At 31.9% G+C, this 139,688-nt stretch overlaps 17 protein-coding genes, 1 non-coding gene and 3 pseudogenes across 20 annotated transcripts; 13 read left to right on the top strand and 8 right to left on the bottom strand.

Moving 5' to 3' along the window:
• The first annotated feature begins 328 nt into the window (after window positions 1-328).
• Window positions 329-3,203, top strand: LOC114392563 (zinc finger CCCH domain-containing protein 34-like). Its single transcript, XM_028353747.1, has 3 exons — window positions 329-523; window positions 762-872; window positions 1,360-3,203. Exons 1-3 carry the CDS (start codon window positions 452-454, stop codon window positions 2,755-2,757), a joined length of 1,581 nt encoding a protein of 526 aa, XP_028209548.1. The 5' UTR covers window positions 329-451; the 3' UTR covers window positions 2,758-3,203.
• A 3,204-nt stretch (window positions 3,204-6,407) lies between these two features.
• On the top strand, window positions 6,408-7,162 carry LOC114392912 (uncharacterized protein At1g15400-like). Its single transcript, XM_028354169.1, has one exon. It carries the CDS (start codon window positions 6,619-6,621, stop codon window positions 6,916-6,918), a length of 300 nt encoding a protein of 99 aa, XP_028209970.1. The 5' UTR covers window positions 6,408-6,618; the 3' UTR covers window positions 6,919-7,162.
• Window positions 7,163-10,484: 3,322 nt separating this feature from the next.
• Window positions 10,485-12,633, bottom strand: LOC114392991. Its single transcript, XM_028354248.1, has 2 exons — window positions 11,843-12,633; window positions 10,485-10,763 (listed from the first exon to the last, which is right to left on the bottom strand). Exons 1-2 carry the CDS (start codon window positions 12,422-12,424, stop codon window positions 10,608-10,610), a joined length of 738 nt encoding a protein of 245 aa, XP_028210049.1. The 5' UTR covers window positions 12,425-12,633; the 3' UTR covers window positions 10,485-10,607.
• A 7,258-nt stretch (window positions 12,634-19,891) lies between these two features.
• Window positions 19,892-21,117, bottom strand: LOC114393058 (uncharacterized protein YwkD-like). The gene is made up of 3 exons (XM_028354319.1): window positions 20,815-21,117; window positions 20,495-20,600; window positions 19,892-20,394 (listed from the first exon to the last, which is right to left on the bottom strand). The coding sequence occupies exons 1-3, from the start codon at window positions 20,955-20,957 to the stop codon at window positions 20,158-20,160; spliced, it is 486 nt and encodes a 161-aa protein (XP_028210120.1). The 5' UTR covers window positions 20,958-21,117; the 3' UTR covers window positions 19,892-20,157.
• A 6,677-nt stretch (window positions 21,118-27,794) lies between these two features.
• LOC114392175 lies at window positions 27,795-31,099 on the top strand. Its single transcript, XM_028353223.1, has 4 exons — window positions 27,795-28,839; window positions 30,017-30,196; window positions 30,293-30,344; window positions 30,457-31,099. Exons 1-4 carry the CDS (start codon window positions 28,580-28,582, stop codon window positions 30,547-30,549), a joined length of 585 nt encoding a protein of 194 aa, XP_028209024.1. The 5' UTR covers window positions 27,795-28,579; the 3' UTR covers window positions 30,550-31,099.
• A 2,629-nt stretch (window positions 31,100-33,728) lies between these two features.
• Window positions 33,729-36,817, top strand: LOC114392330 (DEAD-box ATP-dependent RNA helicase 52B-like). Its single transcript, XM_028353416.1, has 6 exons — window positions 33,729-34,547; window positions 34,647-34,730; window positions 34,853-35,095; window positions 35,240-35,407; window positions 35,503-35,616; window positions 35,927-36,817. Exons 1-6 carry the CDS (start codon window positions 33,981-33,983, stop codon window positions 36,581-36,583), a joined length of 1,833 nt encoding a protein of 610 aa, XP_028209217.1. The 5' UTR covers window positions 33,729-33,980; the 3' UTR covers window positions 36,584-36,817.
• A 993-nt stretch (window positions 36,818-37,810) lies between these two features.
• Window positions 37,811-40,172, bottom strand: LOC114393672 (adenine nucleotide transporter BT1, chloroplastic/mitochondrial-like). The gene is made up of 3 exons (XM_028355060.1): window positions 39,186-40,172; window positions 38,594-38,755; window positions 37,811-38,512 (listed from the first exon to the last, which is right to left on the bottom strand). The coding sequence occupies exons 1-3, from the start codon at window positions 39,783-39,785 to the stop codon at window positions 38,045-38,047; spliced, it is 1,230 nt and encodes a 409-aa protein (XP_028210861.1). The 5' UTR covers window positions 39,786-40,172; the 3' UTR covers window positions 37,811-38,044.
• A 364-nt stretch (window positions 40,173-40,536) lies between these two features.
• Window positions 40,537-44,016, bottom strand: LOC114393673 (ribosome biogenesis regulatory protein homolog). Its single transcript, XM_028355061.1, has 8 exons — window positions 43,714-44,016; window positions 43,499-43,649; window positions 43,146-43,197; window positions 42,870-42,998; window positions 42,136-42,253; window positions 41,221-41,404; window positions 40,987-41,100; window positions 40,537-40,895 (listed from the first exon to the last, which is right to left on the bottom strand). Exons 1-8 carry the CDS (start codon window positions 43,809-43,811, stop codon window positions 40,746-40,748), a joined length of 996 nt encoding a protein of 331 aa, XP_028210862.1. The 5' UTR covers window positions 43,812-44,016; the 3' UTR covers window positions 40,537-40,745.
• Window positions 44,017-45,571: 1,555 nt separating this feature from the next.
• On the top strand, window positions 45,572-47,169 carry LOC114392703 (NHP2-like protein 1). Its single transcript, XM_028353918.1, has 5 exons — window positions 45,572-45,683; window positions 45,778-45,898; window positions 45,980-46,083; window positions 46,591-46,722; window positions 46,875-47,169. The coding sequence occupies exons 1-5, from the start codon at window positions 45,681-45,683 to the stop codon at window positions 46,899-46,901; spliced, it is 387 nt and encodes a 128-aa protein (XP_028209719.1). The 5' UTR covers window positions 45,572-45,680; the 3' UTR covers window positions 46,902-47,169.
• Window positions 47,170-57,197: 10,028 nt separating this feature from the next.
• LOC114392180 (protein NRT1/ PTR FAMILY 6.2-like) lies at window positions 57,198-61,986 on the top strand. The gene is made up of 6 exons (XM_028353228.1): window positions 57,198-57,310; window positions 57,427-57,529; window positions 59,088-59,305; window positions 59,654-60,198; window positions 60,329-60,672; window positions 61,208-61,986. The coding sequence occupies exons 1-6, from the start codon at window positions 57,308-57,310 to the stop codon at window positions 61,750-61,752; spliced, it is 1,758 nt and encodes a 585-aa protein (XP_028209029.1). The 5' UTR covers window positions 57,198-57,307; the 3' UTR covers window positions 61,753-61,986.
• A 10,292-nt stretch (window positions 61,987-72,278) lies between these two features.
• On the bottom strand, window positions 72,279-73,876 carry LOC114393694 (probable sugar phosphate/phosphate translocator At2g25520). Its single transcript, XM_028355097.1, has one exon. The coding sequence runs from the start codon at window positions 73,612-73,614 to the stop codon at window positions 72,577-72,579; it is 1,038 nt and encodes a 345-aa protein (XP_028210898.1). The 5' UTR covers window positions 73,615-73,876; the 3' UTR covers window positions 72,279-72,576.
• Window positions 73,877-81,536: 7,660 nt separating this feature from the next.
• Window positions 81,537-85,349, top strand: LOC114394165 (beta-glucuronosyltransferase GlcAT14B-like). The gene is made up of 4 exons (XM_028355783.1): window positions 81,537-82,365; window positions 83,031-83,106; window positions 83,251-83,366; window positions 84,289-85,349. Exons 1-4 carry the CDS (start codon window positions 81,804-81,806, stop codon window positions 84,801-84,803), a joined length of 1,269 nt encoding a protein of 422 aa, XP_028211584.1. The 5' UTR covers window positions 81,537-81,803; the 3' UTR covers window positions 84,804-85,349.
• On the top strand, window positions 85,349-89,686 carry LOC114393547. The gene is made up of 3 exons (XM_028354902.1): window positions 85,349-85,353; window positions 86,891-87,323; window positions 88,923-89,686. The coding sequence occupies exons 1-3, from the start codon at window positions 85,349-85,351 to the stop codon at window positions 89,283-89,285; spliced, it is 801 nt and encodes a 266-aa protein (XP_028210703.1). The 3' UTR covers window positions 89,286-89,686.
• A 1,373-nt stretch (window positions 89,687-91,059) lies between these two features.
• Window positions 91,060-94,910, bottom strand: LOC114393538 (annotated as a pseudogene). The gene is made up of 9 exons (XR_003662565.1): window positions 94,727-94,910; window positions 94,428-94,554; window positions 94,230-94,311; window positions 93,544-93,625; window positions 93,303-93,341; window positions 92,589-92,659; window positions 92,398-92,512; window positions 92,157-92,259; window positions 91,060-91,470 (listed from the first exon to the last, which is right to left on the bottom strand). The product of XR_003662565.1 is annotated as an uncharacterized LOC114393538 (transcript).
• An 8-nt stretch (window positions 94,911-94,918) lies between these two features.
• On the top strand, window positions 94,919-97,128 carry LOC114393539. Its single transcript, XM_028354892.1, has 5 exons — window positions 94,919-95,068; window positions 95,153-95,250; window positions 95,585-95,654; window positions 96,144-96,240; window positions 96,884-97,128. The coding sequence occupies exons 1-5, from the start codon at window positions 95,011-95,013 to the stop codon at window positions 96,960-96,962; spliced, it is 402 nt and encodes a 133-aa protein (XP_028210693.1). The 5' UTR covers window positions 94,919-95,010; the 3' UTR covers window positions 96,963-97,128.
• Window positions 97,129-97,794: 666 nt separating this feature from the next.
• On the top strand, window positions 97,795-97,876 carry TRNAS-GCU. Its single transcript has one exon. It is a non-coding gene; the product is annotated as a tRNA-Ser (tRNA).
• Window positions 97,877-105,453: 7,577 nt separating this feature from the next.
• Window positions 105,454-107,590, top strand: LOC114393544 (annotated as a pseudogene).
• A 363-nt stretch (window positions 107,591-107,953) lies between these two features.
• Window positions 107,954-110,639, bottom strand: LOC114393865 (SPX domain-containing protein 1-like). Its single transcript, XM_028355329.1, has 3 exons — window positions 110,186-110,639; window positions 109,428-109,554; window positions 107,954-108,664 (listed from the first exon to the last, which is right to left on the bottom strand). The coding sequence occupies exons 1-3, from the start codon at window positions 110,495-110,497 to the stop codon at window positions 108,216-108,218; spliced, it is 888 nt and encodes a 295-aa protein (XP_028211130.1). The 5' UTR covers window positions 110,498-110,639; the 3' UTR covers window positions 107,954-108,215.
• Window positions 110,640-121,330: 10,691 nt separating this feature from the next.
• Window positions 121,331-122,869, bottom strand: LOC114393196 (ethylene-responsive transcription factor WIN1-like). Its single transcript, XM_028354462.1, has 3 exons — window positions 122,519-122,869; window positions 121,942-122,414; window positions 121,331-121,838 (listed from the first exon to the last, which is right to left on the bottom strand). Exons 1-3 carry the CDS (start codon window positions 122,596-122,598, stop codon window positions 121,672-121,674), a joined length of 720 nt encoding a protein of 239 aa, XP_028210263.1. The 5' UTR covers window positions 122,599-122,869; the 3' UTR covers window positions 121,331-121,671.
• A 4,950-nt stretch (window positions 122,870-127,819) lies between these two features.
• LOC114393137 lies at window positions 127,820-130,901 on the top strand (annotated as a pseudogene).
• A 3,247-nt stretch (window positions 130,902-134,148) lies between these two features.
• LOC114392556 lies at window positions 134,149-135,310 on the top strand. 2 transcript variants are annotated; one of them, XM_028353733.1, is made up of 2 exons: window positions 134,149-134,484; window positions 134,604-135,310. In XM_028353733.1, the coding sequence occupies exons 1-2, from the start codon at window positions 134,310-134,312 to the stop codon at window positions 134,855-134,857; spliced, it is 429 nt and encodes a 142-aa protein (XP_028209534.1). In that variant the 5' UTR covers window positions 134,149-134,309; the 3' UTR covers window positions 134,858-135,310. The 2 variants fall into 2 exon arrangements, with proteins under 2 accessions (XP_028209534.1, XP_028209533.1); XM_028353732.1 differs by having other exon boundaries at window positions 134,601-135,254.
• The last annotated feature ends 4,378 nt before the right edge of the window (window positions 135,311-139,688 follow it).

The following is a 139,688-nucleotide window of genomic DNA, read 5'->3' as shown; positions in this document are numbered from 1 at the left end:
TAATTAAAAATAAACTTTATATCAGATTATAAATTATTTATTATAAATCTGAATTATAAGTTAGATTTATATGTTAAAAAATATTTATTTAATATAAATTTAATTATAATATAGTTTGTGTATTTATAAATATTTTTTTTATATGCTTTGTTGGAAGACGATGACGCAATAAAAAAAATATTTTAAAAAGTAAAAATTCAATTTTACACGCTCCTTTATTGTGTTTGTTTTGTATCATGGGTCAAATGGGAGCCCAATGCTTTGAAGCCCAACTAAGCACTTGCTGGTTTGAAATAAACGAAATCGTTTTGTTTCATTCTGCAATGCCAATGCCATCCATGGTCACATTCACATCATCTTATTAACGTGAAATTGGAACGTGGATGGAATTTTGATCCCTTCTTCTTCTTCTTCTTCTTCCAAAAATCGCTTTTCAGTCACTTTTCTCAAAATGGACGAAGATTCGCTCAAGCGCTACACCGATTGCGTTTATTTCTTGGCCTCTCCCCTCACTTGCAAGAAGGTTCTCTTTCTCCCTTTCCCCTCTCTTCATTCGCTCGTCGTTTTGTAATGCTAATGCCGTTTCGTATCTTCCCCGGTTGTCGTAAACCTAGTTTTTGTCTACGTTTCCAATTATATTCCGCTTCCGTGTTTTCCAGTGCTTCGATTAAGCAATGCTTGGTGTTTTGGACTTTACATTGTTTTTATTTTGGTAATTGCTGATGTTTTAGATTTGATTCATTTCGCGCTTTGTTTTTCAGGGGGCTGAATGTGAGTATCGGCATAATGAGATTGCGAGGCTTAACCCTAGGGATTGCTGGTACTGGCTATCTGGCCAATGCCTTAATCCAACCTGTGCATTTAGACACCCTGTGAGTTCTTCAGTTTTTTTTTTTATTTACTTGCATATGTGGGGTGGAATGCCTCTCTGATTCTCTTTTTGCTTGGATAGTGTTGTCACGTGTGGTTGAATGGTTGTTTCTGTAGTGAAATTATTTTAAGATTAGGGTTGCTGAAACCTGTTGACTATTTCTCAGAGTCAAATATATGCCGAATTTAGTATTTGCTACTGTTGTTACCTTGTAGTTGACTTTATGATTTCCTGTCTTAGGAAAATTGATTTTACTTGCTAGAATAGATTTGATGATTAAAAATATCAAACGAATGGCAGACACATTGAATTCACTGCATTATTAATATACTGCGAAAATCTGTTGTTACTGTTATCTCCTCCATACTGCCCCCTCCCTCTGTATCTGATATCCATTTTGTTTTATTTTCTCTTGTTTAACACTAATCTGTGTGTCTGCTCAGTTGTTACCTTTTGTCGCCTTCAGCTAATTCTTATCATTTTCTCAGCCATTGGATGGGCATACTGGAGCGCCAGTGCCATCTGAACCTACTCAAACTTCATTACCTGCAAACAAGACACTGGTTCCCTGTTATTTTTTCTTCAATGGATTCTGCAACAAAGGTGACAGATGCTCATTTTTGCATGGGCCTGATGATAGCATTTTTAATATAAAACCGGTGAAGAATGAGAATGGAAGCACTGATGCACTCAACCTAGAAAATAAAGCACCATCTGGAAATAGAACAGGTGTAACGTCAACACCAACTGATCGATCTGTAGCTGCACCAAAGAATTTGTCTGATCTTAAACATCAGCCTAAGGAAGATCATCAGCTGGAATTACCCAAAAATGTTAAGCAGCAAGGTGATTACCTAGAGTTATCTGCTTCAGAATATAAAGAAGCTGCTGTGAGTAGGTCAGACTCTTCAATTCCAGATGATGGCTTTGTTCATAATGTACCTCATTTATGCACTGGGCAGAGCTCAGAGGAGCAAGTAAATAGTCACATAGAGCCCGAGGAGTGGTGGGAATCATCCCCTCATTCCCCTGGATTTGATGTTCTTGTTCATGATGAAGTGGAGAACTTGGGTTATGAGGAAGATTCTGAATATTTACCAGTGGTTGATAGGGATGAGCAAGAGCTGAATGACCAGTACTTCAGGTATGAATTTATAGATCCAGTTGAGTATGATACTATTTGCCCGGAAGCTGATATTCTGTATGAACAAGAAACATATGATGGTTACAGATGTTTAGATAGAGATCTCATTCATGTTAATGGAAGAACAGTTCATGCTTATGCCACAGATGCATTCTTAGATCCTATATTGTCCAGGAAAAGGATTCGGACATCAGCTGAGATGGCTGCTTATGACAAGAATTTAGATCTTCGTGACCATCTGAGGAGACGTAGAGAAGTTAATGGTCCTCCTGTTACAGGTTTCTTAAGAAGACAAGAATCATCTCCTTTGATGGTTCAAAACCAGGAAAGGCATCTGAGGCATGGCATTGAGCAGCGGCCAAGTAGAAGACTGACATCACAACTGGGATATAGTGCTATAGATTCAACTGGAGAGGTTGAAACTCTGTCAATTGGTAACAAGCGCAGGTTATTCAGGCAGTCCCAGGCCCAGCAACATAGACCAAGGAAGAATTATATAGAAAAACTACCAAAACGGCAGTTTGTTTCATCTAAAATATCCAGGAAACCAGTTTTTAAACAAAGGGGACTTATTCACGAGTCTTCTACATTTTCAGGACCTAAGACTCTTGCAGAAATTAAAGAAGAGAAGATGAAGAAGAATGCTGAAGGAAGTTTACATTGGAAAAGCACATCAACTGATTTTCAGGATCCCAAACCTCTGAGTGAAATTCTCAAGGTCAAAAGGACCATGGATCAGTGAGATTGGCAAAACCTGCAACAATTGAATTATGAGATTAAAATGACTAATGATTTCAAGAGACTAATATTTTTACCGAAGATAAAGGATAAGTTGGCTGGAGACGGGTGCTATCTTAGCATCCTTTACCATGCTAGGATATTGCCACTGGTAGATGGTGATAAGTTTTTGTTCGAGTTAGTGGAAGGTTATGAGGGCCCGAGGCGGATAGGATAGAGATATTAGATCACCAGTGTTTGACTAGAAAAGTTATCTTCCATAGTTAGTTCAATATGTTGATTTAGACAGTGACGTCTTAATCTAGAGAGTGGTATGCTGATTTACATGAATTTTATGTGTGATTTTGGCCTACTTGTTTTTCCTGTACAGAGCTGCATTGACTCGCTACTCTGTCTTGGACAGTGTTTTTAGTATATGATAATTGTCCCCATTCTGGATTTTGACAACAATTATTGCCACGCGTATAAATATTAGGGATAAGAAAAATAAACTTACATATTACATTAGTATATAAATGTTATTTTTCTTCTGAATTTGATTATTGGTGCTTAATGTTTTTTTTAGATTCACCTGAAACAATCTAATCACTTAATGTATTAAGAACGCATAGAAATAAAAATCCACATTGGATAGGATTAGGATAATTATTTGTTCAATGGAGATGGTTTCGAGATAGGGGTGAGAATGTGTTTATGATCTAGCTTAGATTAGAATAAGTTAAGTCAAACATGTTTCGAAAATATACTAGACCAAAACTTTAATAATGAAAACTTATTTGATTAAAAAGGTTTGAAAATTCAAAAAAATGGTGTTTAATTACTCCCTCAACTATATTTTCTTATCTGCAAAACTCAAATATAATTAGAATAATTATTATTTTATTATTAATATTATATGTATATTAGATTGGATCGAGTTAATTGAATTCATAATTTATTAACTTAACACTCAATTTAATTATAACTAGCACGACATTCGTGTATTCGCATTGATGACTCAGTTATTTTTGCACGCTTTATAGGCAAGTAAATAATAGAAAGCATATTCAATTTATTAAGATTATTGTTGTTAGAGGAATCAAAGTTTATGTGATAAGCATATCGTTTATAAAGGTATAAATTAAGTTTTTTTTTTGTCAGAAATAACATAATAATAAGATGAAAACTTTGGATAAGAGCAAATACCATATGAATTTGTATATTAGAAAATAACATGATATCATGCAAAATAAGAGTAGTCATATATATGAAGCTTAAATTTAGTATAATACAAGCAACCGGAAAAAGACAAACATTTTATTTACAAACATGATAAATTGTTTTCTATATATTAATATAAAATTATATGATAAATTGATATAATAAAGATATAGGAATGTATCAAATTATATTTTTAAAATTTAGAAAAAATAAAAAATAATAATTAAAAGACTAAAAAGTTTTTAATCTTATTCAAATTTTTCATTATTTAAAATAAAATAAAAAATGTATAAGGGATGATTATAAGGCATGACAACAGCACAAGAGGATATGTTATTTCCCGTCCCTGTCTTGTTCTCGTCATGCCTATCAAAATAAACTTAAACTAACCTGACAATCCAAGTCAACCGACTAAATAGAAATATAAGTGCGTGTTTGGGTTATGCTTGAAAAAATATAACTAGTGTTTTTTTTCAAGTAACAAGGGTGTTGCTTGCTTCTGTGTTCGTCCCTAGAAAAGTATATTTTTTCATGTTGAACGGGATTACAATAGATATCCAAACGTACACCGAGTAATATGAATTGAGTTAATTAGATTCACAATCACACCTACTTACACACCTTAGTTTAACCCCTAATCTAAAACCTGTGTATGTTATCCAGCAAGCCTATAAATATAAGGGCTATGAACTGCACCAAAATTTGGGTGCTGAACTGTAAATTTGACCTTTGAACCAAGGGATAATAGATTTTGAAACTAATAAATACATTTTCAAAAGAATTAAATATCCCCCTCTTTTTTGTATATATTGTTTAAAAGTTATATTGTATAACTTCAAATATAGTCAATTTTCTTAATTCTATTAAATTATTTATAATTGTTATATCTCTTATTTATTTATTTATTACTTTTACATTTTTTATTTTCTTGTCCAACATTACCAAAAAAGAAAAAAGAGCATAATGTGAAACACAGTTTAAATTGAATGCTAGGTGGAGCGTTGAATAGTATAACTCAGGGAAATAATTCGAAGCATTGGAGAATTAAAAAAAATCCCAGTGCTATTGGTTCAGTAAAAAAAAAAAAAAACAGTGCTATAAGGGAAAAAAAAACAGTGCAATCAAGATATTAATGAACCTTTGACTTACTCTTCAATGTAGATAAGTGGTTTTACAAATATGTTGTTGACTTGACAACAAATACACTTTCAAACCCTGGTCCAAAGTTGAGGAATGTTATTATCATTTCATTTTATTTTCTCACAACAATTTCTAAAATAAGGAAGGATTTGGTAGGGGGAGAAGAAGATTTGAGTTTTCTGATAATCTTGAGTTGGGAATATTAATCTTTTTGTTGGCAAAAAATTATTATAACTAATCCAAAATATAGTAAGATGATTTCAAAAGTTAGGGATCATTAGAGAATCTTAATTTTCAATGTTTGTTATTTATTTTTAAAAAATAAGATTCTTAAAAAATAATGTTTTTCGGTAATATTTTTTTAATAAGTTTTTCACAAAAACATTTTCATGATAGAAATGAAAATGTTCCTTTCTCAAGTTTAATTTTTTATTACAATAAAAGTATTATATTTCTCATATTAATACGATAAATAATTAAAATAACAATTAAAAATATTAGATAAATTTTTAATTCCAATAAAATTTATTTAATAGTCAATTTATTCCTAGAAAATATAATTCTCATGAATCCGTAAGAATTTGAAGAAAGAAAAAATATAGTCTAATATATAATACGGAGTTTAATTATTCGTTATTATAAAAAAAATTAAGTTCCTAACTCTAAAACGTCATTTTTTAATTATACATATATTATTTTTAATCTTTACACTATTATTTTAATCTATTATAGTCTCTACACATATTATTTTTTAAGTTCCTAAAAATAATTAAAATGCTATGTTAAAGGCTAAAAAGGAATGTTTTTAGGTATAAAGACAAAAAAGGAAACTTTTATAATCATAAAAATCAAAGTAATTAAGCTACATAATGTTATAAAGAAATAGAAAAGATATTTAAAAATATAAAATAAGAATAACATTATTCTTCAATGCTTGGATAGTAAAAGTTAATTAACTTCGGTCAGCATTCGGCTGAACAAGGAATCTCCATAAAAGCCCAATTCAATTCTCAGTAAGAAATCTTTAAATGATAAGATTTGTATCATTATTACATTGACCATACATTAAAAAGTGAAAAATAACCTTATTAACAGACACAAACCTTGTCCCTACTTACCATAAAAAAATTATTATATGATCTGAAATTTCCACGCAATATATACACACACACATATATATATATATATATATATATATATATATATATATAAAAGGAATATCCTGTGTAATAATTTCATGCTACTTACATAGTTGGGTAACACCGCAAAATTGAAGTGCTGGTTGCTGCATATGTTACTCCATTTAGAGTAAAAAAAGCAGAATGTGATTAATGTTAAGATTGTCAAAAACTTTAACCGAACAGCGTTACCAAACCCAGCGAAATTAGATTCCCCAGTGATTTTCTTGTTTATTATATATATTCTTGTATTTGTCATTTTCCCCAACCTCATTATATCAATGGTCAAACATCATATAACTTACAACGATCGAGTTGGGGTCTAATTAAAATCTCCCCTCAGAGAGATGACTGAGTTGCAAAGGTCAGTAACATCATTCAGAAGACAAGGGTCTTCGGGATTGGTTTGGGATGACAAATTCATCGCTGGAATTGAGAATCAGAACAAACAAGAAAGTGGTGATGATGGATCAAGTCCCTCGTTGCAGCGAAGCAGATCAGCGGGGGCACCACCTTATCGGACGGTCAACGTTGCACCACAAGCCATGGACCCTCCTTCTCCCAAGCTAGCAACTTGTGGCTTCTGTGCTCTCTTTCGGAAACCGGTTTCTGCCAAACCCAACAAATCTAAAAGACGTACTAGGTGATGTAAACCGGTTCATCATCCTCTTTTTTCTTTCTGATTTTCTCCAACTTGTAAATTTGTGCCGCTTCTTGTTTATCCTATATTGTTTGTCTCTGTTTCGATTTTGTTGTTTGGATTCGGGCTTATTAATTATTTTGTAAATTCCTTGGACATGTATCTCGGTGTATAATAGCATACTCGAATTACATCTAAAAAGGGTTGGAGATTCTATAACACAATCCCAATGGTTAACAGCGTTTTTCTTATCCCCGTTAATTTTTATGACATGTGATGATAATCTTTTTCAACTTTCTGAAGACCTTTTACTTCAATACTGCTGCTGCTTCTTTCAAAACTGCTTTTCTATGGACTATGGTCTTGTTTTATAATACTACTAAAATATTTTAAATTAAGGGTTTTTTTATCTTTATTAATTCTATTTGATAATAATTTTTAATCTACAATATTAATTATATTGTATTTGTATTGAGACACAATTCGGGACTAGGAAGTAACAATATTTGTGTTCTATATAAAACCTATGTACTAGTCCTTTTGGGCGTAGGATTGAAGGAAAAATATATTCAAAATGGCTTAATTACATTGAGTAAACATGTAATTTTGTACTTATACCAATAAGCGGGTAAACATGTCATTTTTGTACAATAATTATAAACATGGAACTATTACGTGAGTATTTTGAACAATACATAGTTATCATTGCGGTAATCATTTTGCTTGCGATTTTTTTGGGTACAGTGTTTGGGATTGTTGGTGTTTGGCTTTTGCTGCTGAAGTCAAACAAGTGGAGAAGATGAAATAATACTTTTTTTTTTTTAAAGGACAAACTAATACGTTTGAAGACAATTGTTTATTGCTTTGTCTTAAAGTAAGCTAATTGAATTGGTTTTACCTTCTAAAAGAATTTTACCAAATAACAAAACGTACATTTGGCAATTAACAAGCGTGTCGATGACAACTAAAATCCACATGACATGAACAAAGAAAATGACGGTGTCCTCTAAATCAAGTTTTTAGACTTCTACAAATACATACACAGTTACACACATGTAATGATTTAAAATTAAGTACACGTAAAGTAAAAAGACTTTTTAAAAAAAATAGAAAATTCATAACATAACGGTTAAATAAAAAATAATCAAGTATTGAGATAACATTTTTTTTTTCTTTTTATAAATGGTGGCACGGAGATCAAAACTAAGTCTACACGCATTTACTGAGTCTCCCACCATTAAGCCAAAGCTAGTAGGTTATACTGAGAATAAATTATATAAATATTTAAAAAGAATACTATTTTTTTCTGGGTAAAATAACACATGCATTTCTTAATTTGTTAAATCAGAAACTAATTTAACTTATAATACCTAATTATCATTAATTTAAGAAAATTTTACATATAAAAACAAATCAAATACAAATTTTATCATTATATACATCATTCTTTACATATGAATCCAACAAAACAAAATATTATATGATTGGGTCAACTTTATGAGTAACGAAATATTATTTTAAATCAACAATCAGTAAATGTTTATATAATTTTTGTAAAGGGTATCTTCATTTTAAAAGAAACAAAATTTATACCTACATCAGTAAATGTTTCGTATATTGTTCAGTCATTTTTTAGCGTACGTAAGAATTACTTCGTATTTGTCTATACCATGATAAGTGGCTGTAAGCCGGTAACATCTACAAGTTGTCGCAGTGACATACAGACTACAGTACAGTCAGTGGACCGGCATTAGTGGAATTTCTTGTCGCATAGGTGCCACTAGTCCTCTAATATAATAGCTAGAGAAGGACATGTATATTGATCTTAAATGAAAATATACAGATTTAGAATTTTTTTAATCTAAAAATATGAATAATTAATTTGTTAGTTTTTTAAGCAAAAATAATTAAATCTATAATTTTTTTCTTATTATTTTTGATTTTTAATTATCCAATCAACCTTATATATCGAAACAGATTTAGATTAAAACAATCAACTATTTAGTAATAGAAATTATTTCTATACTCCGGATAAGAGAAATTTTTGTAACTCTTAAAGGAATTTACTTAGTTTGTGTTTGTTTTAATGTATTTACTTAGTTAAAAGAAATATTTTTCCTTTTATTTTTCAGCATTAAGTAATACTCAAACATGGGATTACAATATTACACGTGAAATATTTCATAAGAATTTATATATAAGCAAAAATAATTATTTTTACTTTGATTTAAAAAATTAATTAAAACTATTTAATTTTATTAATCTCCAATAAAAAATATAATTATTTTTAAAATATTATTCATTAGAATTTCATATCATGAATAAAATAATTTTTTTTAAAATATATAATATTAAATAATATTTTAATTATAACTTGAAATTTTTGTACAGCATTTTATATTATTTTTTCGTATTAATTTCCTTATTTCTTCAGTTTTTTTTTTCTTTTTATCATCCTCATATTTTATTTCTTAATTTAATATATCAAATCACATTAATATAACTAAAACCTTATAATTTGAATATTTTTAATATAAAAGCAGCTAGTGGGGTATGGGTCAGAAATGCATCCAAATGTATCCCGGCGGCCATTCACAAGAGATTTTGGATTTGTTTCTAAAATTTAGTCAAAACTTGAAAACTTAGTTAAGATCATAAATGTTAGCTAAGAGTTTATAAGTAAATTAATTAAACTAAAAAAAATAGTAAAATTCTAGCTGATAAGTATAAAATAATATAAAAAGATAAATTTATTTACCTAATCATAACTTCAAATTTAGTAATTATATACTTTTTAAATAATTGTCACTTTTTATTATATTATTTCGTTTCAAGTAATTTATTATTTAAAAATTAAGATAGTATTTTTTTTACTTCCTTCTCATTTTTAAATATTTTTAGTAAACGGAAGGAGATCATATAATTGGATTTAAATTATAATTTTATATTATAAAAAATAATATTAGATATGTGTGAGCAAAAATATAGAATGATAAGGTTGACTTGTAACATCAAATAATTTACAAATTTATAAGCTCACACACACTATACAAATTTATAAACACTAAAAAACAACGTTTTTAATAAATAACTTTATTTTAAGCACGAATTATTAAGAAAATAAATAAACGATTCGTTAAGAAAATTGATATAGTTTTTTTCCTTTTCTTTGCGTTTCCTCTATGTTAACATGAATTAGGAAATTCTGGGAGAGAAAAAACATGGATTAGGAAATGCAAATCTCACTACAAGATCCTTAATCTCAATGCAATATAGTTCAGTAATGTTTGGTATCGTATTTAGAAGAATATATAATATAATCTATGAACTATGAACATTGTTAAAAAAGTTAGAAAAGTTGAAAACTGAACGAAACAAGAATCGTTTGAACTTTGCTTATGTGTCTTATTGCAAGGACTTTATTTAAAAATACCGAATGAGCTGGGTTCACATTTCCCAGTCAATGAGAAAAGGAAACCCAGTTGTATAAGAGATTCCAAAATTTAGGCTGCCACTAATTCGTCACATTTCTAAAAAAGAAAATGCAAAACCAAAAGAGGGCATGAATATTTGTATGAATGAAACTTGATTGCATTTTGATTTTCATGTACAGACAAGACTGATCGAATAGTGAATACAAATTTTGCCAGCATAAAAAGTAGTTGCTAAATCTTATATGTATAATTAATATGTACCTTAATCCAACGCCTTCTTAACTTTGGTCTTGAACAGTAGTATATATAAATTTTCCATTGAAAAATAAAGAAAACACCCCGTTGAATGTGTCACAAATGAACCAAAATTTGAGCCTACAATGCAATGCCAGACCGGACCATACGCTTTGTCAAATTCCTGCACATGAACATACCAGGAATACATCGTAGATAAATAAATAATTTTATCAACTGTTAAACAAAGTAGAAGAAAGAAGCACTATATTTTATAGATCTAGCTGACCAAATATAAATAAATAAACCAACTCTGTTTCTGTTGTGCACATGGGTTAGGCTTTGTATAAGATGAATAACATTATTAATTGAAATGCACCTTCTTTCTGAGACAAAATTAATCCATGATTAGGTATAGTATTGGGGTACGAGGGTTAGACACATGGGCTGTTGGAGAATTTTGTAATTAAGATTTGATCTTGACAAAAGACTCAACTTAATCGTATTAACTTGTGGACGGTCCAGATCGAAAGATCCAGTCACAGGTGTAAGGTGTTTGCTAGCTAGGCCAGTGATCTCCATAGCAATGGACCAGTTTCAAATATTCTAATTCTATCCAATAAACAAAGAAAGGAGGACGGGAAGAGTTAAAAAATGCCAACACATGGTTCGTCTAGTCGGCTTTCACCATTAATTCTTTTGTGGGGTTCAATGAATTTGAACAAATCTCAATCATTCAAGAAGCATAGTTCCAAAAAGAACACCAAGAAAATAATCTCAATCACTTCTCTGGATTGTGCGCTAAAGTCTGCTGAACTAATTAACAACACTACTATCAATCATATCACACTCTATATATCATTAAGACTAAATCAATTAATGTGAAATTATTTTAATTTAATGAAACTGACGGAATACATAGTTATATTAATATAATTGCATATATAATAACTTTAATTAAATTAAAATAATCTTATATCAATTGATCTGTAAGTTTAATGATATATAATGATATATAAGTTTAATGATATATAGTATAATATAATTGATAGATAATGTTGTGCTTAAAAGAACACCTCAGGTTTTTTAAATAAACTTCACTACCTTAGTGTCTAGCTTTAGGTTAAGAGATTGCCCAGGTTAAAAAAATACTATCCATCTCTATGCTCCTACCAGACCATAACTTAAGGACTGTTGATGAAAGGAAATTTACTAACTTCTAAATTCAATGATCATCAAAGGAGGGGTGAAATTAAAGCGTACCTTCTTTATGTTATGAGCGATGAGTTTTGCGCTAAACTTCTCCAAGCTATCATATGTCCTTCTCGCACAACGAAAGGCATGCACTTGCATGAAGGTTGGCATGTCCGAGACCAAAACCTTAACTTGAAGATACGCAATCACAGAGGACAACGTTTCGATGTGGGACACCGACTTTCGTGCTTCAACCATTCCCTCTACTGCAAAGTTCTTCTCGATGTGGGACACTGATTTTCTTCCCTCCTCAACTATGCTTCCTATGGCTGCTGCTGGTGATGCTGCCGCTTCTATGAAAGACACCGATTTTCTCCCCTCAACATACCCTCCTGCTGGTGTTCCTAAATCCAAGCAAGACATTGATTTCCTTGCCTCAACAAATTCTCCTTCTCCTCTTGTTCCAATGTCCAAGTCTCTGTGGCCATCATTAAAAATTCGAGTTCTTGAAATCCTGTTCAACCAACTGCGTGAATTTGACTTCTTCTCCTGTCCCACACCATGCTCCAACTCTTTCTTTCTCTGGTTTCCTGTGCCACCTTTGTAAATGTACATGAACCCTCTCTTGTGTTGCTTGTCTTGGTTAGCCATATTTCTGAGGCACTCCTCCAAGACTCAATGTGTAATAATTGATAGATTAGATCCAATTGGGGACTAATGAGACATCGTGATTAGTATACATATACATAAAAATGTTTGGCAGGGTATGTAACTAGATATGTATTTGGTATCACGAGCAGTTGGAAGACCAATTATTAAAATAATGCTTATTCGGAAGAAGGTGACATCTTTATGAAGGCAAACCCATGTGTTTCTGCCTGCGGTGAAGGATATATAAGAAATTAATGGCAATGTTATATTAACATATAAATATATTTTACCTAAGATTTGATATATATCGGTGTCTCGTGCTTTAAAATCAAATAATGGGCATTGTGGTGTGGGATTAATCATTAGTCTCTGGGGCATATTTGTCTCCCAGTGACTTGCTTCTAGACAAGCCAGCATCCATGGACCCCTACCCTTCTCACCACCTATTTGTTGGGTACCCCCCATAAAAGGGTCACTATCTAGTATCTGCTACTTTGTAGCCTCAACTTATCCCTCCCTCTTTATCAACATGCACCAAATGCTAATTGAAAGTTATTGGATGAAAAATGTTACATCAACGTCTAATATGCTATTTAAAATTACAAAGATAAAGATAAAGATAAAGAAAAAAATATAAGTATGATACAATTTATAATATAATTTTTTAAAAAATAGAAATATGTTTAAAATAATGAGATATTTATATATCATTATTTTTATTAGATAGAGATCGTTTGAGGGGTTAAACCAACAATCAATAACTACCAATTCGTTTGTGGTTGAACATTTATGAGAAAGAGAGTGATTGTTTGGTAATTTGTGGTACGGTTTTTTTTTGTATATATACTAGCACAGCATATGTATATGTTGTCATTTTTGGACTTTCCTTTTCGTCTGGGCAGGCTGAGGTTGATTCACCCAATCCTATCAATTAAATTATAACTGTACAGATGCAACTAAAGTCCCCCAAAAAAACAAATATGTAATAGTGTTGTAATATATTGTTATAAGTGTATCAATTTGTCATAAGTAATAAAGTTAAGATAAAAGTTTAACTATCAAATATAAAGTGTATAAACTCAATTATTAAGTTAATAGAAGAGAAAGAAAAGATAAGGAATTGGAAGTATGAAATTTGAAGTAAAGCAAAAAAGAAAAAATAACAAGAAAATAAACCATGATAAAAATGCAGAGATTAAATCAAAATGAGATAATGTTGGGACCTAGTGTTCTAAAATTATTTATAATGCAATGTAAAAGATTTCCTCTATCTAATGAAATTCATGTTTTCATCCGCAACTACTAACGTATTCTATCTTTGGTTTCTCGCACAAAGAGCTTAGTTTATTTATTCTTTTCTCCCAAATTTCTTTACAAAGATAAAATAAACAAATTGCATTAAGATAAGAGATGCAAAAATTGGACAAAACAAATGTCAATCTATTTCTAGCAATGAATTTATTTAGGTACTCTTTCCTAGTTCTTTAAAAAATAATCATTTTTTAATGTATTACCCCATAAACATTATATGGATGATCAGACCATAATAACATAAAAATACAGAGAAGAATAATAGAAACAAAATTATATTAAATAGATAATAAACAGAATTACATTACAAGAAGTTAGTCTTCAGGCCCCCACCAAAAGGGGTTTAGTCTCTTAAAGTCATGTTTTACATTTCAGGGGGCCAATAAGGATGGGACTGGATGATTAAAGCAAGAAAGGGAGGAATGGCTAAAGAAAGAGAATTTTCCCTATGGAAGAAGATCAGGCTTTGGATTTCTTCTTCTCCAGAGAGCTCTGAGACTCAGTGTGTCTTTTCCTTCTACTTTCTATTCCTTTTATAGGCATAAGGTAACTTACTTTCGCATTAAACATGCCTTTGGGTTTCCTCGTGCGCCTTTTTCACGCTAAACATGGATTGCACGCTCAGCGAGACTGCACCCTAGGCCTGAACTTGTTCGCTAAGTGAGAATGTGCGCTAAGTCTGGATTGCGCGCTGAGCAAGTTGTCTAATTCTTCCATCTCTTCTTCAAAACTTTTTCTTCAATTTTTGCATCATTTTTCCTCTAAAGCACTTAAAATCTCTTTCTCTTAATTTATGCTAATCAAATATTATAAAGATGTTAATTTCTTCGTTATTTCATTAAAAATAATAGTAAAATGAAAAATTACAATAATTATTAATCAAAATTAACTATCAAATTAACTCAGATTACACGATTATCACATACTAACAGGTATCATGATTTACAAGTTGTTTAACAATCTAATCAACAATTCCTCTATAAAATATTAAGATAAAAAATGGAAAGAAAAAAAAACTGTTAGTTACAACTTACAACTATGGCCCAACAAGAATAGCGGTCAACTTGCGTATCCTTTTAAAATAGGATTATCATTACTTTAGCAACAACATAATATCTCTACTGTTTTTTTTAAAAAAAAAATATGCATGGCTTTGCTAAATAACTCAGTTTTTTTCTAATATGAAGTCGTTAACAAATTATAATTAAATATTATCTTAAAGTATAACTTGTTAATATTCATACTAAAATAAACTTTCCCATTTGATTTCGCATTTCTTTGTGCGTAAAATAATCGTATCTTGGTGCTCTTTCACACAGAGAATTGCTTAATGCCTTAATGGTGTGAATTATTTGGAAGAAAACTGTGTATGAACCAGATGTGGGGGTTTTCCGTTTGATTTTATAATTACCATTTTCTTTATTTTATTACAGACTTAATAAAAAAATTTCCTATTTTTTTTCTTAATTCATTAATAAAATATAAAGAAAAAATAACTCTAAAATGAAACAGAAAACACTCACGTTTCCTCCTGTCTACACAGTTTTGTTCAAATAATTCGTATCATTAACCAATTCTCTATTTTAAAATTAAGTCCCTTAAAACTCTTATTTGGCTTTTTTATTGAAAGGGGATAAATTTTTACATCTTTTTTGGATGTTTTAAAATATTATCCAAAAAAGATAAATCGTAGCAGGTACCACTATTTCTGTGTTAAACGTCCTAACACTTATTACGACTTTTTTTTTTTTTATAACTAAAATTGTAAAATTATTTATGAGTTAATTTTTCTTTTACGATTTTGAAGTCTTAAGGAATTCTTTATTTATTTTTTTTATTTTAGGACTTTAAAGTCGTAAAACATTTTTTTTATTATTATTATAGTTTACCACTTTGAAGTTATAAATAAGTTTTTTATAATGTTTAGGTTAAATTTTTTAAAAAAATTATAATTTTTTTTACCTTTTTTCTATTTTTTTATTTTAAAAAATTATTTAAACATATAATAAATATTATTAACTTATTATTAGTATATTTTTTATGATTTTATTTTATATTTTATTAATTTATTTTAATTTTTTATTATTTAAAACATGTTATATATTTTTAATATTGTTTTTTAAAAAAAATTATTTATTTAAAATTTAGATAATCTATTAATAAAAATACATAATAAAATTAAAATCAACATAATTAATACATTAATATAAAATACACAATACAAATGAAAAAAAACATAGAAAGTACATTAATATAATTTTTTGAACTTACATATACAAAATTAGAAACTTTTTATGCAGTTTCATATTTATTTAACAGTTTTTAAAAAGATTTTTTTTACATTACATACACAAAATTCATTCCATTTCACTAATACAACAAATAAGTACATAACTAATATAATTTATGCTTTTTATGTTTATGCTTTTTATGTTTTTCTTTTATTTATATTGTGTATTTTATATTAATGTATTAATTATATTGTTTTAAATTTTATTATGTATTTTTATTAATAGATTATCTAAATTTTAAATAAACAAAAACATTTAAATAAAATAATATTAAAAATATATAACATATTTTAAATAATAAAACATTAAAATAAAATAATAACATATCAAATAAAATCATAAAAAAACATACTAATAGTAAGTCAAGTTAATATTATTTATTATACATTTAAATAATTTTTTTAATTTCTTTTTACAAAAAAGAAAAAAAAAACATAAAAAATTATAAATTTGAAAAAAAAATAGCTTAAACATTAAAAAAAAACAAACCGCTTTACAAAATCATAATAATAATAATAATAAAAAGTTTTATGACTTTAAAGTGGTAAAATTAAAAAAAAAAATTCTTATAATCTCAAAGTCATAAGATAAGATTAACATCATAAATAATTTTACGTCAGTTACAAAAGAATTGTAACAATGTTACGACTTCTACTAACTCTCAGAATTAATCTCTTTTTAAGTAATTTTTTGAAGCATACCTCCATAAAAATTTACCCCGGTAAAAATGGCCTCTTATTTCGTTCATACGAGGACTTGACAATGCATTCCCTGTGATGTGGTTAATAAAGGCATCACGCTATCATGTGGGAATGCAAATCCCATCCTTAATACTTTATTGGTTTGATTGGGTAACCCACAGGAAGATTAATACAATTAAAGAACGAGTAACTTATTTTTTTTAGTTTCTAAAATTATAGAGTATTGTTATAGTAGTTCTTGAAATTAAAAAAAATATGAAACTTAAATTACGTCATTTTAATTTCTACTATGTTCAACTTATTATTATCATAGTCTTTAAATTTTTTAATTTATTATTCTTCTAGTCCATAACAGAAATAATGATGCAGTAAAAAAACAGAACTAATGATAAAGAATAATTTGACGATAAATTTAATTTCAGGAATTTATTTGATATTTTTATAATTTCGATGTCTCACAATTTCAAAAATTAAAATGATAGTCTACTTAATAAAATAAAAAAAGTAACTCTTAGTTGTTTCAATGGTTTCATTGTTTGAAAGTGTATATACTAATATACTAAAGAAAGAAATGAATGCATTACATATGAATTCATGTCCACTTATATAAAATATTCAGCATGCGTCCAAATTTGGACGAAAAAATGAAGAGAAGAAAACTCTTTCTTGATACAAAAACAAAAATACCACTGATTATCTCATTTCATTTTTTATACAGGAGTAGGATATTCATATCATCATTTTATATTTTATATTTTTCAGGTTCAACAGAAGTAAATAAAAATAAAAATAAAACTTATTTTTTATTTATTTGTTTCTCCTATCAAACAGCTTAAAAAATCGTCTTACTTATTAGTTATTACTCATTTTCTTTCCTTATCCTCTCCTTTCACTAACACTTAAAACAGTTATTGGACGGAATGATAAATTTAACTTCTATCGAGTAAGAATTTTGGTGAACCCTTGTCTAGAATAGAAGCTACCGCAAAAGTTCAGAGTCCGGGCAGGGCAGAAGGAATAATTGACCTAGAGCATAGGTGCATAACCACTTAGTAGTAACTTGCAAAGTCAAATATTCTCTCTATTTATTCCATTATTAAGCTTTTAAAAAAAGTATCACTCTCTACAAAGTACATATTATCTCCCTCATTTATTTTTCTAAAAGCTTATCAAAAAGAAAAAAATTAAAGAAATAGAGAAAAAAAAATGGAAAAACGACGATTTTAAGTGTTATAATATATATTACTTCTGAGAATGTTAACTTTTATTAGATAATACTTGTATCTTTTATTTAAGTATGATATCTTTACAATTTTTGTCATCATAACATTAATATACATGATTCTGTTTCACCAATTTTGTTTTTAGTGAGATTTTTTTCTTAATCATATTTTTTTATGCATTTACGATGCTTAAATTTGAAACTTTATTTAAAATGATTGAATCAAGTTTTACTCTAGTTGTTGATATTAAAACCTTACTATCAGGAACCTATATTTTAATTTTAGAATTGATTCCTAAAATAAGTAAAAGTAAAGTATACAAATTAAATTATTGATTAGAAAAATAACTATCGGTATTTAGTTGCATCCATAATTTATTATGTACATGCACCTATTTCTATCAATTGAAATTTTGTATCAATAACGAAAAACGAAAATTGTTTACTTTACTTTTGCGTCGTGGTCTTCATTTTGGTAGTAAGGAAGTAGGCTCGAACAAGGTTATGAACATCATTTTACACCTATGTCCTGGCATAGGTACTATGCCTTAAGGGACAAGCAAAGCTCGAATTGTCTAAAAGAAGGTGCTTTGTGCTTAGTAAGTAGTAACGGTAGGTTCAGTTATAAATGAGCACCTAATTTTTGTTTTCTAGTTGCAAGAAATTTAATTGAACTAAATTATTTTGACCATTAATTGAATCAAAGCTAAACAAAAGTCAATATAAAGGAACTCATTTTCCTTCTTACCTGCACTCTCGTCCATTTTCTACTCTTTGAACTGTGAAAGGTGCAGAAATAGGAGTTCCCTTGCAGCCCAAAACACCCTGCATGAACTACTTCATGTTGTTTTGGACTGAAGGGAGCTCCTTCTTCTTCACTTTCACCATTTTCATTCTACAATTCTATCGACTCAGAGGCTTGACACTACTTGTCATTAGCGATGTTTGAAAGAAAATGTTATCTGCATTTTCAGATTTGCAAATATGGAATCAAAATACTTCATCAATTCCCCCATCTCCTTTTTCATGTAACAAATTCCATCACAAAGGGAAGTTTTACCGATCAAAATATTAACTTCAGAACATTTACGAAGACTTTTTTCTTTTTTTGCTTGCTCAAGGACAGATAACCGTGTTCCAACTTCAATTTTGGTTTTTAGTTTTAATATTTTATATTCTTATATATTATCATTTCCACCCGTACATCATTTCACTCTTTACTGAACGTAATTGACCATGAGTTGCATAACCAAAACCTATTTTTAAAGGATCTTTCATCTGTCCATTGAAGCAATTGTTTCTTCATGGTACCCCATTTGCTTTATTTTCAAATACAGAGCGCTTGTTTAGTTGCTTACTTCACGTTTACACTATGTGAAGCATTCTCCCATAGACCCTCATTAGACGTGTTGTGTGCCTGCCACGAAATTCCTAGATGTTCAAGAACTACATTTGGTATATTTCAAGAAATTCAACACATTTCTTCATCCACCTTTATTCCTTGGAAATCTGTAAATCGTGTGCTGTAGCATTCTTTGTTATATTCCCCAAAATTATAGTTTATTCTCTCTTCAAACATTGGCCCGAGAAGCTGTTAGGATGGGCCAAGAGAGGCTTAAATATGCCCTAAAAATTAAATAGCTAAAACACTATATAGAATATAATTGATATTTGTATTATTATTTTTTAAAAAAAATAATGAGATGTTGACATGTGGATAGATAATATTCAGTGATTAACATTAATTAGGTATATATAAATGTATTTTCTTTTAGGAAAATCAAGTAATGAATGAATGAAAATATTGTACTCTTTATTTTATGATCTTATCTCTCTTTTTACTATAGATCAGGTTATTTTCTGTTACCCTAATTTCTAGGGGTAACAGAAGAAAAGGTTAAATCAACCTCCCTTGCACATTAAGGGCAAGCCAACGCAAATCTAAAGAACAATCCAAATGGGTTATCAATTCCTATGCAGTCTAGAACACATGCTAATGGATCACCGTCACCCATTCACCCCAAGTTCCCAGCTCAACAAAAGAGAAAAACGATGACAAATAGTTTTACTAATTACACTTTCTCAAGAAAAATTTATTACTATTGCTAACATACAACATGGTTTACATATGATAATTATATACAAGAATTAACGGGGATCGAAGGCAGGCATGTCATTGCAACTTGTTTACTACATTGGTATCATTTGTTAAATCTGCTGCTGGCGATTTTGAATATTGCAATTGAAGCGTGAGCATGACCATACTTTGTCCTCTGGTAAAGGTACTACAGGGATGTTGTCACAGTTGCAGATTTCAATCATCATGCCATCTGGGTCGTGAAAGAATAGCTGATCAACGAAGATTCCACTTTCCTCTACTCTGTTCTTCACGTACTCTATCTTCATTTGCTGCAGTCTTTTTTCCACCGCTGCTATGCTTTCACACTACAACAGTGCACAATTCGTTCAGTAAGTATGCAGTTACACACATATATGACTATACGTTTAAGTTTAAATGATTATAGGAAGATAGAGAAAAAAATACTTGGAAAGAAATGTGGTTGTCCTTAGGATTAATTGGAACAAGCTTGGGCATGCCTTCTGGGTCTTCTGATTGAAGAAGGTGTATTCCAATGCCATAATTGAATAACCTACCAGGATCATTATCAAATAAAAGGCGATAATTTTAATATGAAAAAATAATGGGATCTTTCTGTTTTTACATGGCATGTTGAATTAACTAAAAATTGGTCAGATTGGTTTTTCAACGGAAGAAACAATATGTCTTCTTAAGTCTATGAAATTGTGCAACGATGTATAATATTACATACTAATACTAATATTAATACAAAGGATTAAACATACCATGCCCCATTGAAGTCTAATGAACTAGGTCTCTTAATAGGAGAAAACCCAAGAACATTCACGTAAAAATCAACGGATTTCTCCACTGATGCACACACAATTGAGATATGATTCAATGACTTGAGTTGCAGGGGATTGGCCATTCCGTTTTTCCCTTTTAATAACTTCTGTCAATGACAGAACAGTGAAGAAGAAAACAAAACGAGAAGCGGTGCTAAAAGGTATGGCGGTACAAAAAGATTTAAGCGAATCAAAGAAATGAAAGAATATTCTGGATGGGATAGAGAGAGTGATGTTGTTTTCCTATGACTAGCTATGCGTGCTTCTATTTATAGGGACTTGGTAAGAATACACAAATATTTTCCACAGCATGTGTTAGAACTTTCATGTTTCGACTTTGGATTTGGATTCTCTCTTTGAATTCAAACAAGGATTTTGTTACACGTAGATTTCGTGTTGATGAATCAGATCTCGACAGCAAGTAACACTTATCTTGTTTCCCGACACGGAAGTTTTGTGTTTGTCTAAGTGACCGAGTCTATTACTTTTTGGTGCAATGCTGAGGGATCGAAATAATGGATAAGCATTAAGAAACGTGCAATTAAAACAGAGATAGCTGTTAATATCACATGCAGAGACAGAAAGAACCCAACAATGAATTTTCTTTGAATAGCATCCTCGTTATGAAGGTATAACAAAACAAATGGAGTGTGATTTAAATTTTTTTACTTTTTAATTAAAATAAACTATTACATGAAGAAAAATAAAGTGGTATAAAAAATATAGTAAGAATTTCAAAAAATTATCAACAATTTAGAATCATTTTATTTTTCACCGACTATTAAAAAAAATCTTGTGTCATATCATATAGGAAATGTATTTTTAGAATTATGACACACGATTTTGAAAATGCATTTTGAAATATTTATACGTGATAGTTCTAAAAATATGTCTTTGAAATAGGTATATATTATTCTGCAAAGTTATTTTTGATAGTTATAAAACATATCTTAATGAGTCTCACTAAACAAGTGGGTGCAATCTATCACGTGCAAACATTTTTCTTATTAGTTTCTCTTGTTTTAATTGTATAAGAAAAATGAAGTTTGGTTTACACTAGAGATGGACATTTAGGTAAGTCTGTTCGTAATCTGCAAAGCCTACATTCTCAATGAACTTATTTTTAGCGAGCCCGCTCACACCTCGCATAGCTCGCAGGCTTCGCAAGCCAGTCCGAATTAGTCAAAAAAAGAAATAAAAATTTAAATTTTAAAATATAAAATTTGACCCATTTTAAAAATTAATTATGAATTGTCGAATAAAAAAATTATTTACCCAAAATGGTAACATAATTTTCAACTTAAGTCACCTAAAAAGATTTTTTCTACATTATGTTTATTTAATCTATAATTCTATAGTAAATCAAAATATTATATCATCATTCACCCACCATTGAATCATATAATTTTATGCTTAATCTATAATTCTATACTTTTATTTTTAAGTTTTTTTACTTAGTTTACACCCCTTATTATTTTTTAGTAGTATAATTTTTCTACTAAAATGTAAAAAGTCTATAGGTGGTCACGGGTTAAGCGTACCAAGCTAAAAAAACTAACATTTAAATGAGCTCAAAATATCAAGGCATGTATACTGCAGTGATTGTGGGTTTCGCAGGTGGCCATGGGCCCTAAGCTCGTTTGCCCAGCTATAGTTTACACTATATAATATATGAAATTTGTAATGAACATATCATGTAACACAGTATCACATGAAGAAAAATGCACAATATTATATATAATATTGATTAAAAAAAAGGTAATATTATATAATAAATATGGGGGAATGAGGTTCAAAATTAGGGTTTAAAGAATTACTATAATGATAAGATAAAAAGAAAAGGAATTTAGCTGGGGTTCAAAATTAGGATTTAAGATTGAATGAAAATAAAATTTTAAAGACTAACAAACATGGAGGGTGTAAGGTAAGGGTTTAAAAGGATAAATCTAGCAGAAAAAAATAAAAAGAGATATGGGGATGTACTTAGAAGAAATGGGAGGGTGTAAATAGAAAGTTCGAAATTTGAGTGCATCATTGGGCTCGGATGGGGAATTAGCCAATTAAAACCTAGTAACTACTCAGCTAATGAAGAAAATAAAGAAAAAAGAAAAGAAATACAATCCAGACCAAATTTATTTAAGCTGACTATCAATTAATCTAATTAATTTATCAATTTACTTACATAATGATTTTTGATACACAATGATAAGTTCTAATTTTATTTATTTGATACTCCCTTTAATACTACCAATAATTACTAAAATTTTAATTCATAGATAATCTTAAATTATTCAAGCTTATGATTTTTTCTCTGAAATTAAATAAATATAATCTCTTTCAAATATTTTAACATAGGTCTCTTGATCATTATAAGCACAATAGTAAACTTATATTGAAAATACACAATTTATTTATTCAAAATAAGAAAGAAGAGAAAAGATGTCACCTAACCTTGTAATCTTTTACTCACTCTAAATGGTAGAAAGCGGTTGAAGTACCGTTTTTGGCGACACAAAAAATAGTTCTCATAATTGTGATACACACATTATGACCCACAGGGTGGCTCCTCTTGGCAGCCCTTTATCTCTCCAATAAACGTTTTTCTGTAAAAATCTCTTACATGAGAAAATATAATATACAAAATAGTATTCTCCGGCAGATATTTGATTCAATTTTGTTAAGTAATATTTGAAGAAAAAAAATTGGTGCAAAGTAATATTTTAAAGTTAATCCAATAACTAGTACAGTATTATTACGCAGCTCGTACTTCATAAGTTATGGTTAACAACGATATCTTTTATCGTGTGAAATAGGATTTAAATTCTTTAAGTATAATTTTATAAATAAAATATTAATTAGAAGAGAAAACTACACTAAAAATGATTAATTAAATGTTTAGCATAAATTAGTTTTTTTTCTTGCAAGTGCATAAATTAGTTATGGGGCAGAAATAATAGATAGTAAATACTATAAAAAAAATGAATTTTATTAAATCGAGTTAGAAATGTATAACGCACAATAATATCTCCATATCCCAATATTCCTCTAACTCTAATTCAATAGAGGTGTTCATAAAATCTAACTTAATATAAATAGAAAAAATTGATAAAAAAAACTGAAAATCAAATGAACCAATAATCAAATAGATCAAAAAATTGTAAATCAAATTTTTTTATTGGATCAAATGAGATTTTGGATTTAAATAGAAATTTATAAATAACACTCAATTTTATTTTTATTTCTTATATATTTATAAAATTATCACATATGTATATATAACTTATATATATTCATAAAAAAAATATTTAATTAAAGATATTTTTACTAATTATTTGAGTTAAGATGCTTAAATATTATATTATTAATTATATAATGACATATAAATAAAAATATTTGATACTTTAAATCATTTTTTATTATATTTATTATATATTTTATTTTTATTTAATATTTTCTAAAAAAATAAAAGTAGGATTAAAATAAAAAAATTGATCCAATTCAAATCACTTTAAATTTAATCAGATCGAATCAAATAAAAAATTTAACTAAATTGAATGATGAATTAACAAAATCAAATGATTGAATTAAATAATTTTTCTGTTCAAAACCAATCAAATCCAATCCAAAAACATCCCAAAATCCAACTATCATTTTCCAACATCATGATCGTGTTATTGATATTATCTGGTATGATTGCAAATTTGGAGCCCTATTCCACCATGGAAAAGAAACATTCAGTAAACCGTGTATGGCCTGGAATTTAACGAATTACTTGAGTGTCCGGCAAGAAATACTCACTGCAACCATCCGAGAAAAAGCTTAGTGTCCTAATGGAATAAGGGATCTGTTTTATTTTCTACCAATACAATATGAATATGCATTATTAACTTATAATATTAAAAACATAATCAAAATGTGAAATAATGGATATTTTTAAAAGGATTCATTGATGAATTGTAAATGTGAAATTATTAATGTCATAATTCTCTCAATTCATAACATATAGTCCTCTTTGCTTAAAAAAAACATATAATCCTCTTGTTAAAAGATAATATTCTGTAATTTATTTCTTATTTCTACAGCATTAAAAACATAATATTAAAATTATATATTATTATTATTATTATTATTATTATTATTATTATTATTATTATTATTATTATTTGAATTGATAATTCATTGATGAATCAACTTGAATATATACAAAGTTCCTCGCACAAATTTTAGGAAACAAAAGTTGTTATCCTTCTTTATCCCTGTATTGACTTTTATTGAGAATATTTAATATGTAGTTAAGAAAAGAGGTTTTACAGAAAGTGATGAAGCCAAATTGAAAATTAAGTTATTTGAGATGTAAAACAATAGTATCATAGGATAGGATGTATTTAATTAGGATTTTAAAGAATTAATTTTTTTAAAACAAACTTGAGATATTCAATTAAAATTTTTAAATAATAGAAATAAATCTTGTGATATTCAATCAAGACTATTAGAATTTATTGAGGAATTCAATCAAATATATTGATATTTAATTAAATTTTTTTGCAACTTAGAAGAAGTCGTGTGATATTTAAAGTATACAAATTTCAATAGGTTATTTTTAAGGATGAATTTTAGTAGATTTCATGAGATTTTTTAGTACAAGATACACATGAGATAATTTCATTCAAACCCTTGAGATTTCATAAGATTTTATTTTTTTTCTGTCAATTGACATATTTTTCTTTTTCATCACACATTTTTATAATTTTGTTCTCTTTCGACTAATAGACAATTGTAATATGAAAGATCTTTTGTTACAATCCATCTCCTATCCTTAGGCCTCATTAGGCCATTATTAGTATTCATATTTCTCTATTTGTCTTTTAGTAATAATAATATCTCTTGTTGGGTTTTAGAAGAAATTTGTTATAAGATTGTGAGTATTTATCTATATATACATTGTAATCATGATGAAAGGAATAAATGAAAAATCCAAAATATTATTTTTATCTCTTTTAGTTATAAAATTAGGAGTAGAAGTATAATAGTTATTTATTTTCTTTAAGAGTGGCGTTTTCATCGCTCTACTCACCTCTCAAACACACTTCACCACCTTTCATGGACATTTCGATGTCTAGCAAATGATTCGATCTACTGCCCATTGTCGTTTACTAGTGGTCACCACCACAACAACCACTACCGACACCCCCACAACCATTGCCCTACTTGACAGCTCCACATCATCTTCATTACTTGTGGGAATGATTTTGAGAACACCAGGAACTAATTGCTAAGCATGTTCAGTCCTGTGGCACCTCTTCATTCGTCATCCCCTACTTTAGCCGCTTCAACTTTGCGACACCCACCAAATCCTGAACCAAATCTAAAACCATGAACAAACATATATCGATGGTCACCAATGGCTTCCACAACATTGGCACAACAACCAACAGAAAATAAGTTGACATCGACAATCGCTCCAAAGGAGAAATCATCGTCGTTGACAGTGATCGCTGTGATGCAAATGTCAAAGGAGATTGATTCGTCATGTAACATGTTTAGAGTTCTTTGTATATGATGAGTTTTTTTAAAGTTTTAGGTGAGAAAAAAAATCATGGATCTTTATTAATACATTTTAAGGCTTTTTAAAAATTCTTAATGTCATTCCAAATCTTATGAAATATAAATCCATTAAATTTAAACTACAAAACCTTAATCATAAAAATCTTTTAATAAAATTTTAAAAGTTATTACATTCCTACAAAATATTTTAAAATTAATAAGATTTTTTTATGTCAAAATATTCTTTAAAAATCTTAACCGAATACACCTTACTTAAATAACAACATAATTATAGTTGTATACAAAACAACATAAAAACATAATTATATGCATTAATGCGAATAAAAAAATCAATCCACAAAATATATAATTTTGAAATTCATCTCAAGATTTATGTATATAGAAGTATATTATTATAAAATCCTTGTTCTAATAGTTAAGTATATCTTTTGAGTTTGGTAAAAAAAAATAGATATATATTTTGAGATGATTTTTTCTCAATGAATGGCCATATTCTTTTCAACAACTTCCCTTTTTAGTATTTCTTCTCATTTCGTTCTCATTATCTGTCTCCTCTCATTTTGCCTTTTTCCATTGCATAGACACGAAAAGAGAAAATGGGAAATGAGTATCATGCATTGTATGTTTTGAAATGTATAGATAAAAAGAAGAAAGAGACAGGGATTTTTTTTATAAAAAATAATAAACAGTAAATATTGTAAATAGTATGATGAAAAATAAAAAACGAGATTAAAAGATAAATCAAGTGAAAGTAAATATATAAATGTAATTACTTGGAAAAATCCAAATTATATAAATGAAATTTATAGTTAATAAATGTTTTTAACTGTATATATTATATTAAAATTAATTAAATTTCATAATAAATAAATATCATTTAATATATCAATTATATTTTAAATTTATAATGAATAACTGAAATTATAATATAAAGTTGCTTTTAATTATTGAATTTTCGCAGAAATTTATTAAAATTCAATTATAAATAAAAAGAATAAATTAAAAGATATAGAAATTTAAGAAAATCATATATATATATATATATATATTATATAAAGAAAATAATTTTAAATAATAGAAATAAAAACTTTTTACTAGTTAGGCCATTGCCAAGAAGAGGATTAGACTTTGATCTAATCTAATTTAATTCTCACCAGCTATCATCAAGCTTCCACGTGTACATACTTTTTTCAACAAAAAAATGAGCATGAAATAACATTGAAACTAAAAATAGTTGAAGGAAGATTCGAAGGCTTCCTAAACAGACACACGAAACGAATCTCCCTTACTTACATAAACAAATCTTAATATATATATATATATATATATATATATATATATATATATATAAAATTGATTTTGATGGAGGAATTTGGAACAAGAGTACCGTAACGTAACTCTGATACCTTTGTCCTCTTTGTCTTTCTTTCCTAATTCATTTCCATCTCTCTCTCTCTCTCTCTCAGGAGAGAAAAAACGCTCACGCATGTGCGCGCGCCCACGCCCAACAACTGCCTAACTTATCACCTCAACGCACCCAATCGCAGATTCAGTTTTTGGGGCAACTCTAATCAAATCAAAATCCTGTCTTTCTTCTAGATTCAGTTTTTTTCCCCCTCCACTTCAACTGGGTTTCCTCCAATTTCCTGTAATGGTTCTTCAGTTCTGCTAGATTATTGAATTCCCAATTCGCATTTTTTTCCCCTTTTTATTTATTTATTATTATTGGATTGGATTGGAAGAGATTTCGTTGCTGACGTGTCTTTTTGAGGTTGGCGAGGGTCATTCTTTAGAGGTCCTTTTTTTTCACCGGATTCGTAGGTTGAGATTTTTATATGTGGCGACGATTTCTATGCCCCGGTTGGGTGTGTTGTGTGAATTTCTAGTAGGTCATGAATTTCATTTTCATCCAAAAGGGGTTACTTGGTAGTACGTGATTGGGATTTAGGAAGTGTACAATAGATCACTTGAAAATTCTTGGAGCGATTAAATTAGATCAGAGATGTTTTATTTGATAATTTTGTGGAAAATTGTTGTTTGTATTGCATAATTGGATGGTGAGGATCTAGGTTAAGTTGTGGTGGTTTGTGTTGTTGCTAGTTGGGAGGTGGTGGTAGTGTAATCTGTTTGTTGCATTGCAATGTCTGGTGGAACGCCACGTGGGGGAGGTGGATTAATGAGGCAGAGGCATAGCCAGGGGTATGCAAGCAGTGGTGATGACCTAGAGGATGATGCATGCTCGAGGCACCGCCCCTTTTTGGCCCCGAGTCCTCCGCCTAGGACGTGGATTGAGATGCTGGAAAATTTTCTTTGGCTTGCTTCCGCTGCTTTCATTCTATACTTTGGGGATCAACATTCCAATTTGATATATCTGTTGTGCCATGACAATCGAATTAGAAGGTAACAGCATTCTAATTGCAGTCTCATGCATAATATGGTTTGAATTATACTTATGAACTGCCAGTGGTACTTCAATTATCTCAAAGTTCATTATTTCGTAGTTGCTTGTGTGCGTACTATTCATGAATTATTTTTATACCAACCATGATAGCTGCAAATGTTTTCAATATCTAAATCTAATCCTTGACTTGGTTAATCCTCAAGGTTAGTTTGGAGTACAGTTGTTCAGGCTTATGTTGAATATGTGAATTATAAGGGATTGAGTATACAGAGAGAGAGCTGCTTAACTATTAAGACTTTTTCCCCACTTATCATTAGTTCAAGACCCTGTTGGTCTTGCTTACTATTAAGTTCACACCATTGTGAGCTATGAACAGTGGGGGAGGGGCAAGGAACTGAGAATATTGGTCATTAGTGTTGTATTCAAGTGTGCTTTCTTGCTTAACTGTCATGCCAATGCAGAAGCCAAAATGTGAAGCTGCACATTTTTGAAGGTGTAGAAATCGTAGGAAACCAAAATGTATTTATTAGCATATGCTTCTCATTTATAAAATAAAAATCAGGTTAGCCTTTTCGTCTATTTAATGGATGGAGGGGAGGGAATCATATTTATTTGCATGTTTTAATTGGAGAAACTCTAGTATATGGTTATTTTTCAATTAGGATATTTGTGTCCATATTTTTTTTACATTGATTGTTGTCTAATTAATTGAAAGCGAATATTACAAGTCATAAGACCAGACCACGAGGCAAGGCATGTGTGCGAAAGATTAAATCATCAATCCTGAACATAAAAGTAGTCCATACTCTGTATCCCATAACATGATCCTGTAGTATGATGTGATTCTTGGCTAAATCTTATCAACTCCCGTCCACTGACTTGTATTTATATCGACCATATGGATATATTAAGCTAACAATATCCCAACCGATATTTGGAAGTGAAATGACCTATTTAATACTATTTAACTTGGTCTACCCTCTCTCCAATTATAAGAAAGGAAACCTGTTTTGGTGATGTATAACATGGGTATGGCTGTACCTGTTTGAAGATGTCTAACTTTGAGCTAATGAAGAAATCTGGAAATTTTATAGTTTTCGTAATTCTGATAGATTAGACTACTTGACTTTATATCAGTATCACAATTTTCATGATTTTCTCCTTAATTTATTGCAGATTGCCTTTATATCTTGGGATGATAGGTATTGGTTTGAATACAATGATTTTCATTTATACAACTATCTTGGTCTGGAGTGCTCGAAGGTTTGATGAAAAATGGGGATTAAAAAAATGGGAAGTAACAAGCATCTCTGTGTTGCCATTTGCCACAGTATTTGGAATCATCTCCTTTTGCATGTAAGGAATGACCAGATCTTCCGAGTTTTATTTCAATTGTGTGTAATGTTTAAGTGTTTTCTTGTTTTGCTGACTCGGTTTCCCTTGCTTCTCTAGGTTTTCCTTTGCTTTGTGGCCAATATGGAGTTTCTTGACACTTCCTCTTCTGGTATATCAAGAGTTTAGTTTTACATTTATTGTTATGTTTACATTCTAGTTAATTTTATGTACCACCAATTGGTAAAGTTGTGCTAATCACCTCATTTCTCTATGTACTGCAGTTTACACTATTTATGGCTTGCATGGTGGTAATCCCTTGCCTCATTTTTGGGACGCTGCGGCCTCAATATTACGATGAGCTCCGTACAGATTAAGCCTCATGATTCAAGTGAGGAATAGTACTGACTTAGATAAAGAGTTTCTAACAGGTCAATGATTGGTTAGTGGTTGCTATGTCGTTGAAGTTTTGTCTCCAAGTAGCATGGTGTATTACATGTTATGCTTTCCTAAGCTGGTGCGAACAGTGAGAGCTAAAATTCTTTTCATCCTTACAATTAGATTAGGTTAGAGTGATGGTAATGCGGCTGGTCTTAGTTGCTACAGGTAGAGATATAGGACTTGTGGGTAAAGTTTTCAGTTCTATCAATTGGACACCTTCAGTTAATGATATCATAGCAAGCATTTTTGCATTTTCAGTTTTGCATGTTTACTCGGTGATTTACTGTGGGGAGCATCACTTGAAAATGCAGACTTATTGGATTGAGTTAGGCACATGCTTTATAGTTTATCATGTCACGTCAAGAGGGGAATGTCCTGTTTCCGTCTTCCCATGAAAAGTAAAATGTAAAATCGTTGTGGATTACTGGATTAGCATTATGTTTCTGTTCGGATTTTTTTTAAAACAAAAAGGTTTTATGTACTTAAGTTACTTTACTCTGATGGTGGATTATGTTGCAAAATGAAAGCTCCATGGAATCTCTTACATGGCTGTGCTTGGTAGGGTTGATGAAAATAAAAATGGAAGGGTAGAAATAGATGAGAAATGAAGTAATGATTAAAAGTGTTTGGTTGAAAAGCAATACAGAACATACGATAAAAGAGATAAAAAGATGAGTGAAAATATTTGAGAAATAGTACATGTAGGTCTCACCATTTTAAAATTATTTGATAATTAGTTGTAACAAACTAAACATCATTCACTTTCATATCATTCACTTTCATATGCACAGATAATTCTGTCTGCCGTAACAAACACAACTTAGAGGAGGTAAAACTATTAAAAGTGTTTATTGGATCGTATCAATTTCACCAATTAAATTAGTTTTTTTTAAGACAATATGGTCCAACTTGAACAAAATTTAATTAAATTTTGCATATATTATCTATTACATTTTATTTGCATTTTGTTATAATTTTGATAATTTTTTCTTCTTAACAAATATACTCCAATTGATTTATGAATTTAAGGACTTTATCAACTCTTTATGTAGATTTTTATATTTTTATGACATTTATTTTTCAAATATTTTAAATTAAAATTTGAATATTATTGGGTTGGTTTGGTATAAATTTTATTTTTAAAAATTCAAACCAAAATGAATTAATTGATTTTAGTTACTTTAATTTTTAAGTTGCACTAATGTGAGTGTTCTACCACTTGAAATGAAATTGCGATCCCATATTTTTAAGGTTTTTGACCTTTTTGATTGAGTCTATTATTAAATTAGTTCGGGTTCAGACAAGTTTCAACTTTAGGACTAAAAGATACTTAAACAATACTCATTCAAATGATAAAATTATATAATTATTGTAATACATAATAACAAATATATTTTGCACGTATTTATATTAGATGTTCTATTGTTCTTTCATGAGTCATATCAAAATTGAGATCACATTATTCACACCAACCAAATAAATGATTTAGATTGTGTCTATATTTATTTGGTTGATATGCATATAAAAACAGAGGTGCTCAATCAATTATTACAATGTTCAACAAGAAAAAACACCAAATTAATTTTCAAAATATTTTCAATTTTTTTAAAAAAAATCAATGGAATAAAAAAAATCAATAAAATCATAATTTTGTTAACGAAATCACTACGTCTAATGAATGAAGGGGTTCTCGCAAACTCACATCGATGAGTCCATGACCCATGCCCCAGCCTAAAATGAGGGATATATATATATATATTTTTTTTTACCGGAGAAAACGAGGGATATATTAAAGTTGAATGTACGAAAGTTGACTCAATCTTCAATAATAAGGCAAAAATAGCAAAATATAATTTCCTATATTTTGTTATAACTAGAATGAAAAAGATGGGGGTCTCACATAATAAAGTATAATTTTTTATATATTATTTTTTTCCTTCAAAACAAACAAACTCTTAGTGCTTATTGTTTATTTACGTTCAGTTGTATTATATCTTATACCCAGTTAATGTATTCTTTCGTTTTGGGTAAAAAAAATATAATATCCTAATGAACACAATAGTATGAGGAGCTTTTTTTGTGAGTCCGGTGCCTCTATCAGACTTTAACTGAGGGAGAGGAAGGCATAGTCACAGCGGCAGAACTCAAAATTAACATTTCACAGTAACCAAATCCACTGGGAACAAAAATTACAGAAGTAACTCGAGAGTCGAAAGTAACAAATAAATATAGGCAAGGAAATAATACTACTATAAAGGATCTTGAATCAGAGCATGAAAGGAGTAGAAAATTTCAACGCCTTGTGAAGTCAAGTCTTAGCACTTAACAATGAGTCAAAGGTTGTGAAAGGCAAGTTCGAAATTCAATTTTCAATAAAGACCTTATTAGGATCACGATCAGGGGAGGAGAAACATGTGTCTATTGTTTAGTTTACATTTTTAGTGAAAATTAAAAATAATACCAGTGATACATATATTTGTTATAAATTTAGAAAAGGCTTACTTTGGAAATATTTTCAAAATAGTGCTGAAAGTTAAAAACAAAAACAATGTACGTTTTCTTGAAAATAAAAACGGGGCAGTTGAAAATTGTAAACATGTACCTAATCAATCAATTAGTCATTCAAAATGTAAATATACACCATTTGACTTTACTCGGATTTTAATTATACATTTGCGAAGAAAAAAGAAGTTACAGTGACTGAAGATTAAGCAGCAAGTGTGCGTTTAGAAAATAAAAAAAAAGCCCCTAATGTTGCTTCTGCGTTTCGAAACACAATCTAAATAGTACTGCAAGACATGAAAGGATGTCAATTTCAGATGTGACTCTTAGGAGTATTGATAACTCTTATTAGTATTATTGTTCCTGAAGAGTAGTTTTGCGTGTGTGAGAAGTGAGAAGGGAAGGGTTGGATTTTGGAACTAGGGAAAAATGGAATATGAAACAGCATTATAGTATATACTAACTAGTTGTAGTTGTAGTTTGTAGTACTATTCGAAAATGAAATGGTTAGTCATGCGTTCCGGTTGTGGTTGGGGGTTGCGCTACATGAGCCCTTCACCCCTCCCCAGCACGCCAACATTTATTTCATGTTCAGACCCTGCAAATACCCTATCGACACGTGTCCACATGGGTCCCACCATGGAAAAGATATTTCACGTGATGCTCCCCTCCCAAGTCACCACAAAGTGAACCCCATTCTTCTCCCTCCTCTCCCTCTTTTCAATTCAATGTCTTCTCTTCTTCTCCTGACCCGTCGTTTTCAGAGTCACTCTGCTGTATAAACTCTCATTCCTATTTATACTATAATCTTCTTCTTCCTCTTCCCTTCTCACTACACTCTTTTTCTGTTTTTCTTATTCTCACCATGCTGTGGTCTTATGCCTCGCACTATGTCCCTCCACAACACCGCACTAACAGCTTCCAAACCTTAACCGATGATTCAACCAGCCGTGGTGGCGCTAGACCACGTGACGGTGGCCGCGGTGGTTCCGGCAGCCGTGGGTTTTCTCGTCCCCGCATTCCTTCTAACCGGTTACCCGTGGAGGAACCACAAGACGGCAGCGACGCTATTAACTTCGACGCGTACGAGTCGGTACCGGTGGAGGCGAGTGGGAAGGACGTGCCACCGCCGGTGAACACCTTCAATGAAGCGGACTTGGACGAAGGTTTAAAGAGGAACATCGACCGATGCAAGTATGTGAAACCCACGCCGGTTCAGCGCCACGCGATTCCCATCGCGAGTGCGGGACGCGACCTAATGGCGTGCGCACAGACCGGTTCGGGCAAAACGGCAGCGTTTTGTTTTCCCATTATATCTGGGATTTTGAAGGGTCGTTCTCTTTCTGGGTTTTCATCAATGCCGGCTCGTGGTGCCGCTGTTGCATACCCCACTGCACTTATTCTGTCTCCTACCAGGGAGTTATCATGCCAGGTTTATTTATTTACTTATTCTGCTGTCTTTTATTTTCTTTTTTCTCAAAAATTAAATTTGGTTCGTTCTTTATTTTTATTTATTTATAATATTTGTTAGATACGCGATGAAGCGAATAAATATGCGCATCAAACTGGAGTGAAGGTTGTTGTTGCCTACGGTGGGGCTCCTATTACTCAGCAGGTGTGTGCTTTTCATTACATTACATAGGCCCCTGGTGAAAGTGGGTGCTTTTGTGCCTTTTTAATAAATGAATCAGTGGTGGTTGGTTACTTTTTTATTTTTTTTAAAAAAAATGGAAACAGCTGCGCCTTATGGAGAAAGGTGTTGATATATTGGTTGCAACTCCTGGGCGTTTGGTGGATATTATTGAAAGAGAAAGGGTTTCGTTGACAAAGATAAAGTATCTTGCTTTGGATGAGGCTGATCGTATGTTGGACATGGGTTTTGAACACCAAATACGCAAGATTGTGGAGCAAATGCAGATGCCCTCGCCAGGTATTAGGCAAACATTGTTGTTTAGTGCCACGTTTCCTAATGATATACAGGTAAGTTAAGTATTGTATTTCCCCTGCTTTAGGTAATATTTGCTTATGACAATGTGTTCTACATGCTTTATTATAGTCTTTTAATATTACTGTTTTTTGTAATGTGTTACCTCCTTTTGATGCAATGTTTCATTGATGATGCAGAAGCTAGCATCGGACTTTTTATCCAACTACATATTCCTGTCTGTTGGAAGGGTTGGATCGAGTACTGAACTGATTGTGCAGAAGATTGAGCTTGTACAGGATATGGACAAAAGGGACCATCTTATTAATCATCTGCGACGTCAAAAGGTGCATGGGGCAAATGGGAAGGTAAGAAGTGTTTGTTTTTGCTCCATTGACAATTGTTTCTCAAGTGTTGTTTGTTGGATAATTGATTTTGTGTCTGTCTGTCTTGTGCAATGCAGCATGCTTTGACTCTTGTATTTGTTGAAACCAAAAGAGGAGCGGATGTTTTAGAAGGTTGGTTGTTGAGAAGTGGCTTTTCAGCTGTTGCCATACATGGTGACAAAGTTCAAATGGTTAGCATATTTTGCCTTCCATTTATTTCTTCTTTTGTTATTCATGTTCCTATTTGGTTGTGTGCCATATTGCTATTAGTTTATCTTTATTACTTTGGTACACCCTTTTTAATCCCTCCATTAATGCTAAATATTGAACACTTACATTAATTACACTGACACCCTCGTACCCAAGAAACAATAAACAGATCACAGTATAGTTTGCTCTGTTGTTGCTAATGGTTTTCTGCTTTTTCACATTGGTTTTATGCTATGCTTGTCCTATTGATATATTTTTCATCTGCTGATTGTTGTTACATTGTATGTTTAGGAAAGGGAACGGGCTTTAAGATCATTCAAATCTGGTTTGACTCCCATTTTGGTTGCAACTGATGTTGCTTCACGGGGATTGGATATCCCGCATGTGGCTCATGTTATAAACTTTGACTTGCCTAGAGACATTGATAACTACGTACATAGAATTGGAAGAACAGGCCGTGCAGGCAAATCTGGGTTAGCCACTGCCTTCTTCAGCGACAAGAATAGCCCTATTGCAAAGGCTCTTATTGGACTCTTGCAGGAAGCAAACCAAGAAGTTCCATCTTGGCTCAACCAATATGCTACTGAGGGTTCATCATCTGGTGGGGGTGGTCGTGGCTATGAAGCTCAGCGTTACCGCAGTGGCAGTTATGGTGGTCATGATTTCCGGAATGTCACTGAACCTGAGGTGCAGAATTACAACTGCTACAATACCAATGGCAATGCAGTTCAGTTTGTAGAGTCTTACACTGCTGATGATGCCTCTTACGTTGATACCTCCTATGACATCCAAAACTCCAATATAGATTGCTCTTTTGAATGTTTACATATAGCTTCTTCCGGCAGTTATAATCACACTGATTCTTGTGAGTTGAATGGAGGTGGTGGTAGGGTTGAAGAAGATGGGCCACGCGGTTATGCATCTATTGTTGCCACTGGATGGGATTAGACTTGTAAAGTCGTTAGCTGCATCTTTTTGGCTGTAGTTGGACAACGTACCATATATACTGCGTAATATAGTGATTTTGGAGGGGAAAATTATAGTCTTTTAGGTAGGTTCTAAGCCATGCTGGATTTTATTTTGCTCGTGTCTCTACTGGACCTACGGCTACTACAATGAATTTTTTTTGGATGTAGCGTGCTTATCCTTTTTGGTAATTTATTTCTATTTAATTATTGATTATATTGGATAACTTTTCAATCTAATATCATTTTCTTGTGTAATTATGATTAAGAATGTTTTGGAATTGGATTGGATTTACTTTTAATAAAATTATAAGAATCATTTGATTTTATAAATTCATCCACCCAATTTTGTTTGACATTTTTAAGTTTAATTATATTAAATTTAAAGTGACTTAGATAATTTTTTTATTTTGGATAAAGCATTAAATTAAATAAATGGTAAAGCAATGGCTTAATCACACTTTTAGTCATCGTTTTTTACTTTATGAATTTGTGTCAATTATATTCATTTAAAGCAGTGATTGTTTTTACTTTTGAAGAAACTTATTTTATTATATAATTAAATAGTGATAGTTTTCACCTATCAAAATTCAACTTACATTGTTGAAAGTGTGTAAAGTGAGTTTAATGAATAATGGAAAAATTGATAAAATTAATTCTCTTTTCCAGTTAGTAGGATTATTGTTTACACCTTTTAAAAAGTTTATCTTTTTTAACATCAATTGAATTTCAATTTCATAGTTAGTGTAGAACTGTAGGTAAATCTTAATGTAGTACCATCTTATAAAGAAAATTTCTTGACTTAAATAAGTGAAAAATGGTTCAAAATCATGTCTCAATATTAAAAGAAAAGAACTAAAATAAAGCTTTAAATAAGATAAAAGGAAAAAAGTGTAATTTAGCCTAAAATAAAAAATAAACATTGAAAAAAATATATAAAAAAAATTGAAAAGAAATTTGAACTTATAATTATACTTATATAATTTCAGTTAGTTATTTGAAAATAATAATTAATTAATACTCCCAAGTAAAGATAAGGTTAAACAAGTATAAATTGAGACAATTTTAAAAAGAGGTTGTCTATTTTATCCCAAATAGGATTAAACGACCATTTCAAAGATAATTAATGCATTTAGTACCACGCGATCTCTCAATATTGCAACAAATACAACTCTCTTCTGACTTGTTTATTCTCAGCCAAGACCAAAGACAAAATATGAAACACAATTGATTGTAAAATAAATTAGAGTCTGTAATCAATACAACTTTTTTCCTTAAAGCCAATGCAACTTAAAAGAAACACCCTAGTTGAAATGGTCAAATATGCAAGGAAAAGCAAAATCTGCAAAACCAAAAATTAGCTCGACAAATTATTTCCCTCTTCATAAACACAAAACAATGCCAATATATCCCATGGAAAGAATATGCAGTGATCCACTTGTAATTAATCTTGTTCATTTTCAACAAGTATCCTCTTGCAAGCTTCGTAGCACATGAAAGAAATCCCAGCAGCAGGAACCAATTTTAAGCAACTTGGTCCCAAACCTCTATACAAGCCACCAACTCCTTCCTTTTCAAGTATACTCACAAGTGCATGAAGCATGTTCCCATATTGTCTTCCATTTAGAGCCCCAGCTTGCATATGCTTACGAGCCACCTCAAGTGGAAATGTTGCACTACTCGAAATTGCACCAGCAGCTGATCCAATTAGAAGAGTCATCACATTCCCAATCTCCTCCTTTTTGAAAGCTTTCTTGTAAGCTTTTCTAAGTGTGTCATAAGCAAAGTAGTTTGTTGCAGCATAAGGGATTACACCAATTAGACTAGGGGCGAGGCCCCTATACAATTCTGCAGGACCTTCCTCTTGAACGATCCTCACAAATGCGTCGAGTAAGTTCTTGTACACCCCTCTCTGCAATTTGAGTAGTGGCATGAATTTACATCAATTGGAGCATAAATGGGAGCAAGAACATTAGAGCTCTATGAATCATACCTGAACAGTGAGGCGAGTTTTGAGTAGTTCAAGAGGGTATGTACATAGGGTAGAGCTAACACCAGCAACAGCACCCGCAATTGATGAGGGGGGAATTGGGATTATAGGCTGCTCTCCAGGTTTCGGAGATAATTGCTTCTTGACAGTGTCATATGCAAATAACTGCATGCTCCACCAGATATCATTAACCAATGTAATGAAGTTTTAGGCTACAAAATGAAATGATTAACTCCTAGTTTAACAAGTGGTATTGATAATTATACTATCTGTCTAGCAGAAAGTGATGAATAATATGCAAAATATGCACCCATCTGCTAAATATGTATATCAAAATCAATCAGATATTTAGAAATAAAAGTGATGTCATCTTGTGTGTGTGTGTGTTAAACCATAGGTCCATAACAGTCCATGTCCATTCCTTAGTCACCTTCCAGCTAACTAGACCATAATTTGATTATTCATGGATAAGAAACCAATGAACCAAGTCATTCCAAATAATGGAAATGTGAGATAAAAAATTTAGTGACACCAGATAACCAAAAATTCACATCTATGATGATATCTAGTATTAAAAAGCATCAAGTCTACTCACCTCAATGGCCTTGCTTGGCGCAACTCGGATGATGTTTACAAAATTGCCTCTGAACAAGCCCTTCCATCCATCGGTCTCCATAATAGATTGAAACACTTGAATTGTACTATGCCCACAGCTCCCCACCATCAAATGAGTCCTTATGGTTTCCAACGGTGCCACGGCTGTCCTTGACACTGCACCAGCAATTGCCCCACTCATCAACCTCCTCAATGATGGATTCCCAATCTTAAACTTCAATTTAAACCCCTTCATCTTCTTTTTCTTCTTCATGCCATGGCCTTCCTTGTCAACTTCAACTGCCTCACCACTCAATAACCCTTGAAACCCCGTGCTTCGAAAACCGGCTTCAGGCATTAAAACATATTTCGTGGAAGAATTAACCAACGGAGGTTTGGTGCCACTGTCTCTAGTAGTAGCAGTTGGAGGATTTGGTGAAATCCCAAAACCAAATCCTGCTTGACCAATGCTTGCAAATAAACTAGTTGGACTAACTTTACTCTCGACTGAATACCGTTCAAACTTGATTCCAGAACTACGTATTGCTATATCGTTGTTACCAGATTCAACACCTTGCCCTTGCAACCTACCTCTACCCATGAATCCTAAGTTTTCAATACCAATATACGGAACTGCTTCTCTGTTTAAAATTGAAGCTTTGGAAGTTTTATAAGAATGGAGATGGTTAAGATGAAAAGGGCATGTAAGAATATTTGAATTTAGGAGATGAAATAAACTAAGTTAGCTGAAAACGAATAATTCAACAGGAACAACGAAGACAAAACCAAACAAGATATCGAATTGAGGAATAAAGGTAACGTTGAGAGAATTATTGTTAGGTGGAGAATTTTGATGAAGAACATATGCTAGAAACTCTGTCTCTTCTTTCTCTGTCTCGGCAATGAAGACAACTCATCGAAGAGAAGAGAAGAGATGGTGTAATTTGCAATGCTGTAAGCAAATTCTGATTTATTTCTTGTAGAATAAACTGAATTATCCAATTATTTTCTTTAATGGGTTAAGGTCATCGTTGGCCACAAAAGTTGGATAAAACTGATGTAATTAAAAGACAACAAAACAGACACTCACGAGTCGCGACTTATGTTTGTATCTGCCCAAAAGGAATCTGCAAAATAGTTTTTTGTCTTATGAGCAAAACATATATAATAGTTTATGTACGGAGGGGCTCTTTGGTCTTAGCATGCCCCCAAAAATGCAAATTGATACGTGACGCATGAAATATCTGTTGTTTGATAGAACTTAGAAGCATCACATCGACGTGCTAAAATAAGGAATTTGAAATATCTACAGGTAGTGAATTGACTGAATTCTAAGCACAAAGAACCCGGAGTGAATATGCCTGCTGCGTGCTATAAATCAAAAGTAGTTTTTTCTCAAAAAAAAATTGTCAATTAATAGAGCTGAATTAAATATATATAGATGACAAATAAAAATGGATGACGATTGATACATGATAAAATGAAATTATCGTCTACAAAACATGAAACCAGTAAATAGAGTTTCCAAGAACCCCACAAAACTTTTTTTGTAAAATCTAAATTATTTTCCTTTGGCCTTGCCTTTCTTGGAATCTCCCTTTTTAAAAGACTTTTTTTGAGTTTTCAATTTCTTGTCAGTTGCTGAAGCTAAAGCCTTCCCTTTCTCGCTCCTTCGTTTCTTCTCTTTCTTCACATTGTGCATTGTGACAGCCTAGAATACAGAGAACAGATTTGACAAAAAAAAAAGTTAATAAAAATTGATATATTTGAAATCCAAGTCTACGGGACTCTAGTGCATGTACCTTTTCAACGTTCAGTATGTTATGAGAATTCTTGGAGATGATCTTGTTCAATATTTTCTCAGTTTGCTCCCTCTCCAGTGATCCTATCCCGGTTCCTTCCACTACTGGCAGAAACTAGATGAAAACAAAACAAAGGAAGTTAATTAGCCAATTTAGTTAAAAATTGGGTGCTTCTATATATGATAATTTACATGGACAAGAGAAACATATATCAGTGAGAGCACAGCACACAACCTTCCGATATTTTCCTTCATGTTTCTGAGGCTTTTCACCTGCCAATTTCTTGTCAAATTTCCCCCCACTAGCTGTTGCAGTTGCTGCAATTCCTGCTACATTACCTAGTTCATCCTTTGTAACTTTCTTGGGTGCTGCTTGAGTTCCTGTTATAGGCAAAGCTGTAGCAGCCAACTGAATATGGCTGCATTATAATTTGTTCAGATTTCATTACAACAGAGAACATAGCATGAATATTTGCAATGGGGAGAAAAATAATAGATATATATTGAATAAATAAATAAATTAAACTCTAGTTCAAAACCCTCCAACAAACTAGGCAAAGTTGACACTATTTTTTGAGAGGCACCTAGATCCATTATTAGACATGAGAAAGGCTCCACTTTAGAATTCAGACCTAATAAAACACTATTTTTTGAGAGGCAGATGCCTGTAGATTATGTAGTTGGGGACATTACCAAATGTGAGGAAGGACAGAGATAAACAATCAAATGAAGTGGAGGTGTCACCAATAGCAAGGATAAGATTGTCCGTTAAGAATATTGCATATCAGTAAGCAAAAGTGATGGCTTCGGAGCATGTAAGTCTAACAAACAAAAAGCAGTATCACTAGCTGACCCAAGACAACAGCACAAAAAGGATATGCATATCTCATTAGATTTTTGTTAAGTTTAACTTCAGTAAAGTCTTTGAGAAAAGAAAATAGGCAATGGACCAATGTGAGATATATGACTCCAATGGCAAAATAAAAGGTTAAGGTCTGACCCAACCTCAGTATTGATTTCATTCAGATCAACAAAATAAATTATACGCACAACTACAAGCCAATGATGGATATTCTGATGAACAGAAACAAATATGATTCCCATGCTGCAAAAGCTTCAAGGTTAATTGGAAAAAAGGAACGTGGCAAACCTTGGTAAAGCACCAAATTTTGCAGCTTCTTTCAAGTTCTGTAATCGATTTTTCTCCTGTTTTTCAATTCTATTCTTCTTATTTTCTTTTCTTTTGGCAAAAGGATCCTCCTCTGGATCTGCAAAATGTTTACACCATTCATTATTGACATGCCATACTTATAGCTCTGCTTACTGTACAAAAGTACCCCTAGAAAAATGTGAATTACATGTATACACTCATGAAAAAGATGGAAATGTTCAAATAAGTCACAAAATAATAATAACATCAGCCAAGAGAGGCTTACATAACATTATGATTTGAAATAACTTCATCCAGATTATCACATGCAAGAATCTTCATATCCAAAATAACAATGTGCAAAATAATTCCAAATTTTATCCCATTAAATGGATGCCAGGTATAATGCTCTTGGAAACCCACAAAGCCAACTATATGTTATGATTAAGCATTGAGCATGCCCTTTGATATATCTAAATGTTTCTGTTTTACATGGATCTTCAAAAGAGTCAATTCTAAATTGAATTCCTTTCAATTGGTACTGTTAGAGTATACAAATCTTGTACAGTTCTACAAAGAATTGGCCTATGATAAAATTTTATCCTATTCCTAACATGCGTAGTAGTTCTGTTAGTGCCCAACAATGACAACTCATGGAGTGTCTACACCTTATACATGGCCATCAAGAGAAACATAAAAACAGTTCATGAGGAAAGGCATGTTCAATCGCTTACCATCAGTTGGTTTTGCCTCAATGATAGGAATAGCATCTTCATCATTTGCACGATCATATCCATGTCTGCGTTTCCAGGTTCCAGACTGTTCATCATATACAATCTTGTCTTTCTTCCGTTTCTGTATGCCTGCAAAATAACACAGGACTCGGGCATTGAACTAGTAAAAAAATGACAAAACAACACTAATCCAAACACAGACTGCATAAACAGCATCGAGATTACATGCTGTAAATCATTTAAGAATCACAAGCGCAGAAGTACAAATAGACTAACCTTTCTTTTTGGCAAAAGCTTCCCATTTAGTAGGAGGTTTTGGTTTTGGCAGCTGAAAGACCATCACAAAAATTGATGAGACAATGTTTTAACCGATTAGACACAGGAAAATACTAGAAGCACATAACCAAAGATAAAATGAAAACAACTGTAAAGCTAATAGCAATGCGTACACATATATAGAGAGAGAGAGGAAGGGACTTTTTATTTAGCCCTTGGAAAGTTGGAATATAATAGGGGATAAAGATTCAGAATATGCAGAGAATTTCAGCATTATAGGAACAAGTAAGAAATAATAGATAATATAATTATTGAATTTAAAAGAAGAAGAATAGATTGAAGTGTGGGGTTACATGTTTTTCTCTTGGCAATTTAGTTGTTGGGGGAGGCAAGGTGACAAGGGGTCCATCTACATCTTCGATTGATGGTAAGGTAAAGAGGGCATCTGCGATAGCTTGAACCAAGTGAGTGCCTTTCAGTAAACACTGCCTGGTGAGGTCTTCCCTGTGTTCAATTAACGTAAGTAACGGCAGTGTCAAAAAAGAAAACAACAAGAAGAAAAAGTTACCTGGAAAGAGGTGGTTGGGAAGGGAAGGTGTGATAGGAATCGAAAGCCATGAGGTTGCCGAGGTCCACATCAAACTGGTGCTGTTTCTCAGCCTCCATCTTTAACAAACTACAGAGGCGTTGAAGGTGAATATCGGCTTAAGGGTTTTGTGATATGTTGCACGAGAATGAAGAAATTAGAGAAACAAGTAAAAGAAAGGGGTTTTGCTAGCTGCTCCTCGTCCTTGCCAAGCAATGTTTGTTTTGCTTCCTCGTTAGTTTTGTCCTTTGTTATTGTTGGGCTTATTTCCCCCCTTTTCCTAACTAAGCAGTCTAGGGTTTTCTTCATTCTCTTTGGGTCTTTTGGGGCCTGGGTTGGTTCTTTTGTACTGTTGACAAAAAAAAAGGTCTGTACGTTAATATTTGCAATGCATTTTACGGAATAAATTTTTAACTTTTAATGAAAAACTTGTTTTTTATACCAAAAAAATGAATTGGTTAATTAATTAATTTACAAACTATTTAAATTAAACTCAGTGAAAAACTGAAATTTAAATTTAATTGATAAATTTTCTAAATCCAAATTATATAAGTTTTTTAAATTTGTATAAGTTGAACATTAGAAACACGTGCTCATATGATTGTATACTAAAAATAAAATTAGTAATTATATTTTATTGCGCTGAAACAAGATTAAGTGATATCAAATATTAATTATTTTTATAAAATGAAACTTTTAATATTTTTTTACCAAAAATGAATTTCATTCATGGAATAGTTGAATTCAAAATTTGTACAGAATGGATATTAATTTTTTTATTATTTAAAATTTAATTGATACTTATTCCACTTTATTTTAACATATAATATATTTTTTAAAATATAAGTAAATAACTATTAATTAATTGCATATTTAGAAATTTCTAGAGTATGCAACAAAGAAAAAACTTCTTCCAACAAGATAATATCAGGTGATTATATTGATAAAATTTATTTTAAAAAATAGTAGTTTCTTCTTCCATTACCATAGACATAAAATGTTAGATACACAAAAAAATTTATAATTTAAGAGACGAAAAAAACACACAAGTTTAATCTTACCTTGAAAACGCAATGACCACTTGTACTTTGAAAATGCACCATAATTTTTTTCCTTTTTATACTAGGAGGGTTAATAACCAAAAAAAAAAAAAATTCAATAGATGTTAAACAATCCATTATTATTGACAACTTGTTACGTAAATCACACACAATATCACTAATAGAAAACATACTTGAACACATTAATTCATATATTGTATTTAACGTAGATAATGAAATTATGGTGAAATTCTATTATTTTTCAAAGATTAAAAATAAATGGGAGAAAATAGATGTAAAGAGTTTAAAGAATGATAAAGATGAATTTGCAAAAATAGGATTTAAAAAAGAAATTTGCTAATGTACTCATCCTTGTATTTTAAAGATAAATGTGTTAGAAAGTTACATCGTTAGTGTATTTTAAAATATTATCTCGTTGTAACATGTTAACCTACTCATACTAAAAAATGAAAAATACTAAAAAATGAAAAATAAAAATGTGTATGTTAACAAACTCCACAAACATTTGCTAATGTACACACCATTATTTTTTTAGTATATTAGCAAAATCCTTTAAAGAATGATGAAGATGGTGAGTGAAAAAAAATAAAATTTAAAGAATGATGAAAAAGAGATGAAAAAAGTTTAGAAATGGGGTGCAAAAATTAGAGTATTTTGATAAAAAAAAAAATAAAAATAGGAAGGAGGTATACTTAATAATTAGGGAGGTTTAAATCAAAAGTCTTAAAAGAGATTATTAGGATTAGTGGGCTTGAACCCAAAGGAAGATCCAGTAACATAAAAGCCCAATGTTTACATGTTCCTCGTAACGGCTCAGTTGTGTATTCACGTTCTGCACGAAGGAAAAACCCTAGCTAGTCCACTCCCCCTTCCTCCGTTCGATCAACAATGGTACCATCTTTGTCTTTCTCTTTTCCCTTCCAAGTCAATTTCGATTCACTGCTGAATTTTCTTTCTTGTGTTCGCGTTTGTGCAAAAAATGCAGACAGGAGAAGCAGTGAACCCCAAAGCTTACCCTTTGGCGGATGCCCAACTCTCAATAACCATACTAGACCTTGTTCAACAAGCTGCCAACTACAAGCAGCTCAAAAAAGGTGCTAATGAAGGTATATAGCTCATTTTCTTTCATTTTATTATCACTTCTCACTGTGTGTGCTAAGTAAAATAGTGTACTTGCTGTGTTGCAGCCACTAAAACCCTGAACAGGGGTATCTCTGAATTTGTTGTGATGGCTGCTGATACTGAGCCCCTTGAGATTCTTCTACATCTTCCTCTACTTGCTGAGGATAAGGTATGCTAATTTTCTTCTTATCACGTGCATTCATTCCTCTGAGTTAACTTCCCATTGCTTATACATTGAACTTTATGTTTTGTACCCCGTAAGTAGTAGCTTTGCCAAGATTCTTGATAATAATAACAGAGTATAATATAATATACTATTCTACCCACTTGCATATTTTTAGTCTAGTGTAGTGGCACCTAATATCACGATTGGTCTCTCACGTGAGATTCAGTGCTCACATATAACCTATTTTCCCCGTGATCTCTCACTCTCACTAGGTCTCAACTCTCACAATGTCCACTGTAAATTTGTAACCCACCCACAAACCAAAAATTAGTGTAATGATAATGAACCATATCTATCGGTATGAATGCTCTGCAGAGATATAATATTGGTAAAACTTAGTTAGCTTTGTAAATCTTAACCAATCTAGCTTATTTGTTTTAATTGGATGTTACTCGGATTTTTTTTTTGTCTATTAATTGTGTTAGCCTATTAATCATATGAATTTTTTAGAATGTGCCCTACGTGTTTGTCCCTTCAAAACAAGCACTTGGACGTGCATGTGGGGTCACCAGGCCAGTGATTGCTTGTTCTGTGACAACTAATGAAGGGAGTCAATTGAAATCTCAAATTCAGCAACTAAAGGTATGCACTTTGTTGTTTCATTTATGATTTGCCTGTAGGCAGTAGCTACCAAATGCCAGCAATATTATTTACTATCACATCTCTCTCTTTATGTCTATATATATATATATATATTATTGAACATGTATTCTGAGCATTTGGTTTGTTTGCAGGATGCTATTGAGAAGCTTTTAATCTGAAAAATTCATAATCGGTATGATAAATTCATAATCGATATGATGGGCTTCTTGAGTCGTGGCAATTGCTCCTTCTGAGGCTTTGACTGGACGAGCTGCTATGTTTACCCAATAGGCTTTATGTGTTAACCTAGATGATTTTCTTTATACCATGAAAGGTTATTTGCGAGTGGTATTTTTGTGATAGTTAGTATGAGTGATGTTTTTAATTGAAACAGTGTAATGTTCAATGCAATTTTATGTTAGTTGTTATCTGAGAATTTTAAAAGCACCTAAATTAGTTTATTTATTCCACACACTAAAATAAAAATAAAAATAAAAATAATTGCCACAATACAGGGGTAGCCGCACACTTTTTTTTTATCATATAACAAATAATCTGCCGTATGGTTGAATGATGAAACCGAACCAGGGATGGTTTCAACATTCGAGGAGAGCATTCTTCGCCCTTCTGCTTTCTCATCCATACTCCCCTCCGAAAAAAAGGTGAAGAAAAATAAGCGTGATTTTTATTGTTATTATAAGACAAAGAGGGCACTTGTATTTTATAACTACAGTTCTAAATCTTGTACATTTCTAATTCTAATGGAATAAGTTATATTTTTATACAATTTTTTTAGTACATATCACAGAAAGCAATGTAAATTTTATGATCTAAAAATAAAAATGACTTCACTTTGTTGTGTTTGATATCACCTAATTGCTTTGATTTTATTGAAGGTTTCCTGAACTCAAATCAAATGACCAGTAACTGCTTGGAGCCAAAGAACCTGTGTCAGTAAATTTAAGGTTGGACTGTTGAAGTAATAATAATCACTTTTAATTAAAATTAAAAAAAAAATTGACGTAAAAAGTGTGGGAAAAAATTGATAGTGCTATGGATTGGACGAATCCCAAATAAAAAGTTTGTAAATTTCTTTTTTCTTGTTGATTTTCTTAAATTATTGGTCTTCTAAGTTCTAATGCAGCAAGTGTTAGTCAAGTTAAAAGGTAGTAGTAGCAGTACGAATTAGTCTCCAATGACAACGATTCCAAATCACATCTTAGTCTTGTGTTCCATAAGGATGTCTGTTAAATCAATGGATTTCTCTCCCCAGATTTATGCCATTTCGATTGTTTCTAGCATTCAAGTACAAAACTAAGATACGAGGTGTTATAACTTCAGTCTGAGGTTTTATGCTGTCGTATAAACACTAATAATGATTAGTAAGATAATATAAATCGTATGTTACTTGCATCAAGTGGTCGTGCTGGAGGGTTATCGGGCATGACTAGAAATCATGTGGGCTCATGCTTTTTATTTTTGTTCTAGCTTTTGGGCTAATGGAAATTTGCAATGTATATCTCTATCTTTCATGTTTCGAGGTTTCAAGTAGAAACAAATCTACCACTGGCACACACACACACACTCTACGTAGTTTTTTTGACAGAGTCACAGACTCTGCGTAGTTAAAACTTCAAAGAAGAACACAGTTTTTAATTTTTATCGTAAGTCGAGGTCTATTCTCTGGTCGACTGTTTAAGCCTTTAAGGTGGGCTGTTGGCTTTGCATTTTGGAGTGAAAAGTCAACAAATTATTTGCAACTTTTAACAATAATGGATTACGAGATTACATATTACTCAAATAATATTACCCACCACGTGTCTGAAATATATATTTTACCATGTGTCTAAAAAAAGTTATATATTTATTTTTAAATAATTATTACTTTTAACACTCTTCAATTATTATCATGAGTCATCATTTTCTCTGCATTTTAGTGACACATGATACCTTGTGTGTTACAAAGGTCTGTTTGTAGGCATCCATGGGAATATGGGATATTGATATTGGTTGCTTTTGCTGTGGGAATGTAAAAGTCTTATCAAGTCCATTGGTTCTTGATTTAGTGTTTTTTTAGTTATTCGATCAGCGCTTGTTTAGTTCTTTCGTAGGAGTATTTGACTATTTGTTGTGTCCTTAATTTCTTACAAATTGTTTTTGTTTGTTACTTCATCTGCAAACCAAAATCCAAATAACATATGCATTTTTTCTTTCCTGCATTCACATTTCTTCTTGTTTCATGTGTGTGTGTCTCTTTCTTGATTTAACGTTATATGTAAAATTAAAAAATAGAAAAAAGTAATTTAATCATATTTTTATTTAATTTTACAGGATTTGCTATCAACAATCAAAGTATTAGATAATTTTTCAACAGCTAAATCAACCAAAATTACATTACATATAAAATTATTAATAATATAAAAATGTTAAGTACACATGCATAATGTGAGTACATGTGAAAAGAATTATTCCGATTTAATCAGGAATAAAGTTAAATCCAAGCATATGAGTGGTGATTCTGTTTTTGTTGTTCCATTATCAATATAGACTATTTTAATGTGTTGCGTCGGTCAGATCTCGTAAATCGCTTTAGTCATTTGTGCGGTTGAAGATCCATGTTTCTTTATTATTGATCAAAGGAATGATTAGTGCATAAAATATTTGGAAGAGGATTTTTTTTCTGTAATTATGGTTTTCTCTTTATCTAGTTTGAATAGAATTATTTATTATGAAAAATAACTGTCGTCTTTTAAAAACTAATTATTATCGTGTCTAAAAATGATCTTTGAAACAAAAACGTTTTAAAAGTTTTTTTTTAAATTTTTTTATTTAAAACAAGTCAATATAAATATACCTGATTAAAAATATTATTTAATTTAAATTTTATTTAAAAAATATTTTAAAAATTGATGACAAAAGAATCAACTTATATTTGAAAATAATTTTAAAAGTTAGTTTAAAATCCAATTTTGTATAGATAATATAAAATTACTTTTAGATACGAGATTATTGAAAATATAGTAAACTATTGATTTGATTCTTCAAATTGCGAGAGTCGTTAAATTAGTACTTCTGTCTTTATTTATAAAATATAGTTTTAAAAATTTATTATTCTTTTTTATAAGATTTCATTTCAATTATTTTGGACATTAACTTTATTAATATTAAAATGTTCTTATTTATATTTATCCATAATTAAATACCGCCGAATTATCTCTTTCTCTATCTATGGAGATTGGAGAAGAATCAAAAGATAAATAGACTCTCAATTATGTAAAGGTAAATTTGAAAAAAAAATATTATAATTACATATAAAATTAATGCTAATATCTAAATTTAATCAATTTTTTAATAAATGTAAATCAGTAAACATCTTATAAATACTAACAAAACAAGTATGTGATATTAAAAAAATGACAAAATGATTTAGGAGTCTCACACCTTATTGATTAGTCACACATTTAATCCGTATTTGTTTGTTCATACTTTTGTTATGCATATGCACAAAACTATAATCTAACGAATTTTTTTTTTCATTTTTTTATTGTTATAAGTATAACATTACAATAATTACTTGAAAAAATATATTGACAAACATAATTTAAAACAAAGATAATAATAATGATAATATCGATTATTAATCATAATTTTTCTGTCAAAATAGAAATTATCCAAAATATATCAATTTATAAAAATAAAAACAGTTCATCAATCATTACAAATTTTTTCAAATTACCCTAAAAGATAAATATATCTCATATTTCACTTTTTTGAATCTTGATTATTTTATTAATGGTGATGGACGGAAGTTAATGACCGGATATATTTGTTGCACTTTTTACACTTTCAAGGATTAAATTTTTGTATTTTTATCTTTGAGAGTCGCATTTGTCAGCGAATTAAGTGATTATTTATCCATTCATATTCCCAGAAAATAGAAAGACGAAAAGTAATAAAAAAAATATTATATGACAAATATATCTATATGTTGATAATTAGAGATGACTAGGTTAACAATCATTTTACATGACTATTTTATTAACGATAACGGATAAAAGTTAACTTATATATTTGGAGACTAAATTTTATATTTTCATTTTCTAACACGTATTTGTTAGGAAATTAACAAAAGTGACTATTTAGGTTGATAATAATTATAGTATCTACGCATATGCGATCCCAAAGTGATTGAAGAAAAAATTGTCGATAAGACCAACATTATCAGGATAAACATTGCAGGAGATAAAATGCAGGGATGTTGGAGAATAAGTAAAGATTTGGAAGGATATTCTCTTGTATTATTTTATGGAACATTTGAAGTAGTGCTTCTATTATTGTTTTATCAAAAGAAAAGAAAAAAATAAAACAGAATAGTTGCAGAAAAACCATAAGGTATGGACATTTTAATATTGGCAAATGGAAAGTTTGATGGGATTGAAGAAGAATGATCAGACAACTAAGAAAAAGGTGAATCTTTCCTATAATATCATCGTCCTTAACAAACTTGGAGATGGTTGGTTTCTTTTGTCCAAATCTAATTCACAATTGAACTGCCCCATCTTTTTTTTATAATTCTTTTCATGGTCAAAAGTTTACTCGAGCAATTTTCTTCATAATGCACTGCTTTAAGTAATTCAAATGTCTACATTCAATAAATTGTAATAAATTGATTGTTCAAAAGAAAAGACTGAAAATTGATAATTAACCCTTTGACCCTTCCAACAATCTTAGCTAGGAAATAAAACTTGAGAATGCAGAGTACTCTGTATGATTGAATTATGTGAAAACATAATGATAGACAGAACCCATGTGTAGGGGTGTGAAAAAAAAAACCGATTTGAATTCAACTAGATTGTACCTAAACTTAAATTGAATTGATTTTTTTTTTAACCCGTTCAAAGATAAGTGCACTATTTTATAAAATCAATTCCATTAACTAAATTGTTTCTAAAAAACAGTTTAGTTAACTAAATTAGTTTTCATTTAAATATTTTTTTTATTTGAAAAAACTAGTTTAAAACTAGTTAAATACTAATTCAGTTCAAAAATAATTTTTTAAAATTAATTCGATTTTGAACGAATTTAATTATTTGGATATAAAACTAAATTGGTTAAAACAGTTTAAAATTGATTCGATTCAAATTTTTTATCGAATTAGTTTTTATACAACCCTATCCACACACATAGGTATGAATGGGTGGACACCTGTAGTGGGGGATTTAAGAACCTCCTAGGGTACGAAACAGATAGAATTGAAACAACACCAAAAAAAAGTCATTAGTATAAAGGAATAAAAAAATAATAATTATTGAATCCTAAGCACTTGGAGTCTTCATACTGGGATATGAAATGGCTGGCTCGTGAATCATGATATGCCATGATATATAATAAAAAAGATAAGGATCTCGTGAAGTCGTTGGGATCATTGAGAGATTGAGTTATAAAAAGTAATGAACAAAATTCTTTGTAGCTGCTACACATACTTGTTTGTTGTTGTTGTTAGTCTGGTATTAATTTTTGGCCATCACACATTAATTGTTTACTTGTTTTTTTTAGTGGTAGGAAGAAGGTACAAGGGAATGGCGATCCACAAAAGGGATTGCGTGTTTGATTGGCCACTCTTAATTTGTAACAGTGGGATTGCTATTTTTCCATGTTGCATGTTGCTCCAATGGTTGGACGGCAACGCCATAATTATCTTGGTGCTGTCTGTTGGTACGTGTGGCAGTGCCTTGCACGTGAAATACCGCCCACATGGATCTTGTGTGGGTAATGCCTATCCCTTATAACTCATTTTAATCAAGTGATTTCCTGAATAAATTGTTGGATAAAAAATATCTATTTTATATTTCCGATGAAGACAAATAACTGTTTTTGGTAAGAGTTACTTGGTATCAATACGGTAAAAAAAAATTGGCTATGCCTTGTGCATTATTATCTTTTCTTTTTCTTTTTAATCAAACTTGTACAATATTATCCATCTTCAGCTGAGGTCGATGCTCCGCATGCAACGGTGTGAGAGATAGAGATGATTCTCTGTCAACTTTCGGGACCCAACCAGTATCAATTATTTGAGTCAACACTCGTTTTCAAATAGTTTAACTCATTGTGTATTTGAATACACTAAGCTACAGTACCGCTTTTGCATATTTATATCCAAATTAATTCTCCTTCTCCTACTGAATCGGCAATATTATGATTGAGAGAAAGAAAATCAGATATTAACTAAACAATAGTTTTCCAAGCATCGTGGCAGAATGGAAAAATATTCGTTATAGGAATGGAAATTATTAATTATATCTAAAGTTAAAACAACATACATAGCACGGCTGCTGAGAGAACATAAGGAAAACAACTGACGGCAATCCTTTCTGCTAAAATAAAATAAGAACTGCTGGCTATTTGATAGTAAAGATAAGTTGCACGAATTACATGAATGAACACGTGTAAGATTTTTATGGGAACACTGTTTGACAGAAAACAAAGGTTGGTGATGTCTCTTCGATTAATTGAATTGTGCTTGTATATCCAAGGTTAAGTATTGACTAGAGCTGATATATCCAATTAAACTTCTGCAAGAGGATCTCGATGGAAAAAGGAGATTCAGAATAGCATAGATTAACTTGTAATCCTTTTAACCCAAGTTAGAGGAGTTAATTTTGGTGGTTAATTCTTAATCGAATCATGTAACTTGAGTTAGATTGAGTTAGTTAGTTGCAAGTTAGTTATTCTAGCAACTAACTATATAACCAATCATAGTGATTGATCATTGTAAGCTAATCTCATTTAATAATAATTCAATCTTCCTTTATTCTTTTTCTCTTAGCTTCTTTAGTAAACTTTATACCATCATAGAACTTGCACCCGCCATTTATGAATAAAACTTGCACAGAAAGTTTAAAGAAACTAAGAGAAAAAGAATAAAGAAAGGCTAAATTATTATTGAAAGACATTAACTTACAATGATTAGTCATTATTGCGAGTTATATAGTTAGTTGCTAGAATAACTAATTAATTCTAACTCAAGTTACAATTAAGAAACTTTAGCTAACTCCTTTAATTAATCAGGTTAAAAGGATTACAAGATAAATTGATTCAAATGTTGTATAGCATAAGTAATATTAAGTCTTGTATTAGTCAAATAGATCAACCTTCCAATTAATCTTTTATAAGAGGATGCATCCCCAATAGAACAAGGAGATCCTGAATAATAGTATAGATTAACTTGTAATCCTTTTAACCCAAGTTAACTTAGGTGGTTAGTTCTTAATTGGATCATGTAACTTGACTTAAAGTTAGTTAGTTACAAATTAATTATTCTAGCAACTAATTATATAACAAGTGACTAATCATTGTAAGCTAATCTCATTCAATAATAATTAAGTCTTCTTTTATTCTTTTTCTCTTAGCTTCTTTAGCAATGACAAATGCAAGTTCTATGAGCTCTTATACCATCATAGAACTTGCATCTGCCATTGACGCATAAAACTCCAACAAAAAAAAACTTGCTAAAGAAGTTGAGAAAAAAAAAGAATAAAGAAAAATTAAATTATTATTGAATGACATTAGCTTACAACGACTAGTCACTACTGTTGCTGGTTATATAGTTAGTTGCTCGAATAACTAACTTTCAACTAACTAACTCAAACTCAAGTTACATGATCAGATTAAGAACTAACCACTTAAGCTAACTCCTCAAATTACTTAGGTTAAAAGGATTACAAGACAAATTGACTCAAATGTTGTATAGCATAAGTAATATTAGGCCTTATATTAGTGAAATATATCAATCCTCCCATTAACCTTCTGTGAGAGGATGCATCCTCAATGGAAATATTATCAAATCTTATCTTATTTTCAAAAATCATGGATATATGATCTAATTAAATATATCTTTGAAATTAAACATATATATTAAATCACATGCATAAAATTTTATAAAATTGTTTTGAACAAAAATTAAATATATGGGTTACAATACACTCCATTAATGAGACTGAATTTAGAAGATTATTCTAATTTTTATATATAAAGCATTTTAATATTTTAAAAGTTTGCCTTCAATAAGTTATATATGTTAATTACTTAATTTAAGAAAATGTCATCGTATTATGTTTAATTATAATTTATTTAAATTTAATTATCTTTTATCATAAATATATTTTTAGGTGTTTTCTTATGTTATTCAAATATTTTTACTTAATTATAAATATTTAATTTTTCTTAATATATGTGTAGAATGCTTACAAAACCTTTCTTAGATGAGCACCCACGTATCAGAAAATTACTTCGTCAAACATTCCTTTACATGGTCTAATTAAAGACCTTAGAACATTTTTAATAGAAAAAATTATTTTAGATTCTTAAATTTTAGTTGCACAGGACAAAAAACAAAAAACAATTTTTTTTCTCTTAAATGATATTAAAAAATAATATTTTTAAAAAAAATGATGTTCTTGAGAGTTCTTTCTTTATAACTCAACCTACAACAAAAACTCTTTAACAACAATAATAATAAATTTGATAAGCAGAGATCCTTAAACTTAAGAAACTTTATTAAAATACTCTTACTTACACACATCTTAATTGTAAACCCAAAAAAAAAATCAAGTATCTTAATAATTAATATCCTATTCACCAAAAATAAATAAATTAACGTCCACATTCCATTGGAATACAATAATCCAAAATACTCACATGATAATAAACTTTTTTTTTACATAAACATGCCTATGATATTTCATTAATAATCAACTAACAATACGAACATGATGAAAAATATGAAGATTAGATAAAGATGAACAATTGTCTATCTTCTCATAGAACCTATATGATTGGTACGATTACTTGCAAACATTCGTTGGTACTCTATGATGATAACCACTAGTTCTGAAGTATCTGGAACTCTCTTGATAATTTTGTCAACGTGATCTTGTTATCCATCTCAAAGAAGAGATTATTGAATCCCAAGCTTCTCCTTCTGTGACAGGGAGAGATGGATATCTCCATTGGATTTTGGCAATGATGAAGTTCCCCTGAATCATGTTCGGGTTTGCTGCTAGAATTGAGGGAACGTCTCAACTTGATCAATGACATCATCTACTTTCCTCCTCGGGTTGATTATGTTCCAGCAACCAGCATTCTATTCACTGGACACAAGTTGCAAAAATGTGGCACGTATTAAGATACAGTGTCATTATTCCAACATAAAAAAAATAAATAAAATCACACAGTTTGTACGTGCTATCATATATGTATATTTATCTCTTATAACTTTAACACCCCTTCTGTTTTTCTTTTTTAAAACATAAAGATTGTTGCATGTTTTATATGTTTTATATTGACCATTAAATTTTATTATAAATAATTAAGATTAACTAAATCATGTGAACTTTTGAAAAAATCATATAACTTGTTGTAAATGGTTAAAGTTATTAAATATTAACCATTCATATATAATATTATGATCTAAATTTATTCTTCTTATTCATAAATTATTTAAACATTATATATATAACTATGAGTACAACCGAAGTTTCATTAAAATCGATATTCAATCTTATAGTTTGTCAAAAAGTCAATAATTTCACAAGTCCTACGTGGAAATCAGTTGGTGTAAGAATTTTACTTTTTCAATTTTGTAATATAATTAGAAATTAATAAATCATCTAAACCTGAACCTTCAAATGTTAAACCAAGAAAAAGAAGTTGAGAAGTGCACCAGAAAAAAAGGAATTTCAAATAGTGTATATGCTTGTCAATTTACAAGTTGATCCTCCGTATACCAATCAACAGATGTTTATCCCTTATAGAAGTTAAGTGCGGCAGATCCCTCCTTTTTGTTTTGAAAAAATGATGTTTGGGTAAGATCTGTCTGTTTATAGTTAAAACCACAATGATTAATGTTAAGTTAATTAAACACATCAATTATAAGGTTTTCAATTCAAAACAAGAGTCTTTTAATTTGACACCTTGAGCGGCTAGCTGCATATATATTCTGTCCATTTCTACCTACAAAGAAGAACCAAAGGTAGAGAGATCCTTTTCAAGTGTGGGGTAGCAAAAGCACTTCAAGAGTTGGCCAAAGGTGGAGTGGCTCACAGCCTTCATAGCTCAAATCAATGTATTGTACCATAAAAGTAGAGACGAGATTGCAATATATGCCACTATGGTCTATGGTTGCATGTTCTAGATTCCTCATATTATTCCTCTTATTCTCTCCTGGTTAATCAACATTACCTTTATATTTACTTAATAATTAATATTCTTAATAAATATCAGATCACAAAATTAATAAGTTTGAGTCCAGCTAAAACTTTCCACAAAAATTGCCTCAAACCTAATCCTTACCTTTATGGAAAAAAAAAAAAAAAAACAAGCAGTGATCTGTCTCAAATGAATAGTGGCAGGACGTCGTCGCTTTTAGATTCTCATTGGTGTTTGTTGAGTCCACCTTGCCTATAAATGGGGAACCTCTCACCACAAACTTAAGTTGTGAGTTGAAGTTTAGAAGAACAAAGCTTCCCACCTAGCTAGGCCTTTCTATTGTAGCACTCAAGTTTCTTTCTTCGTGGAACTTAAGAAAATGGTTAGTACTAGTAGTGTTTGAGATCTGTTGCCGAATAGTTTTTTGGTCCATGGCAGCATGTAACTTAAAATGTTATATGTTCTCTTTTTTTAAAATATTTTGTCACTTTATTTCAGAAGGAAAAAATGAGTTGGACAGTTGCAGACGCCGTGGACTATAAAGGCTTCCCTGCAGACAGGTCCAAAACAGGTGGTTGGGTACCCGCAGCTCTTATTTTAGGTTTGTACCACTTCTCTACATCTCATGTTTATGCTATTGCTTTTGGAATATTTAATACATTAGACTTAGTGAGAAGATAACATTCAAATAATATATATATATATATATATATATATATATATATAGTACTACACCAGACCTAAAATATGATAACTTCCTTCATCGCCTTCATGTGGGTAATGTTTTCATGGATAAAGAAGCTATGTCTTGGTAACAAGTTAAGGTAATTCACATATTGCAGGGTAAAAATGAGTGTTTCATCAAACGGTGATGCAGAAATAGATAGGTATTGGTGCATACAACGTATATGGAGTAATAAAGTGGTTTGATGGTTGGGAGAAGGGGTATAAGGATTGAAATCATGGTTCGAATCCAAGATTTGCCTATAAAAAAAGCCATAATTCAGAAGGCCATAAAAAAAATAGAGGAGTTTGCACTTTTAAAGACTAAGCGGATGTTTAAAAAGCTGTTAGTCCACCTCTGAACATATTTTGAATCCAAAAGATACCAAAGGATTCTTTCTGCAAATATTCAAGGTGCTGCAAACAGAAACTCAAACATGCACTAACTAATTAATGAAATTAATTTAAATGTACTGACTTTAAAAGATTTATTCAATCATACATTCTCATGTATGTAACTTTATTATATTTAGTATGATTTCCGAGTAGTTGATCCTGTGAAAAAATATAAATTAATTACATATAAAAATGAAACTTTAAACAACTAGTTTCGTATATAAAAAAAAAAAAAATAGTTTCGTTGCATAAATATTAAAACGGTATACAGTATCATATTTAATTATCTTTATATCTCAGTTTATCTTTCTGATATACACACGTTTCAAAAATACACCCCAAAGTTTAAGGGGATACTTTTGTTGTCCCATTTTAATATTCACAAAATATGTTTCTTAAATAGAGGCTAGTTGTGTCCAACACGGCTCCTCGTAGTAACAGTAGCTTGAGGCAGACAAGGCTCCTAAAAGTTTATGTGTTACCATAATAAACCGTTAACCTGCTGTAATATTCCATTTTATCTTATCTATAATATTTTTTGGGGCAATGATTGCATATGAGGAAGGAGACAAACCAAGTGGAATACTAACCAAAGCATGTACGTACATACTTCTGATTGAGGATAAATTCATATATGTCACCTTCTGTTTAGACTTGGAGGAGAGAAAAGCATAATATTGCATACAATCTTTGTGATGTTAATGAATATAACAATATTCCATTCGTCTACTCCTTTTCACCATACTTTATCATCTCACTTTCTAAAAGTTGAGCTTACTTTATCCATTCATTTTCGGCTTTTTTTCAATATATTAGGCAATTCACTTTTCACTTACAGCCTCTACTTACGAACAGAATTAGTTCACTTTTTTTATTTTATATTATAACACATGCGCTAATCACCTGCTTCTCCAAAACCTTTTTTCAGTCCTTTTTTTTCTGGTGCACAAAATAATAAATATGAAGCCAGTATTAATTTTCACAGAATAAATAAGTTACATAAATTAATAGAAGGTAATTAACTCTAAAAATTGTTACAGGGATTGAAATCGTGGAGAGGCTCTCCACCATGGGGATTGCAGTGAACCTGGTAACATACATGATCTCAATCATGCATCTGCCAAGCTCAACTGCAGCCAACACTGTGACTGACTTTATGGGCACATCATTTCTCCTGTGTTTGCTGGGAGGTTTTCTAGCAGATTCCTTCCTTGGCAGATACAAGACAATTGGAATCTTTGCTTCAATACAAACACTGGTTAGTTACATCAATTACTAGTGACTACTTTTGTCATAAAAATTAAGTCAACCTTATTGGCATATTCAATTATATAAGAGTGAATTACAGGCACTCCTCCTGAGTTTTGTTTTTATTATTACACCTAGTACCTTTTTTTATTTTTTTACTTTACTTTGAGCCTGTGGGGATTGATGAAATTTTTTTACTCCTAAGAGGGGATCAAACCCCCAAAAATTAAGAGATTTTTTGTTTGGTTAAAAAACCGAAAAGTATCATGTGTAAATAAGAGCAAATGAGAGTCCGTGTAATTTACCCTTTGTTTAAAGTGGAAAGTTTTAACTATATATGCATGTATGGTGATTTCAGGGTACTGCTACATTAGCAATCTCAACAAAATTGCCAGGGCTACGTCCACCACCTTGCCATGCTAACAGTGACAGCTGCAAACAAGCCAACGGATTCCAAATGGGAATCTTGTACTTGTCACTGTACCTTATTGCACTAGGAACTGGTGGCCTCAAGTCCAGTGTTTCAGGATTTGGTTCTGACCAATTCGATGAGAAAGATGAGAAGGAGAAATCGCAAATGGCCTATTTTTTCAACAGGTTTTTCTTCTTCATCAGTTTTGGAACTCTGGCAGCTGTCACAGTACTTGTCTATCTGCAAGATGAAGTGAGTCGCAGCTTGGCGTATGGAATATGTTCTGTCTCTATGATCATAGCCATTATCGTGTTCTTATCAGGAACTAAAAGATACAGATACAAGAGGAGTTTGGGGAGCCCCATTGTCCACATTTTCCAAGTTATTGCTGCATCAATAAAGAAAAGAAAGATGCAACTCCCATACAATGTTGGTTCTTTGTATGAGGACACTCCCGAGGCTTCAAGAATAGAGCACACCGAACAGTTCCGGTAATTAAGCTTATTAAGTTATTATTATCTTTGTTCACCCTTGTGGGAGCTAGCAAGTTATTGTGCGGTTTCATAAAATTGTGACGTCTAAATAATTTCCTCACATACTCTTTTTATTTTAAGTATATAGTTTCTTGGAGAAAGCAGCCATTGTGGCAGAAGATGATTTTGAGACAAATTTATGTGGTTCTGGACCAAACCCATGGAAATTATGCTCACTAACAAGGGTAGAGGAGGTGAAAATGATGGTGAGACTTCTGCCAGTGTGGGCCACAACCATCATATTTTGGACCATTTACGCACAGTTGATCACCTTTTCAGTTGAGCAAGCCTCCACCATGGAAAGGAATATTGGGAGTTTCCAAATCCCTGCAGGCTCTGTCACAGTCTTTTTTGTGGCTGCAATACTAATCACTCTGGCTGTCTATGACCGACTCATCATGCCCCTTTGGAAAAAGTGGAACGGCAAACCAGGTAGATATATCCAAGACAGTACATGCATTATTAGATTTATTAGTTACCTCAAAAAGTACTAATCAGATCAAAGACCATGCCCTAATTAAGTAAACCTACTTTCTCATATTAATTATATAATTATTGACATTATACAATTTGAATTATTATGTCATAATTAATCTAATATTATTATATAAACTTAAATATGTTTGAAATCCTCAATATATATCCAATGCAGAAATTTAGAATAAAAATTTTAATATATCAAAAATTTAAAATGATAATTTTTTTTATTAAAAACTTAAAATAAAAATCCACTATATATTAAATATTTAAAAATTATTTAAGCCTATTATATATCTATATAGCACTAGCAGAAAGCTGCATGTGAAGCCCATACATATATAACATGCGACGACTGATTGACCATTTTTGCATCATATATATTAACATATAGTCAACTAAATACCAAACTTTAATTTGATACAAATAGCATGCATGTTGATATCCCATGTCTCACAAAATTTAATGTTTTTTTTTTCATGTGTTCCAGGTTTCACTGACCTACAAAGGATAGCAATTGGGCTTGTATTTTCCATTTTTGGAATGGCGGCTGCTTCTGTATGCGAGAGGAAACGGTTATCCGTCGCAAAAAGTGTTAGTGGCGGCAACCAAGCAACAACAACACTTCCTATAAGCGTTTTCCTTCTGATCCCACAGTTCTTCTTGGTGGGTTCTGGTGAAGCATTCATATACACAGGCCAACTTGATTTCTTCATAACACGGTCACCAAAAGGAATGAAAACCATGAGCACTGGTCTCTTTCTCACAACTTTGTCTCTCGGTTTCTTCTTCAGCAGTTTCCTTGTCTCGGTTGTTAAGAAAGTTACTGGGACAAGAGATGGGCAAGGGTGGCTAGCAGACAGCATAAACAAGGGCAGGCTCGATTTGTTCTATGCACTGCTTACCATACTTAGTTTCGTTAACTTTGTAGCATTTGCGGTATGTGCAGTTTGGTTCAAACCTAAGAAACCTAAACAACCAGCTGCTATGCAAATGGGGCCAGTTAATGGGTCCACAGCAGAGGAAAAGTGCTGAAGGCTGAATAGTTTTTAGGATTTGGGGATTATATATATAGTTTTTATACCCATTATTAATGCTATCATATGGTTTTGCTGCTTTGTAGATAGGCTGTTATGTGTATGCATCCGAAGAATGGATTGATTTTGTTTTTCTCTTCCTGATATTATAGAATAATGTTTGGGTTGGCATCTTTGTACGCATAATTAAGCGTGTAACATAGTTTCTGGTCTGTTACACTTTTCTCAATCATCAGGCTTTCTTTTTAATTTCTTAATATTTTCTTATTCTGATTTTTTTATTCTGTTAACATTTCATAATATAATTGATTGTCTTTTTGTTACTATATATAATTTAATTTATGAACTTGAGATGTAAATGTGTACAAAATGTCTCGTGAATGTGTGACATATAAAAATTGTCAGCCTTACATACAAACTTACAAAAAATTAAGTTAGTTTCATATTTTTTAATTTTTTTTTTTAACTTTTGGTATAAGATTGATAGAAAGGGAATGTGTTAAGACTTAATAAACACAAGAGGAGAGTTTATAATCCCATCCCCCATCCAAAAAAGAAAAATAGTTCATTAAGTAAAAGAATATCAAAATTTAAGTATCACAACAGATTTATTATACTCAATGTGATGTGAGACTCTTAATAGAATGTAAATAGTTCACGACAGAGATCAAATATAATTTTAAATCTAAAAAAATTGAGGTGAAAACTTTTGAAACTAAAAGTAACAAAAAAATTAAGGTTTTAAAAAAAAACAACTTATTAAGAAAGAAAAAAACACACTTTAGTCACTACAATACTAAATAGATTAATAATTAAAGTTACATAAATACTTTAAGAAAATAGCTGCTCTTTTCCTCTATTTTTCCTGGAGACCTAACATAATAAATACTTTACCCGTCTAGGCATAGCAAGAGAAACATCTTTTAAACCTAGTTTACACTTTGCCTCCGCCTCTTTCGTTCTCAAAGCTTTGCTTTAGAAATTAATTCTAGAATCAAAGTTCATCCCTTTTCTCTGTGTTATCATCCTAAATAATTTACCCGTCTTGGGTTTGGGGCAGTACCGAAAATAGCTTTTCCCAAAAATGTTGAATTACACTTTTAACTTTTATTCAAAGAAATATAATGTTTAATATTTGAGCATACTTCAAGTAAGATTGTTTCCTGCATAGGAAACTAAAATTAAATCATGGTCTTGTTTGAAAAAAAGCTTTTCATGAATTTGAATTTATAAGAAAAAAAAAGGTAAAATGAATAAAGTTTCTTTCATAATTGAAATTAACTTATTCATAAGTAAAAATAAAGTTTTATAGAATTTTTTAGAAAGTTTCTTTCATAATTTTTAGGAAATTTCTACAAATTAACTTATATATAAATTAGTTTTGACTTATGAAAGATTTATCCAAATAAGATTCAAATTTTTGTTTTCTATATTTTTTTTACGCAAAAAAGTTAATAATCAAATTAATTGAACAGAAAATTTGGTGGAGCACCTTACAAATAGTTTACTGATTTTGTAACTTTTCCCATTTATTTTTGAAAAGTTATATAGACATTCTTTCAATTTTATCCTTTTTTAATGATTACAACTTTCAAATACGAATGTGAGGTTCACAAATTTTCAGGATTTTTTTTTTAAAAAAAAAAGCAGCCACGTGACTCGTGCGTGTTCTTTTGTCTACATCATTTATTTCTTTGAAAACTTTAACGAAAAATGTCACGTCTAATTTAATTCTTTTTTTTTTCTACTGGAATTTGAACAAAAGTTGCAATTCTAACGAAGATATGTATATCAGTAGGTACCAGAAATAGCCGCCCAAGCTAAACTTACAAGCCACTACATTTTTTTGTCGCCTTATAAATTATTATTTTTTATGCTGGTCGCCTTATAAATTCAAATATGAAGTTTGGCTTAGTATTGAAGAGTTTTTTAGAGTGAAAAATGATGCAAGCAAATTCAAAAAATCCTCATTTAAGAAAAGAAGGATGAAAAGAAGAATGCTATCAACCACAGTTTTACGGTATCAATTCAAAATATACATACTCCAAGCTCAACCTATTACTTATTGATTGCTTTCAACAAGCCCACAGCCATTGAAGACTTTAAGTATTGAACCATTGGCATAGGACAAAATGATCTTTGATTATTCTTTAAACACATTCCAAAGTCTGCTACATTTTTATCACTAAAAAATGTGGCATCTGCAGTATTACGTAATTTATGCTTTGTTTGAATAATAAAAAAAATTACACGAAAAAAGTGGGGTGGAAATAAATATAAGAAAAGAGAAAATGAATAGAATTTTAAATTATTTGGACCGAAAAAAGTAGGAGAGAAAGAAAAGTGAATATTTCTTATATAGACATATTTGCCTCTTATGATATACTTACATGGTCTAAAATATATCATTTTAATTTTTAATGGGTCTCACGTTATTATTTTTTTCACTTCTTCTTCCTCAAATCTCTTCATTTTGAGAGAGATTTGTGATCCCATCAAATTTTACTCTCTTCTCCCACTTCTCTCATTTCTCGAACAGTAGAAAATTTTATTCTCTCGCACTTCTTTCTCGTCTTATCCTTTCTTTCTAAAATTACCAAAAAGTGAACTACTTAATTTAATAAAAGCACCCAACTTCATAATAATTCACAAAAGTAATCGTTCAAGAATTTAAATTTATAATAAAGGGATTTATTTAATAACTTACTTCTTCCTTAGATCAACAAGATTATTATTATATTATTTTGATATTTTGAACGTGTAATGTAATGTTGAGTTAAATTGTTCTCTGCTTTTTTTTAAACAAAATTTGTTCTCTACTTATCTGCCTAATTAAATATTAGCTTTTCATAACTAGGATTTAACACGTATTTGTGATTATTTTTAGTGTTACATTTTTTCAAACATATATTTTTATAAATTAATTAATGCACGATCTCAGAAACTGACTTAATCTTTAATTTTAAAGTATTATTTCTTAGAAAATTGACATGTCATTCATGAATTCCCTTTTCATGGTTTTAAAATTTAAATTATTTTAAATAAGTTATTTTTTCTCCTATAAGTACTAAGTGCATCTACAACATGTTTGCTTACGTGGGTTACTTAAAAATAAGATCCTCCATTGCTTAACAAAAATTATTGTTGGCATTTTTTTGTGAAGTTTATTATATATGCATAATTGCTTATATTACTTAACTATTTTTTACTAATAAAAAGGACACTTTTCATGCCAAAAATCAACATAAAAATGAGAAAAAAAATGAGTTAAAGGTTCATTTTAGTGACCTTAGTATTGAAATAATTTTTGTGTAGAGTTCTTAAATGAGTTAAATCTATGTGTCATTATAAGACTCATAAATTTAAGATAAATAATTTACTTGAGTAATTATGCATTGTATATATTTTTATATATGAAAAAATTTATCTAAACATACCCAAACTACTCCATTGATGGATAATTATGCCCTTCAAGTAATGTTTAGAATTTAATTAGAAGGTATTAATAATGCCGAATATTTTTTAATTGTATTAAATGATTGATTGTTCTATATGATAAAATAATTAATTTTTATAACAACTATTCTACTAATTATATTTAAATATTTTAATTAATTGATAATATAAAAAAATTACATTTATAATATATAAAAATTAAACTCTAATTTTTCTATAACAACAATTTTAAAGTATTCGACTTCTCTAAGATAAGCATTTCACTTTAGAGGATAAATAAATATTCTTAGTAATTACTGAAAAAACAATTATCAGCATTCATGCAGATGCTTAACAAATTAGGCATGTATTAAAATATCAATAATTAATTTTTTCATCAAGAATTAAGATTGCTTACTGTATTTTCACTAATTTTAGGAAAGACAACTCATTTCTTAAATAATAAAAAAACTTCTTTAATTGATTAGTTGTTTTTTTAAAAGAAAAAAAAAGTTGTTAGTTGGAAGTGTAGGATTTGCGTCCCTCCATGAACGTAAAGCGTCGTGATACTCAAACCACGAGTTTGTCCACTTTATTTGGCTGATTCAACTACCAGAATTTAGAGGAGATCCATATCCATAGATACAAAGTCACATGCTTCATCTTCATGTTACGTTTTTGCTGTCTTATCGCCACCTGAAACACCTCACTATAGCCATTCACATGGTCCAATTTTTCTTCTCCTCGTTTTAGGCGCTGCGTTATAAATCAGTGATTAATTGGTCTATATCTTATCTTGTTGGAAAAAAAAATACTATTGCTTATAATAAGATCCCTATCTGGTATCTTTGTAAGAGCCAGATTCGGTATCTTCTTTTCTTTTCCGTCGTGTCAACAGTGGAAAGAATATGGAAACACTAATCGTAACAGCCACATTTGGCCCTGCAGGCTATGTCAACTCTAATCTAATTGAAGGAAAAGAGGAATGTTAATTAGAGTTCTATAAGAAAAATCTTAGGTCACATTCCTAATAATTTAAGTTGAACATTTAAAGCCTAAAATTTATATATATAGGATTGGACATTTGCGGACTGTAAATAAATCAACATTGAAATGAATGGATTCATACCATTATTAATTATGGGGTATATTACTCCAAAATTTCTGTGGCACTTTTATTGTAAGAAAGATTTTCTATAGGTTTGGTGAGTTCATAATTATTATTTTAAAGGGAGTGATGTATGGAATTACAATACTTCTTTATCATATTCAGTTTTGATAAAGAAAATTATTGAAATAAGGTACTTTATTATCTTCAAAGAGCTAAGTACGGAAGAGACCAAAAAGAGGATACATCAATGAACAATTGTTTGTTGGCAAAGTCTATGAATACATTAGAAGTGTCAAGCCTACTGTTAGTTGGTGTTCTGTTATATGGAACTCAGTCATCCCCCTAAGTCTTTCATTCTGTGGCTTGTTAAAAGGAACCGGCTGCTTAGTCTTGACAAGACAAAATTGCTTTTTTGAAAGGGTTCCCTCTGCCCTTTATGTTCAAATGAGCCTGAGTCAAATGCTCATTTGTTCTTTTCTTGTTGTAAATCTCTCCAAGTTTGGGCTCACATTCGTGATTTGGCTCCTTTCCGCAGGCATTTCACTTCTTTATAGCGCATTATTGACTCTTTAATTAGGGGCAGATCCACATCAGGTGTTCAAGGAAAATTACGTTGTGTCTAGCTATAACAATTACAGTCTACTGCATCTGGCTGTCTAGGAACAAGCTGATTTTTGAACATTATCAATTTTCTGTAATATAGGTTATTAGCAAGATTATGTTTCTTATGTATAAACAAGCGCACCTGTTGCATTTGTTTTAGTATCTTGATATAGGCCTTCTTGTATTAGGGAGTCTTTTGATTTTCTCTAGCTGCGGGGTATGTCCCGTTTTTGTATCATTTTGGGTTTAATATAATTTACATTTTTTCAAAAAAAAAAAAAGAGTATGCTGTATTTTTTAGGGGCTGAAATTTAAAACCAGGCCTTAGTTGTTAATTCTTAACCCCAAAAATGAGCTAAAATTGGGGATTATTCACTACAAGTCTTTTACGAGTCTTAAGTCTTAACCGACATTTCCATTATTGGACGCACGTTGATTCTGAGCCATTGCTTTGGCATCTCCCGAGTGTAGGGAGGGAAGACCTCCTTTGTGGAATAATCTAAAAAGCATAAGTACATAACATTCCAAAAACATAAACTTACAATTGGATCCGATTTTAGTATCTATATTAAAGCGGTTTTTTCTTACTTTAAAACAGTAAATCACTTGTTTACGTTACATAGCGTTTTGCAGTCATCGGTCAGTTTATTTTACTATTGGTTAATTTTAATGAAAATTAATTGATTGCTTTGCAAGATTAGTTCATTTTTTTAAAAAAAATTGGTTTATTGACCAACCCAGTGACAATGAACGTACAATTTTGATTTCAACTGAGGAATCTTTATTCTTTATTAGCATGGATCAATCTTGTATTCTTTGTGACCAACCGATCAATTGTAAAATAAATTGACAAATTATTGTGGACAGTTAAATGTAATGAACATTTATGATTTAATCGAAGAGAACGTTAACTATAAAATATCCGAATCTTGTCAAATGTCAATATACGAATATACCATTAATTTACAAAAAGAACTAGCTCACTGCTCGTGTGTCCTTTTTCAATGGGATAAAAGTACTTCTCTACGAAGGATGATGATACACATGGTTTTAAAATCACAACACACCAACCAGTTTGCACTAGTATAATTAGTATTTAGAATCTGGTTTGGTGTTCAGTTTTTTAATTCCGTCAAAAAAAAGTAAAGAACTGATCGTATTTGTCTAAATCAATGAAAACTAGTAAAACAAATTGTGAAGTGAATTGTAGACAGAAGTAAGTATATATGTTTTTGAAATTTTAAGTTTCTATAATGGAATATTGTTGTCGATATCAATACTTCTATTTCTAATCTCATTTTAGCCAGTAAAGTGAAATTCTGCTATAGTACCATCTATGAAAATAGAGCATGTGAAGCATCTAATAGCATGTTTGAATTCCATAGAGCATGTGAAACTCTACAAATGTTTGCTTATTAATTTCATTCCTCGTACGGGTTAACGTCATACATATATATTATGCATGATTCATATTCTATGGATATACAGATGCTAGAGCATAGTGGAACGTAATCGATGATAAAGTGATAGTGCATTAATTTTTAAACCCTCTGGATCCGATCATATTTTAATCTCTAGAAATTAATCCCTACATACTTAGTATTTGATGTTAGGAGGTTGTGTAATCTCCAAATCGGATTGTATCTTGATCCCCTCCATCAAAATGGTCCTTGATCCAATTCAGTTAATGTTGAGTTATTTACATCCGATCACAATTACTTGGCACACGCACAATCATGTCTTGAGATTCTTGGGATATGATATAACATTTTGATTAGCATCTCATCACCCAACCAAGCCTTCTTTATGGTTTCTTAACCATGAATCCATGATGTTTTCAATCTTAACAGAATTTCAATAAGGGCATTGATTATACAGTCGTTTTATTATAGCATTCTTCTCTTGTGCATCGAGTTTTTTTTTCCCGGAGTAATAAACCACGCATTTACGCTAGGAAAAATAATGTAACAAAAAGTTTTAATTTTTTTTAGTTAAATTTAATTTCATAGTTAATATAATGAACTTTTTATATATATAGTTTGTTTATTTATTTTAACTCACTCTTTTCCTCATTCAGACAGGGAGGGAGAAGATTTTCCATATTTTCCTTATTTCTTCCTTATTTGTTTCACTTCCAATCCAAATAGAGCATAGAACATAGATGTATGACATAATTGAGTTCTAAGTAGTGTCACAATGACTACAACCTTTGCTTTATCTCACAATGATCAGAGAAAAATATTAAAAATGAAAACATGTTTTGATTGTTTTATGTACAACGAAATCATGGTGGTGTAACAAACAAATTCTGTTGTATGCTTGGCAGGATTAAACTAATTGTAATTGTCATGGTGGTGTGGCTCCTCTTTGTAGATTTCGTATCTTTAATTTGCAATGATCTGTTGTATAATTTTAGATCCGATCCCTTTGTTGTAATATCTAGAATACTTGCCACTAGCTAGATGCACTTATGGATACTCTAAAAGTGCTCTGCTTTTTTTTTTATTTTCGACCAAGCACAGTTTATTTTTATGGTGCTTTGGGTTAAGAATATGTAGGTTCTGTGTATTTGCTACTCTCGTTGTAATTTTTGCACAGCTTGTGCTATCAATGAAAGTCTCATTGATAGTTTAAAAAATATAGAATAAAATCATGTTTTGGTTTCAGATAACACAACGGAAATATGTTTTGATTTTTTTTATAACAACGAAAATATATTTTTCATTGTGTTGTTTGGAGCTGAAAAAAAAATATAAATAGTGGAAACATATTTTTGTTGCATGGGTACAACAACGGAAAGGAATCATGATTCCGCAAAAAGGACGTTTTTGGAAGAAAAAAAAAAATCTCCCCCATGATGTAGGGACCAATAACAACCTCCACCTTTTTCTTTTTTTTTCACTAGAATTTTATACAAAAAATTGGTCCAAGAAACATTTTCTTTAATAAAACCCAGTGCAAAATACACAAGAAAAGGCCGAAGCTCTAGCCCGAAAATGAGGAACAAAACTAACCCAAGGAAGAGTAGACATAGCTTTGAATTTGATCATCCAGTAATGACTAATTTCCCTACCGGAAAAGGTAGAAATGAGTTTCAGGAAAAGTAAATAAATCCATACTGAAACTAGTTTGGTTCGTTATTTTATGCTGCACGATTTCCCTTGGTACTACGAAACAAATCTGTAATTCCTGTTGGAATATCTCTATCTTTCAAAATGAAATTTATCTTCCGTATCTGATTCTCTCCTCTTACTAGATCAAGACAATTAGAATCCAACAAAGTTTCCCATCCCAAAGGCTTCCCGAATCGGAGGAGAGGCGAAAATGCGTGTTTCGAATTTGAACTGCTTCGGACGTGTGACCAACTAATAGCTAATGAATGACTGGTGAATGAAATGCTAATGAATGAATGGTGAATGAAATGCTTTGAAGTATTAGTTTGCTTCAAGCCGTTTGAGCTTTCATTTGAAAAAAGTGTCACATCAACAAATTCGTGGGTGATGCACTTTCCTTCTTTTTTTGACAAGCAGATGTGATGCACTTTCTTGTATGGCCCAAAAAGGGACAATTCCAGTTACATACGATTCTCCATGTTTGGATCAATGTTACATATGTTTGGTGAATCCAACAGATAAAAGTAAAACAAAAATAAAAGCAAAGATATTGATCATTTGATAAAATTAATTTTATCTCAAAAATACTTTGTTATCTGAAAACCAAACATAAGAGTTTGTGACAGAACTAAACCTGATTTGGAATACGGGAGAACCAATGCTCAAAGGATGATTTTTGGCCGATGCCCGAATCCAGAGTAGCAATAGTGCGAGTAAGAGAACGTGCAGGCACACAAATATAACATGTACACAAAGTAGATGTTTAATAACACTTCAATTTAAAGATAAAATGTCAAAAAAAAATATGTAAAGTTCATTTTTTAAAAGTTCTCCCAGAAAGGTTCAGTCGAAATAAATGCACTCAGATTGACACTGGATGTTTAATAACACTTAAATTCAAAGGTAAATAAAATTGTCGATTTATTAAAAGTTCTTCCAGAAAGTTTAGTTGAAATAAATGCAATTAGTTTTTGATTTATTGTTGAGCATACCTGTCGCCTTCATTTCTTACTCAAACCTAGGCAATCATATTGTTAACCATTAGACTAACCTCGTTGGATTGTCGCCTTCTATTTTAATACCTAAATCTCATTATTTGTAATTGAACGGTCTAATATTTGCCACTATGCCAACAAAGGATAAATAACCAATATTTTAGGGTAATTATGATTGATCGGTTCTTATGAGCGATTGAGAAACGCTGTATAAGCAGTTTAAATCACTACTTAGAAACTTGTGGCATGATCATCATTTACAGTATCTTTGTTTTCTATTCCACGATGATAATGAAAGTGACCAAGTTCCGGATAGAGATGCCCCTTGAAGCAAATTTCAGAACTAACATGTACTCTCACGAGAAACATATCAAGTTCCAAACGACAAAGAAAGAACTGACAGCAACCTCAACCAACCAAAAGTGGAACTAGAAATGCGTGAGGAAATGAGTGAGGTTGCTCGTGGATGGCTACTACTCACTATCGATTTGCACAGATAGCAAAATTCATACATAAAGCGTAAGTTTTAATCCCACACAAGTCCACTAAAAGTTCGAATGAGCAAAGTAAATCCAATAAAACAGTATTAAAAGCGTGATGAAGAAAACAAGGTAATACGAAACACGCAGATCAGGGGGTGTTCCAAGAATGTGACGATAGGAAACCGTAAACAGTGGATTTAGAATAAACGATTGGTGATCATGCAGAAAGTAGTTCCTAAACTTAAGCCGTGTAGCCAGGGGATGTACACACTAAAATCTCTCCACTATTAATAATGGATTTTGAACCCAGGAAAAAATGCAATTCAGGGGAGTAGAGTTAAAACAGAGAAGTTGTTCAATATTATAAACATACTGTTATGGCCCAAGTTATAATGTAAAGGTCCATAAGAAGTATTAAGAGGATTGTTATTAAATAATAGATAACATGAGTGAGATATGTTCTACAATTGAGTTCTGTTTAGTGCGTGAGTGCACTAAGGGAGAAGAATGAATTCATTTTTAGTTTTCTATTTTCCGTCTTAATTCTCTGTGCTCGAAAAGGGTTCACAACACATACCGGTTACACAGAAATCTTTCCTTTCTCCCAAAAATTAAATGTCAGTATCACATTTAGTACTATCCGAATCTGAATGATAAAGGCATAAAGCAAACATGATCTCAACATCCAAAAAGAATGAAGCGAAAGCGAGAACTATAACCGCAAACTTAGAAATAACAACCATCAACTTAGCTGTTCCACAATAAACTTGCAGGACATTAATAAATTATTAAAAATCATAATGCAATTTCATTAGCTACCCATAAACACGAATCAGTAATATAAGGAACAAAAGTCAATCTCAGCCTCCAATACATAACTAAATATGGGTATGAAAATTAAACTGTGAGAAGTAACATGTAACATCATAATAATAATATAATTATAACGATAATAACAATAACGACGACGATAATAATAATTACCTAATAGCAGAGTACATTACAGAACAAAACCAAAAACAAAACCTGCGTCATCCAACATTAATCGAAGAGAGTGACCAAATAATGAGATCAGCACTTGAATCAGTTCTGGTTGTCGTTCTTCCTTCCAGTCCCTTCTCCATCCTTCTGCTCCAACAACCTCCCAGCCTCTTCATCAGCCTGCAGAGCCTTCTTCTGCGCCTCCGAAGCCTTCAAAGCCTGCAACTTGCAATGATTATAATACGCAACCCCCAAAAACGCCAACCCGTAACCAATCAAGTTAATCGGGGTCACAGTGTCCTTTATCACAGACCAAGAGAACGCAATCAAAAGCCAATCCTTGACCACCCCAGCAACATTCATTGTCAAAGCCGAAGTCTTTCCCACCAGCAAGAAAACTGCGAGGTTCAACGCGAAAGCACAAGCCGAATTCGTGCCGAAAATCGCGAAATCCAAATGGAAGCTAGAGTTGTCCCTCAACGAAGGGTACTCCATGATAATCCAAGGCACGGACAAGAACACCAAGCAACAGGGAGCAATGTAGTAAAGCGAGGTGATAGGGTTCAGCGAAATCCCCTTCGAATTGAGCAAAATTTGAATCAGAACCAACCGTGTTGCCTCAAACGCAACCGCCATAAGCTGCAGGGTAACACCCCATGCATCGAATTTGGCTTCGCCGTAAGCCGCAACCGCTACACCGAGCGAGATGGAAACCATGTTCGCCATGGTCTCGTTCTTAAAGGCCTCTTTTTTGAAAATAACACCAATTGAATAAACCGCGACAGGCATAAGCGCCTTGAGCATCTGAATGAACGAAACAGAGAGGTATATATACGCGGAATTGGAAAACCAGAGGGAAAGTGAATAGAGTGCACCGATTGGAACAACGGATTTGAGGTAGAGATCACGCGACATCGAAACCGGTTCAACGAGCTTCAAGACGCGAACGAGAATGTACGCGAGGGAGGAGCAGAACGCCATGTGGATCATGGTGAGCGAGATCGGGTAGGGCCAGTTGTACATCTTGCGATCCAGAATGTACTTGTTGTACACGATGACCGTGAAGCTGAGGAAGATCCATATCGCGACGTAGGTGTAGGAGAGGACGATTTTCTTCACGACGCCGTCGGAGACCGCCATTGTTGTTACTTCGGAACACCCCCAACCCTAACCCTAACCCTAGCGGTGGTGTGTGTGTGTGATGCTATAGCTATTGCTTCGTTTCGGTTTATCAAGAGCGTGTAAGAGGGAGAGATCTGGCGGAATTTCAGGTGATTGGCATTCGATGCATTTGGATTGGATCTCCTTCAAATTTAAAAAAAAAAACCAGGTGATTAAAAAGGAAACTCGAATTTCAATTGAATCACTAATTTTGTGTTTATTTTATAGTATTAGTATTCGAGAGCTTCACTCTGAGTAGAGCTAATCGATGGGTTTAGTATTGTGCGATATAATGACGTGTCACTTTCTAACGGACTTGGGCTATTTGATGGGCTTTCCTTGTTTCTTTGATATCCAATAATACCAACTAAGTCCTTTCATTTAGGTGAGGGTTTGGTTGGGTAATTTCCATTATGGGGGGCTTACTTGCAAAAACAATGTGTTGGTATTTCTGTTTCACACTTTTGTGTTTTTTTCTTCTAATTAAGATGCCACTGAATTGGTTTATATAACACTATATTAAGGGTGGCACCAATTTTGGCATTTCAATTGGACCTATAGTTTTACGAGGAGTGTAAGGATTGCGGTTATCTAAAGTTCTAAACCGGTTCGTTGGTATTAATTGTAACGCCAAATAGTAAAACGTGGTTAGCAATTGGTGCAAGGGAACAAGGAAGAGAAGTGAACAGAATAAACAAGTGGCGTAGCACGTGATTGAGTTAAGTTTGAAATTTGGGGATGGAAGCATAACGCCTATACTCCCAACTTTGGCGTGTTTGACGATTTTTTTTTCACATGGGACAGCTGACTTTGAGGGCACTTGTGAACTGTACGAGGACAAATAAGGTTTAAGGATTCACAAGAATCACGATGCAACACCTTTGCTCAAATTGCACTTTAAGAGTGTAACCCCCCAAAAAATGCAACTTACTTAACGTTACATTTTGTTATATAGCATGTTCTGACCACTAAAAAACCCTGACTTTGGGGGGTAACAGATCAAAGGAAACTCTCATACACCTTAACATCATTGCCTTTCCTTGAGATAAGGTGCTCAAATTATATAATGAAAATAACTACCCATTAAGCCTTAAAAATAGTCAAGTGAAAAAGTTACGAGAGTGAATTTCTCATTCTCCTAGTTGAAGAATCTAAGTTATGCATCTAGGAATAAATAATCATACTTGTATATTTCATGGACTTTAATTTTCATACAGCTTGTTAATAGTAAAATTCTAAATTGTAAATATAAATTCAACCAAAGAATTCAGTTCAATTGAACTCACAACATATGTGAGTTGTTATAAATTTTGGTACTTATTTTTGTTTCTTATGCGTAAAAAAATTTAAACATTCAACTAAATGTTAAATCAAACTTAGATGATAATATAAAAAATTTCTACTTAGTTTAATTAAATTGTATTGCATAGAAGCAAAATCAACTAACTATCAAATCATCATAACCAATTAAACATTTATATATTCACAAATCATTGATTTTTTGTCAACCCCTTTTCTATTCCAAGAAATTGTACTATTGACATGAATATGTCACTGAAGAGGAGAAATCAATTTGGATTAGTGATTGAAACTTGAATTTGGAATCTTAACGCATTTGTGACTTTTGAACCAAATCAATAATAGACACGATGAACTGGCCAAACAATGAGGAGATTAGTGATTGGCGCACCTACACTTTACTTTAGTCATTACTTTGTTCTAAAGTTTGGGGGTTCTTTGTCTGCTGACATATTGAAGGTATTTTCAGATTTTCTGTTCTATTTGTGAATGAATTCTATCAGGAAAACTCCCGTATCAAAATACTGCTTTAATGGATAAACATTTATATGCTGGTTTCTTAAGCAATAAAGTTTGTTTAATGTGTATTATCTAGTGTAAAATGTCTTTACACAAATATTAAATAAAAAAATATTTTATTTGTTTATACGTTATATAGATAAATAAGATGATGTAGTAATATATTAAATATTCTTAGATGTAGTATCAAATCTGTTTACACTAACAATGTATATAAATTAATTTTTAATTCAATCAATAAATTAACTAATTTATAAAAATATATATAATTTATTTTGAAATATATTTTATAATAACTAATATTTTAGCTTGTGTATTGTACAAATAAATATTTATTTTACACAAATAAAATTTATTATTTGTAATAAATAAGTATTTTTAAATATACAAATTATATCCTAATGAAATCTGTAACAAATAAATGTTTTCAGTATTTTATTTTATTCAGTGAGCTTGATGCTTACTACCTAGTTTGTTCTTTTGTTTTCGTTGTTTCGGGCTTGGCCCCTCTTTTTTCCCAAAAAATAAATCAATAAGTTAATTATTTCCTTGAGACTTCCGCTTTTTAATTTTGACTTAAAAATGACTATCATATATAGAGTTGATAAGTAGATAAGATATCTTATATGAGAAAATATCTTACATGAAAATAAAAAACTTAAACCTAGACGATATAATTATATATGAAAGGTTAAAATGATCACAAAAAGTCACATAATTTTTTTTAAAAAAAATACACATAACATTAAATTTTGATCATTTATATTTAATTATATAATTTAGTTTTATTTCATACACTCTCGTATAAGATTTTTTTTTTTCATATGTAAATATAAAATAATTTCATATGAAATGTAAATATAAAGTAATCAAATTATGTTAAAGGGGTTGGTTCTAATGAAATGTCTAGTATCTCTGAATATAATGAATTAAGATTCAATTTTTTATTAAAAAAAAACATATCTAGTGTTGATAAGTGCTCTGAATATACTATATCTTGGGGGAAAATAGAGTAATCAATTGATATATTTTTCTATTTTTTAAATCAATTCAATTTGGTTACTTCATCTAAATTGTAAAAAATACACTTTGTAGCTATTCAAAATCGTCACTAAGTGAATTTAAACCCCATACAATGCACATTTCCCTGGAAAAAAATTAATCGATTTTAAAAATTAGAGAACCAAATTACACCAAAAAAAATGTAGAGGATTAAATTGAATTGATTTTATAAATTAGATGACCAAATCGAACATAAATAATAATGTTATGTATTAACAATGTAAAAATTCTTACGCAGTCATTCAATCATAATCTAATATGTAAGATAAGTTTATTGACTTTTAAAATAATTATCTTAAAATAATTTAAACGTTGATTTATGATTAGATGACAGTATAAAACTATTTTACACTGTAAATACATAAATATTAAATCTTTAAATAATTTTAAATATCACTAAACTATATTTTTTTTTCTATACATTATTAGCATAAAATTTTAATATTATCAATTTATTAACGTTCGAATCTCAAAAATATTAAAGCCAAAACTTTAGAGTTTCTCAATGAAATCCTAAAGTGTGTGTGAACTCAGGGTGACCAAGGGAGATGTGATTGAACCAAAGGTTTAAGGTTCAATCTTTCTATGTTGGAGAATATCATTAGGTCTAATCTTAGAGACCCACGTGTCCTACTACGAGTGATTCACTGTGCTCAAATGGCTTACTTGATCAGATGATCCACGATCCCTCGAGTGTTAGGCTTGAAAGGTGTGGACACTTGTTATGCTCGAGGGACTTTGTTGGTCAAACGATCCACATCCCTTTAGTCAACCTTTTTGGTCAAATGGTCTATAACCCCTTGAGTGTTGAGCCTAAAAGGCGTGTGTGCTTGTTATACTTGGTCGACTCATAATATTAAGAAACATATTACATTTTCGAGTGCATTGTTAAATGAAATGGTTTTTTTGTGTGGTTTTGCGTGATTGTGTAACTTAGTAAGGATTTACTTAACATATTATCACTTGGTTGATTGCTCATATAATTTTTTTGTTATGTTCACTTAATGTATTTATTGGTTGAATGCATATGTAGTTAATCTCTCAATTGTTTATGCCAACATGAGGTTGTTATGCTAACCCTTAAAGGTGTTTTAGTCATACAATTCGCGATTGAGCGTAAATGCATTTGGTTTTTGGTTACTTTGGTTAATGTACTTCTTGGTTGAATGTGTATGTATTTAGCTTATTAGTTACCTAGGAAGTTTATAATGTTGATCTACACTCACAAGTTTTTTATAGGTGTATGGCGACTATAATGCGGTCTACTCATAAAATTTCTTTATCCTAGTTTTATTTGTCTACTAGCCAATTTTAGCCGACTATGGCTCACAAGTCTTATGTCTTCATGTTTGGGGAGATTGTGATGTCGACTCATGATGTCAACTTACACCCATGGGTCTTTTATAAGGTGCTCGAGGGTTGTATGTATAACCTTCACATATTTTATTTTGTTTTCTCGCATAGGGTGACCACAAGGCTCATGTCTTTATGCTAGGGGAAATTGTAATGTTGACCTACACTATGTTGATCTTTCTAGGATGTCCAAGAAGGTCGTAATGTCAACCTACACTTATAAATCTTACCTTCATGCTTGAAGAGATCGTAATGCAACCTACACTTGTAGGCATTTTTTAGGGTGCTCGAGGAGGTTGTAGTGATAACCTACACTTGGGAATGCAATGTGATTCGACCAATGTTTGAGACCCAAAATTCCTATGCTGGGGAATATCATTAGATCCAACTTAGAGACATGATTGTTATGCTATAAATGATTCACTATGTCAATTGACTTACCTGTCCAGAGGGTCTACAACCAATAAAAAGTTATAATAAAAATTTAATCAATTTATTATGCATATTAATATATTTAAAATGATAAAAAAAATATTTACATTATTGGTATATACATTTTTTTAAACATATTTAATATTTTTTAAAATTTTATCATATATTTATAGACACATAAGAAAATTACTTGCTAATTATTTGATTTTTTTAATTAAAAATGCTTGGAAAGATTTTTAAACTTATAATATTCAACAATTATGTAATGATAACAAAAATTCATACACACTTTTATTTTACGAATTATCTATTTATTTTTAAAAGTATTTTGTTTAAGAATATAACATGTGAATATTATTCTGAGTATTTTTTAAATGAAATATAATATATCTAGAAAATAATTATTTTATCATCTCATTATAAACATGAAAATATATTTTCCAAAATCTAATTTTCAAAAATAAACAAATAATTCGTATAGCAACTATCTGAATGGGTGTGAGCGGTGTCCTTTACCTAACGGCGAGTGGGTGTAAAAAATAAAAATGGTTGGGTGAACCACACAATAATCTCGTTTGTGCTCCAGTTGCCTACTACCGACACTTGTTTAGTTTTGCGGTCATGTCATGCGCTGCTTTTGTTTGATCCAAATTCACACCGAACATATCCCAAATTCCCAATCACCCAGTATCTCACTCCACCTTTAACTTTTTTACCCCTCATTTAATCACGACACGTGTACATTTCATCTTTAAAATTTAGTTTAATCTTTTTTAATCATAAAAAACAAAAGAGATTTTTATTGCAGTTTTTTCATTCAGCTAATTTATCACAGCTTTGAAGATATCATATACAGTATACACATTCTTCATTAAAATAAAAAATTATTCATAAAAATAATATCCGATATTTTTTTATCTATAAGAATAAAAAAAATAGTGTCAAAATTTTCGACGCCTGACAGATTCCAACTAACAGGCACACGCCTTAACCACTCGGGCAAAGCAAGTTGGTATTCGAAAATAATATGCAATATTCTCAAGATACTCTAGTAACTCTCAAAAAGATACTAGAAGGATATAAAAAGATTTTTTTTCTTCTATTTATTCGTTTTTAATTTTTCATGCAACGTTCAATAATATATATAACGTTTATGCATTGCAATAATTTACTAGTATATTGCATTATTATTAGTCGCGCTTTTCAGACTTCAGTTTTCCCCACCCACAGCTCATATTTTTTTATCTTTCACTGTACTATTCATGTTTTGCACCTTGTAAAATTTCTCTCGAGCTAACCCTCAAATTTAGTCACATTATTTAATATATATTATAATTTAGTATTCAAAAGATGGAAGATATTCATATTTTAGTTTGTTATAAGCTAGATCTTGATTTTGGGAAAATAAACCTAACTTAAGAACATTCAAGTGCAAAAGGTATAATTTGTTTTTTTTTTAGGTTTAGAATGAGTTATATAGTAATGTTGTATTTGGATTGGACTGTTCAACATTGGAATCAATGGACTTTAGGTCAATTAATCCAAGAAAAATCAAGAAGGCATTTCCTCAACCTCATGTGGCTTGAAAAAATTTGGGATCCTCTTGATTTGTTAAAGATACAAACTAGACAACAAGAAGAATAATACACAACAAAGATAAGTTAGATGATTATCTTTTATCTTGTACATTGTTTGACGAATAATGAACAATATAAATAAAATAATATAAAATTCACTATAATACCTAATATTAGTTATCTTAAAAATTTAACTTGTATATTGAAATAAAAAGAAAGAGATTAGAATTTAAAAAAATATTATTTTCTTTTCTAAATGATTATGTTGATTGGTCACTATTTTTCAATTATTAAAGAGATATAAATATGTATTTATGTGTATTTTTAATACTTTGTACCCAAGATAAAAAGTTGTTACATAATTTTCAAAATAACAAAAATTAGAAATTTTTTCATGTCTTGTGCTTAATTTGTTTTGTTGTCCCTTATTTTTTTAAAATTAAACGTAAACTAAAAATATTTATTTTGTTTAATATTATAATTTTTAACAAATCAATCAGACTATTAAAATAATGAAGATGGTCCACATACTCAAAGATATGATTTCTTGAAATTATATATATTTTTTATAATTTAGTCCTAAATTATTCACTTTTTAGTCCTTAGTAACAAATTCTAATAGATAGATTAAAAAAATTAGTAACTTCACAGAAATTAAATCTTTTATATAATTAATACATAAATATATAATCATTATTATTTCGCCTGTAATGTTACCAAAACCATAAATGAAACTTTAGAAAAATTACTAAGAATTTTTTTTCAATATAATAATAATAATAATAATAATAGTAATAATTTTTAATAGTTAATTTAAAGTAAATATTTATTAAAATTTTAAATTAGTTTATTAAATATTAAGTAACTAAATTCAGGTCAATAGAAATATACAGTGAGCAAATCAAAGACTCCTCCATGGATGGTCTAACATATATCCTCATCCTGAATATTGCACATATGAATTAATTTAAAAATAATATCATAAGTATGTTGATGGTATGTACGAGTGTAAGGATATATAACATGATATATCTGAATATAAGAATAAGTGGACTAAAAACAAGTTTGACATATTAATAAGGTACTGAATTTCTCTTAAACATGTCTTGTAACCAATAATATTACAAATCTTTACTTGACATTTTTCAATAAGATATTTTCTAAGATTCAATACAAGTTTAGTACTTTTTCTCTTAAACAAGGTATTAAAATTTAGTTTTGTAAATGTAAAAAAAGGTGCTAAAAGGTGTATAGAATTTTAGTTTAGTTAGTAATAATTTTTTTCCTTTTTTAAAAAAAAAATAGTAACCAATTTTATTATTCGACAACATTCTGTAAAAATTTCTCTAAAGCAAATAAAATACAGATTATGTATTTATATATCATGGAGAGCCTGCAACAACATCCTCCTTCTTAAAGTAAAATAACAGCTGACAAGTCATTTTTTTTTTATGAAATCAACAATGACAAGTCATTTTAATATTATTAATCATAGTTTGTACGTGTCACGAATGTGTTAAGAAAATATAATCATCAACGGAAGCCAACACATATAAAATCATTTTTTTTTCTTTGGTGGACTGAGAACAAGAACTAGTAGTAAACTGAAAGAGCCGTGTTAGAAGCGGCTGAAGGAAGAAGAAGAAAAAAAGGATAGCGATGCAGAATTTAATTGACTCATGTACAATGACAAGTACAAACACAAAAAATATACCATTTATAAGTCACTAACTAATATTGTTAGTATTAGACAATTACTGGTAATTATAATTATGATCCAATGGTAATTAATATTACACGCCCTCTCTTCCTTTCTCTCTCTCTCATTGTCTGTCCTTGCCACAGAAACCCTGAAAGAAACCCCAGCAAACGGGATTTGTATTGCATTTGAGCTCTGTTGTAGTACCTGAAAACCTTAATCATCCTATGGAGACCAACAACAAACAACAGCAGCAGAAGAAGAAGTGGTTTATGCCACTGGTTCTGTCTCTACTACTGTCCACCCTGCTCATACTTTTTTCCATCTTCGTCTCCTCCGATTCCTCCTCTCTGCTCTACCTCTACCGTACACGTGGCAGACTCGAGGAGCCTCGTTTCGTGGAGTCAAAGCTGAGGCTGTCCGCCACGTCATCCAGCGATTCCGTTCCCAGGATCGCGTACCTGATCTCGGGGTCAATGGGCGATGGCGACACTCTGAAGAGAACCCTCAAGGCCCTTTACCATCCCAGGAACCAATACGCTGTGCACTTGGACCTCGAAGCTTCTTCTCAAGAAAGATTGGAGCTTGCAAACTTTGTGAAGAACGACCCTCTCTTTGCGGAAGTGGGCAATGTTAGGATGATTGTTAAGGCCAACTTGGTTACTTATAGAGGACCCACTATGGTCACTAATACCCTCCACGCTGCTGCCATTCTGTTAAAGGAAGGTGGACTCTGGGATTGGTTCATCAATCTCAGCGCTTCCGATTACCCTTTGATCACTCAAGATGGTACCCTCTTTGTCTTTCTTGATCAGTCAGTGTTTTTTTTTTTGTTGGTTTCTGTGTGTGTTTTAGGGAAATTTTGTTGATTTCTTATTTGTTTTTTCTCTCTCTCAGTTTTGTGTTAATTGATTTGAATTCTGCTGTTTTTGTTTTGGATTGTATTTCTGAGATGTGATGTGAGAACCAAATGTGTGTGTATCTTGTTGGTAGTAGATTTTGATCCGAGATAAATTTGGAGAGTTTCTGAATTTTAAATTGGTCTGATCTGGTCCCAACTTTGTCCAAGTTGTTCCAATTGTTGGCTTGCTCATCAATGAGTTGTTTGTTTTTGTCAGCAGACAGGCTTGTTCCTCTTTCTCTCTCTTTCGTTGTAGCCCGGGGTGGTGGGGGAGGAGGAATACCAGGTTTCAGATAAAAGTAAAATTGCTTCTAACTCCACTAATTTCTGCACTGATGTTTTTTTTTATGTTTTGAAGAGTAACCACTAACCACCATGCCATGTATATTGGACGCATGATAATATTCATATAAAATAAATAAATTTCTGTTGTGGATATTATGATGGTTTGCTAGTTAAATATACTTAAAATCTGTAATTTGTTGAAACTGTGAACTGTGAATTGTGTTGCCCTGTTTTCACAATCACCTGCTACATCTCTTTTGCTCAACAGATCTGCTGCATACACTGTCATCAATTCCAAGACACCTTAACTTTATTGAGCACACCAGTGATATTGGCTGGAAGGAGTAAGTTGTTAATCCTTTTCTTCAACCTGTGTTTTATTGCATGATTCATTTCATTTTCTTCAAAAGTAACATTCAATTTTGTGAAATATCAAACATATCTCTCTTCTTTTTAAGTAAATCTTTGCTGTTTTCTTTTTTCAATAGAGATCAGAGAGCCAAGCCTGTTATCATTGATCCAGCTCTTTATAGTGTCAATAAGTCTGATTTATTTTGGGTGACTGAGAAAAGAAATGTTCCCACCGCTTATAAGCTGTTTACAGGTGAGAAACTTGGAATCTGATGCCCCTCATCTTGATTAAATCTCTATTTTGTTATTTTTCTCATGCCACCTTTATTATTTGCTCTTTCAAATTTGTAGAATGTTTCAGTAGTATGAGCCATGTTATCCTAAAATGAATTATAGATATTACATAAACTAAAAGAGCTGTGGAAAATCTGAAAATTGAAGTCAAACAGTCATGATGGAATTGAGAGAGGGAATTCTACTAATGAGATGACTTCAGTAGCCTGTGGTTTTGAGTATGATTACCCTGGATTACAGCACTTTTTCTCTTTTCTCCATTCTTTTCCTTTTCTCTCTTATTGGCTACAGTTTTTCACATCTGTCTCGAACTCAATATCCCATATGTCTCTCAGGTATTGATTGCCATTAGTAATCCTAATACGGCTTTGGCAAACATTATCATGAGCTGTGGATCCCTCTATTTTAAGTTGACAAGTGCTCTAAGAACATTTGTTAATGGAACAAAAGAAGAAAGTATTTGTTGAAAAAGATGACATTTATTATATCGAATATGCAAAAATCATTTAATACTTAATTATTAAAGCAATTAACAGCATTTAGTGAAGTGTATTAAGTCATTTAATTGCACCTTAACTTAGGTCATTAGGACATTTATTATTAAAGCAATTAACAGCATTTAGTGAAGTGTATTAAGTCATTTAATTGCACCTTAACTTAGGTCATTAGGACATTTATTAGCAGGATTCTCTTAAGTTTGTTTCAACATGAAGCCATTTGCAGCTAAACTTCCACACTGATCACCTAGTTTACTTGAATCTATGGCATACAGCATTTTATCATCTCAAGTTTTTCAATAGTTGTCCATAAGTGGAAGGCTTAGAAGTTAGAATCCAGCGCTATGCTATCTAAGTTTTGTTATGCTACTTGATTTTGCTCAGGTTCTGCATGGATGATGCTCTCTCGCCAATTTGTTGAATATTTGTTATGGGGATGGGATAACTTGCCTAGAATTGTCTTGATGTATTATGCCAACTTTCTATCCTCCCCTGAAGGGTATTTTCACACTGTCATCTGCAATTCTGAGGAGTTCCGAAACACTACTGTGAACCATGACCTCCACTTCATATCATGGGACAACCCTCCAAAACAACATCCACATTTCCTTACAATTGATAACTACGAGCAAATGGTTGACAGCAATGCTCCGTTTGCTCGAAAATTTGGCAGGAATGAACCACTCTTGGATAAGATTGATAATGAACTCTTGAGACGAAATGAACATGGTTATGTGCCTGGCAGGTGGTTCGACCAAGCAAATCCTAACATCACCAAACCATATTCTGCCATAAGAAATATCACTGAACTTAAGCCTGGCCCTGGAGCAGAAAGGCTTAAACGCCTTATCAATGGTTTGTTATCATCAGAAGATTTTCACACTAAGCAGTGTTCTTGACACCCAGGTTTAATCACCTTGCTATGCTCATTGCTGTTTTTCCATCACTCAACAGCAACAAGCAAACAATTATGATGTCCAGTTGACATCCAAGGTTGTTTCGAGACCAAACATGAAATATGAGAAGACAGATCAGAAAACATACGGAACAATTTCTTCAAAAGTACGCCTTCCCTTCAACTTCTATTTTTACTCGAATTTTAACGTGACCACACATTTGTAGTCAATACGTATCCATTGATTCACATGATATATTAAATTTTATGGATGACAAGGACTTGTCATCAATGCAATTGTTGTACTCCTTAGAATGTCTTTATAGCAAATAAGAGATTCAATGATATAACACACGGGTAGAGTGCCTGGTACGGTTAGGCTGGAAGTGCACAAGCCCGTGAAAAGTACTCTTCCTAGTCTTTTATACAAGGACATGCTCAAGTAGATGCCACTTATTTTGCTTTTTTTTTTTTCTCTCCCTTTTCTTGAGTTATTACCCTCATGAATTGAGGTACGTTTGATTTTTCTTTCATGAATGAACATTTGTTATGCCGTTAGGCTCTTGCAAACTAGTGAAAGGGAGATCATTTACTATCAGACAAATTAGTGTCCTCTAAATTTGACCATGTTGATAATTTGACAGGTAGGTATAAAGAGAACATGACATGTGACATGTTTTGTTTGAATCTATTAGTCAAACATGTAATTTTGATCGATCAACTGTCAAAAGAGACTTATGTCAGGAAATTGTTTTGGAAGAGATCCATATTGATATTTTGTTTATAAAAATGATCCAAAATGATCCTAGCCTCATAACTCCTAGAGATTTTGTTGCTTCACCATTCAAGGGGAAAAACAGCCAACCTTCATGGCCTTAGCCCCCAAGCCCCCTTGCTCCTGTAACTTCTAAAGGAATGTCTTAAAGAAAACGCTAACACCTGAGCATTTCCTTAAATGGTTGGTTAATTTCGATTGCTTAATAAAATAAACAAATTCAAGTTTAAAATTATGCTCAATTATTTAATGAGCCAAGTCCAAGGTTTATTAGCTCTAACATTAATAACTTGTAAATAACTTGATGATATATATTATAGAAAAATTAAAATTACATAGGTTTCATTGTATCATACCACATTAGTACATATTTTTATATCATATCACAAAAATGTTAAAATTTTATTTAAAATAAATAATAAATTTACATACTTTATTTGTTTATATAAAAATATTATATTATGTGTGCATTACACAACAAAATTAAGTTAAAAATAGCAAAATCTAAACGTGTCAAATTATATTTTTAAATTTAATAGAGAACATATTATTACAATTTTTAAATATAATATAAGACAAAAATATACTCCCTTTGTCCCATAATCATTATTGTCTTAGGCTGTTTTGCGTAAATAAATAAAATAATGATATTTTTATAAAATTAATCTTATAATCATTAATTTATTTTAAGTTTTTTTTACCTCTAATTAGTATTATAAACCACATGAGTAGAAAAAAATTAATGTTATACATTGAAAAAAAAATTAAATAATAATTATTTTAAGATTAATTTTTTCTTCTTACACAATAATTATTATAGGATAGAGAAAATATTTTGAAAAGTGTAAACACTTTAAAGGAAAAGAAACAAAGAAGAAAAAGCAATAATGTAATGAAAGCAATTTAAATAATATGCTTAAAAACATTCTTAATTTTATAAGGGGTTAGTTAAGTTTTTAGGCCTCAAATTTTTAATTTTTAGTTTCTAAATTATTTTTTTAAGAATTTGGTCTCTAAAGAAGTTGTTGTTTTTAAAGTGTCATGTTGGAAACACATATGAACTTAAAAAAACCTAAGAAGAGAATCTATCCTCCTCATCTATAATTTACTATGGTATGATGATATTCATGATAAATAGTTTAAAGACCAAAAATTCAAAATTCATATAATTTGATGATTAAAAACTTAATTGACTCTTTTATAAATTAGAGCAAATTCACTAAAGACTCTCTTGATTTTATGTAGTCATCATCTAGCAGATCCAAATCTCGAAATCCCCTCAATTTCTGGAGAAAATTCTCCTTCATTAAGTGAAGCTTCAGCTTCAAGTCCTTTTCCATTCTCATCAAACCTGCCTGGAAAAGAGATAATAAATATACGATACTTCTTTCTCCGAAGCTACTGTTCCTACTCTTCTCTTCCACTCTCATCATCCTCATCTTCTTCTTCGCATTCCTCACCTCACACCCCTCAAACCCTTCAAACCCTACCTTCACCGCCTTCAACACCCGCCTCTCCTTCAATGCCAGGACTGAGGGTAAGGATGGGTTTTTTGTCGACGTTGGTGCCAACGTAGGTATGGCGTCCTTCGCCGCCTCCGCTATGGGGTTTCGGGTTCTGGCTTTCGAGCCTGTGTTCGAGAATTTGCAGAGGATCTGTGAAGGGGTTTACTTCAATAGAGTTGCGGATTTGGTCACTGTCTTCGAGGCCGCTGCGTCGGATCGCGTTGGCAACATCACCGTTCACAAGGTCACTTTTCTTTTCTTTATTATTATTTTATTTAATTTTGGCTTGAATTGAATTTTGGTATAGTCAACTATAATGAGGGATTGTAGAAGAAGGCTTGGTTTAGTTGGAGTGTTGGATACTAATCTAATTAGCTCAGAAAGTAATCATCTAAAGTGCAGAGATAAAAGTGGATGAGAAACAAATGTTTCTGGATAATATAATTAGATTTACGAAAATGACAAGTTGATAACCCACTTCCTTGAACTTATGCTTTGTTCTCTAAAGGGTGAAGGTGAATCAGCTCAAAATTATTGGTTGAACATTTTGGAATTTCATGATAAACTTACTTGTATCTTAATCCTTCTTTGCAAGACTGACGATGGAATGGCATATGTAAATATAATTAATCTGGATGTTCTTGAGTTGCTTCTAGTTAAAGGATAAGAAGCAATTAGTGATATTTCAGTTATAGTCTATTTAGTTTATGTTGGAATAGGTTCAGTGTTACAGAATAAGGTAAATCAATCAAAGCATATTTTAAGAGCTTCTCTGGAAGTTATTAACATGGTAAATAAGGCAGACCCAGCATGCCATTTATATGGAGCTATTATTCAGGATATTTGCACTCTTGCAAAGAGAGAAGAAGTGTGTGTGGCCATGTTTTGCATAAGGATAACCAGTATGCAGATTTATTGGGAAAACAACACATGCATGAGTGAAGTATAGGATTGCTTGGATCTTTAGCTTACTGGTGGCAGCATCTTCCTGAGTTTTCCCTTTGTTAGCTGACCTATCTTCTGTTATATTTTTTGTTGTATCCTCGGGTCTACCCATTCAAAAGGATTCTAAGCTTCCCATTTGGAGTTATGTTGAAGCTAAAGCATATTTTTTTAGATGAGCTGTTTTGGCTCATTTGAGGTGACCATAAGGTTTTGACCGACCTGATTAGTTCAGCTAGTTGGGTTGGATGGAGATTTAAATAAGGTTTTAGGTTCAGGTGATGGTAATGACCTCCAATTGTGCCCCCACAATATCCCCAAATTACTGATGAAAATTTTGATAGGGCAGGCTAGTCCTTGCTTGCAGTTGGCATACTTTGAATGATGATCTGTTTATCCATTAGAAAGCTTATTTAAAGAGCCAGCTTGTCTGCTTTGGTTGGATAGACTGGGATGAGTGTCATAACATGTAAATCTCAAATCTCCTCCTCCTCAGCTTGAAAAGTGGCCTCCAAAGATTTAATATGTTCATTTAACGATAGCTGGTTTCTATAGCATCTTGAAAATAATGCACATGATGGACTGTGTGCTATGGTTGAAAAAATGTTTGATAGTTTGGAAAAAATGCAACAAAAATCTGTTTTTATTTTTGGTTTAAATTATAGTTGTCAAGTTGCTGACACCATGATTTTATATGAAAGTTCCTTTTTTTCTTCAAATGAAATGGATATGGGGAGAAAATATATACTACTTACGGGTGAGAGTTAGTAACGATTTGGCCAAGTCCTCATTGTTTCGGACATGAAACCTTAAAGGACAAGGAAATGAATTACTTTATTTTACATTGCAACTTCTGTTTGTCTTTCAATGCTGATTAGTTCAATTTTACTTGATTTTCCAGTTGGTTGGTAGGCTGGACAACAGTGCAATTTCTGCCACAGGTGCAAAGTTGGCATTTAAGTCGAATGAAGAGATAGCTTTTAAAGTACGGACCGTTCCTCTTGATGAAGTGATTCCAAAATCTGAGCGTGTGCTTCTGCTTAAAATAGATGTTCAGGGCTGGGAATATCACGTTCTTAAAGGAGCATCAAAGTTGCTCTCAAGGAAAGGAAGCCAAGCCCCATATCTCATATACGAAGAAGATGAGTGCTTATTACAGGCCAGTAATAGCAGTGCAAAAGAGATTCGAGACTTCCTCCATAGTGTGGGTTATCATGATTGCACCCAACATGGCACAGATGCACACTGCATCAAGAAGGATTGATCATAATTTTGGTTTTCAGTTTCTGCAGTCCCTAGATGGAAAACCAAGTTATTGCCAGTTGACTATGTCAGCTAATTCTTGAGTGGTGGATTGGTTGCCGATGCTGATGGAAACGAGTTAAGACGGGTGGCAACTACACCGCTAACTGCAAGCTGCTTCGTGATCTCTATCTGTCCACGAAGTTTGAAATGCATGTTATTGAACAAGCATTACCTATGATTCTTATGTAGATGTGTTCGAGTTTACGTCTTGTATACTGTCCTTTAGGAATTTTTCGTATCAAGTGAAACCACAAGTTTCAAATAGTAATAGGACTTTTGTACAAGTCGTCTCCCAAAAGATTATGTTTATCCAGACAATTCTAAATTAAAAAAAGCTAAGGTTTTATATGAAATATTTTATCAAAGGTTTGTTTGGAACAATTTAAAGACCAATGAACAATAAAATGAATAAATAAAGAACAATTGTTAGAATAAGAGTAATTTGAAATGAAATAGCATAATCAACCACAATGTTGTTATGAGGATTGAGAGGTGTTGAATTTGATTTTCCTTATTTCAATGGAATAATTGCAATTAATTTAATCATTTATGTAATTTATCCTTAATTCATAAATATATTATAGCTTAAACTATTTAGATTAATTCCCAATGTCTTGGTAAATTAATCTAAATAATCAGTATCATCGAGTAAAAATTAGAGAAGCTTAATTGGTATTGACCTATGTCTAGCGATAATCCCAATTGGGTACTTTTCTTAGTTTTAGAAATCAAAAGAGTGTCTATCAATTAAACTAAGGATTCCTATGATCAAATAATAGGTGATCAGTCTAAAATAAGTATTAAGAATAGAGAAAAAATAATAAACACATAAACAATTATATTAAAAGGGAGAATTACATGAAATTAGGTCAGGCATTCTAATCCCAACAGATGAGGAGATTAATTGCTCATAACATGATTACAATCCTTGGAAGAATTTATACAAAGCATAAGAATAGCGAGCTAAAAGCCTAAGAATGATCTACTCTCTCTCGAAGAACAATTGCTCTAATTCGTGTTGAGATCCTCTCTCATTAGCACAACAATTTTTATAAACTGATATGGACTTGGGCCTATCGCGACACCCTTACTTAAGCAAGGCTCCTTCTTTCAACTTTTGTTGTCCAATGTCTTCCCTCGCTTAAGTGTCCAAAATGTTGCACTTAAGTGAGGCCTTCATGTGTGTCCTGACTTGGTTGTCCTCGTTTAAGCCTTCCTGTAGTGGACTTAAGCAAGAACCTTCATTGGAGTTAACTGGGTTCTCTGTTTGAGCTCGCTTAAGCGCCCAAAATGTTGCGTTTAAGCGAGCCAAATTCCATCATTTTAGATCTTAATTCCTCTTGCTTAAGTGACTAAAGAGGGTCGCTTGAGTGAAACATGTCAGTGACTTCTCAACTTCCATCTGTCTTGGCTCGCTTAAGCACACAACATGTCTTGCTTAAGCGAGTAGATCACCACTTGTGATTTCTGACTAATTACCTGCAAAATTCCAAAAAAAATCAAGAAATCCTAATTGATTAAAAAATGCTATATAAGACTTAATGTATAAAAAATCCTAAGGTATCTAAGTGTGATTTCCTTATTCAATCCTAAATTTGAGTCAAGATAAGACTTAATGTATAAAAAATGCTATATAATCATCTCAAATAATCTGTAAACTTTAAGCATATTTGGCGATTATCAGTCCTTTATTTGCAGGCATTCGTTTAATGAGTTCCACAATTTTCCAATTATATATTGAAATCTATTTATATAATATTTGTATATCAACTTTTCATGTTTGATATGTCATAACGAATACGAAGTCCTGAAGTATACAGAGAACTACATCATCTGTGGAAGCCAACATAAGTCAAATATATGGGTACTGTGAAATTATACATCTTCCAAAATGAAGTAAAATCAATCACTGGTCAATCTCAAAAGGAACAAGATGAATTAGTGTTATATGCTAACAAGACTTCAAATAATAGAATTTTTTGTTTAGCTTGAACTTGCTGGCTTCTTGAAACCTCGAGAGCAGTACGTGGAAGAGAAACAAGAAATTTTGATGCTGTTCTTACACTGACGAAAACAAATATCAGTCCCAACTTAAGAAGCCTCTTTGTCGGCAGTGGACTTCTATGGTTTCCGAGATACCCCAACTGTAAAATATAAGCACTTAAGAAACTTTACAACCACTATTCTATTGTATAATGATCAAATAACCAATTCTGTAGGCATTGATGCTACACATACACAATAATAATTTTAAATGGACCACCTCCTAATTCTCACTATCAAAAGAAGAAAATAGTGATTGCTTTTTATGTTTTTAAGATATTAAATACATCTACTATTTTATTTATTACTTTCTCTGTAAAGTATTAAGAGGATTAACAGAATATTAGTAAAAGGTGATATAACATTACTCACAAAATATCTATTAAGAAATAACATGTCATACATTTGTGCTTAGGCTATGCAACTTTTGGTACATCAGGAAAATTTCAGTAGAATTCGCTGGTTCTCCCACAAAAGTTTCCTTAGACCCATTTACACTACAGTGCAAGCACGAAGAAAAAGAGAGTAGACAGAAGACACAAGTTACACATCTAAAGACCTAAGCATGGAACTCAGAAGACAAAAAATTCACAGGCTAAAGAGATTGATTGTCAATTTAATAAGTTATAACAGGAAGCCAAAAATCCATGATAACTCTGCCAATTGCCATGGCAATACTGCTTATGCCTAGTAAGATTGATATATCAAACCGCAACCCATATCCCTTTACTTAATTGGTATATCTTGGAACAAAAGAATGATTATAATTCAGGCACAGGTTTGATACCTGAGGTTCTAACCACACAGCTCAGTCCTCAGGATTCTTTTGGTCCACTAGTTTTTGAAGGGCCAGCTCTTTCCACCATAACGTCATAAAGCTGCTTCCCATTCTGTTTGTCAAAATAAATTAGCAAGAAACAATAAAAAAATGTTGAAGCTTGATGTCTGCAACTCAAGTAAGGAAGAAAATTATTTTCTTAGCTATCTTCTATATGTGTATTGGCTATACTTGTGTCCAAACTACTTACAAATATTATGGGAAAGCAATGAATTTGTCCCTCAGGCTTTGTTTGTGTCTCCTTGAAGTAAACCAAGATAGGGAAGTTTGGCCACCAGAATTCCCAATTAACAAATGTTGAGTACCTGCAGCATATCAAACTAGTTTTTGTCCTACTGTTGTGAAATTCTAGAAGCGTAAACATGAAATCAGGGTACTTACTTCCAGCATTTTTTTCCTCCCACAAAAGCATTCTCACCCGATTCCTGGAGCTGTTCACCTATCTTTACCTCCTAAACCATAAATTTTGTATATAACTAATATGAATAACTAAAAAGAAAGCAGAAAAAAACACCCAGGAATGATCAATACAGTATACAATTACATGAAGTCATGCACACACAAATAATATGCTGAAGTTACATATACTAGGATGGTAACTGGAAGTGGATGATAATTTCCTATAAATATAAACCATATACAAAAGTAACAATTGGTCAAGCTGCAAAACTCTAGAACATAGTGTGTTTAGTCATGCAATTTAGTCCTTTTGCATCAAATCAAAGAGGCAGAGAATTTGCTACAATGACATAAATGTTTGAAACATAATTGTTCTCAGAAATCAAGGGGGCAAATTCTCTATTTGTGGTTATTATGATTAGAAGGGCCACCTGCTTTGCAGTATAAAGAAAAAAAAGTATCTGACATATTCATTTATATAATATGACATTTTTTGCTTTAAGAATGTGTATAGGCTGTGGGCTTTTCGGATTAATTTGAATTAAAAAAATTCAGCTCATTTTTCAGCTGTAATAAGACAAACTACTAAGCTTTTTAGGAAAGTAAATAATGAAGACTTGAAGAGTAAGTGCTAAGAAAGTAAATAATACAATGCATAAACCACAAATTTCTTGGAGAAGTTAGAAGAGAACAAACCAGAGCCTCATCATCAAAGACAAATGTCACTCTAGTGGTCTGAGGAAATAAGAGACAAATAATAAGAGAAAAAGTCAGCTTCTGAAAAGTGGAATGGAACATATAATGCAACTTGTAGCAAACGTAGTGAAAAGTCACCGGACAAAATAATCTTACTAATAGCCTCTTTTAAAAAAACAATACTGGATCATCATGCTACTTTGCACCTTTATTAATTACACTGTATGCTACTAATAATCACCTGGAACAACAGAAGCAATCCAAGGAGACAACAGGTACTGCAGGTACCAAATTATCTGTGTAAGCCAATCCACCAGCTATACCTGATAGTACAATTTTGAGCCATTAGGAAATTTGTAAATCTGCTAATTTAAGGAAAGGCCAAAAAAGACTTGAGTTAACAGCACTCAGAATTCAAAAGTAGTTAAAAGTGTTAGCTAATCTCATTTGAAAAATATTTTGATTCACCTAGTTCCAAAGAACCCAAAACTAAGGCAACAGATGGTCAATCACAATAGGGGTATTTATTTTTCAGATGAATCAAATTCAGTGTCTTTTAAGCGATTGTGATTAGCCCAATTAAACAGCCACCAACCAAACTATGTAGTTCTAGATTAGATTATTCAGGACAATCCACAAATTTTATATGCAAGTATTGTGTTGCGGACTATGGCCTGTCGATTTGGGATAACAGTATGTGCAATCAGCTCAAATAGTAAGCATTATTGCTTACTTGAAAGCCTAAGATTACTTTTTTTTTTTTTATCGGGAAATGTTAATAGTTAATTTTTTTTTGTTAGCGAGAGAGATTCGAACCACAACCTCTCTCCCCTCCTTCGTTCTTTCACCACCAAACTAACCTTATGACCACTAAACCTAAGATTATGTGGTAAGACACATACAGATAAAGAGAGAATCAGAAACCACCAAGTAGCACAATTGGAATCCTGTAATCTGGTTCAGGAATCACAGTCTCTCTGCTCTTCACGGACCTCACCTTCCTTCCAAGCTGTCAACAAAGAAACTCCATAGTTATAATTTATAGAACACCGATTATATGCAAATCACAATTATAAGCAATGATAAATGAGATGATAGAGACCACAGAAAGGGTGAAGTAGCAACCAGTGAGTGAACAACAAGACGGTTTCCATGGCTTCTAGTTATTTGTCTCCCACAAAAACTTGGATTGCACACAACTTGTCCACAAATAGAAGTCCTGAAACCACTCAAGAACAATTCTTTTCCCTCCCTAAAAAAGAAGAAAAGAAACACATAAAATTAAAAACCCACACCAGTATCAAACTTCCCCATTAGTATCTTGGTGAAAATATCCGAACTTTACTGAAAAGGAATTGAAAATTTGACTAAAACTGACACAGAACACCGATGACTCTGATGAAATTGGATGCAGTTAAGCTTACTTTGGGAGGGAAGAAAGTGGTGTACGGACAGAAGACTGCTCGCCATTTGTTTGTGCTTCACAAAATCCATGTCTTTCTTTTATGCACAAGAAGAATGATTTTACCAAAATGCCCACCATTCATTGAACATGTCCAAGGGCGTTAAAGTAATAAAGCGCGAACTTTGCCCACAAACTCGAAGGCCTTATCTTTTCCAACTCGCATTAGCCGAACTCACTCCTTCAGTTCAGTTCAGACCAAACTTGGCTACAACGTTTGATATTTAGGAGTTCCTGTGATTGAGAATGGCGCACTCTCTGTGTTTTGCTCCCATTTGTTCCTTGAAATCCTCAAACAGACCTGGTATAAATAACTCTGTTTGTTTGTGCTTTTTTGGGTTTTGCAGTGCTTATGTAATTCAATGAGATTTTGTATCAATTTAAATAGGGGCAGTTACCGGTAATTCGGTTACCCGAAAGGCTTTTGAGATGAAAGAGGTGTGTCAGAATTCTGAAGTTCCAAACTTTCAGTCCTTGAAGGTTAAGGTGAGAATTGAGATTGATTTTAGTATCCCATTTACAATTAAGGTGCTTTGTCTTTGTGCTCAGTTTTTTTCTTTTTTCTTTTTGTGTAAAAAATGCTAGCATGAGTACATCGGTTTGGTGTATCGGTCAAGTGGTTTATTTATGGTTTGAGATGTGTGGTTCATAGGCTGAAAAGTTTTGTCCAGTAACATTTGGAAAAAAGTGAGGGCTAAAAAAATATTATATGGCACATGTAACTTGCAAAAGCCTCAAATGTAACTGGTTTCTATTATTGTGTTTGACAATGCATAATTGCATATATTTTGAATCCCTCTCTGATTTTGATTTAATACAGGCTACAGAAGATAACACTACAAAAAGCACAAAAGTTAGGAGCATTGTTTGTTCTGATTGTGATGGAAATGGTAAGTGAAAATGTTGAGTTTTAATTTCTTCTTATTACGATCTTTTGTAGCTTTCTTATTCTTTATTTAAAGACGGTTTAAATTAATGAGAGCCTTCGTGTGATATCATATAGCAATTGCTCGATTTGTGTAAAAATTAGAACAACAAAACCAAAGACTTTGTTAAAATTTAGAATACTTTTAGTTCACTCTTAGTGAGATAAGCCAACGTTAGCCTGGAGGTATGTTCACGCTTGTTATGTATTTTGTTTCAGTTAATTGTTGATGATGGTTCTCTACCGTGCATTTACATTCAGAATAACAATAATCTTTTTATGAAGAGTCAGGATTTTTTCCATTCATATTTGAGGCCTACTGCTTTTGCTTCATGAATACAACAGATGCTGCAAAATTTCTTGAAGAGCTAGCTAATATGTTAAGTTTTTTCTTCCTTTCCATTGGAAACATCAGTATTCAACTCACTCGATTGTTCTTTTGCTCAACTGCCAGGTGCAATATCATGTACTCAATGCAAAGGTACTGGAGTTAATTCAGTAGATCACTTCAATGGACAATTTAAAGCCGGTGGATTGTGTTGGCTATGCAGGTAACTGTACCATACCGCATTCCTTCCTCTCCCTTTATTTTATCCTGTGAGCATGTATGACTGTGCTTTGTTATGTATTGTATAGTGTATAAGTATTCACTTATATGCATCAATTTCTATCCCAACCCACCCCCCTCCCCCTCAAGAAAAAAAAAACAAACCAAAACTATATGCATCATCATTACCAGTGTTGCTAGCCTGCCACACACCACATCATGTCATTGCTTGCTACTACACACCACATAGAATAATATTACCAGTGTGGTAGCAATAGCATAGTGCTGCTAGCCTGCTACCACACACCACACTATGCTATGCTCTTGTGTCGTAGCATAGTGCCGTGTCCAATACTCCATAGAATAAGATTAAATGATTGTCCAATACTGTATTATAACTTTTAGACTTAGTAGTAGTCATGATTTTGATGATTATAATGCTGTTAAAAAATTAATTAGGTGCAAAATACTCATAATATCTAGTCCAAGTCTCAAATATATTTAAAGATAAACCCTGCAAAGTAGACTCATATGTATAATAACCATCTCAAATAGGCCGTGACGAAGGCCTTCGGATTATAATTGCCACTGGTCAGTGCCTTCTTGGTTTAGCTTCAATCTAATCCTATCCAACATGTTTCTTGCAGGGGCAAAAGGGATATTTTATGTGGATCTTGTAATGGAGCTGGCTTTCTTGGTGGAATCATGAGCACATTTGATGATTAAAAGTTTGGTTAGATTGAATTCAAAGATTCCTAATGGCTATACAAAGAGAAAAGGATGTAGGAATCTGCTTGTTCCTTCGTTGGTCTTTATGCAATGTGTACTAAATGATGTATTCTGCAGTTTTGGAAATAAGATTTTTGTCTGACAACCAAGTGTTTAAGGTGTCTATTTATACTTCTACTCATAATCATAGATTAGACCCAAAATCCAATAACTAATCCAATCATTAAAAAACCTTGAAAATAATAAAAGATCATGTGAGTCCATTACAATTCTGAAAATAAGTCCAAAATACAATTAAAAAATGAAAATAAATCTTGTTTTAAAAGTTGACTAAAATTGATTAGTTTTCCTTTTTTTCTATTTTTTCATGAGAAAATTTAGTCTTTCGTCAAGCTCTTCTTGAAATCATTTCTTACTTGATCAAGTGATTAATCTATCCATGTTAGCTCACCAAAGTCAAATTATTCCTCCTTGAATAGTCTTCTATCATTCCCTCTCTCTTAGAAAGAATTTGTCTTCACAATGTCGAAGGTATTTACATCACAAAGAATCAAGTCAGTAACATTAAAAACGTTGTTTTCACCATAGTTTAGTGGTAAATCAAGGAGATTTATATCAGTCGAGTAAACATGCATGAGTTGTTATATATCTCCTAACATCGACTTCAATCTCCACAAATAAAAAAAAATCATTTTCATCATTAAAATCAATCTTAAAGATTAAAATATTCTTATCATAGACCGTCTCGACAAAAGGATTAATTATTCTGCAGTTCAATTCCAACTATTTAGATTATAGTAAAAATTAGTACCAGTAGACTAGCATCCACGTCGCTTTGGCCGAGTGGTTAAGGCGTGTGCCTGCTAAGTACATGGGGTTTCCCCGCGAGAGTTCGAATCTCTCAGGCGACGAAAATTTTTATATTATTCAATATACAATATTTCATTTTCTTTTATTTGTTCATACACCATTAATACATAAAGTAATATTTGATTATTTATCATTTATAGCTCTAGTTCTTTCACTCAAACTGCCAAACCAACCATAAAACCATCAATTAAATTTTGAACACACTTCTCTGATCTCTCCATCAGTACCAGTCTTCACCTCTATGCTACTTAACTTAATCATGGCCTTTGGAAATTCAAAGTCAAACCTCAACCCCAGTTACCCTCTTAACATTCCCAGCATAATTTTGCACCACACTTTGAGTAGAAGAATCTGCCCACAACCTCTGGTCTGACTCAAGAACCCCATTTACCATCACGCACATTCTTGAAGAAACTAACATCAAATTTAGCTTGACTATCTTTGTCCAAGGCCACCCTTCTCAAGCCATCTCCATTTTTTGGACAAAGTGCTTGAAGTTGAGCTAAAAAAGCTACGTTTATAGTGGGATCAGGACTACCAGAGGTTGTGAAATTGTATAGACGATAACTGAAGAATCTGCATTCTGTCTGGCCTATGGTATGTGCACCCGAAGACAGTCAAATAAGTCATATACTTTTAGGAAAAGAAATTAAGACTTGATCACTATGAAGAAAGTGAAGTCAAATTATAATTGTTAAATGTTGAGTAAAAATTAGAAGAACAAATGTTAACAACTCATAGTTTATTACTAAGATATATATGTTGGCCATTTTTAATCTTGATGTATAGTTTCTCATTTTTTAAGTGTTCATACACCTCTTCTTTTATACATTTACGGCTTTACGTGAGTGAAGGATTTGAGGTTGAGATTAACTTACTTGGACAAAGCAATCATGGAAATGAAGCCTGAGCAGGCCAGGAGCAATGGTTAGATCTTTGCTGAAGTGGGATACAACGGTGGACCCTACAATTGCCTCAGCATTTGGACATGGAGTAGAATAAAACCCAGCTTTCAATTGGGCTTGTACTGCCGAAGTCATCACTAAAATTATTAGGTAGCCCAATATGGCATCCATTTTCATACCAACAATGCAAACAGAAACTAGTATTTTGCCAACTTTAAGCTTGATATTTGATGGTTCTCTCTCTCCCTTGCATTTATAGTATACCACTTAGTGTCACTTATATAAGTGTTTGTCTCTTGCCAAAAGTGAACCTTACAATTTACGATTGAGCTTTTCTTAATTATTTTTGTTCTTACAGTTAATAAGGTTTTGGCTTATTTGTCAATGACATTTTGATAAAGTGGAGATATTATGAGAATTGAAGAAACTAAAAGATGCATTCCCATTTTATGTTTTCTTAAGTTCAGACTATATATGGAACCGAAGGTGGACTTCATGGTTTAGATTGTATCATAGAAAGGTATTTCCATCACTCTCTCTCTGTGTTTTAAGGTGAGTACTGTCTTCTTATCTTTGATGCCTCTATGATAGCAAACGTACTGAGAATAGCAGGCCCAAGAGGATCCCCATCAAACCGGCCCATCTAAAAGATTATGTGTAGAATGGGGGAAACCGATAGAACACTAGTAATGCTCTGCCAAGTATCATAGTTTGTTATTCGTGTAACAACCTGCAAAATTCAAATTCATAGTTTGTTATTCGGTTATATCACTTTTGGTGGGAAAATTATCTTGTAATCCCTTATAAATACATATTTCATCTAATAAAATAAGGCAGAGAAGATTCATGCTTAGCTTATATTGTAGTTTAGCAAGCCTAATCCCAGAAATTGCTATCAATTCTGGTCCGACCTACCCCTGACCATGCCGGAGCACAACACGCGCCAGTCAGCCACTGAACGCCTCGAGGAGGCAGTCCAAACACTATCCCAGGCCCATTCTGCCATGAACGACGAGCTCGAATCCATCCTGGATCGTCTTTCTGTGCTTGCGATTCCTGCTGCCCCTACCACTCCGACATCGCAACCCAACCAGCACCACCATCACCTGAAATTGGAGATTCCACGGTTCGACGGCCAAGATCCCTTAGGGTGGATATTTAAAATATCCCAATTCTTCGACCACCTATTCATGAGAGTCATTGTTGACCTCATTACTAAATTCGCCCACCTATTCTCTGAACCAACCTCCCTTCCCCCTTTCCGCCACATCTCCCACCACATCCACCTTCATCCTCACACTTCCCCTATAAACGTCAAGCCATACCGATACCCATACTACCAAAAAGCCGAGCTCGAGAAACAGGTTGCTTCAATGCTCAAAAATGGCCTCATACGCATCAGTCAAAGTCCGTTCTCCTCACCGGTGTAGCTCGTCAAGAAGAAGGACGGCACATGGCGGTGCTGCGTCGATTATAGAGCCCTTAACGCCATCACGGTTAAGGACCGCTTTCCCATGCCCACCATCGACGAACTCTTGGACGAGTTAGGCCACGCACGATGGTTTTCTAAGCTTGATCTATACCAAGGTTTTCATCAAATTCGAGTAGTAGAGGAAGACATCCATAAAACTGCGTTCCGCACCCACCACGGCCACTATGAATTCCGAGTGCTGCCGTTTGGTCTATGTAACGCGCCGGCCACCTTCCAGGCTACAATGAATGAACTTCTCAAGCCTTTTCTCCGGCGATTCACTGCGGTATTCTTTGATGGCATCCTCATTTACAGTCCCTCACTTCCGGCACATGTGCAACACCTGACGGCGGTCTTCAATACACTCTCTGAGGGTGAATTTTATCTCCGCCGCACTAAATGCTTATTTGCTCGTCGCACCCTTCAGTATCTGGGCCATATTGTTTCGGACAAGGGCATTGCCCCGGACCCGGACAAAATCCAAGCAATGCTCTCCTGGCCCACTCCGTCCACGGTGTCCGAATTGCGTGGCTTCTTGGGCCTTACGGGGTTCTACCGCCGTTTTATTCGCGGGTATGCCTCCATCGCCTCCCCCCTCACATCCCTCCTCCGCACTGATGTGTTTCAATGGAACTCCGATGCCCAGGCGGCATTCGTTCAACTCCAACAGGCCATGACTCAGGCACCCGTCCTCGCTCCACCAGACTTCACTGCAACTTTCATCCTTGAAACAGATGCATCTGGGACCGCCATGGGCGCTGTCTTGATCCAACGAGCCCACCCAATTGCATTCCACAGTAAGGTGTTCTGTGACTGCCTCCGGTGAGCATCCACATATGTTCGTGAACTCCATGCAATCACCGTGGTCGTTCGCAAGTGGCGCCACTACCTGCTGGGGAGTCACTTCATCATCAGAACAAACCACAAAAGTCTCAGAGATCTCATGAATCAAACGATTCAGACCCCTGAACAGCAGACTTACCTCACAAAGCTCCTCGGGTATGATTATGATATTGAATACAAATTCGGCGCGACAAACATCGTCGCTGACGCCCTCTCTCGAATCCCAACTCAGGGGACCCTCTTCTCCCTTTCTTTACCAAATTTTGACTTCTTGGATCAGCTGCGCCAGTCACTGCACTCTTCACAGTCCTATACCACTCTCCTACAAGACATCCTCCAACATCCAGACCTTCACCCTGGTTACACGACCAACCGCGATATGATTTTCCTCCATAAGAAGCTCTGGCTCCCCTCAGACTGCTCCTTCATTCCTGCTCTTATGGACGAATTCCACTCCACTCCGATTGGCGGCCATTTGGGTTTTGCCAAGACACTACACCGAATCTAAGAGAACTTCTACTGGCCTTCCATGCGACAGGACATCCGCCGGTTTATTGCCCATTGCACTACATGCCTGCAGACTAAGTATGAAACCAAGAAACCTGTCGGCTTGCTGCACCCATTACCAATTCCGGCAACCCCTTGGGAAGAGTTATCCCTCGACTTCATCTGCGGTCTTCCACCTTCACACGGCCATTCCACCATCCTGGTCATTGTAGATAGGTTTTCAAAAGGCATTCATTTGGGCGCCCTCCCAGCTCACTATACAGCTCATTCGGTTGCTACTCTCTTCTTCAATCTTGTCTGCAAACTCCATGGGCTTCCTCGGAGTCTGGTTCCCAACAGAGACCCCATCTTTGTTAGCAAATTCTGGAGGGAATTATTCCGGCTAATGGGCACCAAACTCCGCATGAGTATAGCCTATCACCCGGAAACGGACGGCCAAACCGAAGTTCTCAATCGGGTGGTCGAACAGTATCTTCGGGCCTTCGCGCATGACCACCCCCACTCCTGGACGCGCTTCCTACCCCTTGCCGAGTGGTCCTATAACACCTCAGTCCACTCAGGCACCGGTTTCTCCCCCTTCGAGGTCACATTTGGAAAGCCCCCTCCCTCAATCCCTCAATATTTGCAGGGTTCCTCTCAGGTGGAAGCCGTGGACACCCTCCTCGCGAATCACCAGCATATTCGCTCCGTCCTCCAGACTCGCCTCCGCAAGGCCCAGGACAACATGAAGAAGGCAGCCGATACCCACCGCCGTGAGGTCTCGTACTCCCCTGGAGATTGGGTCTATGTACGCCTACGACCCTATCGTCAATCCTCTCTTGCTCCGGGCTACTGCAAATTATCCAAGCGCTATTTTGGCCCATTCAAGATCCAAGAACGCATAGGTCCAGTTGCGTACCGCCTTGAATTACCACCACACTCTCGTATCCACCCGGTTTTTCACGTTTCACTGTTGAAGCTCCACCCCGGCGAGACTCCCACCACTCCTGGCTTTTTACCCGAGACCACTAAAGGAAACGACCCCATCGTTGCCCCGCTCACTATATTGGACTGGAAATTGGATGCGTCCACCTCCCCACCATCACGCCAGGTGCTCGTTCAGTGGAACGGTCTGTCGCCGGAAGATTCGACTTGGGAAGACTGGAATGATTTGGCTGCTGCTTATGTCCTTGAGGACAAGGACATTTTTCCGCCAGGGGGTATTGATAGCAAACGTACTAAGAATAGCAGGCCCAAAAGGATCCCCATCAAACCGACCCATCTAAAAGATTATGTGTAGAATGGGGGAAACCGATAGAACACTAGCAATGCTCTGCTAAGTATCATAGTTTGTTATTCGTGTAACAACCTGCAAAATTCAAATTCATAGTTTGTTATTCGGTTATATCACTTTTGGTGGGAAAATTATCTTGTAATCCCTTATAAATACATATTTCATCTAATAAAATAAGGCAGAGAAGATTCATGCTTAGCTTATATTGTAGTTTAGCAAGCCTAATCCCAAAAATTGCTATCACTCTACTTTATTCCTCAACGCGCTTCTGCTTTTTCTATCATCTTTGCCCTGTAATGCTTATCTTTTTGCTTTAGTAATTTACTTGACTTGGCTTCGTTTTAGTCCACATTAGCTTTGGTTCATGAATTTTGATGAAAAGTAGCCACGATCACTTTAGAACAAACATGAAAAATATAGTAGCAAATTAAACCTGATTAGCTAGCAAGCACCGCATGAAAATAAGAAGTTGAACAACAAGCAGATGGAGATTACTACTACCTAAGTAAAAACATTTGAGCAGTAGTTCACGAAACTAAGGTCACATTGAAATATATCAGTCTGTTGGAATTTTAACTTCAAAATACGTTTTTATGATAAAAAAAATCTAACTTGTGTTAAATTGCGTTAGAAGATGGTCTTATTAGAGGAACAAGGCACATTATAGTCCTAGGAGAAGTTTTTTTTTATTTTTATAGAAGTCCTAGGAGAAGTTCCTATCAAAAAATTTGTCTCCCAAGTTCTTATCCGTCATTTGAATCTTTTATCTTCTTTATCAGGTAATTTTAATAAATATATCCAAATTATAAATTAAAACTAATCTAGAATTTAATTTTTGGAATGTTATATAACTTTTTTTTAAAACTAAATTCCAAACATTCACATATTGTCCAATATACATTCTAGAGATTAGTTTTTGAATAAAAATATGAGAAAAAAAGATATAGAGAGCATGCCAAGAAGGAAAAAAGTACAAATAGAATTGTCTTTTATTTTGCTCAAATGTTTGTTGGGTTGGATAGGTTTAGCCCAAATTTCCATATTTAGAAGTCAGGTATTAGGCTCAAGTGTTCAACCTAGTATAGGCATGGAAACAGGGTAAGGACGGGCATGTGATTCCCCATTCCCATTTCTGTGTCTAACGGGTATCCAATTTTTATTTCCATTCTCATACCTATTGTAAATTTGATATTTTTTAAGAAATTGAATTGAATTATTTATTCAAGAAATCAAGTTTAGACGATCAATTTGTCATAATCAAATATAAAATCCTATTGTAGTCAAAAAAATTCCATGAAAATCATATCCCATTATTCCCATTACCTAAAAACTATCCCAAGACTTGAGAGAGTGAAAAAGAGTATTATTTGTTATAATTTATGTTTGTCTTAGAGTTTTAATTTCAATTTTCAAAATAATAGAAAGAACAAATAAGGAATAGTAATTATAAAAGTCTAATAAAAGTAATTAAGTAATTACATAACATAAATAAGAGTAATTTATGAATTATGTGTTGTGTACATATCTATACTCATCCTCATTCCCGTTTTAAAAAATCAAATATCATCCATACTTGTACCTGTGTCCAATCCAAATGGAAATTACTCGTCAAATCGAGGCAGGAACGGGGCGATACATGTGGGTATGACTTTGTTTGCCATGTCTAATAGTCCTTTCTTTTTTCATTGATATATTTTCTGATTGTTACTGTCTTGTTCAATGGCTCGTGGATGGAATGAGAGGGACTCAATATCTCTTAGGGGATTAGTTCATGTATCCCATAATATGCTATTTTACATTTTGAATTATCCTTTCCGGAATGAAAAGCGGGTGGCACTTGAGATTTTTTAGGTGTAGAAAGCTGTGACCTCTCTCTTATGCGTGCTAGGATTCAGGAACGTTGGGCTCGGCCTATAAGCTTTTGTTTCGTTTTTCTTTGTTTAGGAGGTGCTTTTTACACACTCCCTTATTACTAACACAAGTTTATTCCTAAAAATTAATTGTAATACACTGCCCTTTGTAATCCTACTAGAGTGAATGACCCGTGTCATGCCCAGATAAATACTATTTATGAACATTTTTATATAAAAAATAAAAAATAAATATTTTCTTAAATTTATATTATGAGTTATTTGCAATTAAAATATAAAAAATTTAACTATTAATTGTCGGTATACAATTTTTAAGGAATTAAAGGCATACATTATAGATATATAATTTTTTTTCCATGTGAATTAATTATACAATAAATGGAAGAAATAAAAATTAATTATATCTTAAAGCAAATTGCCGATTGCACTCTCCGGCCACCACGTCAACATCTTATTCTCTTGCCTAAACCAATGAACAGTGTTATGAAAACCGACCCCAAAATCAATGCACTGCGTCAGTGGATTAGAGGTTCAACTAGAGGCCAGTTGATTTCCATTAGGAAGAGATTGACTCCCTAACAAAGTATCAGTTGGGTAATCAAAACTCTGCCATATGATGCTTGAATTATTGTTGTACAGGACAAAGTTTCCAGAATCATGCATGGATGCAAAGGAAGCTTTTGCACTAGCATTACGAGCAATAACCTTCTTTTCTCCTTGGCCATCTATTAGTACCAGTTTATCATCCATGGTTGGTTGTAGCTTTGCATTTGAGGTGACCGGAGGATCATCTCGCCCTGCAGTCCATACCACTAACCAACCAAATTGCAACGACAAAGACATTGCCTTGCCCCGTGCGTATAAGACCCCAATGCAATTTGTCCAGAATGGGAAGGCCACCATGCAGGAGTAATATTTGGGAGAAGTGAAGCACCGGCTTGTATCTGCTGCTGCTTTGGTGGCTGCGTTTCAACTCTTGTGCCTGCAGACATAAGCAACAGGAAGGTGATAGTTATATCAATGATATCCATAACTATTGAACTTTGATGCTTTGTGGCAGAGAAAACAGAAGCAAAGCTATTTGTTACTACGCTGGCCTTGAATAGTTTAAATCTAAGCAAATGGTCTCCCAAGACTTGCTTTTCTAGATCAATGTCTCAAATTGACATCATCACATGCAGGAATTGACTATGCAAGACTTTTATCGTCGAGTCTTTCTTTACAGAAGAAACATAAAGGAGGAAGAAAGCTAAGTATTACTGCTAGATTGGGTATCAAACGATTGAATATTCAAAGTTAGGTTTGGCTCCTAAGATAATATACAAGCAAAATGTGTTGGGGTCTTGGCTATCTCTTGAAGGCAAAGGCAGTAAAAGTTCATGGGCATCAAGTTCTGGCCATTTTGCTTTCAGGTTTTACTCTCAAGGTAATGGCTTCGCTGATGGAATATGGCTGATCAGTGGTAGTCCACCTGAAAAAACTATTGTCTGGAATGCTAACCGTGATAACCCCCCGCTTCCCTCTAGTTCCAAGTTGAACTTGACCGGCACCGGTCTGCGGCTTTTCACAAATGGGAACGAAAGCCAAGATCTCATTCCAAATCTTACAGCAGTAACTTGCGCTTCCATGCTTGATTCCGGCAACATTGTACTCTATAGTAATGATACTGAAACCGTTGTCTGGCAAAGCTTTGATCATCCAACTGACACCATGTTAGGAGTTCAGAATTTAACTAACTCTGACACTCTGGTTTCTAGTGTGTCCAGATTTGACCATTCCAGTGGACGTTTCTTTTTCATCATGCAAGCTGACGCAAACCTCGTTGCTTACCCTATGCACCACCAAATAAGTCCCCAAGATGCTTACTGGGCTTCAAAAACTGCAGGTTCTTCTTTCCAACAGCTCAGTCTTGATATTGTATGAGCGACCAACTTGTGGGCAATGGTAGCTTACATGTCCAGGTATTGTGGAGTACCTCGCTTGAGAAATGTCAAAATCAAGGGTTTCTGTGGCTTCAACAGTTACTGCTCCAGCTTAACTGGCGATGCCGTGTGAGTGTTTTCCTGAATGATATTACTACCATTGCTCGAACACATCATAGGAATTTGGTTAAGCTCATTGGTTTTTGCATCAATGGATCTGGGAAGCTTCCTGTTTACGAATACATCAGCAACGGGTCTCTTGCAAGTTTTCTCTTCAACGATGAGAAACACATATCTCGGAGAGACACACTGAAAATTGCATTAGACATTGCCAGAGGAGTGCTGTATCTACATGAAGAGTGTGAGGTCCGTATTATCCATTGCAACATAAATCCTCGGAATATACTTATGGATGGAGCGTGGACTGCAAAGATCTCTGATTTTGGATTGGCAAGGCTGCTAAAGTCTGACCATTCAAGAATGAGAAAAGAGGATGATGGGACAAGCAAGTACTTGACACCTGAATGGCAGAAGGATGCACCAGTATCAGTAAAACTTGACATTTACAGTTTTGGGATGGTACTACTGGAGATTGTCTGCCGCAGAAGCAGCATAGATTGTTTCCTCATCGGAGGAGATACATCTTTCCAGCTGGGTATATCATTGCTTTGCAGCAGGACAGTTAAACAAGCTTGTTAAAGAAAATGAAGATGTAGAGTGGAGGATATTGGAAAGAATGGTGAAGGTGGGGTTGTGGTGTGTGCAAGACAATCCGCCTCTTTGTCCTTCAATCAAGAATGTCATCTTGATGTTGGAAGGATTGAAAGATATTCCAGTTCCTCCCTCTCCAGCCCACCTCGCTAAATAAATATTCTTAGCAGCATGTAATTCACTTATTCCATTTATAACTTCTCTGTGCATACATGTTTAGCGTGTACCTAGTACCGTAGTTTCATTTTCATCTTGCATTGTTGTTCACGTTGTTTTTGTGATTGATATGAAAAGCTAGCTTCTGTACTTGCCACCATGAAAGTTCTTGTAATAAAAGACTTTATATTTCATGGTATTGTGAGCATTTCATTCGGGTTGTGATGCATTTCTTCTCAAACCTTTCGTACATAATCTCTTAAAATACTGTAAAGTGGAATTGAGTTTCAAAAGAAAGTGCACGGTGTGGAGTTGCAAATCTAACCATTGAACTTTTCTATAACCCCACCTTCTGAGTGCAGCTTGACGTATGATCTATTATTGTCAAACAGAAAAAATGGAAGGGTGGCAGGGTACTTATAAATCTGACCTCCAAATGCATCCTATAACATTGTATTATGAAACAGAAATGGAATATATAATTGCATTACTTACTGAATACGTGCGTCAGCAAAATGTCAAAACATAACTTCTTTAAAATCCAGAGGTTTTATTATATGGAACCTATAATTCTATAAAATTAACTCCATCTTTACATTTAGCATCTTACATCTGTGTTAGTATCTAAGGCGTGCATAACAGAGGCGTCCGATTTAAGAGAAGAAAAATAGATGGGAAAATAGCCATCCCTCTACATTACTCAGCAACGTAACCCAGCAGGTTACTTGGCTGCTTGTTCCAGAACAGGGATTTTCTTCCATGTTTCTTCTTCTGAACCACTTATCTTCAACGGTGGCAATGAAAACATGCTAACTGTTGAGCTTCCACTTCTAATTTCCTGCAAAACATGCAATGCTGATACAGTACTCTTCATATAAAGGCTCTCCATGTACTCGATCTCAGCTAATTCCTTCGGAATCACCAAACCATCACTCTTGGTAGTGGTTGAAGTTGAAGGATCAAAACCTTCAGCTTGGGGAGTTGTCTCAGTGGAAACTGGAGCAGGATCATTCACAGGGAAAAGGTGGTCCAGCATTGTTTCACACTCCTTTACAAGCTTGTAGAGCAAGTCAGTGGTAAAGAAAGGTTGTTGCAAGACCTTCTGAATGAAGGGCAAGCGAATGAGAGCACCGGTTCTCTTGTCATACTTTTTAAGTATTTTCACTAGCCCTGTGGAATGAAATGAAAATTGAGGTAATAATTAGATACCAGGAATGGAATAGTTGTTTAAAGAAATAAATATCATACGTAACATATTCTTCCATTTATGCTCAAAATAACTAGTTGATCTAAAGTTGACACAGTGGTTTCCAGCTAAAAAGTGCAGAGCAGAGATACAATAATCACAGAAAATCTGTCTGAAAACCACATTTATTCATATTCCATGTACTTTTGTAGCATTTTCAAACCAGAATCACTTTCAAGTGGCAAGTAAAAAAAGTGAAACTCCTCTTTTTGATTGTTTATGCTTTAAGATGATGTGACCTTTGTATACTATGCAACTGGAATATTTATGAAGATCAGCATCATATTTAATTCGAACATTGAGGACATACAATTCTTGATTTAGCTGGCTTACCAAGTAAATAGAAGAATAAGAAGCCTAGTTATAGATGTATCAAAGGAGCTAGTTGTTCAATTTCAGAAACATGGACATGTTCAAAGTAGATTCTTCATTCCAAGAAAAGCAAGTGCTTTGTCCTACCAACTTGCCCAGAAGAATTTTCAGGAGCAATGGAGTGGACAACTTGTATTGGAAACGCATCTTATTCTATCTTACTACTTGATTTTTCCATTGCACTTAGAAATGGTATAATTCTAAAAGGGACATGGGCAAAGTTTTAAAAATGTAAAGAATACAAATTTTGTTACATTTCAACATCAATATAGAAAAATAAACAAATATTATAATATATATGAAAGTTGGAAGTACCTGTATAGTTGAGGGCACTGTAGTTTTCCAGCAAGACCATCTCTCCATGGAAATCCACAATTTCCTTGTGGATTTTCATCATCTCTTCCCTCGAACCCTTAACTTGGGCCACACTATCTTGTAACTCCTGTAGATTCCAACCACAATATACATTAGAACTTCCCATTATCTAACTGTTTCATGAATATAAATCACCCTGCGCCCAACCCAGAGTTAAATAGATCTTACTTTATAAGCTTAAACTGCGGTTACAGTTATCCATAAATAATCAAAAGGCCTAAAGAAAGTCATAATGTTGTGCGGAAGAAAAGCAAGACAGACGAATTGGCATTTCCAAATTGGAATAAGAATCTTCATCGTATTACCTAATCGAAACCCGATATTTTGTTTGATCACACCAAAATTCGTCATCCATCGATGTCCATAACTCGTAAATCTACCAATTTTCTTAGCTAATCGAAATTATATTTCGTAACAACATAAAGAGTTCCTATATATTTTAAATTATGGAGAGAGAGAAAATTGACAGATATCCACGAAAAATATCTAAATTCGAGAAAGATTATTGGACAAGTTAAAATAGCAAAATCCACTTATTCATTAAAAAGCAAATAATAACGTCAAACTCATCCAGACAAAAGAAAGAAATCCTAACAGTTTAATATTTAGTTATTTACCATTGAATTGAAGGAATCCTAAAGAATCGAAAAAGAAACAGATCTTGACGCAACTCAACAAAACATTGATAGAAAGAGTACCTTGAGTCTGATAATGTACTCTTCCTCCTTCTCAACGAAGAAGGTGTTGAATTTGTCGAGTTCATTCTCCAGCAGGTTCCGGAAGTCGCTCTCCTCCTTCGACATGTCGGAGGCGTCGGAAACGGCGTCGGCGTCGGCGTTGCCGGCGTCGGTCTTGAGGCGCTTGCCGGGGCGTTCATCGGCGGCGGAGGCGGGGGCGGGAGGGTCGAATTGCTTGAGCTTCTTCTTGAGCTCCTTGTAGGAGAGGAACTTGTCGCGCCACTCTGGCAGGGTTTTCTCGATCTGGCTGCTCAGGCTCTTCCCGAATTTCATGGCTTTCCGTTAGCAAAGGGAAAATAACAAGAAAAATAATTTATTTTTGGTATGTGAGGAGAATGAATATGTGTTTGTATAATTGTATTTGTGAGGATGAGAAGAAGAAGAAGAAGAATAAAGGAGGAAAAGGGAGAGAGAGGGAGCGGTGATAGATATAACGGTTGGAGGGAGGGAATATTCGGAGGGTATTGTTGGAATATCCCTAAAAAGAGTATATTTGGGGTTTTATTCCTCTCTCTCTCTACTACTGTGTTGTACTGTGCGCTTTGTCACTGTGTAAGGAGATAGAAATAGAAGTGCTGTGTTGTCATGTACTGTGTATCTGGATTTAAATTTTTGTTATTTTTAAAATAAAACGTGTTAGACTCAATCAAATATAAATATTATATTATAAGACATATATGCAATTTTTGGGTTTTTTTTTCTTAGTTCTGGTATTAATATATTATATTATCAAGGATTATATTTTTGAAAATAATATATTGAGGAGTATTATTCTCATAAATATTTGTAGTTAATATTTAGTAATTTCAGAAAAAAAAATAAAAGTAGAAAAATATAATATTTTATTTTATTATGTAATGATGAATTTAAAAAATACAATTTTTAAATTGAAGAATAAATTATGAAAAAATAATTGTATGGATCAATTATTAGTTTGATATAGTTGTAAAAATTATAAATATAGAAAGCTTTGTATTAACAACTAGATAGGCTACGATGACAAATTTAATTAATAATAATTAAAAAAACAAATAACAAAATGAAAGATGTTTGACATAATCACATAACACATTAAGAAAGTATAAGAAATTTATTTAAATTAATAATGTTAAAAAATGTTTTGTTGAGAGAGTTAAAATTTAGTTTACTGATTTTTATATTTTGTCATATTGATCTCATAATTTCTGGTTGCGAAAATGTCATCTTCTCCTTAAAAGAAAGAAGAGAAAAACTAGACAATAAATCAACAATTTATCAATCCAAAAAAGCATCTACTCAATTCAATGAGCATAAATTTGTTGTAAGATATTAGAAGACTGTATGAGTCATGACAAATCTAAAAAAGATTAATGTTTTATGTGACATCAATCTTATTGTCATTTGGACAATAAATATTCAATGAGAAATAATAACAAAATACTTTTTATACTAGAAAGTTATTAAAGGATGAAGCAATTTTAAAAAAAAATTAAATGAAACAACTTTTGGATGTATATAACAAATTTAGTTAAACTCTTGTTGTAAGTACAGAGCTTAAAATAAAGTGTGACTAATAGCATCTATAATGAGAATTGCTCAATAAGTTGTTTAATAAAATATGTTATTTTGAATTGTTTAAAATTAGAAAGAAAAAAAAATGCTTAACGTTTTTAGTATTATATATAGAAGAGAGAAATGAAATATGAATGATAATATCAAATTTTTCTACGGCATCTTTACATACACTATCAACTATTTCCATTAAAGTTTTTTATTTTCATTATAGATTTTTTAACGTTTGTAGTATTAGAAATTTTTTAAACTTCACCTTTACCATTTTTTTTGGGGTAAGTTTACAACTATTTGGCATAAAATAGCAAATAGAAAAGATTAAAAAAGAGTAACAAATAGGAAGGTAACAAAAAAGAATATTAAATGTATTAAATATATACATTAGAAAATTTAATTTTAAAAGTGTAAAAAAAATTTTAATTAATAAATGTTAACTTTAAAAGTGATTTATAAATATTTTATTATATGTAAAATTCATTTAATATATTTTAAGTATTAGTGATTAAAAAAATAAAATATTTAGAAACTTCTATATTATTATTCAATAACATTTTTAGAAGAATTTTTTTTACAATAATAAAATAAATATGTATTAAAAAAATTTAATAAATAATCTAAAAAGTAATAACTAAATATAATGTTATAAAATAATTATACTTGCCTCTCAATAGTAAATAATATAATATTTAAAATAAAAATAATTTCAACAACTATGTATATTTACATACCGGAAAAATAAGGGGGAGCTTTGAAACTTGAGAGTTAGTTGGATGGTAAGTGCTAACGTATTCATAAGCATATGGGATTGGCATATACCTTAATTCCGTGCAGAAAAAATGAGCATAGCTTTGGCATATTCCCTTCCAACTCCCTTTATTCTCCATTGGGACTCTGGCTATGCTTCAATTTAAAGCTCAGGGTCCACCTTTGCTCTTCCTTATCTTGTCCTATTATTCCATATATTAATTAAGTAGTCTATAATCCGAACTCCACTATGCTGTGCTATATTTCGTTTTTTTGGTGGTAAAATTATGATTTGATTAAGAAGTAAATTTATTTGGTTGAACGTTCCAATTTAGAATTTGAAGTAATATATAAATTTTAAGAGTGTTGCAATAATAATTAATAGAAATATGTTAAATTGGACCATATATCTCTGGATTAAAGAAAGTTTAAAAATCATTGAAAAAACATATAAATATGTTAAATTGGTTGGTCCTATTCATATAATGACTCAAAAGAACCTATATATTAATTTAGGACATTTTCATAACTATTGTCAAGTAATATCAAGACTTTGACAAAAAGTCAATACAACATCAGTCGAAATATAATTTATATGAGTGATTTAACAAAACATGTATCAATTACAAAAACTTCTTTTTTAGTGGGTACACTTTCTCTTTGTGATATTTCATCTTTTGCCTTGTTGTTGGTCTAAGGATAAGATTCTTAATGATAGTTGGTTGTATTCACCCATTTTTGCAATAATAGTTTGTTGTACAGTAAGATTAACTGCATTTTATATGTTTCCAATCTATTTACTTGTTTTTGAAGGATATTTAAACGTTCATGTTTTAAATTTCAATGGAAAAAAAATAGTTCATTATATTCAATATCTTTATGGTGGAAAAAAGAAGTAAAACAGAAATTAATTTTTTTTTCATTCGATGATGACAAAATTATCAAAGATCAGCCTTTATTGTAACGACCCGCCATTCTAAACCTCTGGAAATTTCAATTTTTTTAAATGAAAACTCTGCTAATTTGCTTATGAAAAATAAAAGTAATTTTTTTTATATACATTCACAAAACAACGTACCATTACTTAAGTGAATACATATACATATATATATATATATAAATATATATAATAACCTAATACACATCATTCACATAATGAAAAATAAATTTGTTCATACATATCATTAAATTTGTGATTTACATCTTCAAATCAACAAAAAGAATTATGGAGGAGTTGATTGACAAAACACAACTCTCTCCCAAAATAATCTCAACGTCATCACATCGGTTTGACGACTCCACAAAAGAATCTCACTTCTCGTTCACTACTACTCATTCTACTCTCCCACGAACAAAGGTTCGCGATCATCATAGATACCAACCACACAGTACAAAAATTGCGAGAGGTGAGTTTATTATAAAAAAAATTAATACAAAAATCAAATAACTACAATTAGTAAGAAAACATTAACAAGTATCATAAGCTTGCACCAACATTCATTAGTCCAATACATACTCATCAAATAGTCATCATCCATCCACAATTCCAATCATTCATGCTCAATATAATGCATTCACCTGACCTCACTCTCATATGCAATGTGGTATCATCCCCAAGAAAATAGCCTAATTTTCCAAACCGAGTAACATGCTCCCTAGTACAAGTATTCCTCCTCACGAGAAACTACAAGTACTTATTGACAAAGTTTATACTATTTCCATGTCATATGAAATATGAAACATGGGCACCATCAAATGTACTGACCGTGGATAATTAAATATTCTAAGTCATCCCCCTCCAGAGATGCTTAAAACTCTTTAATCACTCTATTTCTCCCACCAGGGACATCCAACAAGGTCACTGCACCCCCCATGAACATACACATCACACAATGTATGAAACATGGGCACCATAAAATGCACTGATCGTGGATAATTAAAGATTCTAAGTCATCCCCCTCTAGAGAGACTTAAAACTCTTACCACTCTATTTCCCTCACCAGAGACATCCAACAAGGTCACTGCACCTTTCCATGAACATACACATCACACAACGTATGAAACATGGACACCATCAATGCACTAACCGTGAATAATTAAACATTCTAAACCATCTCTCTCCAAAGATGCTTAAAACTCTTTAATCACTTTATTTCTCTTACTAGGGACATCCAACAAGGTCAATGCACTCCATGTACATACACAACATACATCATCACAGTGTATTTTCAACATCATCAACATTTCATCTCAATATCACTCTCAACATCAACATCATCTCATCTCAATGACATTATCAACAACAACAACATCATCTCATATTAACATAATTATCAATAACAACATAAACTCATATTGACATAATCATCAATAACAACATCATCAAATTTTTTTTGTCTTGATCCCAATTTAAGATTAAACAGGTTCTAACTAATTGAATATTTCTCAGATTTCTCTGAATGAATTTTCCATCTTCAAAAAGAATATAATTAATAACTTTTAAGTTCCAAATTATCTCTTTCTTGGAGGAAACTGCTCCAATAGCTCCTCAGTATCCAAATCCCCGATCTTGTTGCACCCCTGTTTGAAAAACAAATAAGCACGAAGACTTAAAAAAAAAACATATTTAAAATAAAGCAACTTGCTTAAAAAACACAAATAATCAAAGAATAGTCTGTCAAATAAATTCACAACTAAGTATTTGGAAGTTTTTAACAATGTTCATCACCAATGCAACCCGTAATGTTTTATTTAATAAATAAAACTACCCTTTTATTAAATATAAAGAGTAAATTAGTAAAAGAGAAACGATACAAAGAGAATTATGAAAAATAATATATATTAAAATCCGTAATGTAAACATGAAAAAAATATTAATTAAGCAAATTATTGTAATTTCGATAGATAAATTATTGTAATGAATTTATTTTATTTTATAAATTAATTATAATTTAATTTAATTTTAATTTTAATTATGTAAAAAGGTATTAATAAATGAAATGTTATTAAAAATTAATTATTTGTTAATTTTAAAGTGATAAATATCTTAAAATAAATGAAAAAAATTCAAACTGACATGTAGTAATATAAAACATAAATAATAAAGAAAAATATTTATACCTTAATAATATGAAAATTTTAATTAGAATACACTCATATTTTAAAGACTAGTTTTGATAATAAAAATTTTGACATTACGGAAATTGGTTTTTATAATATATAAAATATATAAAAAAACTAGGTTTTATATTGTGTTAAAAATAATTACCTTTTGGAAACTAGTTTTATAATTTTTTTGAAAAGGTAGGGGAATGAAAATGATCGAGAAGAGAAATAATTGGAAATAAAGAAAAAAAAAACAAAAAAAGGGGCGTAGAAAGCAAAAAGTGAGTGTGAATAACATGGGCCTTCTATTCTCTGATCAGTACTTGTTGGGCTTTTCTTTCGTCTCTTGTTCCATTGTATACAAGATAATGGGTTTGGTTGAGTAGAATGGAATGAAATTATAGGAAGGAGTAAAAAATTTGAATAAAAATAGAGGGATAAAAGTGTGAGACTCATAATTTTTTTTTTAAAATATTTTCTTTTTTATTTGAACTTAATCAAACCATGCACTAATGAAATCCTCGAGGCATTATCTACACATAAAAAAGATTAATAATTAGGTAAATTGATCTCTTTCCGTTTTCACAGGTATTTAAATTATGTTGATCTTTCTTTACTTTTCTATTTATATTTTATACTCTTTGGTGATTTTAATATATTTTATGCATTTTCACAACTACTAACGTTATAGTTAATTAAAATTAGTTATTATTAACTTTGAAATTACAACAAATAGAATAAAAGTGCTTCAAAAACTTGTTCACTGTTACTCTTTAATTCCAAAAGTTTTTGTTTAAATATAAAATTTAATTATAATATATTAATACTGTAAATATATTTTTTAACATTCTCATCCAATTATAAAAGATCATATATGATAAAATTGAGGTGACTCTTTACCTTCAAAGAAATGTGAATATTGGCTCCAAAGATAATAATTCATCATGCTTGTTTCAAAAGCACATTGACTTGCAAACAATTATTTTTAAATGGGCTCGAGATCATATTTCATCAAAACAAAACCAAGACTATATATATATATATATATATTCTTTTTGCATTTTCCATGTTGTTTCTTGCACTCTCTTTTTTCTTTCGGAATATCCATTTCAGAATATACTTATTTTTTTACTTTCAGAATAACCATTACAAAGGTTAAAAAAACATTCAAGTAAGAGTGCAGAAAGTAACATGAGGGTGCAGAAAGCAATAGCCCAATACCACCTCAATCCTAAAACACTTAACAAGCACAAATGGACCAAAGGTAGTATAGACTGAAGTCCACTACAAGTAACGTTAATTGCAACGTAACAACCTTGTGCATTTACAAGAGTTAAAATGTTAATCAATAGAAATTATTTATTGACGTTTATGTTAATATCTATAACAATAATTGAGATATTAATATGGTTCCATTTTTTCCATTTTGCAATCTTGAGGATAGAGTGAGAGGAAGTCATTTTAAAATAAACAAAAAAACACACAAAGTATTTTAGTTTGTACATTTTTGGATAAATATTTATTTTTATATAATAAAATTTATATTGAATAAATATTATTTTAATATCTAAATTAAATTATAAGTATAATTCATAATAACTGAATATCTTAGAATATATAAATTAAATTCTGAATTTATAATGAATAGTTTAACTTGTGGTGTGAGATTATTTTTAATTATTGCCAATTTATTTAAATATATATATATATATATATATATATATATATATATATATATTAAAAAATTTAATTGAAAGATAAAGGTAAAAGAAGGGTATCCCTTTTGACTAATTACAAGGTAATGTATGGAATTTACATTCAAAAGAGAGAAAAAAATATTAAAAGTATATAACTCAGAGAGTAATAATCTCATTCTAACTATGTATATTTTCATTTATAATATACAAATACATACATTATTTATAAAATATTATGTATACCACAAAATTAGAGTGATAAAATAAATTAGGCTCCACAGGCCAACCTATAGCTTACAAAAAATTACGGGGTGGGTAGGTAAGAGTTGGTCTATAAGACTCATTATTATTATTATATTTTAAGAATATATTATTTTTAATACTTTTACTTATGTTATGTTGATGCATGCATGACTTTTAGTGAGTCAATCTTCTGACATCAATTTATTTATTTAATTTTTTTAGCATTTTTCAATGTATACATTTGTTAATTGTTTGTATTACTTATTATTGTTAGTTTATTTTATGAAAACAATTCCTATAATTAACAAGAAAATTTATATTTAAATTTGGCTAAGTTATTATTACTTTAGGTTCTCTAACTAAATTCATGACAATGTTATAAAACGAGAGAGTTTTACTTTATTTTTACTCAGTTTAAAAAGAGTAAAATCGATCTATCAAAGGAATACTGGTGTTATATATTCAGCCGTATACTTGAAGCTCAAAGGCTAGTCGAACTCTACATGAAAAATTATTTTAGATGGAAGGGACTTTAAATGCGAGAGACCTTGTGATAACCATATTATATTTATGGAGCTTGCGTGTTAATTAAATCGCAATAATTCAAAGCTTATAACGTTATCACATGTATATGTCGACCTAAAAGTAACGGAAGGTACTGCCCACCGTAGTGTAATTTCAAAGCTTATTTAATGAGTTAAATTATTGTCATGTGCCAACAACCAAAGAGAGAAATATGTAACTAGAGTCTGCGCTTTTGCTCTTTGGTCTACTCGTGTTCTTCCTCGCTCATTATTGAGTTAGTTATCCAAAAGCAAAATTCAATACATTTAACTTTCCTTTTCCTATGCAACATCTGACTAAATTGTTTTACACACACACTTTTCACAATTTTAAAGTTTTTTTTTTGGTACATTCACAATTTTAAAGTTTGTCAAATTAAAAGAAATTAAAGCTCAAATTAATTAGATAAAAATTAAAATTTATTTATTTTTGGTCGTGTAGTTAGATCGTGCCTCAAAGAAATAAGACCTAATTCAAACACATTTTAAATATGAAGTGTAATATGGCTCACTAGGTCAAATATATATATGTAGGGATATGTTGTAATTGTCTAATTCGATACTCTTATGAGTATTTTATCTTATCATACTGTAACAAAGACTTTGAGAACATTGTAAAACGGTTTATGTAACTTAGTGGCCAAGCATCAAAGCGACGTGTAAGGGGTGCATATTTGGCAGCCCTAGGATGTCGGTTGAATAGCAAGGTGTGTCTTGAGAGGATTTCGATCAAGAGGAACGAATGGGTACACAGTCCCACATTCTTGAGCTAGTGCATAAACATGAAGGGATTAAATATGAGTCGGGTCATCTTGTGTCTAACCGTGAGGAATCAAGGGGTACAAATTTAAACTCCAAGTTTCTTTCTTTCTTTTTATAAGAAACTCTTATAATTTTGTCCATGTTATGATAAAAGTATATTTAAAGATATATCATTTTGTGCATTTCCTCAAGATAGATTTTAACATAAATTGAAAAGGATATATTTTTAAAATAATATTATAATGAATATAATTCATTAACGTATTACTTATTTTGACCTAAATAACATGTTTTATATACATACATACATATGTATATATATATATATATATATATATATATATATATATATAATATCAATAGAAAATTTAAAGTAAGAAAAAGATATAAAAATTATCAGTAACATATAAAAAAATTACAAGAAAATATAAAAAATAAATTAATTTAATTTAATTTTTAATGAAAAAGAAGAAAACATATAGAAAACCAAATTATTTGCAATTAATTATAATTTATTTTTGTGTAGAAAGTTAATATTTAAAGTAATTTGTTCGTGCATTATATGTATTGAAAAGTGCTCTCGTCATTTTATTAATTATTGTATCAAAGTGTATAAGTGTCATGACAAATTTGGAAGAAAAAATACATAAGCATGCTTTATGTTTGGCTTTAGCAGGATTTCAAAAGAGAGCATTTTCACAAGTTCCGCATTAGTTGTTTCTATAAAAATATCTTGAAATTAAAGCTTGTGAAAGTAAGCTAAATAGAGTAATGATAAGATATGTTTATAAGTTCTCCCAAGACAATCTAGTAATTATAATTATTATAATATAAGATAAATCCAAATAAGGTTTTTATATGTTCTTTTAAACAATTCTAAGAAGAGTAAATATTAACTATTAAAATTTATCATGAATGATTAAGATTAATATATACAATTATGTCAATATTTAAAAAAGCCAGTAACTTTTAAATTACCTATGTGACTTTAATTAACCTTTAATGGAAATAATAATTTTATATTCTGTAGTGATTTTAATCAACTTTAAATGTTATTTTCTATTAAGATATTTATAATATGGTCGACCTAATGATAAATGAGATATAAAATAAATTTTGAGACACTTTTTGCATTTTTTTTTATTTTAAATAAAAAATTATATATTCAGTCTTTTTTTTACTAACAAATGATTTTTTTTATTTTACAAAACTAATAGTAGTAAATATTTTTTTTTATTAATTGGCCTAAATTTTGTGTTTTACCTTAATTTTAGTCTGATCATAATTTATAATATTGTACAACTAAAATTTCATATTCTCATTTTTATATACTTTTTTTCTTACTTGGTACTTCCTTTAGTGTGTGTGTGTATATATATATATATATATTTGATGAATTTAAATTATAATTTATTATTTGTATTAAATATTATAAAATTGAACAATGATAATAAAATGTTTCTTGTTTTTATGTATTTTTAAAAATATACATTGTTAATTTATATGTATACTAATAAAACATTATATAACTTTTCTGGTTGGAAATATAGGGTGGTGAGATTCTAATATGGAGTCAACTTTAGTTTGTGAGAGCACCTGTTGACTGTGGAGGGTATGTCTGCTTGCACATATAGTTGTGACGTGAAAGACGACGACAAAGGGATCATAATTAAATTATATATATATATATATATATATATATATATATATATATATATATTAAGGATATATTATTTTGAAAGTAATTGTTATAAAAATATAATTTTCAATGGTATGGCAATTTAAAAATAGTTAATAGTATAAAAAACTTTTATATTATCATTTTAATTAAACTCTAATTTAATAATTCAATTAGATCAATCATTGCATAACAAAGCATCATTTTTGCTCAAGTATAACCTTTTAAAAAAACTGCTTACAGTATACATTTACAGTTAAAAAATGTATTAAAATGTAAAATTAAATAAATATAACTAGCATTACTTGAAAGGCACCACTGAGTTGGCGAATACAAGAAATTATTTTAACTTAATCACTGATCTTGATTCGGAATCTTAAATGTTTTTTAAAAAAACGTTAAATACTTACGAGGCCTACGTCTTGTTTCAGTGACTTTAATCATCTGAGGCAGCAGGAATAACAACGATGAGATAAGAAAGAAAATTAAGCTCCACCCTATATAATGAAATCTCCCACGTATGGAAATAGGAAAATATCTTATGGCAGCTCTATCTTCAATGGAAAAGAACGAATATGCACGAATTTATGTGTATTCATTTTATTGTTATTATTTATTAAAAAGATAAAAGAAAAGTAGCAGAATTGTTAATTTGTAGGAAATCAGAGAAAGACTTTGGTATACAGCAAACCAGATTATTAAGCCTCCAAACGAGCATGATAGTCGAGCACCGCTAAGATAAGGAGAACTGAAAATATATTTATTATTTATGATAAATAAACCATGAACGTTTCAAACAAGCAGCAGACGATAGGGCCTTTACATATGAACTCTGAAAATAATATTCTGTATACATCTCTCTTATTTTCTTATGTATATTTTCCTATGCATGCATGTAATATGTATGTGTATATATATATTATCTACACTTATATTAAATATGACATACATGAAAACAGATATGATATGATAGATATGATGTGGTTATATATAATTAGCCTATAACTACCACTTCCCTTTTTTTCCCAAATAATGACAACCCTTGTTGAAGATGAAGATTAAACATGCATGTGAATACCATAACGCTGTGTGGAAAAAAGAAGCTTAAAGAAAAAAGTGGTCATGATCAGCACCATCCCTTTCTTGAATGTTGTTGTTAAATGATGGGCTAGGGCAGTTTCTGTCGTTGAGGAGTTCCTCAATCATCTGAAGGGCAATTCTCTCCTCTTCGTCAATCTCTCCTCTCACAACTTCTTGATGATGAAGATTACCTATCACACACACACGGGGAGGAAATATAAGGTTGATCTAGTGATTCGAGAATAGTGGAGAAGAGATTGAGTGTTTCAAACATTCATAAGAAAACTAACAAACCTGTCACAGCCAGTGATGGAGACTCAATGTGGTGATGTTCAGAAGAAGGTAGAGAAGAAGAAAGAGAACTACTACTGCTACTATCAGCTTGATGATGAGTGTCATTATTATTAACATTAACACTCTTCTTTCCCAGTTGAACCGTCATGACCCAATTTGAATCAGAACGCCTCCCAGCACGTTTTTGCCACACTCCGATGTGGGAGTTCTCCGGGTCAAGCCTCAAACAAGTCATAGAAGGTGAAGGTACCTTCCCACATTTTCGAAGCTTTGCATGTAAGATTTCCTCCAGATCCTTCGAGGTGGTGGAGGGAGTGTCCTCACTGGTAGTGCTCTTTGGATCACCTTCTGGAGTTTGAGTTATTGGGAAATTGGTCTTGGCATTTCTCCCACTCATCAGAATCGCAGCTTGATCATAGGCTCTAGCAGCTTCTTCTGCTGTTTCAAATGTCCCTAGCCACACCCTTCTCTTCCTGTTCCACAAACAACAAAAAGAAAAATATTACTAATTTGTTAGTGTTGGATACGCCAAAAAGTCTCAGATGGCTTTGACGAAAATTAAGTTGAAATAACTTACAGAAGCGGGTGGCGAATTTCGGATACCCATGAACCCCAATGGCGTTGCCTGACACCTCTGAACTTCTTTGATTGCACCATGATGTTGTTAGAGTTTGTTAATTGGGGTTCAGGGATGATGCAAGTGATGATATGTTTTGGACTCACAATAAACAGTGATGGGCAAGTACAGAAGGAACAGATCACCAATTAGATATAGAAGGAGATTTCAACCCTAAAGAAGGCACACTGTCGGCTAACTAAAAGGTTATAGTACAACAATTAAACATCTTTACCTAAATCTCTTTTCCCTCTAACAGTCACCCTTTAATAAATGTTTGTGCTTGACTTGGTTGTGACTTGTGAAGTTGATCGCTGGACTAGCTACTTTCTTCATGTTTTCTCTCTCGATGGCACATGGTGTATGCACACTGTACTTGTGGGCCAAATAGTACATAGGTTAATTAACTACCCAAGTGTGTTAAATTAAAGGTGACATTCGCTGGAATTCTATTACCTGTCATTATAAGATGGAACCACTCCAACTCGGTGGTTATGGTTATGGAAGAGCATGTATATATAAATCAAAATGCATGTTCATCAAGTTATAATTATGTGTGGTAATTCGAAATAAATTAAACCTCTAGCTAGCTAAGATCACAGCGGCTTCATATATATAACATCATTTTGTATTATTGGGTTATGATTATATAAATGCGGCTTTTATTTTTTAACACTATTATATGAAAAGGTTGATGGGGTATTGTATACGGATTGTGTATTATGCACAGTATGAATTAATTAGCTAGAAAGAGATCGAGAAGAAAAGTATATAAAGTAGACGTGGATAAACTAAGAGCGTGGACAGAGAGTTTAATTAGTTGTAGCAAAATTGACGATAGAACGTGTTGCTATAATTGGAGTGGTGAGCTTGGGTCGGGTACAGGTGGTCACGGGCCTATGCTAGCTTATAATAGAAAACTAATTAACCCACTTTGACAATCCAATTGGCTCATCTTCCTAATACCACAGAATAAAGAAAGAGAGGTGTGTGGCTATATGTTCATATCTACTATTATGCATGCATCCCTTTATGAGAGTGTACGTGATCTAGCTAAGTAAATTATGAATTAAATACACACACATGTGAATGCCCGTTACCTCTTCTATTTTTCATAATCAACCACTTGATTAGCCTAATTTCTTACTTTATTCTCAAAATGTCATTTTTTTATCAGACAGAAAATTAGCTTAACGAAGTACAAGAGACAAAAGCATATATATAGTATACACCTTTTTTTTAATCTTCTTTCCTCTCACCAGTTTATGATGATAAGGAAGATGAGATTAATTAGTAGTATTTGTTAGAAAAAATAACTTAACTAGTAACAACTAACAACCCAGCTAAGAGTATATTTTCTCCCAAACTAAATATGCAATTGAATACTAAATTGATCTAAGGCACCTGGTGTTCAAGGCAAAACTGACAAATAGCCTGCTCATTATAAGAATGATATTTCTCTTAACTAAATTAATTTTTTGGTAGGAGTCTATGTAAAATTATTTGTCATAATTAAGCCATAACTTTCGAAAAAAAAATACCGAGCCAACTTTATATATATATATATATATATATATATATATATATATATATATAAAATAAAAAAAGCCAAAAGCCCAAAACTTTCCAAAAAACAAAACAGTATCATTCACTTTTTATTATTCAAGAAGTATCATTCACTGTTCCGAAGTTTGAAATATTTTTTTATAAGCTAAGAAATTTATTAAGGAGTATAAGGATACTCAACCCATGTACATACCTAATCTATAGCAAGTAGCAGCTACGCTAGTCTAACAATTGTTTCAACGTCTGGGGGCAAATACGCCAATTAGAGAAAAAAAAATAAAAACTGCCATCAATGTCTCAACGTAAAGTGTGTTGGGATTGGCAAGTTTCAGAGGTTATATGTACTGACGGTTGTGATGATCTTAGAGAACTCCTATTAAGGTCTTCTAATGTAATTCTGCAGATTACGGTACTCGTAATTTAACGAAATAAAATCCCTTTTTCGTGAATTAAGAAAACTACCATTGTGTACTCCAACAGAACTGTCCTCAGATCGATTATATTAGTGAAGTTATAAAATATCATTATTAAAAGTCATTCTGTATCAGAGTAACCAAAGCGACCACAACATGGAATGTCAAAGCAGCTGCCATGGTTTACAATTTTGACCTCTTACTAATTCATGGTGTTGTAGATAAACATATAATCAAAACAATCAAATCGGCACAATTACCTCCCACATGAATAGAATTGTACACTTTTTGAGGGGAAAATTTATTTAAAATAATTTTATACCTTTCTATTTTTATATTTGAAAATAAAAATTATCTCTTTTTTATCTTAAGAAGGCGCTTTTACACGCAGTACTATCGACAAAGGAGCTTTTACAATACCAAAACCATCAAATGAAGTAGGTAGCTTTGCGGTGTTTTAAGTAACTTTTGGAGTTTGTGGATGTTACTAACCGTGGAGGTGAAGCAAGTTGAAACCTATAAACATGGAAAAATAAAAATCTGGGATCACAACCAACAGTTACTTATTAGGGCATATCCAACACACTGCTTGCACATATGCTTACATTGTGTTTGGTTTTGACTTTTGAATCTTTCACGCATATTCCACTCCTAACAAAAACAACTACTTTTCAACATTTCGTCCATTTTCATCTTTTTTTCACTTTAATTCCTACTACTTTCATACGTACCAAACGAAAGTTTAATAAATTAAGAATAGGACAAAGATTTCCATCTTCACCACGACACATCATCTTTCGATAAATTAAATTTTATAAAACTTTCTATTGCATAGTTGATAAAAATTCAATGCTCGTATATAAAATTACTAGACAGGGTAAGTTTTAACGATATTCACTCTGAACAATCAAGTGGATCCATGGTAAATTGTGTTTTTTTTTTAAAATATAAAATGCATTTTGTGGGGTTTCATGGATGAATCCGTACAACTTATAAGGAGTGGAGCCTTTCCAAGTTGGAATGATGATTTCAAGTGAAAATGGGGTTTCTTTAATGATCCCTTTGCCCCCATGAAGTGTTGTAATGCATGCAATGCAATGATAAGCTTTAATTTTATTTTTTTTAGAAGTAACATATTTCGATAGTCAAAAGTTATGAGATTAAATCTCGAGACATAAAAATTATCAAAATAAATTTTATCTCTTGTAATAAAATCTTTTTCATACGTATAATTAGAAGATCGAATCCTTATGAATTTAAAGAGCTCGGTCATTTATCAACTATGTTAGACTTCTTGGTTATTTAATTTCATCCTTTTGTACAGTGCATGGGATACGGATATATAAAGGCTTGCTATCATTAAGTTTATATGAATGTATAAGGGCCACAGTGCGACCTTTCTTCACGCGTTAATCAATTGCTTATACACTAAAAAATGAAAAAACATATATAACTTTCATACTACCATGTCGTCACTTTTTCTTTTTCCTCTGAAAGGTATAATTCAAGTAGTACTTTAATTAATATTTTCTAAAAAAGAAAAAAAAAATAGTACTTCAATAAATGCATTAGTTGGATGCATTAAGAAAAGCAAGGCAAATGAAAGATAAGGGGAAGGGGGGTTATAAAAATATAGAACCCCCGAAGCTTACGTCCCTCAAATTGGGGATATGAATTAGGTTTTACTGAAATATTTACTAAATTATAAGATAAAATCCTTGTTCTTGTATTATAAAATATAATATTGGTGTTATTCTTTTTAACCAAAATTTTCGAATTGCCTTCCATAACACACATACCACAAATCTGTATTGTCTCTGCTGTAAAAAATTCCTTGTGCTCTTCGTTTAGTCTTATATTCAATCCTTTACTAAGATAATTGACTGCGCATGCTAATCAATAATTCAATGAACTATCTATTTGCTTCCTACTCACCCCGTTTATATTGGAGAGGATTAAAGCATCCAAATTCTTATTCAGCCATTCCCTAACTAAACTCGTACGCTAGTCATTCTTGTACCAACTTAAGATTGTTTAATATGTTTAGAAATAGTAGTAATAAGCATGTTAGAAATAGAATTTTAAATTATAAATAATGAGTGGCATAAACATGTACAAACAAAAAACTAGTCACGTGCATTGTATGATGTTTAAGTCTAGCTAGCTTTTATAAGTTGTAAAAAAAAAGTCCAGATTTTACAAACTTTTATAAAAAAAATTAAAACTATTTGATACTGAATTAAATAAATCGTATTTAGCCTGTGTTCTGTACGATATTTTAGTTAATTTTTAATTTTTTATTAATTAAAAAAATTATTTGGTTATTTGGTAAACAATTTTTTTAATAATTTCTCAGTAACTTGTAACATTTTTTTAAACACTACTTGAAATAATATTTTTTAAAATGCCAACTTCTAGTTTCTAGCTTTTTATATTATCTTTCATTGTTATCCTTAATATATTTATCAAATTTTCTGTTTATCATTTTAAAATAAATCATGATTTTATTATTTTTTAATCATTTTACATTTTAGCTATTTCAATAATTAATTTTACCAAACGCTTAAAATTTAATAAATTAACTTTTTCAACTTTATGTTAACTTTTCAGTTAGTTTCGTCAAATATAATCTTAAGTATAATATACTTTTTAAAATATAAGCAAATATTAACTATTAGATTACTTAATTGTAAATGTTTAATTTATCTAAAATTTTATATTCATAATTATTGAGATAACACCAATATGTTTAACAGTTAAATACTTAAATTATTGGACTGTAATATATTAGGAAGTCGGTGAGAGACGCAAAAAAACCTTTTCATCAATTTTTTTAGAATGATTTCTTTTATATGGATAGCATTAGAATTTTTAATTTATCTCGTGTTCCTTTTCTCTCCTTTAATTATGACATCCAAATAAACGGGAAGAATGCTCTCAATATTTTTCTCTTTTTTTTTTTTTCAACAATCTCTTTTTATAAACATCATTATTTTCTCTTTCCACTCTTATGCTATCCATATATGAAAAATAGCAAAAGAATTTTTATTAGAAAGGATGACTACAAAAGGAGGGATACTAAAAAATTGAGATTACCCTAGTTGAAATCCGGCCGGAACAGCTGGATTATGCAAATTGGTTCCAAAGCCCAAAAGGGCCCGGTCCAGTTAGGCCGAACATTTCTCAATAGGCCAATTTCACAGGTCTTAAACTAAAAGCCGTGGCGCCTAACTGCCATTCAAACGTTAACTACCATTCTTCTTCCGAGTTTGATATCCGAATAATGGAGAAGCAGAAGCTGAAACAACTCTTACTCTCCCATCCTTCCACGTTACACTTCCTACCGTTTCAACCCGGTCCATTCCTCTCTGTAAACTCGGTCATAACTCAGCCGCTATGCTCAAAGGCAAGCTCAAGCTTCCCGCTCCGGACAAGGTTCGGAGGGTCTTTCCCGACCGGCTTGGCAGCTTGGTCGCAGGATTCGACGAAAAAGGCCATGGAATCGAAGGCTCCGAATTCAAACTTGAGTCCGGCAAAGAGCTCAAGCCGATTCAGCCTGGCGAGTTAGGATTTCACATAGGGAGTGATGATGATGATGACAAGGAGACAAAAATTTGGCAGAGATTCTGTCACTCCGGTTTCAGTGTTGAAGAAGTTGTGATCACACCTAGATAGAGGGGTGTGTTGAAAGTGCCACATGACAGGTAGTCATGAGGAAAATAGCGCATGTTGAAGTCCCACATTGAATAAAGATGGTGTCGAGATAAATTATATAAGTGTGAAATAATCCTCACCTTACAAGTTGGTTTTGTAAGGTTGAGGCAAAGCCCAAACTACTTTCTAACATGGTATCACCTTGGATTGGAGAAGAAAAATTGAAATGGTTTTGTTTTGATTTCCTTTATATTCATTTACCCTTTTCGTTATCAGCTTTCTCAAAGGGAGATAAATTTGGAAAAGTTGCAAAGAATTGCCAGCACTGGTATTCCTGATGGAGGAGGTTTGCGTGAAAAGGCTTGGAAGCCATCTTCTAGTAATGAAGATATTAGATTTATGTTCTATTTGGAAAATTATAAAATCCTTTGATTGCAGTTATGTCTGCATACAAGCAGCCGACTGTCCTGCTATGATTTGTGTTACTTATCTTCATCTCATGACTTGTGGGGCAAGCAACTAAAAGTGAACAGGCAAAAAAAGTATGCTAATCTGAAAGAGGGATCTTCTCCAGAATCCGGTAATATACTGCTGATTTGTACATTTTCACGTAAGCAGTTATATTTATATCAAACATTTACCTGGGTATATCTGGTGTGCTTTGTGCTGTAGCTCTTGCTTTCCAGTTTTCACTGATCATATTATTGAATCTAAGACAGTCAAAACATATCTGGAAGGGATATGAGGAATTAAGTTCGACCAAGCGGCACAAGGACAATGATGTTGATGGCCAACTTAGGCGACATGAAATTTCTCATGAAGATTGAGCCTTGGTAAGGCTAGCCTTTGGAGTCAATATTTCCATGTAGGTTTCTCCTGCATTTTGAAGTTACATTTCACTGAATCCCTTCAGGATAATGAAGTTCATTCTTATCATTGTCTGTCTATCTTCTAGTACACAGAGATAGTAGAACAGATAGATCGAGATCTGCAGCGCACACATCCAGATTTGCCATTCTTCCCAGGTGAGTCATCAATTAGTTGCAAAAAAAGGGTAATAACTAACTGCACCACCAAAAATCTCTACAAGTTTTCTATTAATTTTTTGTAAGTTTTGGTTTTTAGCTGAGCTACTTATCAAACAACTCTCAATTTTGTTTCCACTTTTCAGTGTAAAGTGATAGACTATAGGGGGTTCGACTCTTATTGAAGTTTTTGTTGATACTTTGACTATAGGAAGCGATGAAGAATATAATTCTCCTTTTTGCCAAGTTAAATCCTGAGATTCGTTATGTGCAAGGCATGAACGAAGTCTTGGCACCAATGTACTAAGTATTTAGTACTGACCCTGACAAGCAAAATGCTGTAAGCATGTTCCCCGCATAACTGTTTATTATGTGATTTGTGGCAGTTCCCATTGTTTTTCTTTGGCTAGGTAAAATGCATGGTGTATATGATGAAGTAGAACATTCACCTGATTTCGGCAGTAAACCAAAATTAATGGTTGAAGGAGGGTAAATTGTGTTTTGGAAATTTAAATTTGAGTTTATATATCTTACTTTCAATATTACTTGTAGACAATTTGGATGTTTAATTTATTTATGTTTTAGACATGAACCAGCACTAAGCAAGCATGATTCAGCTTCCGTTATGTTGACCAATATCCATTACATTGAACAACCATAAATTCTATAACTTACCAGATGGGTTACTAGACTTGGCCATTTTAAAATTATATGTTGCTGTATTACAATTGTCTTCCTCTCGTATCATCCATCACATTTTTGTTCTTGATGATTATCCACATAAATAAATGTTAATGGACATAAAGGACTTTAATTTTTTCATCTGTTATTTAATTATGCTATGTTTCTTTCTATTAGGGAAATGTAGAAGCAGATAGAGTTTCTTGTTTTGTTCGAATCTTGGGTGACTCAGCGGATCATTTCTGCCAGCAATTGGATAATAGTTCGAGTGGCATCCTTGCCACTCTTTCTCGCTTGTCAGATTTATTAAAAGTAAATGATGAACAATTATGGCGTCATTTTGAATTGAGAACAAAGGTAGAACCTTTAAATGTTTTTGCTTCAACAGCTTGTACAGTTCCATTCTATTTAAATTGATGCCGCTGAACCTCATGAACAGGTTAAACCACAGTTCTATGCATTCAGATGGATTACACTCCTACTCACGCAAGAGTTCAAATTTGAGTATATCTTGAGAATATGGGATACACTTCTGAGTAACCCTTTTGGTGTTTAGGTATCTCTCTCTCAATCAAACTCCTCGGCAAACTTTCAGGAAAAAATTAATACTTAGCTTACAATATTAGTGTGGTTTTACTTGTCATTTTGATTAATAATATGTTACCTGGCTTAAATTTCTTTTGCAGGATATGCTTCTTCGGATCTGTTGCGCAATGCTACTTTGCGTGAAAAGCAAACTGCTAAGTGGTGATTTTGTGACCAATTTAAAACTTTTACAACACTACCCTGATGATATCAACATAGAATACCTCCTCCAGGTTGCCAAGGATATTAGGCCTGACACATCTTATTATTGTCTATCACTTTGATTTATTACGCTTGAAATTTTTGTGTATAATCTCATCAAATTATAATGTTTTAAAACTGAAAGTACTGAGTAACCGATTCCTAGCAACATAAACGTGCATTGCAAAATGCAAATATTAAGGACAGAGTTCATGAGCAGAAATAGAGCTATATATATATATATATATATATATATATATATATATTATGAAGATTTTAGCCAGGTAATAGCACATTATGCTAGTGGAGAATTCTAAAGTTTGGTTTAAATGTTCTCTTAAGGCGAAATTTGGGCAATGCTAAACCTTTCTAAATGAATATCTAAAAGAATTTCAAATGAGCTGGCATGTGATATTAAGTGTTTGGTCACAGAGAATGAAACCTTTCTAAACCTTTAATATTATAATGTTTTTTTAGCTTTCATTCTCTTTAATTAGAAGAAGAAATCGAGCCAAGCTTTTGAGAGTAGTCACAGAGAAATGGATTCTATTGATTGCTTGGAAGAATAAGAAGACTTTCTAGAAGGTCTTCTTAAATAAAGAAGGCACAAAATATAAAGACCAAGAATTATATATAGATTCAGCTTTTGAGAATAGTCATCTGATATTTTAGAAACATGATTGCATATGCTCTTTATTAGTGGGAACAACATTGAGTTGTACATGGTTAATTGGTTACTGATGCTTCCAAAATCTAAAGTTACAAGTTATTCTCAATAGCTAACAAAATCCGTAAGTTAGGACTGTGCACATTAACATTTTTTTAAGGTCCTACATAGGAGAAAATTTTGAACTAACTTTATAAATGACGCGACGCATTGTTTGCAGACAAGTAAAGCTAAATAATACGGGATGTCATGTACGTGATTTTCCCCCCCTCCGTAATACTTTTATTTTTCCAGTTTTTTACTAACTGTGTTTTGTCCAATTTTTTTCGTCGAACGTCTTGTGAAATATATGTGCTCAACTTTTCATGAGGTCAAGTCTTGGACTGATAGACATCTATTCGTGGTGAGATCTAACTGGTGTGAGCTAATTTTTTTATTCATAAAAATATAATATTATAAATATAGTGTATATTAATTTTCAATTAAACTTAGTATTTTATCTTAATAATCGTTGTCTTCGTCTTTGTCTTGATGATTAACATTGATCGGAACTATTAAAACGACATGCTGATTTTGATTTAAGAATCAACGATATCTATAAAATATATATAAATTTTGTTCATTTAAAAATGTTATAAACGCATTAAATAATTCATTTAAAAAAACAAATTATGGGCCCAATGAGACTAGACTCTACTAAGGAAATTTATAACCATTAAACTCCGGCCTGAGAAACGCGTCATGGATGACAAAAGCTCCGTTTATTCGAAGAGATTCTACTAATTCCAGAAGTCGCATACCTCTTCCACACTCTCCACCTGTTTAAAATATACATGGTGCTTTTCCTCTCATTTCTTTTCCTTCTTCTTCACTCATTGTTTCTTTTCTTCATGGGATAATGACATTGATGGTAGTGACGCTAACCTTATTTTATATATTTGGGACATCAACGCTCTTTTTGGCCTTATATTTCTGTTGTAGAAATTATAAACAGGTTATATTCCTTTGCTACGCAAGTCTTCAAGAGTTGGTGGGGTTAAAGGTGAAAATCGATCCCAAAATCATACGGTATTTTATGAGAGCATCTAGGATGGTCAATTGCTTAAATAAATTCTTTATTTTAACTTTGTGAGCCTTATAATTTTACATAAATTTAAATATTTTACCATTTTTTTACTTAAATGTTAAGATTATTAAATTAAGTACTTAAAACATAATTTCTTGAGTTCTACAATACTCAAAAAAACAAATTTTTATTGTATAAATTTTATTAATCAACCATGTATAAATAATTTCATGTAAGCACTTGAAAATACTCAAAGTTGAGGTGGATAAATTTATTTGTTGAATAAATTTTATATATATATATATATATATATATATATAATATTATCTATGGTCCTTATTGTTAGAAATAAATGATAAAGTATTTTACACTATTATTTGTTTCTTATAAGGTATAATAAAAATCAGAATCAGAGATAATATTAATTTAATTAAGAAATTTAAATAATCAGCTCAATGAAAATGAACATGAGATTAATATTCTCAAATATATTATAATATTAAAGTTTATAATAATCTAAACAATATGAATTTAATTAGTTTTATAGTTTACAATATATTAAATAGTCAACGCTATAAAAATAAAATACAGAGTTAAATGCAGCAACATCTAGTTATAATTAAAATTCAATTTTGAACTAATGTCTTAAATAATCAAACTCTGGCAAGTTATCCAATGTGAACCGAATCTATATATTCTAACATTCAATAATTAGAATGTAGCTTATCCATTGCTAACTGAAGTGTACAGTGCACGCGCCACCGAATCTCCTTCCACTTCTCCCACTCACTCAGATCGACTCACCAAACCCTCACTACATATCCTTTGGGTATTGCCGTCAGCTGTTGGCCATAACATCATTTTGTTGCAAAAGACATCCTAATATCCATTTCAATGAATGATTCTTAAAATTTAACTCGTTTATTTATTATAAACGTTAGGCTAATTATGCAACTCAATATTTTCTTTAACAATAATTTAAGAAAATTATTATTATAAAGTTAGCTTTTTTTTTTTAATTATATGCTAGAGTTTTGTTTTATAAAAAGGAAAACTCATTATGAACAAAATATTAAAAAAAACCTAATATGTTCTTTAAATCAACCAACGATATATAATTTCATTCTTTATACCCATTTTTTGTTATTAATATTAAGTATTCAACGTTCATTCAAACATTAAAAAATAGATATAGATGTATAAAAAATCATAATTCATAAACATTCTCTTAGTTATAGTTGTATTAAAATAACTTCTCAACCTCAATCTATAATTAAGATCAACTTTAAATAATCATTTTTACGATCTTTTCACCTTACAAGAAAAATAATGTAGACACGCAACACATAAACTCCAATCAATACGTCACGGTAAAAATATAAAAGCTGCATGCCATTCCGTTAAAGAAGTCCTACTTGCATTGGCGTTTTGCTTTGTTTATTTAATACATTATCAATATAAATAAAAGAGTAAACAATCAAATTTATCTTTAAAAGTGATGCAGTGATAAACTAATTTTTAAAAAATAAAAAATAGAAAAGTAATATTTGAATGTGCAATAATTTATCATATTTTATACATATATATTAAATTTAAAATTTTCAGTTTTTAAGATAAAATGATTAGCTCTCACGTTTTGAGAGAAGAATTTGAATATATACGGAAATAAAACAATGTTCCATTTCAATTCTATTTGAAATATAATAACAATAGTATAGTATTATAGTCGTATTTATTATGGTTAGCAGCAGCTGCTCATATTTGACCCATTACTATATAAAATTGCTCATCCGCAAAGAGAATAAAACTCCCCTCACTCTCCACTTGCGTTGTGTCGTTCACAAACCCGTCAAAACCGAAAACGTCTCTTTCTTTCATCATCGAAATCACCGCCATGTGCTCAGTGATAAGCGCGCAAGGGGTGGCCGTTGCGACCGCCGTGGCCGTCTCCGGCACGGTGATCCTCCTCGCCCTCCGTCTCCAGAAGTCTTTCCCACCACCCCAATTCTCCGTTCACCACCAAATCCCTCCTTCTCCTTCTCCGGTTCTGCGATCTTGCATATCCAATGGTGGGTCCCGCTTTCCCCTGTTTCTTCACGCACACACATTCACACAAGAAAAAAATGGTCTCTTTACAGTAATGTTTCTTTTGCTGACACGATTGTGTTGTGGGAATCTTGTGCAGTAGGGAAGAAGAGCAAGAAGAAGAAGAAAAGAGTGCACTTTGCGGAGGACGTGGTGGAGTCGTGCAGAGACGGAGAAGAGTTCAGGAAGCGAAACTCACGATCGAAGGTTCTGAAGAGTTATTATAACAACAACAACGGGGAAGAAGAAGAAGAAGAAGAAGCGAAGATCGGAGGAATAATGCCTGCTAACAGGGTAGCTTTGTATAACGGAATTCTTAGGGGCCGTGTGGCCCAACGTTTGGCCTACTCTTGTTGATTTTGGTTTTTCTGTGAATATTCTCCGATTATGCTTCTTTCTTTTCTTTTCTCTTATTTTTACAACAGCTAGTAGTAATAAATTAAGAATTTAGAAGCAGATCTAGAGGGTGGGTCCACCACAAAGGCTGATATTAGTTGTTGCAGTGCAGTGGTTGCTCTCTTCGATGAGAGAGCTTATTGGACACAGGGTGTATGTAGTGTAGTGTCTTGTGAATCGTGAAAGGATTTTGTTCATATTTTTAGGATAGGATAATCTTCTGCCCCCTCTCCATATTTGTACTTCAACCCATCCATTTTCTGCAATTTGTTCTTGTATTGTCATTTCTGACATGTAAATACAAGTAGTTCTAGTTTTTTTTTTTTAAATTCCAATTATAATAGGTTGTTGACATGCATTCTAGTCCATCTTTTTGTGAGAAACAACAAATTGTTATTTTTCCTTGAATGTAGATTTGAAGCATGTTTAATGAAAAAATAAATTCATATACTTGCCTCGTGATAATGCTTAAACTATAACAAAGCTGTGCCCAAATTTTTAAGTGAATCATCACAATTCAACCACCCCTAAAAATAAAACAAAAATGAGATGAGACACAAATTTGGTCGGTCAGTTTTGAAGCTCCGATTTTACTACTTTTTTTGGTCCTAAGCAATTTTCAAGACCATCTTAAGACACCAATTGGGAGTTGGAGACAAGCAAAAGCAGAAGGGCTCCAGAGAGCAACATGGGCAACTGAAAAATTGGTTAGGTTACATGGGTTGTATTCATTGTGAAACCGAATCTTTAAATCAGCTCCTTTGTCCCATTCTTCCTAGCCCCGCATGAAAGCAAACTTACAACGTAGCAGTGTGTGGGGCTGGTAACTTATGTGTGCGTCCCCCATATTTTCTTACTCTTTTTTTGTATCTTATGTCATTATAGTTTATTTTAGCAGGTGTTGTTGGCGTGAAAGTAGTTGCATGTTCCAAAATACCCAAGGGTCGGTTGTCCAACAAACACATATTCAGTAGTGTTTGACTAATCATCCGAACCAATGAGAAACAAGAGAAATTGGAATGGTACCACCATGTCTGCATCCCCTCTCGTCACTCCAACATGCTTCGGTTATCATTGGACAAACCCCATGTGAAGTTCTCGTGGTACTGGTTGCAACTTGAACCAATCATATTTCACCCCAAGGGAGAAACAAGGGAAAGGTAAATTCTTTTAGGTGAGAAATGCGAAAAGAAAAAAACCATGTAATTGGATTTTCTTGTAAATGTCTCTGCATAAAGGAGGATGCTGGCTAGGATGAAGTCCTAAACAAGTGATACACTAATTAATTACCAGTTAATGTTTTTAGTAGCAACAAAACATGGGACAAACTTTTTGGGAAGGACAAAATTATGAATTATAGTATGTCATAAAAATTATACAAGCTGGTGTGCAGCATGACAGTGCGGCAATCATTCAGTTTGAAATATAGAAGGCAACAAAACCATGTGATTTGTGAATATAAAGTATTTTAAAATTAAATTTGGCTTTCCAGAGCTAGGAAAAGTCTTCAGCGTTGGATTAATATACTATTATTTCTTTCCTTTGGCAGGGCCATCTTGATTAGACGATGGTTAACGTAGGGGAAATCCCTGCAATTATGGAATTCTCTCAACTGCTTTGTAGTTTTCTTTGATTTTAGAAAACAGATAAGAGAAAAATAAATTATCCATTATCCATTACATATACTTCTAAAAGAAAAAGTTGATGATGAATGGCCAACCGTGAAATCTTAAGTTAATGGATATGAGTATTGATCGGCAAGGATATGCTCTGTTCCTACTTTTTGCTCTCAAATTTTATCATAGTCGCACATTTTTGACAAAAAAAAAATAAGTTACTCTCAATCAACATGAGTTATAATGTGAATTAACATTCTACCTGTCCGTGATTCCTTATCTAATCATTCTAATGAGGCAAGCGTTTATAGTCCACAAAATGCAATTGATGGATGGTGGCCTTCTAAGTAAATCAATAATACAAAAAATTCAACTCCATGTATAATGTATCCCTTGAGTGTAGTTACTATAGTCCTAGGAACTTGGAAGAATGTGTTTGATTTTCATTAGGCTGCTATAATTTGACAACTAGACCTAGAACTTACAAGTGATCCTCCAATATATATATATTGCAAAACGTGAGGTGCACCTAATAATCTAATGTAGTATTACTCAAATCATTGGTGGTCGTGGTGACCATTTAGCTTTTGAGACTCTTAAATGGCTGCAATCTTCTGGATGGTTGGTGATGTGGGGAGTTTTGAGTGACCATTTATCAAAGCTAAATTGGCAAAAACTAATTTGGGTGGAGCGTGATACACACACATCCATTCACAATGGCAGCCACAAAGCAATGTGACATGCAAATCTCACCGATGAATATTATCTTACTTCATCAGCTTTATGTATTTTCTTTTTGTTGAAAAATAAAGGAAGTTTCTCGGAAACATAGGGTGCTTTTCCATGTGGGCCATACTATGCGTGCGTGCTTCTCCATCTGTTGAAGAAAACATTCAATGCTTTTTGCCTAATCTATGTAGGCTTTCAACCATTCATTCTTTTTATATATAGTAAACAATGCCCCGCCAATAATGTTTGCCCATCTTACTCTTTTATCTATGATTGTTATGGGTGTATTATCTGTTAAACAGGTTGATTTCGCTGAATTAAGAATTGCTAATTTATTATATTGTGTTAAAAGCAATCTCAAAAATGACGTTTTAAGGTTGAGAGGTGGGTGACTGACAGCGCCAAGTCCCCTTACTATGCAACGTAAGCAGAAAGTTTGTTTATCATAGGAATGGTTCTTAGGGTGGTATAACAAAACATGGATCAATTACTAAAACTTTTTTTTAGTGGATATGCTTTCTCTTTCCGGTATTCTACTTTTTGTTTGTTTTTGGTCTAAGGATGAGATTCTTAATGATAGTTGTTTGTATTTACCTATTTTTGCAATAATAACTTATTGTATAGCAAGATTGATTTCATTTTATATGTTTCGGATCTATTTATTTGTTTTTGAAGGATATTTAAATATTCATTTTTAAAATTTTAATGGTAAAAAATAATTCATTCTATTCAATATCTTTATGGGAAAAAAAAGAAGTAAAACAGAAATTAAAAAACAAAGCATGTTTATTTTAATGTTTAAGGGGTTTCAAACGATCATTTGATCAAAAATAATAAAAAATTGTTACTTCTCATAAAATAATACTTTAGAATTTATGTTAACCAGACGTAATGGAAATATAAACATGCCTTAAATGGTAAATAAGGGTGACGTGAGATCCAAGTTTAAAAGTAATTGAAATACTTTTACTATAATGACATAAGTTAATATGTTGTTTATATACTAATAGAGTAGAATTTAAATTTTAGATATGTAGTTACATTCAATAATGAAAAAAAATGTTTCTATCTTATCCTACTCAAACAAAATTGTTATATATAAATAATAAGGAATACACTGATTTCATATAAAAAAAGTGTAATTAATTTTAAAATTAAATAAATTTATAATTAAAAAAAATAGAGAATAACAAATTTTGGTAAAAAAAAAAAAGAATAACAAATAAGGACTAGACCACCACCTGTTTGTGATTCTGAGTCATTTGTAATGTATGTTTGAATTGAAGTTAGAAATTTGTAAAATAAAATAAAATAAATACACATTTCAATAACCTAAGCTAGTTCAGTTGAATGTAACTTACTATAGCCAACCACACCTTTATGAGTTAACTTCGTTGTTCCAAAATCATACTGTTAGAGCTATTGATTGTACCCAGCAAGCGAACAGTGGCTATTAAACATATTGAATTTTTCTTTGCTAGCTATGGTCTACCGTCCACAATCCATAAGTATTCCAATAGTATTGCCACAGGTCGCATTATATATATTTTTTCAGATATCTTGTCAAAAAAGTTAGTGTTGTTTAACATTAATTTTAACTACTTTGATATCAAGATAAGTAATTTCAGTACGTTGATATAAAGTTTTGACAAATTCAAGTTGAATTCTGCCCGTTTATGTTTTTAATTGTCTTGCATTACTCTCCTACTTGCTGCCTCATTATTTCTAGCAACTTTAGCTGATTTGATGCTTGTTTAGGTAGCTTTTCTTTTATTTATTGCTGTTAATGATGTGTTCGGATCTATTTGATATTCTCATTGAGAGGGAAAACAAAGGCATAAGTTTTATTGTGCTACCTATTTATTAATTAAAAAAAACTAAAATAAAGTACTTTTGATAAAAATAAGTTGTTATCTATTTTAACGTTCTGTTTGTCAAGTCAAATTTAGCATGTGAATTAAAAAATTAAAATAATAATTAAATCTCTTATTTCTCCTCCAAAATAAATGTTAAGGACTTAAAATTAAGAGAAGAAGAAATGGGTATTAAAAAGATTCAAAACATACGGATTGAAAATCTCTATGTTTTGAATTTTTTTAAAATAATTTTTTATATTATTTTATTTATAAAATTTGATAATTAAAAAAGTTTGATATTTAATTGGATATTGTATTTAGATGTTTATTATAATAATTAATAGTTAAATAAATTTGATATATGATTGAATGATATATTTGGATGTTTATTATAATGATTGAAAATTAAAAAAATATGATATTTAATTGAATGATGTATTTAGATGTTTATTACAGTAATTCATAATTAAATAAATTTGGTATTTTTTTACATATATAATTTTTTATTAAACCTATGATTTTTATTTATAATTTATATATGTAAATAAATAAATTATTAGATAAAAATTAATTATCATAAAATTTATTATG

This window comes from Glycine soja, chromosome 17 (genome assembly GCF_004193775.1).
Source record: "Glycine soja cultivar W05 chromosome 17, ASM419377v2, whole genome shotgun sequence".
NCBI classification, from domain to species: Eukaryota; Viridiplantae; Streptophyta; class Magnoliopsida; order Fabales; family Fabaceae; genus Glycine; species Glycine soja.
Note: the sequence above shows the minus strand (reverse complement) of the source record. Positions and strands in the feature narration are given on the sequence as shown.

What these genes read in the sequence shown, in the direction of transcription:
- LOC114392563 (XM_028353747.1), top strand. Translation starts at nt 452, where the DNA reads ATGGACGAAGATTCGCTCAAGCGCTACACCGATTGCGTTTATTTCTTG. An exon ending in CTCCCCTCACTTGCAAGAAG is followed by an intron (nt 524 to 761) that starts GTTCTCTTTCTC and finishes TTTGTTTTTCAG; the next exon opens with GGGGCTGAATGTGAGTATCG. An exon ending in CCTGTGCATTTAGACACCCT is followed by an intron (nt 873 to 1,359) that starts GTGAGTTCTTCA and finishes TCATTTTCTCAG; the next exon opens with CCATTGGATGGGCATACTGG.
- LOC114393196 (XM_028354462.1), bottom strand. Translation starts at nt 122,598, where the DNA reads ATGGTGCAATCAAAGAAGTTCAGAGGTGTCAGGCAACGCCATTGGGGT. An exon ending in GAAATTCGCCACCCGCTTCT is followed by an intron (nt 122,415 to 122,518) that starts GTAAGTTATTTC and finishes TTTGTGGAACAG; the next exon opens with GAAGAGAAGGGTGTGGCTAG. An exon ending in TCCATCACTGGCTGTGACAG is followed by an intron (nt 121,839 to 121,941) that starts GTTTGTTAGTTT and finishes TGTGTGTGATAG; the next exon opens with GTAATCTTCATCATCAAGAA.
- LOC114392175 (XM_028353223.1), top strand. Translation starts at nt 28,580, where the DNA reads ATGTCTGGTGGAACGCCACGTGGGGGAGGTGGATTAATGAGGCAGAGG. An exon ending in GGAATCATCTCCTTTTGCAT is followed by an intron (nt 30,197 to 30,292) that starts GTAAGGAATGAC and finishes TTGCTTCTCTAG; the next exon opens with GTTTTCCTTTGCTTTGTGGC. An exon ending in TCTTGACACTTCCTCTTCTG is followed by an intron (nt 30,345 to 30,456) that starts GTATATCAAGAG and finishes TATGTACTGCAG; the next exon opens with TTTACACTATTTATGGCTTG.
- LOC114393694 (XM_028355097.1), bottom strand. Translation starts at nt 73,614, where the DNA reads ATGGCGGTCTCCGACGGCGTCGTGAAGAAAATCGTCCTCTCCTACACC.
- LOC114392703 (XM_028353918.1), top strand. An exon ending in CAAAAAAGGTGCTAATGAAG is followed by an intron (nt 45,899 to 45,979) that starts GTATATAGCTCA and finishes GCTGTGTTGCAG; the next exon opens with CCACTAAAACCCTGAACAGG. An exon ending in CTCTACTTGCTGAGGATAAG is followed by an intron (nt 46,084 to 46,590) that starts GTATGCTAATTT and finishes TGAATTTTTTAG; the next exon opens with AATGTGCCCTACGTGTTTGT.
- LOC114394165 (XM_028355783.1), top strand. Translation starts at nt 81,804, where the DNA reads ATGGAGACCAACAACAAACAACAGCAGCAGAAGAAGAAGTGGTTTATG. An exon ending in AGTGATATTGGCTGGAAGGA is followed by an intron (nt 83,107 to 83,250) that starts GTAAGTTGTTAA and finishes TTTTTTCAATAG; the next exon opens with AGATCAGAGAGCCAAGCCTG. An exon ending in CGCTTATAAGCTGTTTACAG is followed by an intron (nt 83,367 to 84,288) that starts GTGAGAAACTTG and finishes GATTTTGCTCAG; the next exon opens with GTTCTGCATGGATGATGCTC.
- LOC114392180 (XM_028353228.1), top strand. An exon ending in ACCCGCAGCTCTTATTTTAG is followed by an intron (nt 57,530 to 59,087) that starts GTTTGTACCACT and finishes AAATTGTTACAG; the next exon opens with GGATTGAAATCGTGGAGAGG. An exon ending in AAAGTGGAACGGCAAACCAG is followed by an intron (nt 60,673 to 61,207) that starts GTAGATATATCC and finishes CATGTGTTCCAG; the next exon opens with GTTTCACTGACCTACAAAGG.
- LOC114393547 (XM_028354902.1), top strand. An exon ending in GCAACATCACCGTTCACAAG is followed by an intron (nt 87,324 to 88,922) that starts GTCACTTTTCTT and finishes TTGATTTTCCAG; the next exon opens with TTGGTTGGTAGGCTGGACAA.
- LOC114392991 (XM_028354248.1), bottom strand. Translation starts at nt 12,424, where the DNA reads ATGGCTAACCAAGACAAGCAACACAAGAGAGGGTTCATGTACATTTAC. An exon ending in TCGCTCATAACATAAAGAAG is followed by an intron (nt 10,764 to 11,842) that starts GTACGCTTTAAT and finishes GTTCATGTGCAG; the next exon opens with GAATTTGACAAAGCGTATGG.
- LOC114393672 (XM_028355060.1), bottom strand. Translation starts at nt 39,785, where the DNA reads ATGGGTAGAGGTAGGTTGCAAGGGCAAGGTGTTGAATCTGGTAACAAC. An exon ending in CGCCAAGCAAGGCCATTGAG is followed by an intron (nt 38,756 to 39,185) that starts GTGAGTAGACTT and finishes TGGAGCATGCAG; the next exon opens with TTATTTGCATATGACACTGT. An exon ending in AAACTCGCCTCACTGTTCAG is followed by an intron (nt 38,513 to 38,593) that starts GTATGATTCATA and finishes CTCAAATTGCAG; the next exon opens with AGAGGGGTGTACAAGAACTT.
- LOC114393058 (XM_028354319.1), bottom strand. Translation starts at nt 20,957, where the DNA reads ATGGCCAATCCCCTGCAACTCAAGTCATTGAATCATATCTCAATTGTG. An exon ending in TTAGACTTCAATGGGGCATG is followed by an intron (nt 20,601 to 20,814) that starts GTATGTTTAATC and finishes TGATCCTGGTAG; the next exon opens with GTTATTCAATTATGGCATTG. An exon ending in ACAACCACATTTCTTTCCAA is followed by an intron (nt 20,395 to 20,494) that starts GTATTTTTTTCT and finishes GCACTGTTGTAG; the next exon opens with TGTGAAAGCATAGCAGCGGT.
- LOC114393865 (XM_028355329.1), bottom strand. Translation starts at nt 110,497, where the DNA reads ATGAAATTCGGGAAGAGCCTGAGCAGCCAGATCGAGAAAACCCTGCCA. An exon ending in AGTACATTATCAGACTCAAG is followed by an intron (nt 109,555 to 110,185) that starts GTACTCTTTCTA and finishes TGGAATCTACAG; the next exon opens with GAGTTACAAGATAGTGTGGC. An exon ending in CAGTGCCCTCAACTATACAG is followed by an intron (nt 108,665 to 109,427) that starts GTACTTCCAACT and finishes TTCATTCCACAG; the next exon opens with GGCTAGTGAAAATACTTAAA.
- LOC114393673 (XM_028355061.1), bottom strand. Translation starts at nt 43,811, where the DNA reads ATGGAGGCTGAGAAACAGCACCAGTTTGATGTGGACCTCGGCAACCTC. An exon ending in TCCCAACCACCTCTTTCCAG is followed by an intron (nt 43,650 to 43,713) that starts GTAACTTTTTCT and finishes AATTGAACACAG; the next exon opens with GGAAGACCTCACCAGGCAGT. An exon ending in AGCTTTTGCCAAAAAGAAAG is followed by an intron (nt 42,999 to 43,145) that starts GTTAGTCTATTT and finishes GTTATTTTGCAG; the next exon opens with GCATACAGAAACGGAAGAAA.
- LOC114392330 (XM_028353416.1), top strand. Translation starts at nt 33,981, where the DNA reads ATGCTGTGGTCTTATGCCTCGCACTATGTCCCTCCACAACACCGCACT. An exon ending in CCAGGGAGTTATCATGCCAG is followed by an intron (nt 34,548 to 34,646) that starts GTTTATTTATTT and finishes AATATTTGTTAG; the next exon opens with ATACGCGATGAAGCGAATAA. An exon ending in CGTTTCCTAATGATATACAG is followed by an intron (nt 35,096 to 35,239) that starts GTAAGTTAAGTA and finishes TTGATGATGCAG; the next exon opens with AAGCTAGCATCGGACTTTTT.
- LOC114392556 (XM_028353732.1), top strand. Translation starts at nt 134,310, where the DNA reads ATGTGCTCAGTGATAAGCGCGCAAGGGGTGGCCGTTGCGACCGCCGTG. An exon ending in GCGATCTTGCATATCCAATG is followed by an intron (nt 134,485 to 134,600) that starts GTGGGTCCCGCT and finishes AATCTTGTGCAG; the next exon opens with TAGGGAAGAAGAGCAAGAAG.
- LOC114393539 (XM_028354892.1), top strand. Translation starts at nt 95,011, where the DNA reads ATGGCGCACTCTCTGTGTTTTGCTCCCATTTGTTCCTTGAAATCCTCA. An exon ending in GAAATCCTCAAACAGACCTG is followed by an intron (nt 95,069 to 95,152) that starts GTATAAATAACT and finishes CAATTTAAATAG; the next exon opens with GGGCAGTTACCGGTAATTCG. An exon ending in TTCAGTCCTTGAAGGTTAAG is followed by an intron (nt 95,251 to 95,584) that starts GTGAGAATTGAG and finishes GATTTAATACAG; the next exon opens with GCTACAGAAGATAACACTAC.
- LOC114392912 (XM_028354169.1), top strand. Translation starts at nt 6,619, where the DNA reads ATGACTGAGTTGCAAAGGTCAGTAACATCATTCAGAAGACAAGGGTCT.